The sequence below is a fragment of the Megascapheus bottae genome, chromosome 2 (genome assembly GCF_031878675.1).
Source record: "Megascapheus bottae isolate mThoBot1 chromosome 2, mThoBot2.hap1, whole genome shotgun sequence".
Classification (NCBI taxonomy): Eukaryota; Metazoa; Chordata; class Mammalia; order Rodentia; family Geomyidae; genus Megascapheus; species Megascapheus bottae.
This window is the reverse complement of record NC_143510.1, coordinates 82,718,351-82,862,529: the sequence shown is the minus strand read 5'-3', so window position 1 is coordinate 82,862,529 and position 144,179 is coordinate 82,718,351. Positions and strand designations below refer to the sequence as shown.

The window sequence follows — 144,179 nt, the reverse complement described above, 5'->3', positions numbered from 1 at the left end:
TTCAGAAAGAACAACATTGCCCCATTTTTAAGGAAATGGAAAGACTTGGAAAAAATCATATTAAGTGAAGTAAGCCAGACTCAAAGGAACATAGGCTCAATGGTTTCCCTCATTTGTCATAATCGGTAGAAACCTTGGGCTCTCCTAGCAGAGATTTACAATAGAACAAAATCTAGATACATAAGGCCATATAGTATGATGCTAAACGAAAGGACCTCCAGGATATAGAAACAAAAGCCATATAATGAGCCATAATGAGTGATTGTTATCCTTAATGTAATATGTTATCTCTCATCTCTTTTGCTGTCCCTTGGTTATCTCATATTCTTACAGTATTTCACCTTGTTATCTGATATATTGGATATATGCTTACTTGGTTATTTGAAATCAGAGAGGGAAGGGTGGAAAACAAGATGAGGGGCAGGGTAGGGTAGGGAAATGGGGACTAAGACATGAGAAAGGGTATCAATGTTTGTGAAGTAATGCACCTTCTATCTGGTGAATATAATGTAACCTTTCTATTAATTACAATGAAAATATATGGAAAAAAGGATTGGAACAGTAGTCTGTAGTCTAGCTGCAGTCTAGCTGTGGTCTAGCTGCAGAGTACAGGCTCTGTACTCTGTACTCTGTACTCTGATACATTCTTAACAGTGTATCAGCATCAAAAAAATGCTGTTCTAAATATTTGGAGAAACATGAAAATGAGAGCAGAAGAGGGAAAAGAATGTACATAAAATACCGATGGAGAATTATGTATGTAATAAAAAGGCTTTCTTGCTTTATTTAAAACAAACAGTAACAAAATCTGTCTGTTTGGTAAAGTATGATTTGTTCATAGAGCATTATTTCAGTATAAAAATTCCTGAATTCAAACGTGTTTGTGACTCAGTTACACAATGGCAGTTGATATTTATGCTGAAAATGAAAAAGCAAAACCAACAAGTTATTCTGAGCTCTAAACCATGTTTAAAACTTCTGTATTTATGCTTTTGAAATAGTTTTCTATAACTACTAACCTCTCCAACAGGATCAACTCTCTAACATTTCTGAAGAATTTCCAGACAGCTGGGTATGGATGCCTTCCAACTGTAATCCTAGCTACTCAAGAGGCTCAGATTTTCTGAGGAGCATGGTTGAAAGCTAGCCTGGGAAGGAAATCCCATCACAGTCTTTTCTTTTGGCTAGGTCTGATACTTGAATTCAGGACTTGGGGACTGTCCCTCAGCTTCTTTGGCTCAAGGCTAGCACTCTACCACTAGAATCAATACCACCTCCAGTCTTTTCTATTTATGTGGTACTGAGGAATTGGACTGAGAGCTTCATGTATGCTAGGCAAGCTCTCTAAAACTAAAGCACATTCCCAGTCCCCATCAAACCCTTATGTCCAATTAACCACCAAAAAGTCAGAAGCATGGCTCTAGTGGTAAAGCACTTGCCTTGAGCAAAAAGAAAAAAAATTCCAGGCAAAGCTCTCCTGATATCTCTCACATGTGTGTGTATCTGTGTGTCTGTGTGTCTGTGTGTAAGAGAGAAAAAGACAGACAGACAGACAGACAGACAGACAGACAGACAGAGATAGAGACAATGAGTGACTATCTGGAATGTGGTTTCTAAATAATTAAAAGTACTAAATTCGGAGCTGGGAGTTTGGCCTAGTGGTAGAGTGCTTGCCTAGCATGCACAAAGACCCAGGTTCGATTCCTTGGTACCACATACTTAGAAAAGGCCAGAAGTGGTGCTGAGGCTCAAGTGGTAGAGCTCTAGCCTTGAGAAAAATCCAAGGACAGTGCTCAGGCCCTGAGCTTAAGCCCAGGACTGGCAAAAGTAAAACAATAAATAAATAAATAAATAAAAGATTCTAAATTCATCATCCCTCAAATTAAGTTAAAGTTTAAAGGAAATATGTTATGAGTATCTAATAACAAAAAAGTTATGAATAAAGCATAGCCTGCTTTATTAATGAGTAACTTCTCTATTATAAGAATATTAGCTGGAAGAAACAAGGGCATACTAAATCCACTAGCACAACTATGTTCATTGCAGCACTATTTATCATAGCAAAGATATGGAACCAAACCAGATGTCCCTCAGTTGATGAGTGGATCAATAAGATGTGGTATTTTTACACAATGGAATCCTATACTGCTGTCAGAAAGAACAACATCGCCCCATTTGTAAGGAAATGGAAAGACTTAGAAAAAAATCATATTAAGTGAAGTAAGCCAGACTCTAAGGAACATAGGCTCAATGGTTTCCCTCATTTGTCATAATCAGTAGAAACTTTGGGCTCACCTAGAAGAGATTTACAATAGAACAAAACCTAGATACATAAGGCCATACAGTATGACGGTAAATGAAAGGACCTGTAGCATATAGGAACAAAAGCCATATAATGAATGATTGTTGTCCTTAATGTACTATGTTATCTCTCATCTCTTTTGCTGTCCCTTGGTTATTTCATATTGTTACAATATTTCACTTTGTTATCTGATATATTGGATAAATGCATATTTGGTTATTTGAAATTAGATAGGGAAGGGGGGAAAACAAGATGAGGGGTGGGGGTGGGTGGGAGGGAAATGGGGACCAAGACATGAGAAAGGCTATCAATGTATCTGAAGTAATGCACCTTCTATCTGGTGAATATAATATAACCTTTCTATTCATTACAATAAAAATATATGGAAAAAAAGGAGAAAAAAAAAGAATATTAGCTGGAAGCCAGGTACGGTGACTCATGCCTGTAATCCTAGCTACTCAGGAGGCTGAGATCTGAGGATTGAGGTTCATAGCCAGCCCAGGCCCTAAAGAACATGAGACTCTTATCTCCAATTAACCACTAGAAAAGTGGAAGTGGGGCTGTGGCTCAAGGGGTAGGGTGGTAGCCTTGAGCTGAAAAGCTCAGTGACAGCTCCCAGGCCCAGAGTTCAAGCCCCATGACGCACACCCCCCCCCAAAAAAGGAATATTAGCTGGGCATAGGTGGCTCACGCCCATAATCCTACCTACTCAGGAGGCTGAGATTTAAGGATCACAGTTCAAAGCCAGCACAGGCACAAAAATCAGTGAGACACTTATCTCCAATTAACCACCAGAAAACAGGAAGTGGCACTGTGGCTCAAGTGGTAGAGTGCTAGCCTGGAGCTGAACTGTTCAGGGGCAGTGCCTAGGCCCAGAGTTCAAGCCCCATGACCCACAAAAAAAAAAAAGAAAAAAGAATACGTTTTAACTAGTTTTATGATAAGACACACTAGGTAAATAATCAAGGATAGAAATCTACTTTTCATATTCAACTATAAAAAAAACGCTGTTTGTAGAGTTCGTCTTTGAACTAAGTAAGTTGAGTTGTGATTAACACTTTTTAGTGATCAAGATAAATAGAAAATCCAAAATAGTCTTGGTTCTCTCAGTTCTATAGAAATTCTCCAAAAAGTATAAAATAATACTGCTGCCTACTTACTTTGGTGAAAGACATAAAAATAATAGACTATATGCATGTTCATGATAAGTGAAATATGAGTGAGCTTGATTTCATCTTTGAAATTTGAGAAGGTAAGCAGAGTTAATGAAGATGATACATTTAGGATATTAACTGTTAGAACAGTCTGCAGACCATTCTCCAAAAAAGTATTTTAAAAATTGAGATTGAGTTGCATGATTATGTTTGAAGCTTCAATCCTCTGATTATAGAAACAATTAATAACATTTTCAGTAAAAGTCAACACAGAATCTGAACCTATTTAGGGAAAGGGAAGTTTGACACATACTGCAATTAAGGATAATTTTGGTGAGATGTTTAATCATTTGAAGTAATAATTTTAAAAAATATTAGTGAGTAGAAATATTTAGATTGAAATTTGCAAAGATTAATATCAAGAATTCATAATTAAATTTTGATTTTGAAAAAAATATTCTTAGATTTAAGGCGCCTCAAATATTCTTCTCTAAAAATTGTTTTTTCAGTCAATGCTTTATTCATATATATTCCCAGAGTTCAAACTGTACCCATTTTATATGAATGGCCCTACATTCTTTTTTTTTTAACCAGTCCTGGGTTTGAGCTTAGGGCCTGAGCACTGTCCTTGGACTTCTCAAGGCTAGAGCTCTACCACTTGAGCCTCAGCACTACTTCCGGCTTTTTTCTATGTACGTGGTACCAAGTCTTCATGCATGCTAGGCAATTACTCTACCACTAGGCCAAACTCCCAGCCCCCTACATTCTTAATTAATATAATTTGTATGCATGTACAAAATTATCAAAGGACTATTTCAACATCCATTAATGTTATAGCTACAAAAAAAACAAATTATTTACATGTTATGAATTCCAAATACTTCAAGACTAAAACATGGTTACAAATTCTTCTTAGGGAAAAAGAAGCAATGGCTAAGAAAAAAAATGATAAAGAATAAAATCAGGAAAGTAGATGTTATTGTCTATGAGTGTTAAACTTGGTTAATTTATTAACTCTTTTTTCTAAAGGGGAAGTGATTTTGAATAATTATTATAAAAGGTCAGATGGAAAATAAATTTCTTCTGTGTCAATAGGTTAACAAAATGTTATGCTTGCTGACTGTGTCTAAAGAGGGCAGCTCAGAGAACACTTGACCCATTAGGAGGTTTTTCTTGGAAAAGAAATGGGGAACCCACTTGCACTATTTTTATTACCTTCCAGACTTCTGCATGCTGTTGTATAATTCGTTGCTTGACTATTACTGAGCGCTCCATGTGCAACTACAGAAATATCTGAGTTCTGGTTTAAACTTTCAGGAACCTTTATGATCCTGGGTTCCATGGCAAACTGAGAGTTCCATTTGTTCCACATAAATCTTACCAGGATAGCTGGTTTCCTTATGTATGTATGCATACATGCTTCATTTCCAATATGCATCCAAAAACACATGGATAAATGATATACACAGATATGCTTCTATATATCATTTATATAAATCATTTTTACATAGAGTAGACAGAAGGATAAAGAAAGAGAGATATATAGAACAAGGTTTATTTATGCAGCTAGACTTTAAACTTCCCAACAGTGTCTGATACATTATTTAATGAATATTTTCTACAGGTAGCTTTTTTGACCAGATATTTCTAGTACTTTCAGAATGGATTTTTAAATATATTTTATTATAATTAATAGAAGGGTTACATTATATTCTCCAGATAGAAGGTGCATTACTTCATAAATATTGCTACCCTTTCTGATGTTTTTGTTTTTTGGGGTTTTTTTTTGCCAGTCCTGGGCTTGAGCTCAGGGCCTGAGCACTGTCCTTGGACTTTCTCAAGGCAAGAAGCTCTACCACTTGAGCCTCAGCACCACTTCTGGCTTTTTTTCTATGTATATGGTACTGAGGAATCGAATCCGGGTCTTCATGCATGCTAGCCAAGCACTTTAACCACTAGGCCAAACTCCCGGCCCCTTTCTGATGTTTTTGTACCCATTTCCCTTCCCTCACCCCCTCCCCTCATCTTGTTTTCCCCCTTCCTTATCCTATTTCAAATAAACATATACTAAATATATCAGATAACAAGGTAAGATGCTGTAACAATACGAGATAACCAAGGGACAACAAAAGAGATGAGAAATAACATAGTACATTAAGAACAACAATCACATTATATGGCTTTTATTTCTGTCTCCTGGAGGTCCTTTCATTTAGCCTCATCCTATATGGCCTTATGTATCTAGGTTTTGCTCTATTGTTTCTGCTAGGAGAGTCCAAGATTTATACTAATTAGGACAAATGAAGGAAACCATTGAGCCTATGTTCAGGATAGATTTTTAAAGATATCTTATCTGCACTTTGCCTCAAATTTGCTCTTTTATTCTCATTTCTCTATTTATTTTCAATGCCTCAAATTTGTTCTTTTATTCTCATTTGTCTATTTATTTTCATAATGAGGAATTAATTAGTACAGAAGTAAACATTTTAACATTCTCATTCCTAACCTTACTATTAGGAATTTCCACTTTTGAGCTCTTTTTCATTTTTTAAATCATCAGGGTGATATATGGATAGGGGTTACAGTTACATTCATTAAGTAGTGAGTATATTACTTTTGAACATTGATACCCCTTCCCATGTTTTATTCCTATTTTCCTTCCCCCACCCCCTCTCAAGTTGTAGAGTTCACTTTCAACATATTGTCTTGTTACATATACTGATACACTGGTTCACCCTTTGTCCTTTGACCCAGCTTGTACCTTTTTTCCTTTCCCTTCCCTGATTCAAATAAACAAAATATATCTACATCTATTTCTATCTCTCTCTATATATACATATATACACAATATGCCAGGTATCAAAGTGAGAGACAGCAACAATAGAGGATAAACCATAAAGGAAAGAAAAAAAACAAAATAAAAGGAGTAAAGAAATAACTTCATATAGTACCACAGGGATAAATCCCTTGTTTCCCTATCCTGCAGTTCATTTCACATAGCCTCTTCCTATATGGCCATTTGCACATAGCTTTGGAGCTACTGCACTCCTCTATTAGGAAAATCCTAGAAGCATACTAATTATTACAAATGAGGGAAAGCATGGAGCCTTTGCTCCTTTGAGTCTGGCTTACTTCACATAATATGGTTTTTTCCAAGTCTTTCCATTTCCTTACAAATGGGCTGATGTTATTTTTTCTAATAGCAGCCTAGAATCCCATTGCATGTAAGTACCACATCTTCTTGTTCCATTCATCTACTGAGAGGCATTTGGTTTGGTTCCATACCTTAGTTATGCTGCAGTGAACATCGTTGTGCTAGTAAGTTTAGTATGCCCTTGTTCCTGGATATTTGGGTAAATGCCAAGGAGTGGATTGCTGGGACATAGGGAAGCTCTATGTTTTGTCTCTTGAGGAATTGCCACACTGCTTCCCAGAGTGGAGGGCCGGGAGTTTAGTCTAGTGGTAGAGTGCTTGCCTAGCATGCATGAAGATCAGGGTTCAATTTGTCCATACCACATACATAGCAAAAAAGTCAGAAATGGTGCTGTGGCTCAAGTGGTAGAGCTCTAGCCTTGAGAAAGCCCAAGGACAGCGCTCAGGCCCCGAGTTCAAGAACCAGGACTGACAAAAAAAATTGGACTACAGAGTGATTGAATCAATTTGCATTCCCACCAACAATGGAGTAGCAATCTCTCCTGGCCACATCCTAAAGGACCAGAAACACAACAAATCAAAGAAAGGCTGGACAAATAGGACTGCATTAAACTGCAGAGCTTCTGTATGGCAAAGGACATAGCCAGCAAGATAAGCAAAGTGGGAAAAGATCTTTACTAGCCATGCAACAGACAAGGGCCTCATATCAAAAATATATCTACAGCTCAAAAAATTAAACCTCTCAAAAACAAATCCACAAAGAAACAATCATCCCATTAAAAGGTGAGCTAAAGACTTGGAGACTTCTCTGAAGAGGAAATAAGAACAGCCAGTGGACACATGAGAAACGCTCAACATCTTTGGCCATAAAAGAAATGCAAATTAGGGGCCAGGAGTTTGGCCTAGTGGTAGAGTGCTTGCCTCGCATGCACGAAGACCTGGGTTCGATTCCTCGGTACCACATACATAGTGCTGAGGCTCAAGTGGTAGAGTTCTAACCTTGAGAAAGTCCAAGGACAGTGCTCAGGCCCTGAGCTCAAGCCCATGACTGGCAAAAAAAAAAAAAAGAAATGCAAATCAGGACATCTTGGAGGGGCTGGGAGTTTGGCCTACTGGTAGAATAGACTGGCAAAAATAAAATAAAAATCTTTGAGATTCCACCTCACTCCATTTAGAATGGCCATTATCAAGAATTCCAGTAACAGCAGATGCTGGCAGGGATGCAACCAGAAGGGATGCTACTACATTGTTGGTAGGAATGTAAGCTGGATACGTTCTTTTTCATTCCAATGGACATCTTACATGTATTTATGCTGTTAAAACTATCTGTCATTAGGCACTGGTGGCTCATAGCTGTAATCCTAGCTACTCAGGAGGTGAGATTTAAGGATCACAGTTCGAAGCCAGACCAGGCAGGAAAGTCTATGGGAGTCTTATGTCCACTGCTACTTAGAAAAAGGCCAGAAGTGGTACTGTGGCTCCAGTGGTAGAGTGCTAGCCTTGAACACAAAGAGGCTGTGGGAAAACGCCCAGAACCCTAAATTCAAGCCCCAAATAACAAATGATAAATAAGTAACAGAGTTAGGACTTGAATATATTCTTTCTCCAAAAAAAAAATCATAGTCAGGGGCTGAGATGTAGCTCAGTTGCCTAGAAAGTGTGACGTCCTGGGTTCGATCCCCAGGACCAAAAAAAAAAAAAAAGAAAAGACAAAAAAATCAGTGGGCAAATAGCAAGAAACATTATGGCCTGCATAATTAACACTACACACAGGAATAATATCCAATAAAAAATTTTAAATCATACTTTCTATAAGCAAACATAGCACTGTGTGTAAAGTATACAAGCCAGCTATGAAACAAGCAAGACCCTCAAAAATAACCAGAGCAAAAAGGCTAGGAGTATGACTCAAACAGCAAAGTACCTGCCTAGAAAGCACAAAGCTTGGTTTCACCAAAAAGAAGAAAAAAGGGAGGGGGTGGGAAGGAAGGGAAGGAGAGAGAAAAAAAGATCACACACATTCACACACACACACTACAAAGCATATATTTATTTATTAGGCATATATTTATTTATTAGGTAAAATTAATTTTAATAACCCATTATTTCAAGCCAGGAACCGGTGCCTCATGCCTGTGATCATACTCAGAAGGCTAAAATCTGAACATCTCCTTTAAAGCAAGCCAGAGTAGGAAAGCCGTGAAACTCTTATGTCCATTTAACCACCAAAAAGTTAAAAATGGAGCTATAGTTCAAGTGTAAGTTCTAGCTTTGAGCAAAATAGTTCAAGAACAGTCCCAGAGTTCAAACTCTAGGATAAGAATAAAAAGTTATTTCAAAAAAATGGCCTATACACACAAGAAGAAATGCTCCACATCTCTGGCCATAAAAGAAATGCAAATCAAAACAACTTTGATGTTCCAACTCACTCCAGTTAGAATGGCCATGAGCAAGAAATCCAATAACAACAGATGCTGGCAGGGATGTGGCCAGGAGGGATCACTACTACACTGTTGGAGGGAGTGCAAACTCATTCAACCACTATGGAAAGCAGTATGGCAGTGCCTCAAAAGACTAAACATAGAGCTCCCTTGTGACCCAGAAATCCCACTCCTTGACATTTACCCAATCATCCAGAAACAAGGACATACTAAATCCACTAGCACAACTATGTTCATTGTAGCATTATTTATCATAGCAAAGATATGAAACCAACCCAGATGTCCCTCAGTAGATAAGTGGATCAACAAGATGTGGCATTTATACACAATGAAATTCTAAGCTGCCATCAGAAAGAACAACATCATCCCATTTGTAGGGAAATGGAAAGACTTGGAAAAAAATCATATTAAGTGAAGCAAGCTAGAGCCAAAGGAACATAGGCTCAATGGTTTCCCTCATTTGTAATAATTAGTACACATCTAGGACTCTCCTAGCAGAGGATTACAATAGCTGAAAACCTAGATACATGAGGTCATATAGGATGAGACTAAATGAAAAGCACTCTAGGTTATGGAAACAAGAGATTTATCATGTGTGATTGTTATTCTTAATGTACTGTGTTATTTCTCTTCTCTTTGCCCTTTTGTTAATCTCATATTGTTACTGAATCTGACTATGGTACCTGGTATATTGTATATACATTTATTTGTCTATTTGAAATAGGAAAGGGAGGGGGAAAAACTAGATGATTGGGAGGGGTGGGGGAAGGGAAATGGGGACAAAACATGAGAGGAAGTATCAATGTGTGAGAAGTAATACACCTACTACCTGACGGATGTAACTGTAACCCCTCTATACATTATCCCAACAATTAAAAAAAGTTATTTCAAAATATCCGTAAGTAAATTTTTAATTTCGAGAATAAAGAAAGAAATTGGGCATGGTGGCTTGATCTTGTAATCCTAGCTACTCAGGAGGCTGAGATCTGAGGACTGAAGTTCAAATCCAGCCTGGGCACTAAAAAGTCCGTGAGACTCATCTCTAACAAACCACCAGAAAACTGGAAGTGGTGCTATGTGGCTCAAGGGGTATGGCAGTAGCCTTGAGTTAAAGGGCTCAGGGACAGTGCCCAGGCCCAGAGTTCAGGTCCCGTGACTGACCAAAAAAAAAAAAAAGAATAAAGAAATCCATAGTTATTCAGGTGTGTTTAAGTTTTTCTACAATTTACAGTTAAAAGAATGGCAAATTAATTTATTCATACCAACTCATAATTGTTAAAAGCTTTATCTTAAGATTGGGTTCATAAACTGCTTTGTTAAATGGCAACCCCTTCTAATGAATACTTGAAGATAAGAATTTTTAAAAATCAAAGAACTTGAAAGTCAAAATGGGAGGCTAAATCAAACTCTAGCAAAAAGTAAATATTCAGAAAAGTAAAGAGCCTACTGCCCGAAGATGTTTGTAAATCCGGATAGAATTGACCAGCTATTTAGAAAGCATCACAAAGCTTGAGTAATATTAATGGAAAAAAAACGGGACTTAGGGGGTAAGTAGATGAAATTTATTAATTACAACCCTCATGAAGGAAAATTGGTGAGGGTGAGATTTCATGCTGAAAGGAAATAATTAACACACATCTACTCTTGCATAGATTTCCATCTGATCTCCCTTTAGAGAGGGTAATTCAAGAAACTTAAAGCTGTCAATTTAGTTTGAAATGTTTTTGGATGTCTGTGCATCTGCAGCTCTGATAGGACCACATATACATCCTAACCGGAGGGGAAAAAAATAACCCTCATTTAAAGAAAGAGGGAATCTCACAAATAACTTTTCAGTGAAAGCCTAAGGTATGTACAATCAAAACTGACAAAACCCCACAAATAAATATGATACCTTAAGAGAGAATATCAACACATACAGGCAGCAGAAGGAAATCAGATGTACAGTGTCAGAGAAATCTGCTTAAAACAAACAGATTTGTAATGTTTGAAGAAATAAGTTCAAGATTTCAGATATCTGATCCAGGTGCTGTGGCTCATGCCTGTAATCCTAGCTACTAAAGAGGCTGAGATCTGAGGACTGAAAGGTTCAAAGCCAACCTGGCCCTAAAGAACATGTGACTCTTATCTCCAATTAATCACTAGAAAACAGGCAGTGGGGCTGTGGTTCAGGGCTAGGGCAGTAGCTTTGAGCTGAAGAGCTCAGGGACAGTGCCTATGCCCCCCAAGCTCAAGCCCCATGACCCACCAAAAAAAAAAAAAGATTTCATATATTTAGGGCAAAATATGATCTAAATGGTATGAAAGAAGAACCAACAAAAACTTAGAAAATGAAAATAAAATGATCTAATCTTAATACCTGAATTAAAATTAGATGTCAGTGGATCAAGGCTATAATCCCAGCTACTCTAAAGGCTCAGATCCAGAGAATTGCAGCTTGAGGCCAACCCCAGCAGAGAAGTTCACAGCACCCTTTCTCAACTCATAACTGGGTTCAGTGGCACATATCATCATGCCAGGGTAGTGAGAGGTTGAGATAGAATGAATCCTGGTTCCAGGCCAACCTGGGGCAAAAAAGTCCACAAGACTCCATCTCCACTGAGAAAAGTTTGATTCTGTACAAGAATCAATTCTCCTTCACCACTGATAAAGATTTAAACACTTCCCACTCCTAATAGGAGGACATATAGAAGAGCTGTAGTTATAAGGTGCAAATCTTCACTGACTAACTAGATGTCTATAAAATGAATTACCATTCAACATCCTTCCTCATCTAATACCAAAAATAGCTATCCTCATAGAAAATCAGTCTTTGCAACAAGTGTTATGCTGTCAGGATATAACATTTGAAGGGGACATTTAAATCTTACAAAAAGAAAAAGATAAGAAGAGGAAATTTGCCTGGAGTGTGGCCTAGAGGTAGAATGCTTGCCTACCATACACAAAGAGGGGGGTTCGATTCCTCATCACTATATACACAGAAAAAGGGAAACTGGTGCTGTGGCTCAAGTGGTAGAGCACTAGCCTTAAGAAAGCCCAAGGACAGTGCTTAGTCCCTGAGTTCAAGCCCCAGTATTGGCAAAAAGAAAAGAAGAGGACATTTGGAACTGGCATTGTGGCTCAAGGTAGTAGATTGCTAGCCCTGAGTGTAAACAAATGCTCAGGGACAGTACCCAAGCCCTGAGTTCAAGCACAATGACAACAGAAAAAAAAAAAAGAAGACAAAGAAGAAAAAGAGAAAACTTATATTTGTAAAATAAAAAATTGAAGGGGAAATTTAAATCTTGCAAAAATAAAAAGAGAAAACTGTATTTCAAAGAAGATAATTGGAAAATATAAGTTGAAAATAAGGCCTTTAAGTAAACTGACTAAATATTTTTTTTGGCAAAAATTGATTTTACACCAGAATCTCACTGAGGAAAATCAAAAGCATAAAAAAGACTATAATGCCCTATTGTCATATCACTTGTCAAAAATTTTATGATCAAAAATATTTAAGTCATTCCTTCTTTCAAATCAATACATAGTTATAAGCTAGATTTTATTCTGGGAAATATAATAAACTTGTTTTGTTTTTGATGTATGATATATTTTTCTGTTGAATGTCATAGTTAAGCCTTTCCTGCTATAGATTTCCAAATTTCTGTCCCAATTGAAAATGAATTTCTCTTAAAAGCAAACATTTTCTGCTCTCCATAGAACCCTGACCCTTTCAAAGTCAAACCTGAAATCTTTATTCCTTGTTCTCAGTTAAGAATCACACACAAAATGAAAGTCTTCATTTTTTTCCCCAAAACCTCAGAAAAGAGTGCACATAAGAGAACCAGGCACAGTGTGTTCAACTTTTGAACAATGTGTTCCATTTTACAATCTTAAATTATAAGATGCCACGATTCTTGGAAAAAAAACACCGGATCTCACATCTTGAATCTACTTTCCACTGAGGTGGTCCCTATTCCATACAAAAGATGTTTGGAAAACTAAAAACACATTACGGTAGTTAACTCAATCTAAGGTACAGAAAAAGGCAAATGGTGTACACACACACACACACACACACACACACACACACACACACACTCTGTTAACACCAAAAAGTGACTAAATAAATCCAAATTAACTATTTTGATTAAAACCATAAATTCAGAGTAAGCTTGGAGAATAACCCTGTTGGACTTTGTATATACCTCTGAGAGCTTTACATCATACCATGTGTCTCTGATTCAGATATTTCCCTAAAAGATCTGTGGCTCACAAAAGGAAAGAGTCAGCATGGAAACAAAAGTAGGCTCAACTTTTCTCAAGTCCTGAGGAAAAGCAGGGCAAGTCTGTTCTTACAGCATCACTTTTCTTTGTAATCTGAAAACAACCAGACTCCATGGCTTTTGGAATAGTTCACTCCTCTCAGATTTCACCATCTAGAATGCAGTATCTTTGCCAAAACACCTTCTTCAAGATTCAATAGCAATTAAACTAAAGCACTATGGCAGAGAAGGAATTGAGACTGGCTCCAGTGTTATTGTCTAACACTCCATGACTAATACAGTACAGGTCGTGAGCAAGAGTAGAATAAAGAATCTAAAGTAATCTGGTTAACCTCGGATCCCAGTGTACTACATGAGAAGTCTGTGACTGGGGTGAGGGAAATATTAACATCATTTTTCCCACTAGACTGTAAATTGATATTTTCCTTAATTACAAATATAGGCAATGAACCACATCAATATCAGCAACATCTATGACTTTATCACCAAGACAAAGCGCAAATGTCTTCACAGCACACAAAAGTTGCTACTGATCTCTAACAATATTATCTCCATTTACCCCGTGTGATATTTAAACTCTGTCAACTTGTCTGGATATGTTTGTGAGGGTGTGTCCAGAGACAATTAATTACCTAATAGGAAACATCCATCCAGAATGTGTGCAGCATCCTTCCCAAGATGGATGGAGTGCTGGAATAAAAGTGGAAGCTGGACACTGGTGCATCACACCTATCATTCTAGCTACTCAGAAGGCTGAGATCTGAGGATAGCACTTCCAAGCCAGCCCAAGCACAAAAGACTGTGAGACACTTATGTCCAATTAACCACCAGAAAACTAGAAGTGGAGCTGTGGCACAAAGTGGTAGAAAGCTAGTGTGAAACAAAAAGATCTCAGGAAAAGCGCCCAGTCCCTGAGCTCCCAGGCCCTGAGTTCAAGCCCATTGACAGACCTAGTGAGGTGGGCTGGGAGTTTGGCCTAGTGAAACAGTGCTTGCCTAGCATGCAGGAAGACCCAGGTTCAATTCCTCAGTACCACATACATAAAAAAGCCAGAAGTGGTACTGTGGCTCAGTGGTAGAGCTCTATCCTTGAGAAAAGCCCAAGGACAATGCCCATGTGCTCATATTGAATTGGCACTTTCTCATAGGGAGGACCCAAATCTTTGTGGCCTTCTAATATTCCCTAGCTACAATTATGACTAGTAACTGAAAATGGCAAGAAAGAGGTTATTGGAAATTACTTTTTCATGGAATCTATACAGCCACAGCCTTCACATTAGTGTTGTGCTTAAGAAATAAAATTGATATTAATGAAGCTATACTTTAAATACATTATTTTTAAATAATAAGTAAAGAAGCAAATGTGTAAAGAGGCAACAATTCAATTTTTTTGCCAGTCATGGGGCTTGATCTCAGGGCCTGAGCATGATCCTTGGGCTTTTTCCTCAAGGCTAGCACTCTGCCACTTGAGCCACAGCACCTTTTCTGGCCTTTTCGATGTATATGGTACTGAGGAATTGAACCCAGGTCTTTGTGCATGTTAGGCAACCACTCTACAACTAGGCCAAACTCCTGGCCCCAACAATTCAAATTTTTGAGACTATTGAGTCAAATCACCTTCCTTTTAATTCAACAGATTTCCCTTTGTTCACTTAAAAACATTACTCTGAGTAAACTTCACCCAGTGGCCAATGAGGGCCATCATAGGAAAATACAGTCAATATCTACTGACTAACAGATGAGGATTAAAAACATCAGAGTCGAGCAAAATGTTACTTTTCACAGGTAAATTTGGTTCTATCAATATAGTCAGTTCATATGATTCAGCCCATATATATATATATATATATACACACACACATTCTCATTGAAATTTTATATGCATTCTTGCTAATATGTCAAACATATTCATTAATATTATATTTTCCAGTAATTATTAATAAATATTTCTTTATTTTTAGTTATCATTACAAGCACTGTGACCCAAGACTGGAATTGTAAAGAATGTCTCATTCAAACTCCCTTCTCTACCCATCACCCAACCTGTTATATACAGAGGCAAACACTAAGTTCTTGTATCAACACAGAAATATATGAAATTCCTTTCTACCCATTCTCAGTTGAGTTCAATACTACACAGCTTCATTCAGTGCTGCCAAAACCACTATGCCTCATGTAAATTCAAACCCCTCTTCCTTACTAGACAGTAAACAGCTGCAAGAATTTGAAGGCTCAATTTAGGATGGAATGATTCAAAGTAGGATCCACTGGCAGTGTTTATTAGACTGTTTTCCTACCTACGATAATTTGCCAGTTTTTCTTTACAATTCAATGTACATGTTCTTTTTTCCATATATTTTTATTGTAATTAATAGAAGAGTTACATTATATTCACCAGATAGAAGATGCATCACTTCACAAACATTGATACCTTTTCTCATGTCTTGGTTCCCATTTCCCTCCCCCCTACCCCGCCCCTCATCTTGTTTCCCCCTCCTTCCCTATCCTATTTCAAATAAACAAATAAACATACATACAATATATCAGATAACAAGGTAAAATACTGTAATCATATGAGATAACCAAGGGACAGCAAAAGAGATGAGAGATAACATAGTACATTAAGGATAACAATCACTCATTATATGACTTTTGTTTCTTTTTTTCATATATTTTTTATTCTAATTGATAGAAGGGTTACACTATATTTGCCAGATAGAAAGTACATTAATTCACGTACATTGATACCCTTTCTCATGTCTTGGTCCACATTTCCCTCCCTCCCACCCTCACCCCTCATCTTGTTTTCTCCCCTTCCCTATCCAATTTCAAATAACCAAATACAAATATATCCAATATATCAGATAACAAAGTAAGATACTGTAACAATATGAGATAATCAAGGGATAGCAAAAGAGATGAGAGATAACATAGTACATTAAGGACAACAATCACTGATTATATGGCTTTTGTTTCTATATCCTAGAGGTCCTTTAATTTAGCGTCATACTATATGGCCTTATGTATCTAGGTTTTGCTCTATTGCAAATCTCTGCTAGGAAAGATAGCCTCTTCAACAGAAGGTGCTGGCAGAACTGGATAAGCACCTGCAGAAAACTAAAGTTGGATCCTTCTCTGTCACCCTGCACAAGAATTAACTCCAAGTGGATCAAAGACCTCAAGGTAAAAGCTGACACACTGAAACCTTTACAAGAAGAAATAGGAGATACACTAGGCCTCCTTGGCACAGTTTGAAACTTTCTTAATAAGGACCAAGAATCACAACAAATCAGAGAAAGGCTGGATAAATGGGACTGCATTAAACTGCAGAGCTTTTGTATGGCAAAGGACATAGCTAGCAAATTAATTAGGAAGCCTACAGAATGAGAGAAGATCTTCACCAACCACACAACAGATAAAGGCCTCATATCTAAAATATATCAACAGCTCAAAAAATTGAATCACCCCAAAACTAATCTCCAAAGAAACAACCATCCCATTAAAGGATGGGCCAAAGACTTAAAGAGAGTCTGAAGAAGAAACAAAAATGGCCTATAGACACATGAAGAAATGTTCAACATCTCTGGCCATAAAAGAAATGCAAATCAAAACAACTCTAAGATTCCACCTCACTCCAGCTAGAATGGCCAGGATCAGGAAAACGAATGACAACAGATGCTGGAGAGGATGTGGCCAGGAGGGATCACTACTACACTGCTGGTGGGAGTGCAAACTTGTTCAACCACTATGGAAAGCAGTATGGCAGTTCCTCAAAAGACTAAACATAGAGCTCCCCTATGATCCAGCTATTCCACTACTAGGTATTTACCTAATTGTCCAGAAACAAGGTCAGACTAAATCCACTAGAACAGCGAAGTTCATTGCAGCACTATTTACCATAACAAAGATATGGAACCAACCCAGATGCCCCTCAGTTGATGAGTGGATCAACAAGATCTGATATTTGTACACAATGGAATTCTATGCTGTTGTCAGAAAGAATGACATCGCCTCATTTGTTAGGAAATGGAAATATTTAGAAAAAATCATATTAAGTGAAGTAAGCCAGACTCAAAGGAACATAGGCTCAATGGTTTCCCTCATTTGTCATAATCTGTACATGTTCTTTTTAACTTAGTAAACATCTCTCCTTGAGCTCTAATAAATGCTCCTGAGCATTCCTTTTCATGCTTCCATGCTTCCCTCATTTGACTATAACATTTTTAAAATATGTAATTTGTAGTAGGGCACGGTAGCTCATGCCTGTAATCCTAGCTACTGAGGAGGCTGAGATTTAAGGATCAGTGTTCAGAGTCAGCCCAGGCACTACAAAGCCCTTGAGGCTTTTCTCTCCAGTTAACCACCAGAAAACCGGAAGTGGAGCTGTGGCGCAAGGAGTAGGGCAGTAGCCTTGAGCCAAACAGCTCAGGGACAAGTCCCATAACTGACAAAAAAAAAAATGTTATTTGTTAAGACAAGTCTTATTATATTCAGGACTTTTTCCTTTTTTTTTTTTTTTCATTTCGTTTCTCACTTCACCTTGTTAGAAACCTGGCATTCTGGGTCACATTCTCTGTTTGACTTATTTATTGTACTGACATATTGGAATGGGGCCAGGCACATGAAATGTATGTCCTCAACCAATCTACAGTCAGAGTAAGAAGGTGAGACAAATTTTCATTGGCAAAGCATTGTGATAAAGGCTGCAGTAGAAAAATAAGAATATTCAAGTAGCTACAGTGATACATAAAATATAGAGATTGGTTATTCTGGGGAAAGACATATTTATTCATAGGGAAGGTGATTCCAAAGTTAGTTTTATTTTAAAGGGTCATAAGAAAACATACACACTAAAAAAATTAGTAAGAAACAATTTCCTGTTCTGAAAAGATATGTATCTATCAAAAGGGTTCCAAAATTATTCAAAAAGAAAGAATAAGGAATAAGGATTTCTACAAGAAACTAAATGAGGAGAGGGAGTACACACAAACAGAAGGAAACACAGTGATAAAATGTAGCCATTATATTCAATTTACATAATATAAATATTGGATTATGTAACTTGAGGGTAGGGGTGAGATAGAGAAAGATGGAGGAGAAAAATGAGCTGAGTGACAATGATTAAGCTGCACTGTACTCATAACCTGGTACAAGGAATTAAAACTCCTTTGTGCAACTAATGAAAAGTAAAGCAATATAATAAAAACTTAAGCTATTGGATGTATAAATTAAACAAAGAAAACACAATGGAACCAGCATTGATCTTGACTTATTCCTCCTAACGTCTCACTAAAATGGCAGGGTAGTTTATTTTAAAACTATGAACTCACAGGTATAAAATCATAAAAGAGATTCAAAAGATCAAATTTATAAACAAGAAAGCACATAGAGCTCCCTAGTAGACCACAGAAGCACAAATACTAAGGCAGAAACATAAGGGGGAGAAAATGTTTGGCAACATTCCTCCTCCAGGTGATCAATGCCACAAAAATGGAGTCTAGCTATGATAAAAAAGATAAAGCCAGGCACTGGTGGCTCAGGCCTGTAATCCTAGCTACTCAAGAGGCTGAGAACTGAGGATCAGGATTCAAAGCCAGCCCAACACAAAAGCCCTGAGATTTTTTACCTCCAATGAACCACTAGAAGATCAGAAGTGGCACTATGTCTTCAAGGGGTAGGGCGGTAGCCTTGAGCTGAAGAGATCAGGGATAACACCCAGGCCCAGATTTCAAGTCCCACAACCGACCAAAAAAAAAAAGTATTGACAGGAGGCTTAGTGGTAGCATGCTTGCCTACCATGTATGAAGGCCTGGGTTCAATTCCCCAGAACCACACACACAGAAAAAGCCAGAAGTGGTGCTGTGGCTCAAGTCGCAGAGAGCTAGCCTTGTGCAAAAAGTGTCCAAGGACAATGCCCAGGCCCTGAGTTCAATCCCCAGGACTGGCAAAAAAAAAAAAAGAAAAAAGAGAAATTATTGACATGAAAGCTATTTAGGATACTCTTAAAAACAAAAAGCTATGAATCATAGCAATAGAAAAAAATGAAAGCCTAATTCATAAAAAAATCCTAATGCATTAATCAATAAAATACTAGCAGCAATTTTCCAAAATCTTGACAAATAAATAGCCATTTTATTCAGCTACAGGACGCTTTTAGAACAATCAAACAAACTAGATTAACTAAACTAGAATAACAGTTCCAAGTCAAACTAGAATTAAAACACTAGTTATACTAAGAAAAGAGTACTGAAAGATGCAACAGAGAAGAGTCAGGTTAAATAGAAAAGGAAACCCCTGAGAATAACAGCAGCTTTCTAAAAATAAATTATAAGCACAAGAAGGGCAGAATATGTTGTATTGCAATTCATGAAATAACAATTATGAAATGACAATTTTTGCCAAAGCAGATTACTGTACCCTGCAAAGCAATCTTTCATATCTGAAGAAGAAATGAAAATCTTCCATGATCAACAAAATATGCAAAATGATAGTTAAAATGTTGTAGTTGTGTCAAAGGTGTATAAATTTAAAACTGCTTTGTATAAACATAATATTATGTGTTAATGGCAGCATCTGAAGGGCAGCGAAAGAAATTAATTCATAAATGGTGATGAGATATGTAACTGACCTGACAACAATCTAACTTTACACCATATCCAACAAAAATTTCAGGCTTATTAGAGATTTAGATAGAAAAATATCTTCAAAATACTGAAGAAATACATATACATATATGCCTAGAGATGTGATGTTAACATTTGACCCAGATATCTCTTACATTTGAAATCATATAAGAAAATTGTGACGTTGTTATAGTGGTATATTTTTATTTATGAAAGATTTTACCAAAAAAATTTTAATGAAAATATCTGGGAAAGATGTAGGTCATATAACTTCAAACTAGGAAGGCATGTCACATTAGAGTGTTAACTAGGCAAATTTCTAAACAAAAACAAAATACAGAAATTGTCATGCACTAATGCATGAGTATAGATTTGCATGATCTTTCTAAAACGCAGACTCGAATTCTTAAAATTTAATAAATGCATCACCTTGAGATATCAATCTTAACAAAAGAATAACAGCTCACTCACAATGGATGTACAGGATACCTGCTTACGAAATGCCAGACTTTCTGTATGACTTTCTCTAAGAAATCAATTCACAGCATCAATGAAAACCCTTTAAAAACGTGGAAAATAATCTTTACTAAAGCTAAGAGATATTTGATAAACTTGACCCACAAATTTTTTTCATATATTTTTATTGTAATTAATAGAAGGGTTACATTATATTCACCACATAGAAGGTGCATTACTTCACATACATTGATACCCTTTCTTATGTCATGGTCCCCATTTCCCCCCCACCGCTCATGTTGTTTTCCCCCCTTCCCTATCCAATTTCAAATAACCCATCAAGCATATATATCCAATATATCAGATAACAAGGTGAAATACTGTAAGAATATGAGATAACCAAAGGACAGCAAAAGAGATGAGAGATAACATCATACATTAACACAAACACTCACTCATTATATGGCTTTTGGTTCTATATCCTGGAAGTACTTTCATTTAGCGTCATACTATATGGCCTTATGTATCTAGATTTTGTTTTATTGTAAATCTCTGCTAGGAGAGCCCAAGGTTTCTACTGATTATGACAAATGAGGGAAACCATTGAGCCTATGTTCCTTTGAGTCTGGCTTACTTCACTTAATGTGATTTTTCTAAGTCTTTCCATTTCTTACAAATGGGGCAATGTCATTCTTTCTGACAGCTGCATAGAATTCCATTGTGTACAAATACCACATCTTGTTGATCCACTCATCAACTGAGGGACATGTGGGTTGGTTCCATACCTTGACCCACAAATTTTGAGGATGAGCTGCCTGCAGGGAAGGTTAAAGAAGATACAGGGAAATACCTCCAAAGACATTTGTGGGTGGAAATTTCAAATAAATCAGGCAGAACAAAGTTACTCAAACTTTGTGGCCTGACAGGATGGAGTGTACCACAAGCCTTCCCTGGAACAATGGAACAGAATGCCTGGGTCCTTTCGAGGCAGTGGCTGGGAGTCTCCAGATTCTCTTTGAACCCACAGAATAGGTAGGGAATGTGGAAGTGAACAAGGAAACACACATCTCAGAAAAGGAATGTATAATTAAGGAAGAGGAGGAGAAATGGATCTTAAACCCTGAGCGGCTCAGAAACTGCTGATTGCTCTGAATTAAAGAGAAAAGAAGGTTCCGACAATTTACATTCATGCATGCATAGCAAACCCTGACTACTCATAAAGAACTAGTGGTGAATGAAGAGAAGTTACTGTTTGTCTTGAAATCTGTTCTATTCCTTCCCTTGAGAGAATTTCTAGCATAGAACTGGAAGAATCTACCTTATTCACACACAAAGAAAAATAATAACAGGAAAAAAAAAAGAAAAACAGCCAAGTATCTATGCAAAGTTACTTTCAGGAAAAGAGCAAAAACATACCAATGTGGGAAAAGCAAATAATAGATGGAGCAGGCACACCAAAAAAATACTGCAACTACTCAGATAACACTTAGGACCAAATATAAGGTCATGAGTATGAGGCATCCAATGAATCAAAAAGCTGAAAGCAGAGAACTGGAGTTGATGAAACAAGAGGTGGCAAATGTTAAGATATAAATAAGAAAAAAAATCAAAGGCCACATTGGGTAATACAAAGAGCCATCACTGAAATCATTCTAAGAGATGCAAGAATGGGGTTGAAAACACTAGTCAACATGATATGAAAGATAGAACTCCCTCCCAAAAAAGACTAACACAAAACAAGTAACAGAATAAAATTTCAAACCATAATTTTAAAGAATTCAATGGTTTAAGGCTATAGCGTGAGCTGAAAATTTGTACCTAAAGCAAAGTAACAAAAAAAGACACAATTAATAAAAACCAAACTTATGGAATCAGATTAAAATATATCCTTGAGATATATTTCCATGATTTTAAGCAAATAAAAAATCGGTTGCTCATGCCAACTGATTTTTAAGCATGTCAAACCTCGTCCCTGAAGAGAAAATTAATCAGGCCAACTCTATGTGAATAAACTGAATTTTTAAATGATATTATTTTCTATAAAAGTAGGTCAAAATTTACCCCTAAAGAAAACTTCTAAAGATTATTCCACCAAAATATACACATATATATGTAATGATTTTGATAGACTACTATATTCTCTTAACCACTAAATACAAATTTAAGCAATGACAAAGTATTTTTAAAACAACCTAAATTTGTGATGAAAACATGATAACAATACTAAAAACCTGAAATAGGCAGTCCCAAAAGACAACTAGATCAATTTTACTTGCTACTAATCCAAAAAAGTTTAAGTAAATTATTAATAAACAAAGATAGCCAAATTATTAAATAGTATTTCCACCAGGGCAATTATGGTTGAATATAAGGAAGAATATTAGTATAATGATCATATCAATGCATAAATATGAAAATCCTCTGATCTTCACAGATGCTACACAATTGATTGGCAAAATACAAAATCAATCCTATATTAAAATTCTTAATTGAAAAGGAAAACATACATATATCTTCATATGAATATAACATGAACAATGATAAACTTGGTGCTTAATGGGAAAATCTTAGGAACATCCCTATTCCAATTGACACAAGCCAGATATCCAGATATCCATATCATCTTCTTCACCATCATAAGCATTGTCATCAACATCCAGTACCGCCACGCCGCCACCACCACCAGCAGCAGCACTGGCATTCTTACCATCATCCTTATCACTCTTTTCTAGCCACTTCTCTTTTGTCCAAAGAGAGAGATGTCAAGATTCTTTTTTTTCCAGTTGACAACTATCACTTTAAATGTTTCTGAAGGTACTAGCTTATGCAAAATGAAAAATACAAAAGTTTTTAAATGAGAATTATCTCTTTTTTGGAAATTATTAGATGACACAGTTGGGAAATATACAAGGTCCAACCAAAGCCGGGTATGTTAATTCATTCATGTAATCCCAGCTCTTGAAAGCTGAAGCAGGAGGATCATGAGTTCAAGGTTAGCCTGGACTACCTGGGGAGATTCTGTCTCCAATACCTAATAAACAGTAATATAAAAACAATTCCATTTCCACTGGGCAGTCTCAGCAGCTCACACCTGTAATCCTAGCTACTCAGGAGGCTAAGCTCTGAGGATCATGGTTCAAAGCCAGCCCAGGCACTAAAGTGAGACTCTTATCTTCAGTTAACCACCAGAAAACAGGAAATGGGGCTGAGGCTCAAAGGGTAGGGTGGTAGCCAAGAGCTCAGGAACAACATCCAGGCCCAGGAATAGGGCAATAGCCTTGAGCTGAAGAGCTGTTAGGATAGCACTCAGGCCCCATGAACCACCCCCCCCCAAAATCCATTTCCGGTTTTGATAAACAAGCTTGAAGGAAATCAGACTTTCCCCCAGACAGACTATAAAGGTGGATAAAATTAAGCCAACATGTATTTGAAACCATTAGAAATGATCAAAACAACCAGAACCTGAGAGAGAATTCGGAGGCAAGAAAGGAATTGAGAATAAACCTAGCATGACTCCCCACTTTTCTCCAGTGCACTACTCTGACAGGTTATTAACGCAGGACCTCCAGTAGAAAGAGTGGCTATGAGGCTGAGAAGCTAGAGCTGAAGTTTCTGTTGACGCATAAGACTGAGAAAAAAACAAAACAAAACAAAAACAAAAACAGGGAAGCTGGGAGTGGTGGCAGTAGCCTTGAGGTGAAGAGCTCAGAGACAGCACCCAGGCCAAGTTCAAGGCCCATGACCCACAGGAAAAAAAAAAAATGAGAAACAAAAACAGAGAACAAACAAGACAGCTAGGATTTGAGAAGCCAAGAGGAATTCCATTTTCAGAGGGAATGGAAATGTATTAGGTTGAACCCATCATTCAACAATACAAAGAGCTGCTAGGCCTAGGGTAATTCATAAATAACAGAGATCTTAAGAAACCAAGCATGGAGTTATAATTAAGATATTAATTCTCTGAGAAATGTCATAATGATGGACCATAGACTTCCTGAACTACACAAAAGAAATTCATTTCCTCACAATTCTGGGAGCTAACAATCCAAGACAGGGTTTGTTTCTTCTAAGAACCGTCTCATGATCAGTAGATAGCTTTCTTTTGTGTCTCTATCTATGTCATAATCTCTTGGAGTTTTTTTTAAAGCATATCAGACATAATGGATTAGCCCTCATAAAAATTAATTCCTCCTTATTTCCAAATTCAGTCATATTCTGGGTATTCCTTACCATGTGAATTTGAAAGGAGACACAGTTTAGCCTACAAAGATTGGGCAAAAAGTATAGGGCTACATTAGGCAGTTTGGATAGAGTTCAAATGTGTTCCAATAAGTTTCATGCCCTTTGTGCCACTGTTAGGAGGTGGTTAAATATTTCATTTGTTTTTTGGGTTTTGTTGTTGTTGTTATTGCTAGTCTGGGGCTTGAACTCAGGGCCTAAGCACTGTTCCTGGGCTTTCCTCAAGGCTAGTGCTCTACCACTTGAGCCACAGCACCACTTCTGGTTTTTCTATGTATGTGGTACTGAGAAATCGAACCGGGTCTTCGTGCTCAGGTCTTCGTGCATGCTAAGCCAATACTCTACAACTAGGCCAAACTCCCAGCCCCAAGGTGGTCAAATACTTAAGGGATGAGGTACTCAAATCGTCCCAGGGGTTAAGGTAGTTTTCTTGAGATCTTGTGTTTTTCTTATGAGAATGAGGTGTTATGAGTGAGCTTGGCCCCTCCCCATTCTCTCCTCCTGTAAACTCCACCCTCATACCTTCAACCCTGGTGATCAAGGTGGGAAAGCCTGCACTGGAGCCCATATCATGCTTTCAGGAACAAAAATTCTGAAATAAGTAAACCCACATGCTCCTCTCTGCCTCCCCCACTTCATTCCTTCCTTCCTTTTTGCCTTCCTTCCTTCCTTTCCTTCTATTCTTCATTCTTTCTATTCTTCAACTTGTGCCAGTCCTGGGGCTTGACAGGGCCTGGGCACTGTCCCCAAGCTTTTGTACTCAAAGTTAGTGCCCTACCACCTTGAGCCACAACTCCATTTCCAACTTTTTGGTAGTTAATTGAAGATGAGTCTCATAAACTGCCCAGCCTGGCTTTGAACTGTGATCCTCAGAGTTAAAGATTATAGTCATGAGCCAACACCTGGCTTTGAACCTCTTTTCTCTACAAGTTATTCAGCTGTGAGGCTTTATTATAGCAATAAGAAACTGACTACTTATAGCCAGTTTACAGATAACTATGAGAGAAAAGAAGTTGGAGTCCAGGATTCAACAAAGAAGATACCAGGTATGTAGTTAGGCCCCTTGGAGAATTACACTTCAAGAGATAAGCCAGGGGCCGGGAGCTTGGCCTAGTGGTTAAAGTGCTTGCCTAGCATGCACGAACACCCGGGTTCGATTCCTTGGTACCACATACGTACAAAAAAGCCGGAAGTGGTGCTGAGGCTCAAGTGGTAGAGCTCTAGCCTTGAGAAAGTCCAAGGACAGTGCTCAGACCCTGAGCTCAAGCCCAGGACTGGCAAAAAAAAAAAAAAAAGAGATAAGCCAAATTAAAGAGATCAGCATTCGCATATGCACAACTTACATTTTGAACCAGGTAAGTGCCAGACTAGATTTAGGTGAACTTCCTGTCACAGGCAACCATTTCAATATGATGTTGACTAGAAAGTGTTGAACCATCTAGGGTAAACATGGAGATTTGCAGAATGAATGGAAATATTTAAAACTTCAGCCATAATTTTTAAAATGCAAAGTGGGATTGTAAAGTGAAGAAATATTAAATGGCCATTTAAGACCTGGATAGATGAAAGCATATTATGTAATTCTAGCATTGTACAGATGTAGGGAAACAAACAGCTACGAATGCAGAGAATTTAAACTAGTTGCAAACTCAGTATATATTTGCTAGATGCAAAAATAAATGAAAGACCAGATGAATATTGGGCTTTTCTTGGCTGCCCTCTTCTAGTCTCCTAAGGCTATTGGGGCGGGGTGGGGAAGCAGGAGGAGAGGGTGAGGGTTCTGGGGCTTGAACTGAAGACCTGAACATAGAGTCTCTTAGTTTTTTTTACTCAAGGCTGGCATTCTAACACTTCAGCTACAGCTCCATTTCTGACTACTTTCTAGTTAATTAAAGATAAGAGTCTCATGAACTTTCCTGCCCAGACTGGCTTTGAACTATGATTCTCAGATCCCAAGTCGCTAGAATTACAGGTATGGTACCTAGCTGAACAGAAAACTACTTGAGAAGTCATCTCAAAGGAAATTAAATTCTACAGACAATAAGAAGGTAGAGGTAACATTTATTTTAGAAATTTATATAGAACCATGAAGGAGATTTTTGGTCCCAGCTACTCATGGGATGGTTCTGCTATTCATTTATGATTGTTTCTCCAGTTTATTTCTCCCAGACTAGTCTTTTAAAGCCCACACACTTCTATAATCCCAGCCCTTTTTTTTTAACAGATGATACTAACTCTCTTTATTTTCTGAAAAGATTGAAACCATCCAACATAAACAATCTAATCGAATCGTGTTGTCATCTGAGTCCCTAATTTATGAAGAAGATGGAGACTCTCTTGTATAGGTAAAGACGAGGTTTCATTGTGAGGATATCATTCTTGGAATCTCAGCAAGTAAATCTCTGCTCCTTCCATTCATGTGCCATACTCTTTGCTGTAGTGGAAATTAACACTGATTCTGTAGTCTCTCAGCTTTGCCCCCTCTCATCTTCTCCTCCTTCAGACCAAGAACCCTTTCTCGAGATCCTGAGGTAAAGATTACCAGATGTAGAAAATTCCAAATTCTCTGGCTCTGGCTGCTAAATTAAAAACATCAACAATCTATGTACGCTACTGTTACATTACACATTGCATAGGGAAAGGAACAAAACTTTAATTACACTCACTGTGTAAACAGGATCAAAGCTGGAACCGCATTTCAAGATTCTTGACCTTCTTCAATTCTGTTTCTAACCCTGTTTACACTGTTCTTCTTTTTAAAAAAATTAAATTATTATTAGTCATTTGTACTGGTGCCAGTGAGTGAACTCAGGTCAGGACACTCTCCCTTAGCTTTTGTGCTCAGGGCTGGTGCTCTACCACCTGAGTCATATCTCCATATCCAGATTTTTGTTGATTAGTCAGAGATAAGAGTCTCACAGCTTTTCCTGCTCAAGCTAGCTCAGAGATCCACAGATCTCAGCCTCCTGAGTAGCTAGGGGTGTAAGTGTGATCCAGCCAACACTCGGCTTCCTACACTCATTTTCTTGATCTGTACCTTTACTATCAGATCCTGAAGTGTATCCTAATTCTTTGTAAGCCATGAAGAGTATTTACAAAATAACATTTTCCCCACCTGCATATTCATTATTATCTAATAAGTGTCAGCTGATCACATTTATCAGCCAGACTGCTAAGTGAAATGGGTTTTCCTAGTCTGAGTCTGCAGGAATCCAAAGTTCTTCCCAAGATTATTGCAAATCCCCAAACTTAAGTTGTTGTGAACTGTTCTCAGTTCTAATCATGTCGATCCCAAAGTGAAACTCCACTAAGTCCCATAGAAGATCCTCCAGTCATATAAATTACAGATTTTTCAGTGAATAAATATGGAGATATCAAAACAAACTTCAGCAAACTGTTTCTCCTGAAAACTCACTTCTCCAGAGTCCTTTCTTGCCTCCCACCACTAAGTTGTCTTCAGCTAATAGCTACACTGCACAGCACCCAGCCTCACATCTTTCTATAAAAGTGCTTTTAAAGAGGTCTTTTATACATCTTACATATTTTTCTAGAAAAAAATGTTACTTCTCCTGTAATAGGACTTTTAATGGGAACTAAGTTTACAGTAGATTTAAATTGACATTAGTTTCTGAAGATAATTTAAGCAAAGCGTTCGTCTTGCTTTCATTATCTTTTGATTGAGGAAACTGAGGCTTATAATCTTAAGTGCCTTGGTTACTTTGGCTTTTGGAACAGTGTTTCTACAGACCTCATGATTCAGAATCACGTGGGTAGTTTATGGCTTTGATTTATTTTTTCATGCTGAATTTGGACCTGCATCTTTGATGTACAGACCCAAGATCTACTACAAATAATCTACTACAAATTTAGACCCACAAAATCAATGATGTAGATGTGTCACTTGGGGCCTAGGAAAAAAAAACACTAAAATATGTCAGGAGTTTAACTGAAATTCAAGCTCTAAGAATGACAACTTGGATTCAGGAAGCTGAATCTAAGTACTTTTGGACAACTCCGACACAGAACAAAGTAAATTCTGTTGTCATTTTGGTGGAAAATACACACACACACACACACACGCGTGCACGCGCGCGCGCACACACACACGCACAGAATCAAGGCCAATTGCATGACCTTGAACAAGACGTTACTTAACATCTCTGGATCTCAGATTCTTAGCAGAAAATACTACTTAACTCCAGGACTGTTTGAAGGATAAAATGAGGTCATATATGTGCAAACACTCATGAGACAAGAGGAAAATAAATACCTCTCTACCACTGCAAGGTATTATTTCAAAGACCTCTGTGGGCCTGGAAAATATCTTCTGTATGTTACCAGTATGCTAGAAAGGCAGCCTGTGGAGTTTTTCAAGAAGTCTGTAGGATCCAAGTTAGGCAGCTCGTAGCTCAGGCAAAGAAGGGAATTCTTAATTCAGAGCAGCATCTGCTTGTGATTAAGGTTTCAGAGGCATGGGCCTGAACTAAAAGCAAAGCTACAGAATCTGTCCTAACAGCAGTCCCCATTGTAAAACACATTCCATCCCTTTACAGTGAATATGAAAGGTAAACATGAAAGCATTATTTCTTCATTTCTTGAAACAAAGTGATGCTTGTTAAACATTTCCCCACAACACAAACACAAGTCCACACAAAGGCAAACAACAGGCAAGGGCTGCTGGGAGAGAAGTCCCCCTATCTTACAAGGACCATCACAACAAACTCAAAAGAAACTCACTCAGACGCTGATAATTGCAAAATATATTTGCAGAGTGGACCACCCTTAACATAGTCTTCCTTTCAAGTTCACATTGGCTCAATTTGGATCTTTGGTTGGGGGGGAAGGGAAGGGAGGGGGAAACAAAAGAAAACACAACCTCTTATCCAAAACTCATTCTTAATTCTGTGTCAGAGATCTGACTGTATTTAAAATACGTTTCTTATAATACAGAAATCATGAACAGAGACCACAAATCTGTTCCAGGCATGCAGAAAATGATCCTAGAAAATCCAGGTGAGCCAGGTGAGTGAAAAGTTCTGAGAGAGGTTAAGGATTAGAGGCAGAATAACGTTACATGGTTCTTATTGGGGTTGTTCCATGAAAATGTACATTGTATGCCTCAGAGTCCTATGGGCCCAGATGAGTGGATCCATGAAATGTAGCATGTATACACAATGGAATTTTACTCATCCATTAGGAAGAATGTCATTTGCAGGGAAAGGGATAGATCTAGAACAAATTGTGCTAAGTGAGGTAAGCCAAGCTGAGAGAGACAAATGATATATATGTTCTCCAATATGTGGAAACTAGATCCAAACTACAACTGGACATAATAACCTGTATAAGACTCTGGGCACTCACACACAGTCAGACTAAAGAAAGGAAGATACCCTTAAGGGAGGAAGACAAAGGCATAACTTCTCTGAAAATTTAAAATACTATTTATAGAAATAAATTCCAGGAAATGGAAATGTGGGATTTGTTGCTGCTGTTTTTGTTGCAGGTGGTGGTGGTGATGGGGGGGGTTGGTATTTGTTTTTGCTTTGTTTTTTTTTCTTTTAAGTGGGGAAAGGATGAGGGCAGAAAGGGAAGGAAGAAGAGTAAACAAATATAATTGTGTTATTCAGTATACAGTATGTGGAAAATGACCTGTGTCACTTGTGAGCAGTGTTGGGGGTGGGAGGGAAATGGGGACAACAAGGAAAGGAGTGGCATTGTCCAATAAAAAGAAATATGCCCATTACCTGACTTATGAAATGGTAATCCCAGCTGGACACTGGTGGCTCATGCCTGTAATCCTAATCCTAGTTATTTAGGAGGCTGAGATCTGAGGATCATGGTTGAAAGCCAGCCTGGGCAGGAAAGTCTATGAGACCCTCATCTCCAATTAACCACTGGAAAAACCAGCAGTGGTACTGTGGCTCAAAGTCGTAGGGCACTAGCCTTGAGCAGAAGAGCTCAGGGGCAGTGTCCAGGCCCTGAGTTCAAGTCCCACAACTGAAAAGAAAAGAAATGGTAACCCCTCTGTAAAATACCTTCATAATATATATATATATATTTTTTAATCAACCAACCAAAATAAAGGACGGGGTCGGGGGTTGTGGGAAATGTCCAACTTGAACTTAGAATGAAAGGTTGAGGGAGAGTCCATTTACAAATATAAAAGCCAGACTAGAAGTTTGAAATAAGCCAAATTTACTGAGCAAGCTATAAATTTGAACTGAAGGTACATGAATAAAAACCATGATGTTCTGTACCAGGAGAAAATCTTGGTTTTATGGGGAACATTCAGAAGATATCCAGAGATTCAGCAACTTGAACAGCCTTGCCTGGGTTCAGTGCATTCTTCTAGAAACACTTCAGTCAAAAGCAAGGAGTATTATACCTATGCCCAAAACAAGTGAGCACAAAGAAGTAAAGTTAGTGTAAGCTAGATAGACCTAAGGACAATCTTAAAACAATAAAAGTCTCCAGGATAGCAGAGCGTCAGACCTGTGTGCTCTACTCAAGGAGTGCAATAGATGAACCATTGGTGTTTCTATTCAGTATGGAGGGTTTTTTTTTCCTTTTCTTTGCATGAACCACATCACCCATCTAATAAAAATTTTTATTTTGTAATACCAGGGTTTGAACTTGCTAAATAAGTGCCACAACCTACTTCCTGAGGGCATTTGACAAAGTCATAAAACTATGAAATCAAATTAGGAAGTTACCTTCACTATGACTAAAAAGATCTGGGTTCTAAAGCTGGGTGCCAGCAGCTCACACTTGTAATCATAGCTATTCAAAGCCAGCCCATGAGACTATTATCTCAAATTAACCACTAGAAAACCAGAAGTGGAGCTGAGGCTCAAGGGGTAGAGCAGTATCCTTGAGCTGAAGAGCTCAGGGATAGCACCCAGGCCAAGAGTTCAAGCCACACGACTGATCAAAAAAAAAAACCCAAGTTCTAGTCCAAATTTTGTTGACTCCTATCCAAGAATGCAAAGCCAAGGTGAGATTTCATTCAAGTGGGCAGTTAGTTTTGTCTATATACTTTCTGGAATGGGTGGACAGTGAAAAGAGGTGGAGAGAGATGGAAAAATGATCTCCAAAATCCCTTCCAGCTAAAACAGCATGATTCTGGTTAGCATATAAAATAATTGAAGAAGTTTGGAAGACTATATATCAAAATATTACCAGAGGCTGCTCTGGGGAAATGAGATTTGGGTTGAGGTAGAGAGACAATTTGGAAAGAACACAATTGGAGAACACTTTTGGGAAAGAAGAAAATGCAAAGACAGAGGGATTTAAAATAAAATATTCAACCAGAAAAAAGGTCCAGTTAGATACAGAATAATAAAGAATGTGCAGAAGGCCAGATGTCAAAACATGACTGATAGTCCTATAGTCTAAGCATGGAGCAATAGGAGAGAAAGGTCTTGGGAGAGTCAACAGTAGAGTTTTATTTCTCCTCCTTCTCTTTTGCTCTTATTGGAAAAGTCCTTTGGTTATAACTGAATTTCATCTAACTCTTCTTTGTGCTCTAGGGAACAACATCCCATAGTGAGTGACAGGACAAGAGGGAAGTTTCATGGAAACTGGTCCTTTAGTTTCCTGTGAAAACGTCTTAGTTTGTGCTACTTTGTGAACAAAAGCAGAGGTTTTCTCCTGCCCAACACTAATCATGTTCATTTCCCTGAAGATTCCAGTAAGGCTTTCTATTTCATGCTGGGTTTCCCCTTTCTCAGGATCAGCTTCACGGTCTATAAAGCTGACCTGAAAACTGTATAAATTTCAAAAAGAAGGGCCAGGTGTGGCAGCACACATCTGCCATCCCATATATTCAAGAGGTTAGAAGTAAGGACTTTTAGCCTTTAGACACACAAAAGCATGAGACTTTAGCAGAAAGTGAATTATCAGAAGCATGTGAAGTGCTTCTTTGCCTAGCCAAAACCCCAGTACCTCCCCTGCAAAAAGAAGCAAAAGGATATACAATCCTCCATTTTCCAAAATTTCCCATAATTATCAGAATGACCTGGTATTTCTCATAGAAGATGTCTTCATATGGCCAATGAGCTTTGTTCCAATGAAATGACGAATAGAAGATCTTTTCATCTTTGGTAATCACAAACTTTGTGTTCTCAAAAAAAGTGCAAAAGCCAGATTAACCATTGCATTGTATCACTAGATCAGCCCAAGTCCCTTGCTGAAGAACCTGAGCAAAACTCACTGGCTTTCCAAAGAAAAAAAATAAAGAATAAACACACTGGACATTCAATAGTTACTAAATCCCCACTGAAATTTATAAGCTCAATTGTCACATGAAAGGTCTACTCCCAAATGTCTATGTTTCCCTCTCTGTAGTTTTGGTACCAAGTTCCAAGAATAGGTAGAACAAATAGGAACTGGCATCCTAGAAACTAAAAGAATATGAATACTTTGTAATCGTAGCTACTCAGGAGGCAGAGATCTGATGATCATAATTCTAAGCCAAACCACCAGCCTGGGCAGACAAATCCAAGAGATTCTTATTTCTAATTAATCAGCAAAAAGCCAGAAGTAGTAGAATGCCATTCTTGAAGCTAAGGGAGAATATGAGGACTTGAATTCAAGCCCCAATACTAACAATTTAAAAAAAAGAAAGGATTCAAACCTATAGAACAAGCAAGACTGTCTAACAATATGGAGTTTTTTACTTATAGTTTAGAAATGCAAAGAATAAAGATAAACACAAAAAATGGAATGTAAAACACACTTCTGGTTATCTAATACCTAAACACTGGTCTTTTATACTGTAGTCAAATCATTACTTTTAAGAATTACATCACAGAAATTATTTAACAACAGGAATAGGAATATGTCTACCCAGTTAACTCTTCACTCTTTTCATACATTATTTTTACTCTCCCTTGATGTCATCTTCTCATCCCATAATATGACCAGTTCTAGTATGGTCTCTCTTCCTCCACCTCACTAGTCAAAATAACATTTACTTATTAGCTGACATTGATAATCCTTGAAACTAAAATACTGTTCCGTAAATGAGATTGGAAACAGAAATTAGAGGCATTAAGGAGTCTATCACTTCTTGCTCTGAAAGGAAATACAAAGTTTCACCACAGAAGAAGAAAATTTCTGCTTCCTTTCCTCTGTACAGTTTCTCAGCTGGAAAGTGAGAATAGTGTTCCTACCTTATTCCCTATCCACCTCACTCTACACTTAACAAGATTGCGGGCGCACGTGCATGCGTGTGTGTTTGTGTGTGTGCACACGCATGCGTGTGTGTGTGGGTGTGTGTATGTATGTGAAATCAAATGCCTATATCTTGTATAAAAATAATACTAGTAACAGGGGTAAAGCGCTTGCTTAATGTGCACAAAGCCTGGGTTTGATCCTAGTACTACAAAGACAAATGATGAAGATAATAGTGGTGATGATGAAGATGATCATGATGATGAGGACGATATGACAGTTGCCTCCAGGCAATGAAAGAATTTCACACAAAGTTATTACAATGAGTATATATCAATAATTGTTCTGAGTAGACTTGTAAATTGACTCGTAAATTCTGAAGCAGGGAAGAACTCCCGGATGCTCCCTAAATAAGGAAAACTCAATAAAAAGTAAAACTTTCCATTAGGTATATTTCATTTAAAACCACACACAGCTTTAGCTCCTATCTCTTCAAACTGCAAGAAGTCTATATGTGGCCCATTGATTGCCCCTGGGTCGCACATGTGATTCAGTGGGCTCAGTGGCACATTTAGCCCCTGTGTGACTGAGCAGTCTCCTCAGCAACTCAGGCCCCCAAATTTCTCAGATACACATTTATATGGTGGATTAAGTTTAGTAACATAGATAAATACCATATACACAAATGCTTTGAGCTGATGGTGTTTCCAGTTTAGTCTAAAACTTCCTTGTCTTGGTGACCAAACAATGAGAACAAAATCAAGACAGCTTTCTGGTATTGCACACTAACACTACTGACTAAAATGAAATGTAACTTAAAAGAATGGGTCAGTTCACAAACCACAAAAATTAAGAGCTCTGACAACACAATGTGCAAGACAATAACAAGAAGCTCATAGAGCTAAACATTGTCATTATTAACTTGGTTTTTCTTTCTACAGACACTGAACCTATAGAAGCAGAAAACAGAGGGATTTATGTAACTCTGGCCTTTTTCTAGAGCCTAATAGCTTCTTCTCAGAAAATCAGACCACTTCACTATTCCCAAACAGGCCAGAAAGTTTGCAGGTTGCATGAGCCAAAGAGCTTGGTTTTGTTATAGGAGCCAAAACATGAGTCGACCCATTTGAGCTGACTAGACACATAGGCAGAAGAAAATCTGAGTTTATATATTGGATATGTTGATCCAGATAGTGTTGTGCATACGTATGGTTACAGGGGCTGACAGAAAGAAAGACAGAGTATTTTTTCTGGCTTGTGTTTCAGTTGGCTTGTTCTTTACTATTGGAGATAGAGCTGCAGTACTGAGTGACTTTACTTTGCCTACCTCATTGCTTGACAAGAAGGAATAGAAATTATGGCATTCATTATTATTTCTACAGCTGATATAACCATTTAGAGGTTCCTTACCCCCTCTCAAAGCATCCTTCTTCTAAACTCAAATACATGTCCAAGATTCTGTATGGTAAATGAATAAATGAGAGGTTATTATTTATATATATTATTCACCTGCTTATTTTTTGCTAGTTGTGGGGCCTGAACTCAGGGCCTGAGCACTGTCTTTGGACTTTTCTCAAGGCTAGAGATCTACCATTGGAGCCACAGCACCACTTCCAGCTTTTTTCTATGTATGTGGCCTTTGTGCAGGCTAGGCAGGCACTCTACCACTAGGCCAAACTCCTGGCCCAAACCTGCCTATTTTTCCCATATATTTTTATTGTAATTAATAGAAGGGTTACATTATATTCACCAGATAGAAGGTGCATTATTTCACATACATTGATACCCTTTCTCATGTCATGGTCCCCATTTCCCTCCCCCCCCCCACACCTCTCATGTTGTTTCCCCCCCTCCCTATCCAATTTCAAATAACCAAATAAGCATATATACAATATATCAGATAACAAGGTGAAATACCGTAACAATCTGAGATAACCAAGGGACAGCAAAAGAGATGAGAGATAACAGTACATTAAAGACAACAATCACTCATTATATGGCTTTTGTTTCTATATCCTGGAGGTCCTTTCATTTAGCGTCATACTATATGGCCTTATGTATCTAGGTTTTATTCTATTGTAAATCTCTGCTAGGAGAGTCCAAGGTTTCTACTGATTATGACAAATGAGGGAAACCATTGAGCCTATGTTCCTTTGAGTCTGGCTTACTTCACTTATTATGATTTTTTCTAAGTCTTTCCATTTCCTTAAAAATGAGGTGATATCATTCTGACAGCAGCATAGAATTCCATAGTGTATTAATTCCACATCTTGTTGATTCACTCATCAACTGAGGGACATCTGGGTTGGTTCCAATTCTCTGCTATGGTAAATAGTGTTGCAATGAACATTGTTGTGCTAGTGGATTTAGTATGTTCTTGTTTCTGGATGATTGGGTAAATGCCAAGTAGTGGAATTGCTGGGTCATAGGGGAGTTCTATGTTTAGTCTTTTGAGGAACTGCCCATACTGCTTTCCATAGTGGTTGAACGAGTTTGCACTCCCACCAGCAGTGTAGTAGTGATCCCTCCTGGCCACATCCCCTCCAATATCTGTTGTTATAAGATTTCTTGATCTTGGCAATTCTAACTGAAGTGAGGTGGAATCTTAGAGTTGTTTTGATTTGCATTTCTTTTATGGCCAGAGATGTGGAGCATTTCTTCATGTGTCTATAGGCCATTTTTATTTCTTCTTCAGAGAAGACTCCCATCTTTTAATGGGATAAACCTGCCTATTTTTATATTGAACTGTGCTAAGCACTGTGACTAGGGGAAATAGTACACAAAAGGCAAAGCATAACACATCAGATTTGGGGTTTTATATCATAATGTGTGTGTGTGTGTGTGTGTGTGTGTGTGTGTGTGTGTGTGTGTGTGTGTGTTTGTGTTTGTCCTGAGGCTTGAACTCAAAGCTTGGCTGCTATTTCTGAGTTTTTTTGCTCAAGACTAGCACTCTACTACTTAAGCCACAATTCTACTTCCACATTTTGGTGGTTTATTGAAGGGAAGAGTCTCACAAACTTCCATTTCCAAACTGGGTTTGAACCTTGATTCTCAGATCTCAACCTTCTGAGTGAGTAGGATTACTGTTATGAACAACTGATTCCTGCAACCAATAAAGTTTTTATTCTTATAGGATATGAAAATATGTGCTAAGATATATATATATAGAGAGAGAGAGATAAGTAGAGATGATGCAAAAATATGGATATAAAGCTAGGTGCCAATGGCTTATGTTTATAATTCCAGCAACTCAGAAGGCTGAGATCTGAGGATTGAGGTTTGAAGCCAGTCTAGGCAGTCCATGAGACCTTTATCTCTACCAAACTACCATAAAGCTGAGAGCTATGGCTCAATTGATAGAGTATCCGTCTTAAGCAAAAAAGCTAAAGGACAGTGCCAGGCCCTAAATTTAAGCCTCAGTACTGGCAAACACACACAAAAAAAATCCAGGGGATGGGAGTTTGGCCTAGTGGTAGAGTACTTTCCTAGCATGCACGATGACCCAGGTTCGATTCCTCAGTACCACATCCATAGAAAAAGCCAGAAAGTGGTTCTGTGGCTCAAGTGGTAGAGCTCTAGCCTTGAGAAAAGCCCAAGGACAGTGCCCCAGGCCCTGAGTTCAAGCCCCACAACTAGAAACAAAAAAATGTGTAACTTTTGCTTATGCATAAGGATGTTCTTTTGTATTCCATATAGAAAAATATGTTCACAGCTATCTAGACCTAAGAAAGTAATGAGCTAGTGGCCTCAAGCCTTCCCTGTGGTCCTTCTAGCTTTTCTGATCTTTCAAGATCCATTTTGCTCATAATTACCCTGATTTCCAAGGATTCTGCATGGTGCCCCTTCATTCAACCATTCACAGACAACCTAACAAATCTCCTCTCCCCTCACTCCACCTTTCTGAGTATAGAGTTCTCAGAAGGCCATTCAGAAACACCCATTTTTCTAAAGCCTTAACAAGTACTGGTAGATTACCAGCAGGCTGCCATGGTAGGCTGCCTCTAAGCACAGGTCCTGGACTGAGTTAAACAGCTGTATGGAATCCTGGCTCAAACACCTACCAGTTCTGTGATGATGAGTAGCTGGTTTAACTTCTTCCCATCCACAGAGTCTTAGCCCCATGTGCTTGGGCAAAACATCATGGTAACAGAGTGTGGAGTCACATTATAGCAGACAAGAAACAGAGAAAGGGGATTTAGGAGAAGATACAGTCCCCGAAGCCACATCCTCAGTGACTTGCTTCCTCCAAGTAGGCCAGAAGAATGCCATCATATTTAAGGGACTCATCCTTTGATTAAATCTAATAATCCCTGGAAATGCCCTCATAAACACAAACAGAAGTATGCTTTATTAACCCCTTAGTCATTAATCAAATTGAGTTGATGATCAATATTAATGATCACAGTGGCTAATATCATATTCATTTTTTGGCAGTACTGAGTTTGAACTCAGAGGCTCAAGCTTGATAAGTAGATGCTCTACCACTTGAGCACACCCCAGCCCATTTTTTCTTTTAGCTATTTTTTTGGATAAGGGCTTACAGTTTTTTCTATGGATGTCCTTACACTGCAGTTTTCCTCCTGATGTCACCTACACGTCTGGGACATAATCACATACCCATTTCCAGGCCCCAGTATCTATCACTCTTCATCTAATTTAAAATGCCTTCTCATTATTAGACTCACCACAATCTTACATGTCACTAACAAAGAAGAGACTGTTCTAAATCCTGGTTGTAAGATGTCAGATTTATAAAACACATCTCAATGAGAGTATTAAAATATGGGATGGGGAATGAACAATTAAAAATAATACCTTACAAGCAATCAATTATAAAGTTATTAGTATGTATATATCGTGTATCATATGTAAATACTCATATGTAAATATGTAAGTATTAATTTAGGCCATATAGAGTGCTTAGTACACTACCAGCTCTTAAGTGTTAGCCAGTATTATTAATAAGTTACTGCTGCCCACAATAAATTGCACTTCAACAAAGGATTTTTTTGGTGGGGGGTTTGCAAAGATTCACAAAAGTCTTTTATCATTTGCAATTGTACATAGATAACTACCAAAAAATTACTATAATGAGGAGTATTACAGTGAGTGACCACCCTTAAAGAACAACTTACTTACCTGGGGCTTAACATAGCAGAGGTCAAAGTAAATTAAATAATGGATAAATGAAGATAAAATAATGTACAATAGTAAGATGTTAGAAAACTGAATACTGTGGAAAAGATTTATTAGTCTGTACAAGTTGGCTTTGATAAACTTGGTTAAATGTTACAACAAAAATTATCAACCTTTTCATGGCAACAGAATTTTCCCAAACATGTCAGAATCTGGAAGCAATATGCCTTTCTCAAATGCTTTTCCTCCTCACCTTCAAAGGATGTTTTAAACAAAGAACACTGACATGCAGACACTGAGGTTGGAAGATAGAGGATAAGAAGCAAGGGAAGCAGAATTTATCGTGGCTTGGCTTATACTTTCCACACCTTCCTTCAAGTGACACATCTTTAAAATTATTTGTAAGATTGCTCCAACTCAAAACCTAGCAACTCAAATTTGGGATCAAAACTTTTTGTCACAGTGTAAACATTTTTCCCTATATTAAACAAAAATTTTAATGGCTTCTATAATTAGGTGAAGTTCCAGATATAGTACCAAAGTTACTAAAAAACATAGATACACAATTTTCCTGGCTTACTTTTTTTCACTCTTCAAACAGGAAAGTTTATTTCACATATGACTATTTCAGGTTTATGTCACCTGTAATTATTTATCCTCAGAGAACAGAAACAAAACAGGAAAGAACACTTTTACCACCAGAAAACTCAGTTATCTTTCAGATGAGTAAATTACAGAACAAGAATATTTGAGCAAGCACTCTGAGTGACATAAACACCCTATCTTTAGAAATCTAATTCTGTCACCTACATGTGAAATTCAACCCAGAAAAATCTAATGACACTCATCTAAGAGTTGGATATGATATACATAACAAATGTAATTCCCATACATATTCTGGGAGGCATGATTCCTTTATCAGTCCTCAGTTTAGTCTGCAGCTTGATAACTTGTTTATGCCAGCATGCCTGTCTGCCTGCTAAATACTACACTAACTCTGCTGATGACTTGACAATCAGCACCACAGCTGACAGTATGTTGTCACAGTTAAATAATTGCCATCAAAGCTTTCATCTTGGTCTTGCCAAAAATTTAGACTGTGTCTGTTTAAACTAAATCAACTCTTTTCAGGGAGCCAGCCCTTTTGTACCTCTTCATGAACAATATGCTGGGATTTAAATTGGTTAATGGAGTCAATGAAAACTTTTTATACATATTTGCCCCAAACAGGTTCATTATGTGAGCTCTAAGGCTTATGCAGAAATCAGGCACTGCACTTACCAGAAGACAGTGAAATAATCATAGTGACCCTGTATTTGAGCTCCCTTCAACTGTACTAGCTTTTCATCTAGTTATTTGGAGTGTCTGTTAACACTTCTAGGCTCTCCTGTGAAACATTTCCTTAAAGACAGAAGTTGTGTCTTATCTATCTGAGCACCTTCCTTTCCCCATCCTTTTTCCTCTCTACAATGTTTCATATACACAATTCAATTATAAAGTCTCCTCTGAGATACAGGACAAAGAGATGAGTTCCTGTAAGTTAAAAAGGTAACATACTTTCAAGATACAATGGTCAGATAGGTGGTCTAAGTATAAGATCAAAATCCCCGGTCTAAAAGAGAAGAACAGGAAAATAGTGAGTAGGGATTGGACCAAAGCAAGACCAACACCCAGTAGATTAAGCACTAATACAATCCCTCTGTATCTAGCACCCAGGGCACCCAGTAGAAGGATGTGAGCTTCTGAAGGTTTGGTAGCCCCTCGCCCGTGGTTTCATTGATTGTACATCACTTGTGCATCTCTCTAGCCAGCTTTCACACTCCCTGCAGCTTTCCTCAGCAGGACCAGCGTGTTCCAGGCTCTTTGAACTCCTTAGAGGCTCCACTGGCAGCTTCATCTTCCCATACAAAGCACCCATAATCTTACAGAGGCACCCTTCAAGGATTCTGGCCCCACAGTAACACACTTTCCCATCTCCTAGGCTTGCCTTTGAAATCTTGGTAGAGGTCTCAGGGACCCTATAGCCATTGCCGTCTATATTCCTGCAAAACTAGCATCACATGTTCAATGCCAAACTCCACCATCCATCTAAGCTATACCTGAAACATAGCTGCAGGGCCCTGTGAATGATGTGCTCAGTAACTAAATGGATCCTTAGGTTATCAAGATATGCAGGATGCCAGGGGTTCTCTTGCCAAATAAGACTCTTTAAAACAAATTTGCATTCCTCTGTCTTTCCTGGGATGGGTGGAGTAGCTGCAGATTTCTTAGTTGGCTTCTTCAGGGTTTTCCTACCAGCCAACAGCATCAAGGGCTGGCTATCAAACCTCTAACACAACCTCTGCCTGCAGAGTTCTGTCTGTTTCACAATACATAATACAATCAGTCGGTCTCCAGGAGTTTCTTTCTACCATTGCTCTACTGTAAAACATTGGTTTCTCCTTGCCACACAGTTCTTCATGTCTATTTTCTCACCTACTCTGCTCCATCTTGATTTTGACTGTAAATTAGAAAAGCAATCAGTAGAACCCATATTACTGCTCAAGTGCTTTGCTACCTTGAACTATTATTTTCTGATGATTTCTAATCCATGTTCTTCGTTATGCTTGTGCTTTAAAACAAGATGCAAAACTTTTTTCTTGGAATAAAAAATACATCTAGTAAATTTACAAAGCTTGGAGATACAGCTTACTGGGAAGACTTTTTATGCCTTCGTGGGCCTGCCTGCCTTTGCTCTTCTCTTCTTTTCTTTTGTATTCTCGACATGACATAATCAGAAATACAAAAGTTACAATCAATATCATTAACTACCTTTCATTGGCTTGGAACTCAAATTTCATGTGTATTTGTTCAAATTTCATAATAACACAATCAGGCACAAATACAATCACTTATGAAGATACTGTGTGCTTACTACGATTCAAGTAAAACTGCTAATAAGTATATTCACAGTTGAAAGAACCAGCTAGTCTGATAAGACTATAAATGCCTTAGAAGAAAACTTACCCTACTTTTTAACTGGAACCTTATCAATTATATCAATTTGATTACCGAGCAAATCAGTCTCCAGTGAAGTAATTAAATAATTAGATTCTCAGTATCTCTATGTGTTCTGAGTCCCCAAAATATTCTAAAATTCTTTGAAATCACAAACTTCACAGCTTCAGCAGGACTGATTGCCTTTCAAAGCTATTTTAAACATCTGCTGAGCCTGAGACTTGATCTCATTTTGTGGTTGATAAGTAATCAACCACAAGTGAGGTGAGGTACTATTTCATATGTTTAGGAATCAAGGGAAGTTTTCTAAATTGTTTCAAAACAGATTCTTATTTGCATTTGAGTCTAAGATGTTTTCATTATTGAGTATTGGGAACTTACATGATTTTTTAAGAAGACTTTTTCCCTATGTTGTATACCTCAGTTCAGATCAATATAGTTGCTGAACCAAATATAATGAAGCCATTCAACAAACAGTCATTAAATTGAATTTTTATCCCTGGAACAAATAAATTGTATCTAAGGAGGTTTAGGATCTAAATTATTGGGCTCTGTTTGAAGTGGAAATAAGTTTCAGAAGTCAAGTAGGTAGAGAACTACAGTTGTTCTCCTGGGATGACTTTTGAACTTAAAGCTGACCACATGGGAAATCACTATGACAGGCCTTAACTTGGGTGGATTTAATCACCTAGGAAAGAGCTCCCTGTTGTTTCCAGCAGGATGCTTATAAATTGGATACAGGCTACTCAAATACTTTCAAAAATCAGCTTTCTCTAGAGGAACTGGAATGAATGGTTCAGTGATGCCTGTATTAAGAGAAGCTGCCACAGTAAAATAGCAGCAATTGGGGCGAGGCAGGTTCCCCTTTCCATGCAGATTCCCCAGCAAGTGTTTTTTCTCGATTTTGTTAACATCAGATCCAAGTTAAGGTTTCATAATTTCCCCTATGTCACTAGCCCTGAAATGAAGTTACTACAGCCCTTAAACTGGAATGACTCCACTCGTTGCCTAGCAAACCTTTGTCCAAGAGTAAAACCAAACTGAATGTTTGAGGGTTTGGGAAGCTTGGAGTTTGCTAAACTTGAAGCTTAATGTTCATGAACCTTATTGCACTTCCTGATCTTTCCTGGGAGAGAGAGTGGAAAAACTGACTGATTTGGTGCCAGTGTCAGAAGCTGTCTTCCAAGTGCATTAAAACTGCATGGAGAGAAGGTAGGCCAAGGAAAGAACACAGCAAGACCTCAAGTCCTAAAGTATTTCTTAAAACTGACTATGAAGCTCTCTAAACCCCTATTCTCCACCACCTCACAGCATTTAGTAGCAAGATTGTTGAGCTAAAAATAAACGGAAAAAGCATAATTGTAATGAAAAAAGTGATCGATTTCAATTCAGAATTAAAATAAAACAGCCATTACCTATTGCTCCAATAATAATAATAAGGATTCAAGAATCATGCAACATCCTCAATGTCAGCTTGGAAAAGGAATTGGAGGACCAGAATTAAAATTTTGGACTTAAGTTAATTCATTGAAGTCTACTGATTCTTAAGAATAGGGTAGAATTGCCTGTGCAAAAAGCAGCGGAAACAGGAGAATGAAGACTTCCCTGCAGGCCGGGAGTTTGGCCTAGTGGTAGAGTGCTTGCCTAGCATGCACGAAGACCTGGGTTAGATTCCTTGGTACCACATACATATAAAAAAAAGCCAGAAGCGGTGTTAGTGCCCAGGCTCTAAGTCCAAGGACTCAGGACTAGCAAAAAAAAAAAAAAAAAAAAAAGGCTTCCCTACAGGGCCACACGACATGATAAAGAAATGTATACAATTAAAGGTTGCATAATTGTCAGCAAGTCCAGTCTCTTTTCCTGGCCTGGGAAGATGCTAGTTCAAAGACCAACACCATGAATGACAACCTTGGAGATCCATGCTACTCATCCATGTCAAGACAGAGTTCATAGGAAAAATGACTCACTAAAAGCAAGGACTAAAAGGGCAACTGTAACCACAGCACCACTGTCACATTCTCCACCATTGTGATGGAGAGGTTGCCCACATAGAAGTAAATCCATGTGGTGGATAAATATGAATACATGCATGTGAAATTGTTCCACATGAACGTTTGCTTAATAGAGAAACACCATGCTTAGGTAATCATGTCTCTGAGTCTAAATGATCTTAAAGGGAATTACTTAAAGAGCAAATAAGCCGGGTGTGGTGGCTCACGCCTGTAATCCTAGCTACTCAGGAGGCTGTGGCCTAAAGATCAAGGTTCAAAGCTAGCCCGGCACAAAAGGACCTGGGACTCTTATCTCCAATTAACCTCTAGAAAATGGGAAATGGGGCTTGGCTCAAGGATAAGGCAGAAGCCTTGGGCTCTAGAGACAGTGCCCAGGCCAGCGTTCAAGCCTTGTGACCCACCAAAAAGAAAAAAAGAGCAAACAGTATTCTAAGTGATATTCTTAGAAGTCTTGCTGAACATCTGAATCTTGAATATAGTGGACAGAGGCTTTTTCATACTCACCCACACACACCCTGAAAAATCTCACAATCTATTTATTGGTATATATTCTGAATTTTGTTTGCAGAAATCACCCAAATAAATAAAAATAGAACTAAAAGGAACATTACAACATTTCCCCAAAAATCTTTTTTTTTTTTTTTGTCAGTTGTGGGGCTTGAACTCTGGACCTGGGTGCTGTCCCTGAGCTCTTCAGCTCAAGGCTATGGCCATACCTCTGGGCCTGGTTTTCTAGTGGTTAATTGGAGATAAGAGTCTTACAGACTTTAGTCCCCAGACTGGCTTTGACCCTCGATCCTCAGATCTCAGTCTCCTGAGATTACAGGCATGAGCCACTGTGCCCAGCTCCCCAAAAGTCTTAACCAAGATAAAGCCGGTGCAGCACATTAAAAATCTTATTTACCACTATCATCAAAGCTTGAAGATAAAATACTGTTCTTCAGATCCTCATAAATATTATCTTGAGCCGTCATAAATATCTATAACCACTTTCTAAATGGGGACATGTTCAAGTGACACTGACTGCAGATCAGTTATCAGAGGTGGGGAGAGTTCTAAGAACAGGACAAAAGGAAAACAGCTAGACAAAACAAAGGCTTAAATCAAGGAAATCAATCGAATATGCACTGGTATGGGGGAGGGAAAGAAGTCTCAATCTGTAGCTGGAGATCAACAGGAATCAGAATAGAGCAGCTAGGGAAAAAAATAAACTGCAAGTTACAATTTTTAGATAATCCTACAACATTTCCTGTATGAATTCTGATATAATTAAACTAGTAGAAATTAATTTTAGTTCATTTTGTGTGTGTGTGTGTGTGTGTGTGTGTGTGTGTGTGTATGCCTGTAATTCAGCTTGAACTCAGGGCCTGCATGTTCTCCCTTAGCTTTATTATTATCTTTAAGTAGCTATACAAAGGAGTTGTAATTCAAACAAGTGATTTATGGATACAATGTGTCTTTGATCAATGTTGACTCAACACTCTCACCAACCCTTCCCAACCCACCCCACTCCTCACTTTACTTAATTTTGTAGAATATATATATATATATATATTTTTTTTAACTACACCCCTCCCCTTCTCTTTACTCATTGACTCCTCTCGCCTTGACCCCATTTTGCACTGTGATATTGCCTTTCTAAAAAATTACACTGTCTGTTTTCCCTTTAATCTACCATATTTCAGTAAATACATTTGTATACACTCGCATACCATACAACACTTTCACTTACATGTTTATATAAACTAATTCTAGCTTGAAAGAAAGCATGAAACCTTTGTCTCTCTGAGCCTGACTTACTTTACTCGCAGAAAATTCTCATACTTATGGAGACTGAATAACACATTGCTGAATAATCCATGGGTCACTGAAGAAGTGAGGCAAAGCCAAAAGTTTCTGGAATTCAATGTAAACAAACACACAACATACCAGAATCTTTGAAATGCAGCCTACGGCAGTACTTAGAAAAAATTTCATAGCGATGAGTGCCTACATCAACAAATTAGAGAAATCCCAAATCAATACTCTAATGATGCATCTCACACTCCTAGAAAAACAAGAACAAACCAACCCCAAAACCAGTAGACAGAAAGAAATGATAAAAATTGGACTCAAAATAAACAAATTAGCGACTTAAAGAAAACATGCAAAGACTCCAAACACAATGTTGGTTCTTTGAATAAACTAACAAAATGGAGAGACCCTTAGCAAATTTGACCAAAAGAAAAACAGAAATCACCCAAATAAATAAAATTAGAGCTAAACGGAACATCATAACAGATGCAAACAAAATTCAGAATATAAAGAATATTTTGTAAATCTTTACACCAATAAATAGAAAATCTGGCAGAAATGGTTGCATTCCAAGAAAACATCAAATATACCTAAATGACCCATGGTATAAACCAATTGAATCGCTCCATAACAAATAATGAAATTAAAATGTCACTAAAAATCCTTCCATCCATTTCCCCATCTCAAGGCTGGTGCTCAACTGTGTGAGCTACAATTTCACCTTTGAGATGAATCTCATGAACTTTACTGCCCAACTTCACTTTGAATCATTACCCGCAGATTTTAGCATCCTGAGTTAGCTAGGATCAGGGCCAGAGCTAGTCACTATTTTTCTAAACAAGGTCTAATAGATAATCAGAGAAAATGCATTATATTTGGACTGTATTTTTCTTAAATGACAAGGCTCTAAGTTTCTCCTAATATTTACACTAGTAAGCTATAGACATTGAATTAACAATTTTCCTTCATAGATAAGAATACTAAACACAATTAATCTAAATTCCAATGAAGATGTGTATACAATTCTGAGTTTGTCATTCAATTTTTTTCTGTTCCTACTCCAGCATATACCATACTATTTTAATGTTTATATCCTTGTTTTTAGAAAAAAGTTTTTCCTGTGTGGATGTAAGGCCCTGCTCTTAATTTTTTCCCCACAGAATGTATGGGCTATTTTCTCAGATGATCAAGTCAATGTGCAAACCAACATTAAAGCAGTTTATTATCAAGTATTATATATATAATGTGCTATACCTCTGTACAAGTGGCACTCCCATGTTTGCATCAGCATCACATGAAATGTATTATTAACGCTATGTGCTATGACATTATAATGGCTAGACATAGAGGAAACAAATATTTTAATTGTATTATGATCTTATGAGAATAACATATATTCAATCCATTGTTGAAAATTTATTGCATAGCTGTATAAACACACAGAGAGGAAAGAAGCCTTTTTTACATCATCATTTTGTCTTTGATTTTTTCAAAAGGTTTAATGTTTTTATCTTATTAACGTATATGATGAAATTTCTAAAATAACAATAACTACTAACAATGGCCATACAAGTCTTGTCCTCAACAATAATGGAAGTGTTTCTTGATCATTTATTACATTGGCGTTTATTCACAATAGCATGCTCTTTTACATGTTATTCCTAGCTTTAAGAATTGTTTGGAAGAGCCAGGCACCAGAGGTTCATGCCTGTAATCCTAGCTACTCAGGAGGTTGAGATTTGAGGATCCTAGCTCAAGGCCAGCCTGGGCATGAAACTCTTCTCAACAATTAACAACCAGAAAACCAAAAGTGCTGCTGTGGCTCAAGTAGTAGAGCATTAGCCTTGAGCTGAAGAGCTCAGGGACAACACTCAATCCCAGAGTTCAAGCCCCACAGCCAACCAACCAATAAGCAAAAAAATTTTTTGGAAGACTAGTATTTTATTACATAATAAAATGCTTTGGGAGCTGGGTGCAGTGGCTCACATCTGTAATCCTAGCTACGTAGGAGACTGAGATCTGAGGATCAAGGTTCAAAGCTAGCATGGACACTAAAGGACCTGAGACTCTTATGTCCAATTAACCTCTAGAAAACGGGAAGTGGGTAGGGTGGTACCCTTAAGTTGAAGAGCTCAGGAACAGTACCCAGGCCCAGAGTTCAAGCCCCATGATCCACAAAAAGATAAACAAAAGTAAAATGCTTTGGTAGCATTATTCAAGACTTGTAAGCTATTCAAGGGTTAACAATTTTATGTACAGTTACTCTTCAGTAACAAACCATACTTGTTAGTGACAAACAGTTCAAGTGACTGATAACATTCAAAACATTAGAGGCTGTTGTTCCCATGAGACCTTACAGAGAATTTATAAGAGAATTTACTTCATATAACTAAAATGACTAGAAAATTTACCCAATCAATATTTAGTAATATGTATTGAATGTATAATTGCTCATAAGTCTAAAATTGTGAGGATTAAAAGGGAGAAAATGTCCAGATAGCTTACACCTGTAATCCTAAGTACTTAGGGAGTGTAGCTATGGTAGAGCTGTAGACTTGAGCAAAAAAAAGTTCAGGGATAACTTCCAAGTCCTGATTTCAAGCCCCAGAACTGGCACAAAAAAAAAAGGGAAGGGGAGAATAGAGGGACCGCATGAAGTGGTAATATGCTCAGATGTTTAACTATGTATAGCCATTAAAAAAAGAGAGAAAGAAAACTTACTCCTGACCCCTGCCTTCCCCTAAAATATCTTCTTTAGATAGGGACTTGCAGCTATTAAACAAGCTGATATCTGAGGACCCAGATTGAAAGCCAGCTTGGGCAGGAAAGTTCACGAGACTCATATATTCAATTTACCTCCAAAAAGCCAGAGTTATGCCTCAAGAGTGCTAACCTGGGTCAGTGACGCAGAGCTCTGCGGGACCAGCTGGAAGGCATGCATGCTGAACCTCTGAGCAACTGGGAAGAGTGAGTGTTCTTGAGGCCATCTGCACCTTCTCACTGGGAAAAATGGTCAACTTCTTGAAAGGAGTGCTTACAGAATGTGATCCTGCCATGAAGCAGTTCCTCCTATACTGGGATAAGTCTAATGCCCTGGGGAAGAAGTTCATCATTCAAAAGCATGGACGACACTCATGTCTTCATGAGAACAGAGTTGGTTAATGTGCTCCAGGAGCGAGTAGGTGAATTAATGGACCAAAATGTTGACTGTGGGAAAGACTGTGGGATCATTTGATCTGATTTGATTTGATTTGAACTGATGGTGTGGTAGTTTAGAATTTAAAAACAACAACAACAAAGAATTTCTCTAACAGTAAGCTGTTCTTTTAGTAAAATAAAAATGTTTTTCTTACGTTTTAATAGTATTTAATGCATTAATAATACAACGGAATGTGCCATTAGATTTTCAATGTAACTTAGATAATTATGTTACTTGTTCCTGTTCGTAATTATGAATTTTGTACTTGAATGCTGTTGATTTTGTTTTCAATTATAAACTTCATAGATTCACCGTTTAAATAATAATGCCAGGGCAGAAAAAAAAAGTGCCAGCCTGAACAAAAAAATAAAACAAGCAAAAAGTGGAAGGCCCTGAGTTCAAGCCCTAGTATCAGCACATACCCTCCCCCCACACAAAAATCTCCTTTTCAGATTCCTGCCAGTGAGTATATCAATAGTAAAAAAAAGAAATAGTAGGTTAATGTTTTCAGATTGTTTGTGTAGATTAGAATAAAATAAAATAATTATGACATAGTCAAATATCTATTGTAAACAAGGAATTTTAGTAGATGGAAAAAGTATTATACATAGACAGGTTAAGTTAAAAATCATCATTGTAGAATTTGAACCAGAAGCAACAGTAATGAATGTATTGGTTGTATTTACTCTCTTCACTGAAAAAAATGATCACCTCAGTAGCAAGCACTTCTACTACCAAGATTATGATATTGAAATTTCAGATCACATTTCAAGATTTTTTTTTTAGTCAGTTGTGGGGCTTGAACTCTGGTTTGGGCACTGTCCCTGGGCTCTTCAGCTCAGGACTACTGCTCTACCACTTTGAGGCACAGTGCTACTTCTGTTTTCTGATGGTTAATTGAAGAGTCCTACAGACTTTCGTGCCCAGGATGGCTTTGAACCATGATCCTCAGATCTCAGCCTCCTGAGTAGCTAGGATTACAGGTGTGAGCCACTGGCACCTGGCATTTCCTGACTTAATATTTCAGGTCACAGGAAACACTTGATTACAGTTAATTTATTCAGAGGTAATTAATATTTTAGTAACAAAATTTCCCAAAAATATTTCCTCAACCTAACTAGTAGAAAGTATATCTCTTTAGCTTTCCATTTCTTCAATTTATACTCACAAACACTGACTCATCAGTAATTTCACATTAGGGTCCTTCTGAAGACTGCAGTTTTTCTAGCTTCCCATTGCTCACCAGCAAGAATAGCTGTTAGGCAGTAAGTCAGACTATGCTGCCAACTCACCTTCTTTCCTTCTTCTTTATTTCTTCTTCCTCCTCCTCCACATCTCCTTTACTTCCTTCTTTCCTTCTCTTTCTCACTATGTACAGTCCAGTCGTCTTCCTGCCAATAACATGGTATACCACCATTCCTGAATACAACACAATTTCTATACCCCTAATTTCTTTTGTAATAGAATTTCATTCAATTGGTGGTGCTAGCTAAATGTTATTTTCTGGCTCATCATCCAATTAGGAATCATCATGTGGCAGAAGCCACATGATAGAATTTTCAGTATTTTACAGGAACATACTGATTCAAGGTGTGGACCCCTTTGTCTGATTTTCACTTCTGTGTCCTTCCAGCCAGGAATTTGGGATGGCTGAGTTGCAGCAGCTGCTATGTGTCTTTGAAAAGAAAGTATAGTCAAGGAGAAAGAAGATTCAACCTAGTGTCTAGTAACAGTGTGAAACCACTAGACTATTTCTAGACTCCTCTTAGCACAGGAAAACTAAACTCCATTTATATAGTGTCTCATGAATTTCTATTACTTTGCTAATTGTTAACTGTACAATAAGTATCTTGATTACTATGACAAACAAGAAAGGAAGTGTCTAACAATGAAAAGTATAGGCATAAAATTGCAAATATCAGCAAAAAGAAAATAACTTTAGACAGAAAGTATAGTTCAGAGCTCTTTCATTTTTAAAGAAGATCGTTACAGCATGAGATACAGCGTAAGACTTGGTGATGTGAAGACGGATATGAAGATAATAAGCAATAGCAAAGCTGCAGTTTAACTTGTTAACTTACTATGAAGCCTCACTGAAAACATAAGTAGCTGTACTGGCATCACAAGTATTTTTTAGGCATATGCATAACTTCAAATTATATGACGGTAAGCGCTGTTTGAGTGATTGTGACAACATGAGTTCTGTCTCCTAGTGCAGTCACTCACATACTTCATAGCATAAGAAGGGAAGACTTCAAAACATAAGAGCCAACAACAAAAGAAAAAAACACAATTTTTAACAGCTTTCGGGATACAACATTTCTTTCCATCACTGGCATCCTTTACATCAGTTATTACTCAATGATGGCAACCATGCACTTCTGGAATAGTTGTGGCTTTTTCGGTTTTTTATTGTTGTTTTTTAGCTGTGGCTTTTAACCACACAGCACCTGACATAATCTTTGCTCTATGTCAGAAACAAGAAAAACGTGGAAAACAGCCTGAACATTACTCAATTTATTAACTGCACTGAGATTTTGATGGTGTCTGTAGATCTCAACTATATAGTACTATCCAGGTTTTGGTGCCTATAATTTGTCAGTATTTAAGAAGTGTAACTTCACATTAGTCAATACATCAGGTCACTTAAAATAGCTGCTACACTCCCTACAATATAGATATTCTAGTTATTTGTATACTTTTCCACTTACTGTCTCTTCTAGTAGAATGTATGCTCCATACAGAAAAGTCTGAGGTTGTCTTATCTGCCACTGAATTTCCATGCTGAGATCTGACACATATTATTAGACACATTGTAAACATTTGCTAAATGATAGATATGAGTTTTAATTATTTTTGCCAGTCCTGAGCCTTGAACGCAGGGCCTGAGCACTGTCCTTGGGCTTTCACAAGGCTAGAGCTCTACCACTTGAGCTACAGCACCACTTCTGGCTTTTTATAATGTATGTGGTACCAAGGAATTGAACCTGGGTTTTCGTGCATACTAGGCAAGCACTCTACCACTAGGCCAAACTCCCAGCGCAGATATGAGGTTTTTTTTTTTTAATTGTAATTAATAGAAGGGTTACAGTTATATTCACAAAATAAAAGGTACATTACTTCACACACAGATATCCCTTCTCATGTTCTTGTCCCCAATTCCCTCCCCCTATCCCCTCCCCTCATCTTGTTTTCCCCCCTTCCCTTTCCTATTTCAAATAATTGTATAACACAATGGAATTCTACATAGCCAACAGACAAGATGAAATAATGGCATTCGCAGGGAAGTGGATGAATCTAGAGCGAATCATGCTGAGTGAGACAAGTCAAGACCTGAGGAACAAAAGGCGCATGGTATCCTTAATATGTGGTTATTAAATCCAAAGAGTACAAGAGCGAGAACTCAGTAACTGCATACCCAAAGCTATGGACATGGTAATGGAAATACAAACATGACTATATACACATAAAAACCTATGACTCTATAGACATAATGTTTCATTTCATAAATTGATGTTTCTATGACATACAAACCCTTAGCCTAATTTTGATTACGTTCTAAATACTAAGTCCCAGTGATTGTAATTAGAGATTCCTCCCTTGAACAATTGTTTGTTAAACTTGTCATTTAAAATATGATGTAAACATACCATATAATGAATGATTGCTGTTCTTAAGGTACTATGTTATCTCTCATCACTATTGCTGTCCCTTGGTTATCTCATATTGTTACACTATCTCACTTAGTTACCTGATATATCGGATATATTTGTATTTGGTTATCTGACATTGGATAGGGAACGAGGGAAAACAAGATGAGGGGTGGGTGTGGGGGGAGGGAAATGGGGACCAAGACATGTGAAAGGGTATCAATGTATGGGAATTAATGCACCATCTATCTGGCAAATATCATGCAACCCTTCTATTAATTACAATAAAAAATATATGAAAAAATAAATAATTGTATAAACAATATACCAAATAACAAGGTAAGATACTGTAACAATATGAGAATAACCAAAGGACAACAAAAGAGATGAGAAATAACATAGTACATTAAGAATAACAATCACATTATATATGGTTCTTGTTTCTATATCCTGGAGTCCTTTCATTTAGTCTCATCCTATATGGCCTTATGTATCTTGGTTTTGAGCTATTGTAATCCTCTGCTAAGAGAGTCTAAGGTTTGTACTAATTATTACAAATGAGAGAAACCATTGAGCCTATTCTCCTGAGTCTGGCTTACTTCATTTAATATTTTTTCCAGGTCTTTCCATTTCCTTACAAATGGGGTGATGCCATTCTTTCTAATGGCAGCATAGAATTCCATTGTGTATAAGTACCACATCTTCTTGATCCAATCATCTACTGAGGGGCAGCTCAGTTGGTTCCATATCTTCACTATGGTAAATAGTGCTGCAATGAACATCGTTGTGCTAGTGGCTTTAATATGTCCTTGTTTCTGAACGATTGGGTAAATGCCAAGGAGTGGAATTGTGGGGTCATAGGGGAGCTCTATGTTTAGTCTTTTGATGAATCACCATACTGTTTTCCATAGTGGTTGAACAAGTGTAGTAGTGAAACCTCCTGTCTGGCTAGGAATTCTAAAGATAAAATGGTGGCCAGGTAATGCTAGCTACTCACAAGGTTGAGAGCTGAGGATCTTGGTTCAAAGCTAGCCCAGGCATGGAAGTCCATGAGACTCTGTGATACTGTGGATCAAAGTGGTAGAGTTCTAGCCTTGAGCTGTAGAGCTCAGGTATAGCATCTACACCTAGAGTTCAAGCTCCACAACCAAAAAAAGAAAACAGAAAAGACAGAGGCAGGGTGGCTTACCCCTATAATCCTAGCTATTCAGGAGGCTGAGTTCTGAGGATCAAGGTTAAAGCCAACCCAGGCACAAAAGAACCTGAGACTCTTATCTCCAATTAACCTCTAGAAAATGGGAAGTGGGGCTTGGCTCAAGGGTAGGGTGGTAGTCTTGAGCTGAAGAGCTCAGAGACAATGCCCAGGCCCAGGGGTAGGGTGGTAGCCTTGACCTGAAGAGCTCAGGGACAGCACCCAGGGCGAGTTAAGACCCCAAGACCCACAAAAAAAAAAAAAAAAGATAAAATGGCAGTAAAGAAAATAAAGAACAATGAAATGAAAATGGAATTAACAGAATGAAAAGACTGGATGCTCTCATCTGTTCCTAGTTCTATCACAAACAAGAACATGAAATAGAACAAATGAATCATACATTCATGCTACATAGTGGAAACCACTATATTTCAAGATGTTCTTAGAGTCTAGAGTTCTCAATATAATCAGTAGGAATGTCTGAAAGACAAAGCCAGCCATGAGAGTACAAACATAAGATTCCTTACATGCACAACAACGAAGGCTCAATGAAGGATTACCATAAAAAACGAACCCTAAAATTATGAATCAATGTATACTATAACAATTCTTGTTGGTGAGCCAATGTTGAAAGCTATCATCAGATTGTTATTCTGGGAGCATACTATCAGATGACTCCAATATTGTCAAGAATCAACATAAAATCCAAGAATTCCAAGAATTGTCTATAGAAGGCAACTGGAATGATATCCATGAAAATCACCTCAAATATACTTATGTGAATCTTAATGATATTTACATATTGATTATAGAGCATTAAGAAAGTTCTCAATGTTATTAAGTTAAAACTCTAAAAATAGTGGGTCTTCAATTCACTGGAACTGATGCTTCATGGTTTTTTTTTAATATTTTTTACTAATTCTTTACATGACACTTAGAGCAACAGCTCCTCTGATAATATGATTCAAGGAATCAGCAAGGCTGCCAGTACTCTTAGAGGTGAATTCAATTTCTTATTGAGTTAAGTAAAATAGGAAGTTATACACAGGGATTGGAAGTAAAATGACATGATTTCTCACATCTGCCACTCCTTCATCCTATAAGTCCACTGCAGTGGGTGCCATGAGAAGATGACCTATCCAAACCCACTCAAGAAGCAAGATGTAACTACTGCCTCCACTACACTGGGTTGGGTTCCCTAAGTATGAGGAGTCTCCAAGCATTTCCTATACCTCTGTGTGGTGTGTGGGATTGCTTCAGTCTCTCCTCTGAAGCTGGATGTGGTGGCATTTACCTATAATCTCAGCTACTCAGGAGACAGAGGCAGGAGGAACTTCAGTTTAAGAGCAGTCCAGGCAAACTTGATGAGACTCTTCCTTCAAAGTAAAATTGTAAGTCAAAGGATGGGAATGTGGCTCAAGTGAAAGAGCACTTGCTTAGAATTAGCATACTAGAGGGCCTGCATTTTAACAGCCAGTAATGTGGGGGCAGAGGGAGAAGGAATTCTCCCCTCTGTGGTCTCAAATTAAAGACAAGCTGATTCTACCTCAATAATACTTGTATATCAGCCAGAAATAAACTTTCCAGAAGCATAATCTAATTCTGCTGTTGATTTCTGAGAGGCCTGCAAGGCCTACTATCATATAGCTCAGTTACTCACCCTCTTCTAAGGGAATGCCAGGACTAATTCTCTTGCCTGCCAAATCTAGACACCCTGTGCTCATATATCCAGATGTAAGTACCTTTATTCATTTTCCTCCTCCAAATACCCATTTCTAAACAGCTGTTTCTTTTATATACCTTTGCTGTGTACTATGCTTTTTGGCTGATGAATATATTTTTATCCTTTTTCAGTTCATTACCATCACACATATTTTAAGAGCTAGGAAGACAAATGAATGCCTTTTCCATTCCACAGCATATAAAATCTGTCACTTGTCATGTAAATTCAGCAGTACCACCTGTCTTATCATACTGTATCATCCACCTATAAACAGAAATCTTCTCTTGGTGCCACAATTCTTCTGGATACAATCTAACCTTGCTGCATTCCTCAGGATAATTAGCATATTGGGTACATTCATGGTCTCTGTTAGGTCTGACTGGAAGAAATGACTTCTTCCCTTGGCTCTGTCTCCCAGAACCCTGAAAATCCCCACTCAGCACCTGTAACCTTAGCAACTGGTATGCCTGGGGGCAGTGGGAGGTCCCCACTGAGGTATTTCACCATCCTGAGATGACATCCACTTCCACTATAGGGCTATACCCCTCCCCCTACATAATCTCTCTCTTCCCGCCCTAAGCCCTGTTGCTCCCCTGACTCTATCTTGGGCGGCAGGAGTCTGCTCTTTCCTCAGGCAATAAACCCTCTTCTCCTGAACTGCATGGAGTTTCCTTTTGGCAGATCTTACAGTCTCCATTTACTTTATGTGTGTATGTGGTACTGAGGATTAAATCCAGGGCTTCTTACATAGTAGGCATGTGCCTACTGGAAATATACCATTGGACACTTCTTTTACTCAAAGTGATAACATTTATTGTTGGTTTGTTTTAAAAAAAAAACAAAAAACTAAAGGATTCTTACAATGTAGTTCTCACTCTACCTAGAAACATACAGATAAAGAAAGTGAATTCTGGAAAATAGAATTCACCCTAACAAGTAGATACATTACAAAGCTACCACAGAACACTTAGGAGTTTACAAATATATTGCTAAGGACCAGTAACAAAACTGCATAAGATTCCTTGAAATTACTCCTAAGAAAATCCTGTATCTCTCCAATAGTATCTCCCCAATCTACCTCCTGCTGATAACCCAAAGTACTTCCTTTTTGTCTTCTTAAGGCAATTTTATAAGATTTTGTGTAGAACTTATCATGAAACTGAGTGTAGGATTTTGTGATAAAGGATTTTAATCTGCTAATTCAATATAAACTTTAATGGGCATTAAAATACTAAGGGTTTTTTCATTTTGGCCATTCTTATCCTTTATAGGATTTATCTGTTTCAGGGGTCAGAAATCTATGACCTCCATGTTGTCTATATTTGTAAGTGAAGTTTTATTGAGACACTGCCATAGCTACTCATTATACATTATGTATGGCAGAGTTAAGGAGAGGCCCAGAAATCCCAAAATATTTGCATTAACAGGAAAACTATGCCAATTTCTAATCCAATTCATCTAAATTATCAATTTATTTGCAAACAATGGTGCATAATTTTAACTTCCTATCCTTTAAATTCATCCTTAAAAATTATAGTAATGTTTCCATTTTCATTCCTGATTTTATGGAAAAAGTTATCTTGACTATCATACTATAAGCTAATAAAATATTGATCTTTTTTGTTTAATATTATAGTATATGAGTCATTTCTATTTTACTAATCCCCACTTCTACATACAATAATTCCTTCCTTACTCTGAGTTTATTAGGTATTCTTATAATTTGTTGAGAAACAAGTCCATTTTTCAATGCTTTTCATTTGTAAAATACACATTTTAGAGCTGTAAATATGCCTTTTAAGCACTTTGAATCCTACCAGTTATGTCATAAAAAAATTATCTTTACTTCAAAATATTTTTTTTTCTTTTTCCTTTTTTTCTTTGCCAGTCTTGGGCTTAAGCTCAGGGCCTGAGGACTGTCCTTGGATTTTTCACAAGGCTAGAACTCTACCATTTGAGCCTCAGCACCACTTCTGGCTTTTTCTAAGTATGTGGTATCAAGAATCGAACCTGGGTCTCCGTGCATGCTAGGCAAGCACTTTACCACTAGGCCAAACTCTAGGCCCCAAAATATTTTCTAATTTGTAATAGAATTGCTTCCATAAGCCACCTATCATTCAAACCTGTGGTTCTTAATTTCTAATTAATGGTGGAAAATTAGAAAAGTAATTGCCTCAGAGCAGAATGTTGGCATGAGGAATAGCATGGAGAAGGCATTACAGAAAAACTATGAAGAGGTAAGATTCTACCTACTAGGATGACAATAGCCTATATTTTGATAGACATTAATTTTATGTAGGTGTATGTATGTCAGCAGATGTATATACATATTTATGATTCGTGCAGTTAACCTTCTGTAACTTTTACCTAAAAAGTTTAATTATTAAATTCTATTTGATATAAACACTGAAGTGTTTAATGGAAGTAGACTGATAAATGCAACAGTTTGAAATGCATTCAAAACTAAAATGACCAATGGTGGGATAGAAGGATTAGAGGAATGCACATAAAATGTTAATGGTAACGTAGGTCAAGACATACAGGTTGTTCACTGTAGAAATTTGAAAAGGACTTAAGTTTTCTTATATCTTTTTATAATTTCAGTGAATAATTTTGGCTTTCCTTTTTACAAATAAAACTAGCCATTGAAAATTCTGTTGTTACTAGGCTGAGAGTTTGGCCTAGTGCTTGCCTACCATACACGAAGACCTGGGTTCAATTCCTCAGTACCACATACATAGACAAAAGCCGGAAGTGGTACTGAGGCTCAAATGGTAGAGCTCTAGCCTTGAGAAAGTCAAAGGACAGTGCTCAGGCCCTGAGTTCAAGCCCAGGACTGGCACACACAAAAAAAATTCTGTGTTACTACAAATCAACTGTCATTTCAGTAGTGAACAACATATAGCAAAGATAATGACAAACGGAAGGAGTTCATTAAAGTGCCTTACAAATACATAGTATTAGTAGTTGTTTTTCAGAAAATGCTCATCACATTTGTGTTTCCCCTCCAGGTTTTCTGAACTACTGAGTCCCATCTGGCAACAGTTTTTCGTCTTCAAAGTTCCTTTCTACCATTTGGGGAATTTTCATTTTCAGCATCAATGAAAAAGAAATCTACTATGCTTCACTGCACATCAGAGCAACCAACTTTTTTTAAGTTATCATTTAAGAAAATTGGAAACTATCTCCATAATTAAACAGTTATGGGAAAACCTCATAATGTTCAGAGGCTATGACAGTTTAAGCAAAATAAAGGAAAACATTAACTAATTTTTCTAAACCATCAAAATGGTTTGGATTGTGTCCCACTTTTAAGTGAAGATCAGCCAAACCAATTTTGCCAGTGGAAACTTAAAACAAAATACATAATTATTAATATTTATTACATTCCCAGAACAGCAGCTGAGAAAAAAAGGCTGCCATTAACAAATACTTCTGTAGGTTAAGCAGACACTTCCATAACAGGTTTCAAACCATGGGGGGAAAACCAGGGCAGTTATCAATAAGAAAAGATAAACACACACACACACACACACACACACACACACACACACACACACACGCCTGTCATTCCAGCTCTTGAGGTGCTAAAACGGGAGAATCATGAGTACCAGTTCAGCCTGACTATTTTGTTAGGCTCTGTTGAAAAACAAAACAAAACAATAACAACAACCAAAAAAAACCCAGAAAAATAAGAAATCTCTCAAAATAAAAAGCCAGAGGATTTCAATTTTTGTCTATAAAGACACTCAAAAGACATTTGTCTACTAAATTGTACTGTGTTTACCTTTGAAAAAAATGTATTTAAGTGATATGGACAAATTATAGGATAGTGTAAATTACTAAGAACAATTTCAAAACGGAACAGACACACACGATGAATGCTTCATGAATATTGTACCAAGATAACACCAAACCTGAGTGGTTTAACAGAAAACAAAAAAATAACTAACCTTTTCCCTCCATTAATTTCATTAAACTAATATAACCTACTGTCAACATAACAAAGGAAAACTGCAGAACAATCTGATTCATGACAATAAGTATAAAATGTATTCAATCAAGTATTTCCAAATTGAATATATAATTAAAAGGTTTGCTTCATGAACACATGGTTACTTTAACATTAAAAAAATCGATTAACTCTAAAATATATGATTAAAATTCGTACAACTTCCAAAATTAATATTAATGGAGCCACATATTCTTTTCATGAGCTTTCCACCCACTAACTGCTAAATTCTGCAATAACACTAGTATTATTCTTTTGTAAACAACAAGAAAACATATATTCAAGTTTTAGATGAAGTAGGAATCACTTTTTGTATACTCATCAATATGAATATATATATATTTTTTTTAATCCACAAGAACAATCTCAAGTATTTATACAAGAAAATCCTTTCTGGAGATTATTTCAATTTAATCAGGATTTAAAGAAAACAGAACTTTCATCTTTATCATCCTTCAGTGAAGTACGTTAAGTCAATATCTTAATCAGAAGATAGAGGGAAATAATACATTGAGAGTCTGATATCCTGTGGTCTTTCTTAATAACAACCCATTTTCAAGAGACTATAATCTGTCCAACAGAAAGCCTTCTCCCAAGGATCTTAATTAGATTCTGAGAAAATTCAAAGCCAAAATAAACAACATTAAACTAAAACCAAAACAAGGTAAGTGTTAAGGCTATACAAAAGGCTAGCCTCCCCTGATGAGTCATTTCTAAAATGATGGAAATCTTAGTTTCTGAAGTGTTTTCTATTCAAGCTGGAAGATATATAAAGGTGGGGAATCAGTTAGCAAGCAGGATGACTGTGAAATTTTTCATTTCACACATCCTGTTTTATTTGATGCAAGCCTTATACTAAGAATGACAAAAATGAGTCTTTCTTCCTATGTGTTAATACTAATGTTTTCTTTATTTTCTCAAGGTATTGTACTTTCAGCCTCCAAGTCTATAGGAAACTTAGAAGATGACATGGTGTTCAATACATTTAGGATGGGAAAAGCCTTCCAGAAGGAGGATACTGCAGAGAAATCAATTGCTGCCCCTTCTCTGGGACAATACAAAAACGATGAGAACAGTTTCATGAACGATGAAGAGAACAAAAATTCAAAGGTCAGTAGCAAGGTTACTTGTCTTCTGTTATAATGGAAATGCAAATTTTTTTGTAAAATTATACATTGCCTGAAAAGTAAAATTGGTGTTTTAATTTTATCAATAGAAATATATGCAAACATAGTCACAATAAGCATAAAGACAGCTGATGAAATTTCATATGCACCTTGTAGCTCTCCTATCCTAAAGAATAGTTCTTAGCCAAAGGGGAGCTATTTATTCCTCCAATAAGCTTATATTTATTTTGGGAGTCAAAAATCGTACAGAGTATTTCAGAATTGATTGATAAGGATGCTATCTAACGGAGTTATAAATTTTTCTGTAAAATGAGCTGAAATACAAAACCAACCTTCTCTTTACAGAACATGGTCTCTAAACATAACTTCGTAAATCATGGTCTGCCGTTCAATCTAGCTATAAAACCTTACCTTGCGCTAAAAGGACCTGTAGCTTTTCCAGCTGAAAATGGAGTGCAGAATACTGAATCCACACAAGAAAAAAGAGAAATTGGAGATGAAGAAAACTCAGCTAAGTTTCCTATAGGAAGGAGAGATTTTGACAGTGAGTAACCTTTTTAAAAATTCAATTCTCACATCCTCATACCCTAAGAAAGGATGCTGAGTTTCACCGAATTTGAATCTAATCACAACAATATCAAATCACACCATAATTTAATTCCACTTGATGCTAAATGACCTGTCAAAAATGTGGCAGGAAAAAGTACCTCATAATTGTGACTTTGGTTTACTCAGAATTAGTTATAGTAGATACATAGTTTTCTTAATTCTATGTGATAATGTTAGTCCTTTAAATAATTTAAACTTTTTTTCCCATTTAGTGCTCAGATGTATGCTGGGAAGAGTCTACCGACCTTGTTGGCAAGTCTGATACCTGTTGGTCCCCACTTCTCTTCAGAAGAGAAAAATCATTTGTCAATAAGAAGAAAGCCCTTGACGATACTGTAACATGTGTGTTGCTTTAAATCGTTGTCTTGTAAGAAAGTAGTATGAACATATACCAGTATTCTAAATGATATGCTTTCTCTGTGCATTAAACTTTGTGAAAATTCTGCATAATTTTGTCTTATTAGTATTTTTTCCAACAGTGTTGTGTACATATGACATTTATAAATACTTCATACTAACACATATGACTTTGGTAAATGGTATGATAAATAAATCTATAAATTTAAAGCACCGAAAAGACAAAATCATAGCCTGAAAAACTGAGTTAACTTTGTCTGGCCAATAATCAGTTTGTTCTTGGCAGTAAACTTATTGCCTCCGTTTGGTGTTTGAGCAGGTTTGCTACTCAATTTATTTTGTGGCTTGCTTAACATCTTAGGTACTTTAATATTTTTATGTTGAGGTAGTTCATTTCCATTATCAAAGACAGTATTTTCACCATCCAAGTCCACCTGTTTCCTTTTGGAGCATTTATTTCCTTCCTGAGTACTTGATTTTCTTAATATTCGGTTATTTTTATTTCTGTCCAATTGAATATTTCCAGAATTTGTTTCCATTGTTGATCTTCCAAAAGATGAATATATGCCCTCTGTTATGCAAGATAAAAAGAAGGGAATCACATAATGCTTAATAATATTATTCACGATAATTTAAGATGAACTTTTTAAATGGCTAAAGATGTTCAAATATTTATACTTTATAATAAAATAATTCCAACTAATTAAATGAAAAGACACAGCTAGGGTATTATATCAGCATTCATTTTACCTACTACCTCCCTCTTATTCCTATCAATAAATATTTGTTTGAACATATGTATTTAATCTCCAATGAGGACAAGTATCTTGAGACGATTAGGTCTATATACATCAATAGTTCAGTTGTATAAAATAAAGAACATTCAAGAACATCAAAAGCAAGAAAACAACAACAAAAAAAACCTGGAGACAAGGGACTTGGAGCCTAGCAAGCAAGAGGTCCTAAATTTAATCTCTAAGCCTGTCAACAAACTCATTGGTAGATAAGAATTAAATTGTTATTTAATTGCTCAAATAAAGTCAATTACCAGAAAGGTTGTTTTCCTCCTGAAGAGCACACAAAGGCTTTGATGCAGAATGAGTATTATTCCATTCATCCTTGCTTATCATGTAATCATCTTTGTAAGTACAAGCAAACTGTGATCTAATTAAGGGTTGTTTCATCTGATAATAGAAAGGAGAAAACAGGCAATTTAAGCTTTATTTTTTCATCCAAATAAATGTACTCCATACAGTAATCAGCATATCATTTAAAAATCCCTTAAATTACATTATTTATGAAAACTTTGAATGTTTTATAGTTTTCAACCTCACTCAATGCTATAGCTCATCCTTTCAGCAATTTTAGCTTTAGAAATATTTTTAGAGGAGGTGAAGAAAGGGGAAAGGAAATAGAAGAGGAAGAAGAGGAGTAGGATAGAAAGGAAGGAAAACAGGGAAGGAATGGGAAGTTACTTTGTAAACATTAAAAAGGGCCATGGTGCAAGCCTGTAATTCTAGCTACTCAGGAGGATAAGCTCTGAGGATCAAGGTTCAAAGCTAGCCTGGGCAAGAACTTTTGTGAGACTCATCTCTAATCAAACAAAAAAAGCCAGGGCCTGGAGTTGGGCCCAGTGGTAGAGCACTTGCCTAGTATGCATGAACACTGGGGTTTGATTCCTTGGTATCACATATATAGGAAAAGCTGGAAGTGGTACTGTGACTCAGGTGGTAGAGTTCTAGCCTTCAGGAAAAAGCCCAAAGGCAGTGCTTAGGTCCTGAGTTGAAGCCCCAGGACTGGAAAAAATAAAAAACCCAAAAGTGAGTTGTAGCTCAAGTGGTAGAGTGCTAGCCTTGAGCACCAAAATTCAGGGCCAGGCCCTGAGTTAAAGGCTCAGGACTGCAGGTATGTATATACGTACATACATACATACATACATACATACATACATACATACATACGGAAGACAGGCATGCATGAAGGCAGGAAGAAAGGAAGGAAAGAAAGAAAGCTAGTTATTAAAAAAAGTAGTGTGGAATCTAGTAAGTTAGCCAACAGACTGGGAGAACATTCCTACTAGCAATGCACCCAACAAAGGCCTAATATGCAAAATATACAATGAGCTCAAAAGTTCAACACCCACAAAAAATAAACCAATCAATAAATGGGCAAAGAAGCTTAAAAGTGATTTGATTTCTTAAAGGAAGTAAAAATGGCAAATAGACACATGAGGAAATAGTCAACATCCCTGGTCATAAAGAAAATGTAAGCCAAAACTACTTTGAGATTCCATCTCACCCTAGTTACAATGCCAATATTGGCAATTCAAACAAATGCTGGCTTGAGATATGGGGGAAAAGGAACCCTATTGCATTGCTAGTGTAAATGTAAGCTAGAATAGCCACTCTAATGGTAGTTTAGAGGTTACTCAAAAAACTGAACATAGAACTTTGTGATGACCCAGCCATACGACTCTTGGACATATACCCAGAACATTACAAGTCTGAATACAGTAAAGACACTAATACATCCATAATCACTGCTGCACTATTCACAATAACCAAGTTAGGGAAACAGCATAGATGCCCTAAAACAGTTGAGCTGAAAATGTCGTATATGGATTGGGAGTCTGACTTAGTGGTAAAGTGCTTGCCTAGCATACATGAAGACCTGGGTTCGATTCCACATACATGGAAAAAGCTGGAAGTGGTGCTATGGCTAAAGTGGTAGAGCTCTAGCCTTGAGAAAGCCCAAGGACAGTGCTCAGGCCCTGAATTCAAGTGCCAAAGACGAGCAAAAAAAAAAAATGTGGTATATATACACACTGGATTAGAAAGAATAAGATTATGTCCTTTACAGGGAAATGGATGGACTCAGAACAAATCATGCTGAGTGAAGTAAGCCAAGCTTAGAGAGACAAATGTTTTCTCTTATAAGTAGAAGCTAGATCTAAAATATAACTGGACATGATAATTTATACCTGGCCATCAGACTAAAGGAGGATATCTTTAGGGTAGGAACACAAAGGTGTAACTTCTCTAAACATCTGAAATACTATTTATCCAAATGAATTCTAGGAAATGGAAACATGACGTTTTTGTTGATGGTGGTATTTGATTTTGCTTTTGGGGTTTATTTAAGGGGACAAGGGAACTCAGAAAAGAAGGGTGAACAAATGCAATCATGCTATTTAGTATACACTATATGGAAAATGATCTGTGAAAACTTGTGGGCAAGAATGGAAGGGAAAAAACGGGGAAATGAAAGGAAGTGGTGGTATTATCCAAAAAGGAAATGTATTCATTGCTTGACTTATGAAATGGTAACCCATGCCAGGTGCCAGGGGCTCACACCTGTAATCCTAACTACTCAGGAGGCTGAAATATGAGGATCATGGTTCAAAACCAGCCAGGGCATGAAAGTCTTTAAGACTCTTATCTCCAATTAACCACCAGACAACCAGAAGCGGTTCTGTGGCTCAAGTGGTAGAGTGCTAGCCGTGAGCTGAAGAGCTCAGGGACAGCGCCCAGGCCTAGAGTTCAAGTCCCATGATTGACCAAAAAAAAAAAAGAAAAGAAATGGCAAGCCCTCTTCATAATAAAAAAAAAAAAACGTATTTTTTAAAAGTAATGTTGGGCTGAGAATGTGGCTTAGTTGTAGAGTGCTTGCCTAGCATGTATGAAGCCCCTGGGTTCAGTTCCTTTTTACCACATACCCAGAAAAAGCCAGTACTGTCGTGGCTCAAATGGTAGAGTGCTAGCCTTAAGCAAAAGAAGCTTAAGAATAGTGCCCAGGCCTCAAGCTAAAGCCCCAGGACTGGCAAAAAAAAAAAAAGTTGGGGGGGCGGCCGAGAGTTTGGTCTAGTGGTAAGAGTGCTTGTCTAGCATGCATGAAGACCTGGGTTCGATTCCTCGATACCACATAAATAGAAAAAAGCTGGAAGTGGTGCTTTGGGTCAAGTTGTAGGGCTCTAACCTTAAGAAAGCCCAAGGACAGCACTCAGACCCTGAGCTCAAGCCCAGGACTGACAAAAAACATAATAAAAATAAAGTGATGTTGAAAATATATTCTGCAAATATAAAGCCAGTAAATAGTTTAAGAAGATTTAAGTAGCCTATACACACAATGCAAGTTTCAACCCTTAGAATTAGACTGTAACCATTCAGATATAATGAGGATAATTTTCCAAGTAATTTGAAATCACCTCAAATCCTTTTAACACTTCAAAGTATAATTATATTGCACTGAATGCTACTTTGAATATTTGTTGATTAAAAAATATGAATGTCAGGTTATATATTCAGTAATTATACATTTTTTCAGTCATTGCAAAATATATAATACACACAATAAACACAATAAAAAATACAAGTCCTCAGAAAAACATAGATCTGGGTTTTTTATTTTTTTAATGGATCATGACCTTCAATGAAGCTGATAGGATAATTTGTGAGCAGCAAAGCAGCACAAGATGACAAACAAGATGATAGAAAGGGAAGTAGCACCAGATTTTCACGGCAAACACTGTGAACAACTCAAAAAGCCACATTTTACTATTCATACACAAATAGAATACTTTTTACTCACAGATATGTAAAAGTTATATAAAAAAAGAAAATAAAAACAGGCTTTATAAACTGTCAAGGTCTTTTGTGGTCACTGTATACTTATTAGTGTAATAACTTACACAAATAGGTATTCTTATAAAATGCAATGTGTTGTATTACAAGTCTCAGGACTAGGTCAATTTCAAAATAAAACTAAGAATGTAGCTCAGACAATGAAATTATAATCAGCTCCTTCATTTTAGTCATTATGACAATATGTATCCTGCTTTGTATTTATAACTTAAAAGAGACTGTTTTTCCTTTGTTCATAAACTTTTTCTGCTCAAGATTAGTGGCTACATAGAATTAAGATTACTTCCTGTTGCAGTTTTTCCAAATCTCACTGTGTATTTGATTTGGAATCACAAATAAGCAAAGCAATTCCCTCTTGAAAGTACTTTTGAAGTATTCAACAACTAAGAATAATATCCAGATTCATACATGGCTGTTAAAATCAATTTATGTTCAAATCACATGCAAGAGATGGCTTAAAAGTTTTCCTTTGTACAGTGATTCCCCCTCCCTTTGGAAAGATTTCTATCCACAGTAAAATTGCAAAGAACTTCAAACTTGCCAAGAATTGGAAAAAGTCCTTTTGCCACAAACTGTTTTTAAATTGGAATTAGCAGTAGGTTCCCAGTTTGAGGAAAACAGTACTTCACATAGGAAGGCTTGACTCCAGTGAAATTAAGATGAATGAGTCAAAACATTGAGAAGTCACAGACACAATTAGTTTGCTCTATTGAAAAAAAGAACATTCTATGCCTGCTTTATCCTAATAAATGCATGAACAAGTTTAAAAAAGGAAAATTACTCCCAACCTATTAACCTGTCTCATTCCTACATTAGCAAATTTTGAAAACGAGCAGGGATTTGGTATCTTTAATGGCATTAGAATTTGTGCATATAAAACATCATCCATTTCTTTATCCATGAAATTCTATTTACTTTACTCAATAGTAGAAAGAAAATTCGTGAATGCAAAGCAAAGCAGTCTACCACCAGGCCATGCTCCCAGCCCCTCAACTCTTCTTTCGGTATGTTTGTCTTCCTCAACTTCCAACCTAGAATCTTGGGAGAAAATCTCTATTGCCTTTGTCAGGGGCATTCTGTTTTAGTGTTTTGTGCAAGGTGTCCTTTGACCTCCATGGCATTTCATTTTCCGAATGTGGCAAATAAATATCTTATGGTTTGAACTCTGGGAATTGCACTTGCTAAACAGGTGTTCTTACCACTGTGCCTCTCACCTTGATTTTTTGTGGATGTTTTTGAGATTGGGTCTTGCCTTCTTTCATGGATGCTCTTCATTGAGAAAGGGTTTTACTAATTTTTCCTGCCCCATCTGGTTTCGTACTTCAGCCCCAACAGTCTCACCCTCCCAAGCAGCTAGACGTATAGGTGTGAGTCACACTGGCAACTATCTTTAAAAAATAAGCCAGTCCTAGGCTGGGAGTTTGGCATAGTGTTAGAGTATTTGCCTAGCATGCGTAAAGCCCAAGGACAGTGCTCAGGCCCTGTGTACAAGTCCCACGACTGGCAAAAAAAAAAAAAAAAAAAAAAAGTAAGTTTGAGGCAAGTCCAACTCTCAGAGAGTAGATCTTTGTCTTTTAAATACCACAACATTTCAGGTGATTTTCAGTCCACTATAATGAGACTCAGTTCCTCCCAAATAGTTACAAAATTCAAGCTCTGTGTATCCTGAAATATTGAAATGGTTGCCAATCTCTCAAAAGACCCAAAAGCTTTGTTGGTTTCTCGCTCAGTTAGAATTCCTCTATGTGGGCCCATGGTCAATTCTCAGCTTATATCTGAGGGTGACGAATACTGCCTGAAGAAAATAGAAAAGGACTGTTCCTTTCAGAAGGACTTTACCTTCTCCAGATTTTTAGCTTATGTACACCTCTCTTCTCCCACAGATTTGCTGTCTTTAAATTTCTGCTTCCCCCCAATCATATCTCTTTATTATTCTGTCACCACAAAATGGTGTTTGACAATGATCTACATCCTAGTTAGAAAGAAATCTCCAAGGCTGTGAATTGATTCTATTCCTTATCTGAGAACATTTCATTTTCTACTGTAATATCTATATCTATCTATATATTATAATATAAAAATATATTGTAATACATATATTTACTGTGATATATATATAATAAAGGTTGATATGGCTAGACATCAGGGGCTTTTTGAAATGCACTGTATCAGATTACATTATTCTTTGTAACATTCTTGATGATTATTTTGGTTAATTTGTATTGTTTCACTTTTGTGTGTATATGATAGTCCTGGGGCTTGAACTCAAGGCCTGAGGAGTTGTCCCTGAGCTTTTTGCTTTAGATTAGTACTCAATCATTTGAGAAACAACTCTATTTCCAACTTTTTGGTGATTAACTGGAGCTAAGACTACCCAGGCTGGCTTCAAAACTCAATCTTCAGACACCAGCGCCCACCCAACCAGCTAGGATTACAGGAAAGAGCAATCAGTGTCACTCTAGCCCAGTATTTTTGTCAGTTGTTTTGGAGATGGAGTCTCAAGAACTTTTTTGTCCTTTTTGACTTTGGCTTTGAATCATGATTCTCTGGATCTAGTCTCCTTTGTAGCTAGAATTTTAAGTGGGAGCCAAGAGGACCCTGTAATTTGATCAGTTTTATTCCCAGAAAAGTAGGAGGGGGAGCAGGACTTGTTTGGAGCTTAAGAATGTATTCCATAGGCATTAATTAATAATGACCAATAATAAATGAAAAAAAGTCAACACTTACAAATAAATAAACTGAAAGGGCTTGGAGCACATAAAAGAAACAGGTTTTAAGTGAAAGTTGTATTAGAACAAGCAATTGCTTGATAATTCTAAGTTTTATGCAAAGATTTTAACATATATCTTATACTATGTATGTAACAAATAGTAGATACTCAATTAAAATATACTATTTCAAAAACTCAGACCAATAAATTTTTAAGTGGTTGAAGAAATACCATTGCCAACTATTTACAGGCACAAATATTTCATTCAAGAATAGGAAAACTTACTTCAGACTAAATGAGTGGTCATTAGACAGTATGTCTTAAGAGAGCTAATGGAACCTCAATCTCTTCTCTTCTGTTTCACTCCATGACCATGAGCTGAGCAGTTTCACTCTGTTGCATGCTTCCTCCATTATAACTGTCACCCAAAGACAAGCAACTGGGCCAACTCATCATGAAACTGCACTAGAGCAATCCTTACAAGTATATGTTACAGTGATTACAACGGTGGGACAAAGAGTGAACCAACTTAGCAATGATACTCATTACACACTATGTTAGAAATGAACTTTATAGCTTGGGGAAGAGGAGGAAGCCAGGAGGAAAAAAAAAAGTGGGAGAAAAATGAAGGACGGGATAATATTGTTCAAAAGTAAATATACTCATTACCTGACTTATGTAACTGTAACCCCTCTGTATATCGCCTTTATAATAAAATTTAAATTAAAAAAGCATATAACAGTCTTCATTTCAGGCATTAGAATAAATAAGAATTAGAATAAACATAAGAAGGCCATGTCCTCTTAATTTTCCCTCTCACTCATTCAACAGATATTTATTCTATTTATTCATCATTTACAATCACAAACTGCTGATTTCTTTTCTTCTTTTAGATCCAAGGGAGAAGGTAGCCAGAAACACATCAGTCAAGATTACATAAAAAGAAAGTTTTTGTATGCCAACTGTCATTACTCATTTTCCATCTCACACTCATTGTGTAAATATGTACTGTACATTTATAATCACCAAAACATTTAGATTTATATGCTTACTTCTAAAAAAAATAAAACAATGTTTATTGTTTTTTTCTGACAGTGAATTAAACTGTACCTCATTTTTTTCCTCTTGAATTGACTTATGGATGCGTTCTCTTAGGGGTTTCACAGATGAATTAACCTTCACTTGTATGGGAGATCTATGTAAAACAACAACAGCAACCCCCTTATTGTTATGATTTGAATATTTGTGTCTTTCCAACATTTATAACACTTAATCCCAAGGCAAGTATTAAGGAGTAAGACCTCTCAAGATTAAGTCTTCAGGCTGGGAATTTGGCCTGGTGGTAGAGTGCTTGCCTAGCATGCACCAAGACCAGGCTTGATTCCTCAGTACCATATACATAGAAAAAAGACAGAAGGCCGGGGGTTTGGCCTAGTGGTAGAGTGCTTGCCTAGCATGCACAAAGATCCGGGTTCAATTCCTTGGTACCACATACATAGCAAAAAGCCGGAAGTGGTGCTGAGGCTCAGGAGGCAGAGTGCTAGCCTTGAGAAAGTCCAAGGACAGTGCTCAAGCCCTGAGCCCAAGCCCAGGACTGGCAAAAAAAAAAAAAAAAAAGACTAAGTCTTCACGAATGCAATTACTGTCCTTAAAAAAGGCTTAAGGGAGCTTATTTGGCTTTATTTTTAAATTTTATTTTAATGTATAGAGGGGTTACAGATATATTCACCAGATAGAAGGTGCATTAGTTCTCACACTTTGATACTCCTTCTCATGTTTTTGTTCCCATTTTCCCACTCCCCACCCCCTCCCCTAATCTTTTTCCCCTCCTATTTCAAATAAACAAATAAATATATATATATACACACACACACCAGGTTACAAAGTCAGATAATGTAACAATATGAGATTAACCAAAGGGCAACACAAGAGAAAAAAAAAAAACAAAAACATAGTACATTAAGAACAACAGTCACTCATAATAAAGCTCCTGTTTCTTTCCGTTTCCTTGAGGTCCATTAATTTGGCCTCATCCTATATGGCCTTATGTATCCAGGGTTTGAGCTATTGTAATCTTCTGCTACGAGAGTCCTAGGTTTGTACTAATTATTACAAATGAGGGAAACCATTGAGCCTTCTGGCTTTTTCTGTGTATGTGGTACCGAGGAATTGAACCCAGGTCTTTGTGCATGCTAGGCAAGCACTTTACCATTAGGCCATGCTCTTGGCTTATTTGGCTTTTTGTCCATCCTTATTTCCTCTCATACTAAGGTAAAAAAAAGAGGCATCATCTGTACAGAATAAGCCCTCACCTATGAATAACAACGAGTCTGCTTAGTCTCAGACTTGTGAGAAAACCTTACTAATTGTTAACTCGAGCACTTTCAGAAATAATATTTATTATCTTTCGCATGTCTAATTCTTCACTTCCTAAGTGAGAATACTATCAAAAGGATTTGGTGAGAGGGCTCAGGTGAGAGAAAGCATTTACAGTATGTGACAAAAATATGTATGTGAAACAAATACATATTTTTTCAAAACAAAAGACAAGAATAAAACAACACTGAAACCCAAACAACTGCCATATTCTCACAAGAGACTATCATTTTTATATATAACATTCCTGCATGTCAAGCTCCATCTTCCCTTTAAGTAACTTTTGTAGTTCACAAGTTGCCTATCATACACATATGATGCTTTTAAAATCAATGACGAGGGAAAGGACAGAATGTAGTCATAAAATTCAATATATATCCTATAAATCTGGGAAAACTGAGAGGAAGGTTGAGTTGGGAAGAATGGGGGGATAATGAAAAGGGTGATAACTGTTAAGATGCATTATACTTACAAACTGATTTGTTAAATGGTAATCCTTTGCACAACTACTTAGAGATGATTAAAAATATAATGGCTAACAAAATCAATGAGGTCTTTGTAAAATAATTCTCTAGAGTTAACATCTATACACATATAACTTCCATATTACGCACCTAAAAAGTGTAAGAATAGAAGTTCCGCTGTGATAAATTGTGTTCTCATCATCATATAAAAGCTCTGCCTTGTTTTTAGTAGGAGCTCTGGCTGCTTCTTCATCCAAAAGAACTAACAGAATTTTCACAGTATCTCTACCACTATATGCAGTGCCGTGGTTTATGGCATACGATTTTGGCTAAAACAAAAAGCAATTTTCAGTAAATGCACTCAGCACCTCACCTAGGAAAATCGGACATATCTTTCCATTTCACGTACCTTTTTTTTTTTTTTTTTTGCCAGTCTAGGGCCTGAGCACTGTCCTTGGACTTTCTCAAGGCTAGAGCTCTACCACTTGAGCCTCAGCACCACTTCTGTTTTTTTTCTATGTATGTGGTACCAAGGAACTGAACCCGGGTCTTCGTGCATCCTAGGCAACCACTCTACTACCAGGACAAACTCCTAGCCCTCATGTGCCTCTTTTTCCCCCTTCCTCTGTTGCTGAAGTAGCAAAAAATCAGCTATGAGATGTGGCTATAAATGAATAAAAAGCAAAACTCTTCCTTTATACACTTGCTGTCATAATGACACCTAGTTAAAAGGAGTTGTTATTAAAGAAACTACAAAAAAATAGACTGATGCATATTACAAAAATCTGTTCAAGGGCTGAAGTCATGACAATTGATTTATCCTGTAATGCTATAAATCTATTAGATTTGATTATCTATGGGAGGAAAATAAGGAAGCAAATGTTTTGGAAACATACAATGAAAATATCGACAGGTATGGAAAAACTGGACTATGACAATCTGAGAATGACATAGGCAAGGAGAGATTATAGGATTCTATAAAAGAAAAATAAACTGCCCAATGGAAATGAAATCTAACAGAGCTACTGCTGTCCTACAGAGCTCAGAAACCAGTCTAAATATACTCAAAATTTTAAAAAGTAAATAGGGCTGGGAGTTTGGACTAGTGGTAGAGTGTTTGCCTAGCATGTGTGAAGCCCTGGGTTCAATTCCTTGGTACCACATACATGAAAAAGTAAGAAATGGCACTGTGGTTCTAGTTATAGAGCGCTAGCTTGAGGAAAAAGTGTCCAAGGACACTACCCAGGCCCTGAGTTCAAGCCCCAGGACTGGCAAAAAATAAAAATAAAAAAAATAAGAGGAAATATTTTACCAAATAATTGTTGAGAAGTAGCCCAAAACACTTTACTATCCACTAAGAATTCAAAAGTGTTTAGTGCTTAAAAGTGATGCTGGAGATTATATAATGATTTCCATTAACAAAAACTAACAATACAAAGATGGTCTGAGTTATCAAAGCTGAACATAATCCTATTGAGAAAATTAAATTTTCAACATCATCTTAGAACACAGGAAACATAGTCTCCTGACTTCAGAAACAACCACAAACCATTTCTATAATAATGAGAGATAATGCCTTGCATAAAAGAACAAGGAAGAACAAAAAGCCATTACCCGAGCTGGACTGATGTCAGTGGCGTTAACATCAACACCGCCTTGCTGAGAACTGATAATATTTTTAATCCTTACATCTAATTCCTGAACAACTTCCTCTACTGCTTTACAGAAAGAGTCCCCACTGTTCTGGCCTTTAATCAGCTTCATCTTTATCACCGATAGTATCTGACCCCCTGCAATGCTGAAAATAGAAAGAAGATTTACTTTACTGCAAAATGATAATACACTTATAAGCTTGAAAGCAGAATTCTCAGTGTTAATCAACACTTTTCAAAGACTAGAGCTTTGATCTTACAAATCAAACAGTATAAGATGGAAATCCTTAGAAATAAAAAGTTTGAAGTTCTTTTAAAAGTAAATCATTTCAACAAATCATTTCTTTCTTGATTTCTTGACATTTTCTGTTTCCTCAGACAGGGTCTCACTGCTGGCCCTGAATTTGCGACCTTCCTGTTTGGCTTCCCAAGGGCTACAATTACACAAGTATTCTACCAGGCCCATATTCTTTTCTTTACTTGAAACATAAAGGGGATGATTTAGTTATATATGAAATATAATAATACATCAGATTTGGTTATACACTTAAAATATATATTGTTAGCCTTTAAACAGTACTAAGATAAAAACAAAAGAAAATTCTCATTGAATACTAAGACTGTTAATACATCTTAGAATCAATAAGCTAGGGAACTTTTTCAATAAATTATCATTAACTCTAAATCAAGGACAAGAATTTCCTAATAGTTAAATAGGTTGACCTAAAGTACATGCTGTTCTGGGTTAGGGAAGACAGGAGAAAAAAAAGGTGACCAATGTGAAATATATATATATATATACATATATATATATATACATATATACATATCCTTACTAAAGTGTATTACATGAAGGGTTATTATATATGAAAAAAGGAATTAAGCAAGTGAGTACTAACACAAAGCATACCAAAGACTGGACCAACTATAACCAACATAAAAACAAAAATGTTTTTAATGAATGTCTCTTTAAATACAGTCTGAACTTAAAGACATTGGGTTATCAAGTCCTGCTGTAGATGATTGGCTTGGGATCAATGTAGAAACACACAGGAGGAAGGATCTTGGCTCATTCTAAGGAAGAAGTTAGAAGAGTTCAATAAGAGAATCAGACTCTCTTTGGAAATCAAGAGATGCCATCCCTCCAGGTTCCCTTGAGTACTGCACAGCACTCAATGAAAACAAGGTCTGACCTGACATAATTTTCAACTAGAGCCAACCATTAGTTCTTCTAATAGTTGCTAATATCTGCTTGTCAAGACATCATCTTAGAAAGATACTTGGTATGATGTACTCCTGTGATCCAAGATTCTACAGGAAAAATGAATAGGAGGACAGAATTCTAGACAGACAGTCCAGAAAAGCCAAACATTACCTCAAAAATAACAGAAACAAAGAAGGCTAAAGGTATGGCTCAGGTGTTAGGTCCTGCTTAGCAAGTACAGACTGTGCTAACTACCTGCCTCAGCCAGCCCTAACTTCAAACCCTAGTATCTTAGAAGGTAAAGAAAAAACTTAATGTAGTTGCTTGTTTTCAACTAAATATAATGACTCATTTTTCTGTATCAAACTTAAGAATCTGGTAACTATTTGCCAATTTTTTTTTTTTTTGCCAGTCCTGGGAATTGATCTCAGGACCTGAGCAATGCCCTTGGGCTTTCTCAAGGCTAGAGCTCTACAACTTGAGCCACAGCACTACTTGCGGCTTTTTCTATATAGGTGGTATCAAGGAATCGAACCCAGGTCTTCATGCAAGCTAGGCAAGCACTCAACCACTAGGCAAAAGTTAAAGCTTAAATTTTTTAAAATAAATCTTGAAAGCTTAAATGTAATTAACCATGCTGCATAAAGTACATCAAAGAGCATAAATAATACAATTCTTTAAAAATGATTAAATAGAAGCCCAGAAAAATAAGTAACAAGAAATGGACATTTGTAAGAGGTATCAAAAGGAGAAAGAAGAATGAAGTGAGAAAGAGAATACAGGCAGGAATTCCTTGCATATACAACAGAACTGAGAAATACAAGGAATGAGGTTGGTCAAAGGGGATTGAAGATGTTGAAGTGTTCACACAAATCAAGATGCATTGTACAACTGCTTTGTTAAATGACAACAGAGTCAATGTATAATCTAAAATTAAGATAAATAAGGGAAAGGATGGGTTGGGAAGTGTGGATGAGAATGTTGAAAGGGGTGACATCAATCAAAATGTACTGTATTAATAAACTGCTTTGGAGAATGGCAAATCCTTTGTACCACTACTTTAAGATAATAAAAAATTTCAAAATGAATAAGAATCAAAAATGCTTCTAACATATTTTAAATAAGAAAAACTTCATCATTAGATTACACTGAAAAATTTCAACCACATTCAACCCTCTATAAATGTGGTTCTAATCCAACATATAATGCAGGTACTTACTAAAGAACTGAAATAAATTAAACTTCTGAACAAAGGAACCAACTAATTCATAGAACATGAAGCCTCTAAAGTCATTTTTCAGATTAGAAGTCCAATACAGCATGCATTTCATGGTGGTAAAAGGTAGACATGCAGACAACCGAACCAAGACCACCTCAAGAAATGCTGGCATGGTAAAGAGCTGTTATTTTCTTTTTTCTGTTACTGTTTTCTTTCTTCCTTATCTACCTATCCCATTCTTCCTTGGACGTACAGGGTATTGTAATTCCTGTTATATGGTCAGTAGCACAAACTCAAATTCAGATATTTGAGAAAGTATGAGCAAATGTAATCGTTACATTCAATACTTTGTATTAAAAAATGATGACATTGACCAGTAAGCACTGTAATCATAACCTGACTTGTAGAACTGTAAACCCTTTGTACAACCACATGCTAATAGTAATAACAGTAGTAGGCTGGGAATGTGGATCTGTTATCCTAGCTACTCAGAAGGTTGAGATTTGAGGATCATGGTTCAAAGCCAGCCCGGGCACAGAAGTCCATGAGTCTCTTAGCTCCAATTAACCACCAAAAAATAAGAAGTGATGATGTGGCTTAAGGAGCAAAGCGTTTTCCTTGAGCTGAAGACCTCAGGGGTAGCCCCCAGACCCAGAATTCAAGTCACACAACCAGCCAAAAGTTAATAGTAGTAGTAGTAGTATAGTAGTAGTAGTAGTTGTAGCAGTAGTTAATCTCTACAGTTACTTATAGTTGTCAAAAATCTGTTTCTTCTAAATAAAGGGAAGAAATAACCTCAATCTTAATCCAGTTTAGTTTGCGTATGCCTTTAAATTTCAGCAAACATTTTAGAATAAAGCATAAAGTTGAGGAGGAAGTCTATTGAATTATGATTTATTCATCTAGATAGTTTTGTTTCTTCTTCCTACTTTTGATGTGATGATTCCTACTGTTAATGTAAGGTTTTAAACATCAATGAATAATAGACATTGGTAATTTATGAAAAGCTATTACCTTGGATTTGGTACTTCTCCAAGAATCTCATCTAATTTGTCAATGAAATTAATAAAATTGGACAATCCCTTTATATGGGTCCTTAAAGGATCTGATGGTGACGGTGCATATCCTTTCCCCCCAAGCTGTATTCTTCTAATAAACGACGTGGCCACCTATGAATAAAATGAATGTTTTAGTTATATTTAAGGTTTACCAAGCTAAAACTACAATTTAATTTATGAAACTAGGTAAGTCTATACAATTCTAAATTTTCAGGTAAAATGTGGCGAGCTCCTACCATACTTTTGATTCAAGCTGAAAACCATAAAGACAGGTTGGGAACATGGCCTAGGGGTAGAGTGCATGCCTAGCATGCACAAAGTCCTATGTTCGATTCCTTGGTACTGCATACACAGAAAAAACAGCAGTGGTGCTGTGGTTAAAGTGGTACTTTAGAGAAAGTCCAAGGACAGTGCTCAGGCTCTGAGTTCAAGACGCAGGGCTAGCAAAAAAAAAAAAAGGATATTAGTGCTATGCCAAATTCATGCCAACAAGAATAGTGATGATGCCAATTGCAGGTGGAAACAAGTCAAATTAAATATATAGATCATTGATTATCAGGAATCTACCCATAAATATTTACTTTTACTTAGCTTGATAACTATTAAAATTGTCATATAAAAGAAACTTGTTTTCAGTGTTAACTGATCTACTGTGTTAATGAATTAATCTGTTAATTCAATACTTCCAAATATATATTTTACCTTTGCCATGAAATAAAGGCTTAAATTAGATAGTTAATAAATTTCATCCAGCATTCATATGTTTCATTATTTGATCAGGTAGTTAAAAAGGCTTGTCTCTACAACAAGTAACCATACACTTGCAATGGATATACAGAAGAGAGGTTCCATCAAAGAAAATATTCTAACAGAGCATTTTCTACAATGTAATTGTAAGAAGGACAAGCCCTATGAAATGTCAATAATTTGCGAGAAGTTCCATGGGCTTAACTTCCAAAACAATAGATTAAATAACAAAGTTAACTCTTAGAAGTTATAAGTAAATTTCTTTATGGCAGGATTTGTCCAAGTTCTTGATATATAAACAGTGCTGTATGTATATCATCAGGGAACTATACTATTTCTAAATTTGCTCTTGGAATGGTTTTCTCAAGGAGTATTTAACAGAGACTTTCTATCTTTGGAACAACCTGTTCAAGAATTTATTGAAGCTGGGCATGGAGACAAATCTATATTCCCAGCACTGAATTACATAGCAAAATGTTGTTTCAATAAAAAACAAAAGTTGCTGGGAGTTTGGCCTAGTGGTAGAATGCTTGCCTAGCTTGCACTTCAGTACCACATACACAGAAAAAGCTGGAAATATGGCTGTGGCTCAAGTGGTAGAGCTCTAGCCTTGAGAAAGCCTGAGGACAGCACTCAGGCCCTGAATTCATGCCCCAGGACTGGCAAAAAAAAATTACCGGAGCTAAAATTCTGCAAAGAACAGAGTAGGAAACATTGCTTTAGAGAATTTCTTCTTTACCAAACTTAAAAGATATAGTGGGGCGGGGGGGGAACTTGCCATGGATTTTTAAATCCAGAGATAAAATAGAAATTTATCACTTCAAAGTTGTCTTATCACAGTTACAAGAACACCACATTAAGGTACACAGATCAACACATCCATACCAAAAAGATAGACATCTGATTTTTCTGAGCAGCATGTTTCAAATCAGTGAAGGCTTCCTTTCCAAGTCCTCTATCGGGAATATTGAGAATATGAGCCAGAGCCAGATCATTCTTTGAATTCACTAGCAAGTTTAAATATGAAAAGATAATTTTCCTTGCTAGTAGTTGCATCTGTAAAAAAAAAAAAAGTCATTTTCTTTAATTAATTTTTTTCTAAATCCATCACCTTTTTATAAGCATTTTTAAAAACGCAGAATAATTCATTCAGTCTTAGGCAAAAAAAAAATGCCCAATAAATTGAAAACTTAGGCTGGATAATCAAAAGGATCTTTCATAATGCAATCAATTCAGAGCCAATAAGAAACTTTGACACTATGTTGAAAATAACCTATAAAATCACTACTACACTGTTGGTGGGAATGCAAACTCATTCAACCTCTATGGAAAGCAGTATGGCAGTTCCTCAAAAGACTAAACGTAGAGCTCCCCCATAACCTAGCAATTCCACTACTTGGCATTTACCCAATCGTCCAGAAACAAGGGCATACTAAATCCACTAGCACAATGATGTTCATTGCAGCACTATTTACCATAGCAAAGATATGGAACCAACCCAGATGTCCCTCAGTTAATGAGTGGATCAACAAGATGTGGTATTTATACACAATGGAATTCTATGCTGCTGTCAGAAAGAATGACATCGCCCCATTTGTAAGGAAATGGAAAGACTTAGAAAAAAATCATATTAAGTGAAGTAAGCCAGACTTAAAGGAACATAGGCCCAATAGTCTCCCTCATTTGTCATAATCAGTAGAAACCTTGGGCTCTCCTAGCAGAGATTTACAATAGAACAAAATCTACAGACATTAGGCCAAATAGTATGACACTAAATGTAAAGACCTCCAGGACAAGGAAACAAAAGCCATATAATTAGTGACTGTTGTCCTTAATGTACTATGTTATCTTTCATCTCTTCTGCTATCCCTTGGTTATCTCATATTGTTACAATATTTCACCCTGTTATCTGATATATTTTATATGTGCTTAACTGGTTATTTGAAATTGGATAGGGAAGGGGGAAATCAAGATAAGCGGGGGAAGGGTGGGAGAGAAATGGGGACCATGTCATGAGAAAGGGTATCAATGTTTGTGACGTTATGCCCCTTCTATCTGGTGAATATAATGTAACCCCTCTATTAATCACAATAAAAAAATTATTTAAAAAATGTGTGGGAAAGGTCAGAGGAAAAATGTACTCATTCCCTGACTTATGTGACCCCTCTATCACCTTTACAATAATATAAATAAAAGAAACTGAGTAAATAAAAAATATATAAAGTGTTAGAAAACAGCTCACAGGAAATGATATAAATGATGTAGCTCAGGTTTATCTTTCTAAGTGACTTTATCTTAGTTTCTTACATACATCTGTTGTTAAATAGTAGCCAATAATAAAGCTCCCAACAGATTGAAGTACAAGTCAAGTGGTTTACTATACCCCTTGCAATGTCATATACAAGGGATAAAGTTGAAAGTTTATACTTTTGAAATTTTTGATATTATACAATAATCATATTCAGAAAATAACGCCATATACCTGATGTTGATATTAAACTGCCCTCAAGTAGAATGACTGGCCACCATTTAATATAAGATAAATGAAATCTAAGAAAGTTTAAGATATAAACTCAAAGGACAAATTAGGGCACTTAGTAATATTTATAGGTATTCAAGGTTTGGCATCTTCTAGTACCAAGGAATTAAGTAATTGTGTGAATTGGGTAAAAAAAAAAAAATTTGTGGTCATGGGGCTTGAACTCTGGGCCTGGGCGTTTTCCCTGAATTCTTCAGCTCAGGGTTCTCACCCTACCCCTGGATCTGGGCATTGTCCCTGAGCTCTACAGCTCAAGGTTACCACCCTACCCCTGAAGACACAGCCCCATTTCTCGTTTTCCAATGATTAATTAGAGATACGAGTTCTTTAGTGCTTGGGCTGACTTTAAACGCTGATCCTCAGATCTCAGCCTCCTGAGTAGCTAGGATTACAGATGTGAGCCATCGCACCCAGGGTAAAAAATTTTAAAGAGAAATCTGTAGGTATTGGAAAGCATCCAAAGACTGACACAAGATGGAGAATTTAACAGAGAAGAACTCAAAGAAGAAAAAAAAATTCAAACCTATGATTATCTGGAGCACTGAAACATTCAATAACGAGGGAGGAAGTAAGTGATTGTGAGTCCTGCAGATATTAACACTGACATCGCCCATTAACACTTAAAGGATAAAATTTAAAAGCACTAGAAAGGGGACTAGGAATGTGGCTTAGTGGTAGAATGCCTGTCTCACATGTATGAGACCCTGGTAGAGTAACTGAAATATACAGGAGAATCCCAAGAAAACATAAAATGAGGAACAGAGTAAGTTCCTTCTCATTATCTTCAGCAGACCACCAAATACACCATGAAGAAGATAGACCTACAAGTTAACAGGGCACTAAAAGGAAGCCACAAGACCAGATACTAGCAGCTGCATACCTACGGGGAGACAAAGTATGATGCTGGCAACCATTCAGGCAAATAACTTGTCTACTAGAACAAAGGCGTTCTTCGAGAAAACATGAGAGAACCCAGAGTTGCTACAAAATATTGTTCATAATATTTGATCAAAATCATTAGAGAAAAAATCCAAAACATCCTTTCTTATTTCCTTTACATTAACAGTTATTGCACACACACACACACACACACACACACACACACACACACACAGTGTAACAGTTATTGCAACATGCACACACATGCACACACACAGTACCACTGGCTACACTTATAATTCTAGCTTCTCAAGAGACTAAAACTTGAAGGATTGCAATTCCAATTTATGAACTGTACACCTAAGCCATACCACCACAATATTTCTAGTATAAAGATGATATACAGAAAGATTACAGTTATATAAGTCAGGTAATACATTTCTTTTTGAATGGTGTTCACCTCTCCCTTTTTCTCTCTCCCCTCCTGACCCCTCCTTCCCCACAAGCTGCATAGTTCATTTTCAACACAGTATCTAGTGAGTATCACTGGCTGCACTTGTTTACTCTTTATTCCACCATTTCTATGCTCCCCCTTAACCTTCCTCCAACAGATAAACTTACAGACAAGGCAAAAGGTACAGAAATTTGAAAAACAAAACAAATCAACTACATGGCCAGGAGTTTGGCCTAGTGGTAGAGTGATTGCCATGCATGCATGAAGGCCCGGTTTCAATCCCTTGGTATCACATACATAGAAAAAACCTGGAAGTAGTGCTGTGGCTCAAGTGAAAGAGTGCTAGCCTTGACAAGGACAGTGCTCAGGTCCTGAGTTCAAGCCCCAGGACTGGCAAAAAGAAAGAACAGCAACAAAGGAGAAATAACAAAGGAAAAGCAAAATTTTGTTTTCATTTCTTGGAATTCATTTCGATAAACATTTTATATGATGATATGCACACATAGCTATTGGGCCTTTGTGATCTTCTTCTAAGAATGTCTTCCTTTTGACCACAATATTGTTTGGGGGGTCAGGGTAATGTATAGAGGGGTTACAGTTACATTAATCAGGTAGTAGACGCATTACTTCTCATCTTTTTATCCCCATTTTTCTCCCCCAACCCCCCCCCCAACCAGCTTGTTTCCCTCCCTTCCCTTCCTTCAAATAAACGCATATACAACATACCAGGTAACAAAGTCAGATACAGTAACAACAAGCGATTAACCATAAGGGCAAAAAAAAAAAAAGGAGAAATAACACAGTACATTAAGAACAATAATCATAACAAGATAAACCTCTTGCTTCCATATCCTAGAGTTCATTTCATTTAGTCTCATCCTATATGATTTTATATACATAGGTTTTCAGCTATTGTAATCCTCTTCTAAGAGAGTCCTAGGTGTGTACTAATTATTATAAATGAGGGAAACCATTGAGCCTATATTCCTTTAGGTCTGGCTTACTTTGCTTAATATGATTTTTTCCAAGTTGACCACAGTATTTTTAAACTCAGTGCCTCAAGTTCACCAGCCAAGCACTGTACCAGATAAACCATAGAAGACAATCATACACTTTTCCTTTTTACCTTCTGATAATACTGTATTGTTCTATTCTCATTCTATGTAACAAGTCATATCTCCTGATATCTTAATTTCCTTAGTCCTTCCATTGTTTCATAACATCCATGAGAGTAAATATTTAGATTTGTAGCTCTACAGTATAATTGTCTAAACTAGTAATCTCTTTGACATTTGGAAGAGTAGCATTATTTGCACACACACACAAAAAAAGAATCAATGTAGAGAAAAAAGTGCTGTTTATACTATATTAGAAACATTTCTACATTTCTGACAGTGGAATATGTTTCAGTTTCTGCTGCCCCAAAATAATAAAGCCTTAGTAGTTTTTATATATTAGATCCATATTGAGCACATCAGGCCTGAGCCTTCCACACCTACAACTTGCTCATCATAGTTAACAAGTTCTACCCTTGTGATTTGCAATGTTGGGCAAACTTCATAGGGGTGTATCCTGGGGGTTTTCACAGATGCAGTGTCTTAACTCATGGCTTCCATTGGGAATCTATGTCTATCACTGTGGTCAGATAACATGGCAGTTATGGTTTCCTTGCTCTTGTATGTGTAAACAGGTTTTAAGAAGGTTCTTGCCGGGCGAGGTGGCTGTCACCTATAATTTTAGCTATTCAGGAGGCCTAGATCTGAGGATCCCGGTTCAAAGCCAGCCAAGGCACTAAAGTCCATGAGATCCATATCTCCAATTAACCACCAGAAAACGGGAAATGGTGCTGTGGCCCAAGGTGTAGAGCAATAGCCTTGAGATGAAAAGCTCAGAGACAACGCCCAGTTCCAGAGTTCAAGTCCCACAACCAACAAAAAAAAAAATCTGTTCTTAACAGTTGGCAAAGGCCAAAACTGGAAAAAAAAATTCACAAAAAAAGCTTTACTAAACAAGGATATTGTTCTCTTTGCTTAATAAATGAGTTCTATCCATAGCACAGAGCATTTGCTTTGCTTCTTCTTGAGAAATTAGATACCTTTTTTTTTTTTTTTTTTTTTTTTGGTGGGTCATGGGGCTTGAACTCAGCCTGGGCACTGTCCCTGAGCTCTTTCTTCAGCTCCAGGCTATAGCCTTACCCCTGGGCCTGGGCCGTTGTCCCTGAGCTCTTCAACTCAAGGCTACCACCAACCCTTGAGCCTCATTCCTGTTTTGTTTTTTTTTTTTCTAGAGGTTAATTGGAGAGTCTCAGGTCCTTTTGTGCCTAGGCTAGCTTTGAACCTTGATCCTCAGATCTCAGCTGAGGCTTAGAAATCAAATCTCAGGACCGACAAAAAATAAAGAGAAATTGAAAAAATATGTAATTTTCTCTCATCTATATAATATCATATTAGGACCTACATAATATGATCTAAAACAGTAAAAATTTACCGAAGAGAAAGATGTAAGAAACTTGACAATCTGGAACATTTAACTACTTTGGTACTCTGAATGAAACCCATATTTGCTCAGTTCTAGTTACTCTGGCCCAAAATAATACTCTTAATTTGTATGATGTGTATGATATGTATTTGCATTACTCATTTGCTAAAAGTTTCATTTTAACCAATTTTTTAAATTGTGAAAATTTTTAAAAGAATCAAAATATGAGTTAACTCATACGAAATGCCAAATTCAGTGCTTTGAAGATAATCATACTCTGCTTGAACTCACAGACAGCTTATCAGTACCTTTTCATTCTCCTGTTTGAGTTTCATTGGTGATATGGGTTCATAAATATTAGTTCCATCAGCTATTGTATAACTTTTCCCAGACAAGAAATCCCGTAGTTGAATCTGTAGGAAATATAAAGCATTGCTAATAAAAATTGGCTTATCTTTGTTTTCTTTTTGTAATAAGTACTAGGTTTAAAATGATCAGTCATAAAAAAGATAAGTTCATTTTTCAAGTGAAAAAAAAGTGGTCGTTTAAAGAAGTAGAAAGTAAATACTAACAAAATACAGGATATTAGTAATAGTTGCTATATAGCCCACTAACAATACCTCCTATCTATCTATCTATCTATCTATCTATCTATCTATCTATCTATCTCTGCTTCTCATGTGTGGAATATTACTTGATATTTATTGGCAGCCCCTAAACATACAGAGAATTCCTCATAGAGATGCCGGCACACTCATTTCCCATTATCACCAATCTTTCCTTTAACTTGACTGATAGATGATTATCTTTGTTGGGAATGAGATTTTCAGGTTGCCATCTTCCTCTTTCAGGACATGATATTTATTGATATATTTTGGTTAAATGAATATTTACATTATAATGAAACTGAATGGTCAATAATGTTGAAATAAGGAACTCTAATATTTACCTCTATCTTAAGAGTGTAGAAATTGTACTATACTCGTTGGTCAGTCATGGGGCTTGAACTCTGGGCCTGGGCGTTGTCCCTGAGCTCTTCAGCTCAAGGCTACTGCCCTAGCCCTTGAGCAACAGTGCCACTTCTGGTTTGCTGGTGGTTAACTGGAGATAAGAGTATCACGAACTTTAGTGCCCGGGCTGGCTTTGAACCACGATCCTTAGATCTTACCTAGTTATATACCTTTCTATAGATATAGATAGCTTGATAAACTCATTGGCCAGACTAAGTTTCTTTCCAGCTAAAATTATATTAATATTTTACATTTTATACAATACATATTATAATGTACAAATATATCTTGCTTTTCCTTCTGGGGATCTTTGTTATTGTTGTTGCTCATGGGGCTTGAACTCTGGGCCTAGGTGCTGTCCCTAAGCCCTTCAGCCCAAGACTATCACCCTACTCCTGGAGACAGCATCATTTCCACTTTGCTAGTGATTAATTGTAGATAAGCGTCTCGTGGACTTTAGTCTCACCATGATCATCAGATCTCAGCCTCCTGAGTAGCTAGGATTACAGGTGTGAGCCACTGCACTCAACTTCAGTTTTTTAAATCTAGATATAACCTCCAAGTTCTAGATCTAGCTTTGATCTAGAAGTCAAATCTTTTTTAAAAATTATATCTTTTCCTGTCTGTTTTACTGAGCATGATTTTCAAGATACAAATTTGTATCTCATACTAACTTATCTGTTGTATTAGAAAAACTTCATTTTTTCCAAGTTTTCATAAGTCATTTGTTTTTCATAAAGCTAGGACATACCCTAATGTATTTATTTCTAGATAACTACATAAGAAATTTCTCTGCTTCCTTATACTTTCACATTTCCTCATGTGAAAAATTGTTACCACTTTCATGACTGATAGTTTTATAACCTGATAATTGTTACACAGTAAAAGCTAATAGAATAGCTGATTTATATATGAGGAAATAGCTTATAAAAGTTATATTTTGTAACATTCCACATAACAAATAAATTCCTAGCACATAGGACATTAATGGATGAAATCTGAACTGTCCCAGGCACTGCCTTTGCCAGTCTCCTTCTGATCTCTTCTTGATCACAATTTTCTCTGTTGGAAACCTCCAAGGAGTTCCAGGGAGAATGGTAAGCAATACTTTCCACCCAACCTGCAGCTCATAAATTTGTTCTTTTGTTTTTAATTTGTCTCCTCAAACAGAATACCTAGTCCTGCCTACTGGTACAATCTATTACATGAAATTTTTCACTCCAGTGTGATTTCCTTAGGGATTGGCTTTTTGGTTCTACTCTGAAACAGGTTCTTACAGATGTTCCTGAGAAGAGCTAGTATACCTAACCAAAATATCCTAAGAAGAAGGATTGAGGAGGTGGTAAAGGGGATGGGGGGGAGGGTAAAAAAAACGTGGTGTTTTGTTTTTTTTTTACAAAGTCGATAGGACAAGCATTTATCAGAATAAAATCTAGCTTTCTGTTTACTAGCCAGAAAAGGTCCACGGGAGTCTCTGACATGCATGAGCCTGGCAGGCTTCCAGCTGGGGCTATGTGTTAAACTGAGAGTCCATGGCTCCAGGTTTCTTCTCGACTTCCACAGTGAGGTGATGCCGACTGGCTTCCTCAATGCTCTGCGGCAAGATGTTTACCCACTGCCTCACCCGCTCCAAGGCAGGCTTCTTTGGGCCCCGTCTCCCCCTGCGGACTGTATGATGATTCCTGGGCAATCCTGAGTTTTGAGGATCCTCTGGGAAGGACTCTCGCTTTTGCTTCTGCCGAGGCTGTTGAGCCATCCGAGCAATAGCGATGGACTCTTCCTCAGGAACCTGGGGATCCACGGTGGACGCTAACTGCCCGTGCAACCCCTCAGAGGCCTGGACAACTGGTCGGCTCTTTGTGGAGGCGGCTGTGGGGCTGATCCCTGCCACCAGTACAGGGAGGTCCTGGGAAGAACATGCGGACAGTAGGAACCCACCCCCTGGACCATCTTCCTCAAGGACAGGGGCAACTTGCGGTGATCTTGGGCTCCTGCTAAAGCTTGCTTCCTCGGGAGTCTTGTTTTATGGGCTTTCTCCAGGGAGGCCCCATTTGGAAAGAAGGGCTTTCCTGTCCAGAGTTCAACCCCTTCTAGAAGCTTCACCTCTAGCCCTACCCCCTTACCAACCGGAAAAGCTGCCCAGGGCAGTTGCAGCACGCGCTGGTGGCTGGTCCTGGAGCCGGAGCTGCTGTACCTGCAGCAACCCACGCTGAGGCACACACGAACGTGCCTTCTTTTGGTACTTGGATGTTATTGAAGGGTTTTCCTAAGTTATGTGTTTGTGATCTCCTGTGACTGCATTATTTTGTTAGGCACATGTGTTGCCAGCTGAGTTGCCATTCTCTACCTCCTAGTTATCTTTTAGATGGTTGTTTTTCATCATTGGCTCTTAATGGGCTCTGGTGACACAATGGCTTTATAAGTAATGGAAGGTAAACTGGTCTCTATGTGTATAGTGCAGGATGGGAAAAACGAATCTGCCAGTCACCTGCTCACAGGCCAACCAGGCTTGTATTCTTCCAAATCTCATCAACAGGAAGTAATGCAGCTACCTCTGGCTAGAAGGACAGGAAATCCTGACAGCTCACAAAAGGACATTTATTGACCTTGCTCAGAGGGGCTACAGATCTCTGTAGCTGAATCTTCTCAGATTCTTTTTTCTCATTTCCACTCCTCACCCTGGGTCTCTGATGCTGTATTCCAGACACAGTTCATGAGAAAGCAAGTCCTGGACCAATTTACTCCACTTAGACCACAATTAAAATTCAAAGACTTAACTGGTCCCAGATACCTGTAGTTCCTCAGGAGATAAAATTATAAACAAGGGAAAGGGACTCTGTTCAAAATATCACATTTCCACAACTTTCCTCTTAGCTTATCTCATTATTCCTGCCTTACTTAACTCATAACAAAAAATCAACAACAACAAAACTATCAGACTTGTGCAAATTTCAGGTCATATAATTCATATAATGTTAAAGACTTTCAGTACAAATTAAGGTTATATTTTGTGTATTTTGATAAATTGATCTAGGGATATATTTTCTTATCTTCTTTCTCCTCCATGTAAGTATCAGACTAAGTTTGGTGGTACAAACCTTAACTGCAAAAATTTTCTTCATGTACTACTATCTCAACAGGGATTCCTACTAAAATGGAGGAATGTTGAGGTCAACTTTCCATACAGACGACCTGAAATGTGTACCCTTACATATTCTATACTATAAGTTGATCCACTCAAATAAGAAAGCTTGTTAAAGGAATTTACCCAAGGGCCAAAAATTAGATGAAAAAATATTCCTCTAAATATCAGTATACTATCCTATTATTGGCTAATCAGAAGATTTGATTGTTCCCATAGCTCAGTGCTTATTAATTAGCCTTTATAAATTAGCCATGTAAAACATAGTCAAGTAAATGAAATAAAGCTAGGAACAACCACAAATCCATCTTCAATCATAAATCCTAAATATCTCTACTTCAGTATGGGCATATATGTATGGGTATGTATGTGTGGTTCTGAGGACAGGAGATACACATAAGTATGTGGTGCACATACATTTTGAGAAAGGTTTCCATGAGAGACCAATGCAGCAAAGACAAAAATCTCAGTATCCACTTTCCCCTTCTCCTTTATACATCTTTAGCTTTTATCCTAGTTCATTACTACACATAATAAAGCCTAAATTAACACTCTTTTCAGCTTGGCATAGCCATATGACTAAGCTTTGAGCAATGAAATGGAAGCAAAAGAGCTATAACTCCTTAGAAAGAGAATTTTGTTCTACTTCTTGCTGGAAAAGAAAAGTTTAAAACTTCATAGTCATGCTGGATCAGGAAGTGGTAGAAGCCAACAATGAAGAGCAAAATGACAGACATGACAGTTCAGTAGGCCTTTATGATAGCCATAGAACTTTCATGTCAGTGCTAGGTGTGTATCATTAGCACTGTTTATAAAAGAGTGAAATAAACTCCTATTTTCTATACATTATCTGTGTATGCATGCCACACACCTGAGACATAAATGCAGGGTCTGGGTGAGCCTTTTCATTTAAGGCTAGAGCTCTACCAGTTGAGCAACAGTTCTACTTCTGACATTTTGGTGGTTAATTAGAGGTAAGTCTCATGAACTGTTCTGCCTGGGCTGGCTTTAAACTGAAGTCCTCAGATCTTACCCTCTTGATTAGCTAAGATTGTAAGAGTGAGCCACTGGAGTCTAGCTTAGTTTCAGAGATTATGTAATTAGCTAAAAAAAGGTTTTCTTCCATTTTTAGCTGCAATTGTTTATTACATTTAACTACCAGCTTATTGGCACTCAATAAAAGTGCAGTTCAGAAATTATTTCAATACTTGAAATACTATATATGTACAAATACTTTATAAAATCTCTTGTAGACAAAACCAAACTCTTAAGGTGTACTCCACTTAATTTTTAAATTTCCATTCCATTAAAAAATGAATATGCTAGGAGGACTCAGTGGCTCACGCCTCGAATCATAGCTACTCAGGAGGCTGAGATCTGAGAATCAAGGTTCAAAGCCAGCCCAGGCACTAAAGTCCGTGAGACTCTTATCTCCAATTAACCACCAGAAAACTGCCCCCCCAAAAAAGAATATGCTTGTGCAAAAACTGAAAATTCCACTATGTCATGTTTACTGTATCATACTATTCTCAAGGAAAAAAAATGTCATGCTATCTAGGAAAATAATATTATTAATCCATAAGAAAATATCATGACAACACGTCAAATAAATAACTGTATAGCCAACAAAGAAAAAAGTTCTAGGAAAGCAACCCTTGACACAATTCAAAAAACTTTTGGCGTTTGGTAGCCGGGCACTGGTGGCTCACTTCTGTAACCTTAGCTACTCAGGAGGCTGAGATCTGAGGATCTCCGTTCAAAGCCAACCTAGGCATGAAAGCCAATGAGGCTCCAATTAACCACCAGAAAACCACAAGTGGCACTGTGGCTCAAGGAGTAGAACGCTAGCCTTGAGCTGAAGCGCTCAGGGACAGCACCCAGGCCCAGAGTTTAAGCCCCATAATCTACCCAAAAAAATGGCATTTGAGATTGATTTTTTTTTTACAATTTTTTTAAAATCTAATAAGAAACCAGTCTCACAAACAACCAAATAACTATACAAATCTACAAAGATTTACCAAATATTTCTTCTAAGTAAAAACTGGCTTTCATGAAACTAAATTTTCCATTCTTAACATGAACCCTCAAATGTTATAAAATTACTAGTCTTTTTTGCTTGTTTGTTTAACACAGTACATTACTACCCAGAATAAAGACTATATTCTAAGCCGGGCATGGTAGCTCACACCTGTAATCCTAGCTACTCAGGAGGCTAAGATATGAGGATCGAGGTTCAAAGCTAGCCCGGGCCCTAAAGAATGTCAGATTTTTATCTCCAATTAAGCACTAGAAAAAACGGATGTAGAGCTATTGCTCAAGCAGTAGGGTGGTAGTCTTGAGCTAAAGAGCTCAGGGACAGTGCCCAGGCCAAGAGTTCAAGCCTAATGATCCACAAAAAAAAAAAAAAAAGACTATATTCTCTGTTGTTTTTTCAGTGACCCACTCCTGATATGCTCTAGTAACAAATCAAATAAGTCTAGCAAAATTTTAATTTGATTAAATAGGACTGTTGTTTAAAAATACTTACGGGCAATATCATGTCATTTTCACAGTTAGCAGTCAAAACTCTACATTTTTTATAAATATCGATCAGATCTAACATATTACTATTCTTCAAGAAATCACTGTAATTCTTCTTAATGTCCTCATAATGGTCAACTACTTCCATATTGTCAATAGGTAAGTTCAGTTTCTCATGTAGAAAGTATTTCCATGTCAGTAGGACGTCACTGAGAGAAACTGTAAATTCTCCATAGTGCTGAAAGAGATAATGCAAAAAAGAAAAAGAAAAAAATAAAAGTGAGTGTCAGAATAGCTAATAGCTTATCATAAGGATAGGAAATACAAATACCATTTTTCTACAGTCAAATCTAAGTTTGATGACTTTATAAAATATGAGTAAGGCAATTGTACACATGATGAAACTGGTAAGATGAACTCCACTACATTTCTTGTATTTCTAGAGAAATATTTGCTTGTATCTTTTAATCTTTTATTTAAATCTGTCTATGCCATATGAATTCCCCCATAATGCAATGTCTCAAGTGTTAGTCTTAAATTATAGTCACAGAGATGAGGTTTTTTTAATGTTTCATTCGATTTACTATTACAAGTTATCAATGTGAAAACCTAGAGTAAGGAAATAATCATCAATCCAGGTGCTGCTGGCTCACATCTATAATACTAGCTATTAGGAGGCTGAGAAATGAAGATGCAGTTCAAAGGTACCTAAGCAGTAAAGTCCATGAAACTTTTATCTCTAATTAACCACCACAACTGCCAGAAGTAGAGCTGTAACTCTAGTGACACAGCATACACAAGCTTTGAGCAAAAGAGCTAAGGAGCAGTACCCAGGCCCTGACTTCAAGTCCTGGTACTGACAAAAAAAGTCAGCTCTATATGCATCCATTTAGAGATAATTAAGAGAATTACCCATATTATCTTTAGGATAAATACTTATTACATCATAAATGTGAAAATGAACTAACCTCCATGAAATCAGAATAATGAGAAAAAAACAGTATCTCTCAACTCTTGGATCTATTTCCCATGATTCATATCAAATATTGCTAAAGTTTTTAGTATGACATTCTTCACATTTTAAATAAATTAAGATTCTGCGTAGTATAAATGTACAATTTATTCTCACCCTGTTGACTATAACTAGTTAAAACAAAACCATGTAAGATCTTTTGATCTTATGAGAAAAGGTTTTGATTAGATTAACTGTGTTTATACTAGGACTGTAAAAACATTTTAAATCCAAATAAAAAGGCACTCCAGATATCAGTTTTCATGACCAGGTGCCCACCATGATAGCATGTACTATTATTCAAACCAGTAACAACTGATTGAGAGACTATGTGGTCAAATCAAAAAATGTTTTGGTAAGAAAACATGCCAGCTGGCTAATATATGAAGGAAGTTCAAAATGTTCAATTCCTCAATTCTCTGATGGACCTAAGAAGGATTGTATTTCACAAGAATAAAATGAGAAAAGCAAGAGCCACATTTCAGAGTGGTTATATTTTAATTATACATTATATTGGTTGTTTTATAATAATTCAAAAATTCAAATAAAATCTACATTTGTAATTATTTTTGTTAACATTACAGAAGATTAAATCCATTAATGTGCACTAAAATACTGAAAGCCTCTGAGTCAATTCCCTTGGTTATATAGAGCATTCACACATACACGTTGTTCTGGAAGTAGGGGACAATTGTCAGTCATGAGGCTTGAATTCAGGACCTAGGCATTATCTCCGAGCTCTTTTACTCAAGGCTGGCACTCTACTACTTGAGCAACAGCTTTTCTTCAGGTTTTTGGTAGTTAATTGGAGATAAAGAGCCTCATAGACTTTCCTGCCTGGACTGGCTCTGAACCATGATCCTCAGATCTAACCCTCCTGAGTAGCTAGTATTACAGGCATGAGCCACCAGTGCCCAGCCTACTCTTTTACATATCAAATACACTGACAAGTAATTGGTCATGAAAAGTGGCAATTTCTTTTATTTCCCCTTTTGAAAGTAAAGTAACTGTTGGAAGGATGATGGATAAATGAAATATAGTTTTAAAAAACTCCACTCTTTCTTGTTTACTAAGGTATTTTCAGGTCACTTTCAAATGTGACAGTCTACTGCATTTATTGTTAGTACTTTCTATGAAGCCAATACTTTTGTCCATATTGTATAAGGGAAGATTCCTAGTAAGACATAGTAAAGTGAAAAATATCCAGTATAACACCATTTCCTGACAGATTCAAAGTATAAAGCCATTTTCAAAGAAAGTAATGCAGTATTTTCTACCTAACGAAGTCATCTATAGTTTCCATACAATGAAGTCATCCTTTCTCAATGAACCTACTATTGGTTAACTTTTAAGAATATAAAGCTGCTGAGAGGTGGTGAATCAAGCTATACTCTCCTAAACAAGCATGCAAAATTGCACTCAGGAGGCTGAAATCTGAGGATCATGGTTCAAAGCCAGTGCAGGCAAGAAAGTCCATGAGACTCTTATTTCCAATTAACTACCAAAAAGAAACAAGTCAAAAGTACAGCTGGAAGTGGTGCTGTGGCTCAAGGAGTAAGGTGGAAGCCTTTAGTTGAAGAGCACAGGGACAATACCCAGGCCCAGAGTACAAGTTCAATGACTGACAAAAAAAAAAAAGTATAGCTGAAGCTCAAGTTGTAGTGGTACAACACAAGCCTTGAGCAAAGAAAGGCTCAGGGACAATGCCCAGGCCCTGAGTTTAAGCCACAGGACTAGCATTTAAAAAAAAAAAAAAGTATGTAAAAAACTAAACCTAGAGATCATTATATACCATGTCCTTTCTCCCACTTAAGTACTTAAGAAAACAAACATGTTTTCTTATGTCATTAGACAAACAACTCCACTAGGTATTTGACCATAATAAAATTCAGTTATAAGGATAATGTATTAGGTCTCTTCCTCTCTAATTTCAGAGAATTAAAAGCCTAAACAGACTTTAAAAGACTAAATACACTGGAAAATGATATCTACAACCAGCCAGGCACTGGTGGCTCATATCTGTTATCCTAACTACACAGGAAGCTGAGAACTGAGGATCTTGATTCTAAGTCAGCCTGGGCAGAAAAGTCTGTAAAACTCTTTCCCCCAATTAACTAGCAAAAAGCCAGAAGCAGAAGTATAGTTTAAGTAGTAGAGTACCACCCTTGAGTGCAAGCCCTAGTAATAGCACACATACATACACACATGTACGTCCAAATGTGTGCACACACACATATAACACAATATATATCTATATAGCCAATTCTACTCTTTTATTACTATATGCTATTTATGAATGTACTGTATGTTTTTCACAATGTTGAGTGTTTAGAAGTCAAAACATAGTTGTAATTCAGACACCTGAGCTAGTAGCTGTATATGTGGAACAGTGAAGTAAAACTGAGCTGCAACCCACCATCATACACATGTACTACACATACAAGAACTGTGAAAAATCTCAGTTGCAACTCACCTTTCCTCTTCTTTCCCACCCAGAGCCTGAACTTTCACAATGAATTAAGTGAATTAGCAAGGTGAAAATTGGCAAGCACAAAAAGACCCTGAGTGACTGCTACATAAACAAGCCTGAATAAAAACTGATTGGCTAGAATATTTCAAATGCATCAAAAATTGGATAAGGAGAACTAAAACAAAAATTTAGGATACACTTTACACAGCTTACTGATAAAATGCATTCATGTCTACAAAAGTAAAATTCATAAGCAAAATAAGATGATCTGAGTACTCTGATTCCAGAATAACAGTCTTTAATCATATACTACAATGATTCTACTGGGTTCAATTTCCAGTGAATGATCAAGGATCAACCCCTGGTAACACTATTCTATTTATACAATAATCTCAGAGTCTCTTCCAAACACTAGAGTCATTTCTCCAGATTACTGTAAGAAAATTTAAATATTCAGGGGTAAAATTAAGAATACCTAGATGTGTATTACAAGGAGAGGAAAGGAAAGAGACCCTAGGATGACTACCAATTTCAAAAACTGACACAAAAATTTGCTTATAATACAAATCACTTACACGCGGAATGAATTAGGAAGCATTTCAAGATTTGGAACTTAAAAACAAACAACCTATCTCCTTGGAACTATCCTTTTATAGATTTGATGTTTTTTCCTCAGTTTAGATGGAAATACTATCATTTTCTAGGTAATTCAGAATTTTCCCTAAATGTTCAACAATGGGTACATATAAACATTCTAAAACTTAACATTCTTACTGCTGATTGGAGAAACTGATGAGGGAGAAAACACATAAAAGATAAGGAATCATTCAGTTATTTTAAAGGATATAAACATTTCTGTCTGAATTCTATCAGTATTTCAATAAAATCTCCCCCCAGTTCCTTTTCACCACAAAGGCTACTATAAACTGAAACAATGGGCTCTCTTTGCAATTCTGTTTCAGTGACAAGTGAGACTCATTCTGGATTCCATTCCAGAAGTAAGACAAAGTTATCACTTCTAATTCTAATTTCCTTTATTTACTATGAACTTTCACATGCAGTCTTTTCCTTCCTATTTTAACTCTTCTAACAGTAGTCCAAATTATTGTAATCACACAAAGATCTGTAACAACCTCCAAATTGGCCTCAGAATCTCTAGATTCTTCAGCTTGGTTTCTATGTCTACATATTTATACGCCTAAAATGACATTCACTGCTCAGTAGCTTTCTGGTTTTTATTTTTGTTTTTCCATTGAATTAGAACCTTGCACTTACTAGGATGACACTCTAACATTTGAGGCAGGCTCAAGCCATGCTTTTTTGGAGATGGAAAGTAATTGAATTTTCTGCTTCTGATCAGTAACTTCAATATTCTCTTTTAGGCTAGGAGTATGGCCTAGTGGTAGAGTGTTTGCTTAGCATGCATGAAGCCCTGGGTTCAATTCCTGCGTACCATGTACACAGAAAAAGCCAGAAGTGGTGCTATGGCTCAAGTGGTAGAGCACTAGCCTTAAGAAAGCCCAAGGACAGTGCTCAGGCCCTGAGTTCAAGCCCCAGGATTGGCCAAAAAAAAAAAAAAAAAGACTCTTTCTTTAAAATTAATTCTTAACAAGAAAAAAAAGCAAAAAAAAATTAAATTAAATCTTCACAGTGAAGTACAAAAGTCATCCCACAGAGGGATGAGGAATGCTGATCCTTGATGAAGTCCCTTTCAAAGAGAATCTGAACTGTATGTTGTTAGAGGACCAAGGGTCCTGAGCTACACAAAGGTGTATATTTGCCTTCCTGCAACTTCATGACTTCGATTAGTATTCTCATTGAATAAAACATATTGTTAAGCTTTTATTTTTCCCCCAACTCACTTAGTAGATTGTGAATTGACTGAAATAGGACTGAATGAAAGTATGTATTAAAAGTATATTGTACCGGGTACTGGTGGCTCATGTCTGTGAGGATCATAGTTCAAAGCCAGCCAAGGCACTAATGTCTGTGAGACTCTTATCTGAAATTAACCACCAGAAAACTGGAAGTGATGCTGTGGCTCAGTGGTAGAGCAGTAGCCATGAGCTGAGGAGCTCTGGGACAAAGCCCAGGCCCCGTGTTCAAGCCCCATATCTAACAATGACAACCAGAAAAAAAATGTATTGCTTCCATAGGAGAAGGGAGTAACAACAATGAAGGCAGGAAAATGATTGACATACTATTGCCTTGAGTTGGAATTAGAGAAACAAACATGAAAATCTGAAAAATTCTTACTTCTGTCTTCGGAGAGCATTAGCATTAGATATGAAAGATAAAAAATGGGGGCCGGAGTGTGGCCTAGTGGTAGAGTGCTTGCCGAGCATGCACAAAGCCTTGGGTTTCATTCCTTGGTATCACATACACAGAAAAAGCCAGAAGTGGTGCAATGGCTCAAGTGGTAGAGTGCTAGTCTTGAAAAAAAACTGAAAGGAAGTGACTAGGCCCTGAGTTCAAGCCCCAGGACTGTCAAAAACAAAATAAAAGAAAAATACAAACTGAAGTGCTCAAAGATCAAGACTCAAGCTGCCTGCTATTTATTATCAAATGGTTCACAGAATAATATGTATGCAAGTGTATGTGTATAGTATTGTACAACATACACATGTGTGTAGATGTGTATATTCACATAAGTGCACACACACATATGCTTGTGTATATTTCGGTACATAAATCCACAATCTAAAATATGTAAACATAATACCTAAAGATTATAAATATAAAAGGAATAATGAGAAGGCAATATTAAAAATATCAGTGGTGACCACAGGTTGAGGTGAGGAATGGTTGAACAAGCCCAGTAGACATGGGGGGCAATAAAATTATTCTCAATGATACTATAACAATGGATACATATCAGTATACATTTCTTGGAACTTACAATTCAATAATACCCCAGTATTAACTAACAATTGTTGTACCACATTAATACAAGATGGTAATAATAGGTAAAAATGGCTGTGAGCAGGTTAACTATAGGAATTCTAATTTCTACCCAATTTTTCTGCAAACTTAATATGCTCTGAGTAATAAAATCTATTAATTAAAATAAATCCACACAAGCACAAACAGAAGCAACCTAATGCAAGAGTAAATGCCAAATGTGACAATAATTTTTTTTAATGAAATAAAACTAGGAATGTTGGCTCATGCTTGTAATCTCAGACAACTATTTATACCTAGGAAAGATTATCTCTTTTTTTTTATGGTAATGTATACAGGGATGACAGTTATATTCTCCAGATAGAAGGTGCATTACTTCTCACACACTGATACCTCTTCTCATGCTTTTGTTCCCATTTCCCTCCCTCCACCCTTTCTCAATCAGCTTGCTTTTCTTCCCTTACCTTTCCTATTTCAAATAAACAAAACAATATACCAGGTAACAAAGTCAGATACTGTAACAATATGAGATTAACCAAAGGGCAACAAAAGAGGAAAGAAATAATAACATAGTACATTAAGGACAATCACACATTATAAAGCTCTTGCTTCCATACCCTGGAGGTCCTTTTATTTAGCCTTATCCAATTATGGCCTTATGTATTTAGAATTTAAGCTACTGTAATCCTCTGCTAAGAGAGTCCTAGCTTTGTACTAATTATTACAAATGAGGGAAACCATTGAGCCTATGGTCCTTTGGGTCTGGCTTACTTCACTTAATATGATTTTTTCCAAGTCTTTCCCTTACAAATGGGGCGATGTTGTTCTTTCTGATGGCAGCATAGAATTTCATTGTGTATAAATACATCTTGTTGATCCAATCATCTACTGAGGGGCATATGGGTTGGTTCCATATCTGTGCTATGGTAAATAGTGCTGCAATGAACACTGTTGTGCTAGTGGCTTTAGTATATCCTTGTTTCTGGACATTTGAGTAAATGGCAAGGAGTAGAATTGCTGGGTCATAGGGGAGCTCTATGTTTAGTCTTTTGAGGAACCACCAGCAGGAAAGATTATCTCTTGACTTAAGGTTACACACGTACTAATTTTTAGGTGTAAAATTTTTTTTTTTACAGAATGTTATAATATACATTAGCTATTTTGTTGTCAAGGGTCTTATTTGTCAAAAAATTCAACAGTTAAGGACTGGGAATTTGGCCTAGTGGTAGAGTGCTTGCCTAGCATGCATCGATTCCTCTGTACCACATAGATAGAAAAAGCAGGAAATGGTATTGTGACTCAAGTTGTAGAGCTCTAGCCTTAAGGAAAACCCAAGGACAGTGATCAGGCCCTGAGTTCAAGCCCCAGGACTGGCAAAAAATAATAATAATAATAATTAATGGTCAAATCTTCCTATTAGGGCCAGGAGCGTGGCCTAGTGGTAGAGTGCTTGCCTAGCATGCATGAAGCCATAGGTTCAGTTATCCAGTACCACTGCTTAGGTCCTGAGTTCAAGCCCCAGGATTGGAAAAAAAATCTATTAGAATGTTTATTGGTCTATGAAATTGAGAAATCTGGGAATGCTAACACAAAAGATTAAAATAACTTATCTATCTTCTATACCAAACACTCATTAAAACCAATTCTACCATTAAAAATCCTCTTCTTGGAAGTGGCGCCGTGACTCAAGTGGTAGAGTACTAGTGTTGAGCAGAAGAGCTCAGGGACAGCAACCAGGCCCAGAGATCAAGCCCCAAGACCTTCAAAAACAAAAACAGTGTCTTTAGGCCGGGAGTTTGGCCTAGTGGTTAAAGTGCTTGCCTAGCATGCACGAAGACCCAAGTTCAATTCCTCATTACCATACACATAGAAAAAAAGTCAGAAGTGGTGCTGAGGCTCAAGTGGTAGAATGCTAGCCTTGAGAAAGTCCAAGGACAGTGCTCAGACCCTGAGCCCAAGCCCAGGACTGGCCAAAAAAAAAAAAAAAAAAAAAAAAGACGGTGTCTTTACTGAGTTCAAACTGTAAGGTTGAATCGACTTTCCAGTTCACTCTTCTCTTTCTTTTTCTTTACCTACAGTCTATCTAAAATCAGGAATCCCTTACCACTCTACCCTGCATTTATCCTTTTCTACTTTGGATATCTCAAGCATCTCTAGCCCCATAGCCTATTCAGCCCAAGAAACGTAATAATGGAGGTTCTTTTAAAAAGGCAGTTTCCAGCACATCATTGTATTTTAGGAGAATGCAATTTCCAACACTGAAAATTTAAAATTGTACTTTAAAAAGTCCTTCCAAATGACTTTGATATACCCTGATTTAGGAATAAATCCACACTACAGAACAAATACATACTACAGGCAATAAGCATTCATGAATATATTTTAATAAAAATATCTATCTTCTTGAGCTTCTTTTTTGGAACAAAGGAATATTTCTTAAATAGGACTAGCTTAAACCTTAATAATCATAATATTTATCTAAGAATTCTTATGAAACCTCAAATGTGTCTGACTCACATTCAGTTGTACATTTCAAGGATTTTGTTTTGAAACAAGTCACTTCAAATACAACTGTAATGCACAGAGACATTTTTTGAAAATCATATACTGTAAGAATGCAAATGTTGCAAAAAATTAACATACTTCTGCTTAACTTTAACCGAATGGGCAACAACCAAAATTTGATTAAAAAAAAAAAGTTAGACTAAATATAGTCTTACTAACCTGTTTGTTGTTCTCTGCCATGGAAAGCTGTAATGCCAAAAGCATGGAGTCTGCACCACATAAAGTAGTTCTTTCAGAGTCACAAAGAGCATGCCAATTCCTTCTAAACTCTTTAATCATATCCAAGACAGAGGTCTGATTAAGCACAGCCATTCTCTTAAAGTAGAACAGAACAGAACACAATGATAAAGTAGTTTAATTGGAAATTAACATTTGACATGTGTAAGCCAGCACAGTTAGAGAAAAATAAGTAGTGAACAAGGGGTCATTTCATATTTACCAAGATTGTTTTTAATTAAATTTAGGAAAACAGAATAATACAATTTCAGCCCAATCATATTTTCCTCTACTTGAGTTTTCTTAAGCCAAATCTTTTGAAATAACAAAAATCCAACCTTCAATTTTGAAAATTCACCCAAAACAGACATGCAAATTCTGCAAATTTATAATTATAGACACAGTCATCACTAATTAAAGCTGGATTTTAAAAGTATTTATTTGAGACACATGATAGTATCTGTAGTAGACTGGGAAAAAAAGAGCCAATTTCCTCCCATCCCTACATTCTCACAAAAGAAGTAGTGAAGTGGGGGATTGGTGGCTCACACCTATAATCCTAGCTACTCAGGAGGCTGAGATCTAAGGATCATGGTTCAAAACCAGCCCGGGCACGAAAGTCCCTGAGATTCTTGTCTCTGATTAATAACCAGAAAACTGAAGTGGCGCTATGGCTCAAGGGGTAGAGTGGAAGCCTTGAGCTGAAGAGCTCAAGGACAGCAACCAGACTCAGAGTTCAAGCCCCATGACTGACCCAAAAAAAAAAAAAAGGATTATGTTTCCTGAGTAGCTAGAATTATAGGTGTGAGCGCCTAGCAATATCCATTTGGTTTTGAGGTAGTTTGTTACATAGTCATTGATATCCAATACAACAGCTAACATGTAGAGGCTACTTGGTGCTTACTTGGTGCCCATACTTTTCTAATCTCACAAGTGTCCTACTGAAGTGGGCCTGTTCTTCTCATTTTGCACCTAAAGAAAGTAATGTCGCATGTCACTCTGCCAGTAAACGGCCAAGCAGACATAAGTTCAAGATTTCTAAGTCTTCAAGTTGTGATTCTAAGTCTCTATACTTCAGAACTTCTCCTGATTCCAGCAAAGGTCTAAAATAATCTGATGTAGTGCCCATATTTTATATATCCAAGCCTCTATAAGACAGCCAATTCCTTTCTGAGTTTACCAACATATCTGCCAAGTTTTCTTTTCTTTCAATTACCTGAGTTGCCAGCATGCCCATGTATTTCCATCCCACTTAGTGATTCCTTCTGTTAACTAGAAGAAAATCCTTTCCTCTACTTAATGCAGCATAAATGAATTCCAGTTGTTTATAAGGCACTTGAGTTTTGTATGATGAAGAAAAAGGGCATATGTCATTGACAACACAATAATTTGTATTATAGACTTAATCTGTGATTCAATGCACAGATCAAGGTAGAACACCACAAAGGAAGCAGCAAGTTCCTAATATGATCAGTTTGCCTGAAATAAAAATTTAACGACTATTATTTGTATTTAAAAGTATTGGACAGTGCTCAGGCCCTGAGCTCAAGCCTAGGACTGGCAAAAAAAAAAAAAAGGTATAATGTAGCTGGGCACCAGAGGCTCATACCTGTAATCCTATCTTAGGAAGCTGAGATCCCAGGATTGAGATTTGAAGCCAAGCTTGTCAGGAAAGTCCATGAGACTGTATTTCCAATTAACTACCAAAAAGCTGGAAGTGGAGCTGTGGCACAAGTGATAGGACACTACGTCCTTGAGCACAGAAGCTCAGGACCTCGGTTCAAGCCTCTGACTAGCACACACAACAGAAAAAAAGATGAAATGCTTCTTTTACTCTCCTTATGCTGGAAATATTATTAATCCAAAAACTTCAGACAATATAAAAATATATGAATTGTAAACTGAAAGTCTTTTCCTCTTTCTCTTTAGCTAATTGTTAATTACTGAGTGAGTTCACTTTCTGACTTTTCCATATGTATGGGATCATGAAAAAGTAATATAACACATAGCTCTGGTTTTGATCCTTAGCACTGCAAAATAATAATATGGTATTTTAATTGTAAAAAAAAGTATTAATGGGTTTATATTGCTACCAATTAAAACTCTCTTACAAGAGGATCATTCTGAATTTTTATTCTTATCATTTACTAGCTATGAGATCTTGGTCAAGTTATACCATTTCTCTCTATCCTTATAGTGAAAATGGAAATAGTTTCTATGTCATGGAATATTGTGAAGAGTACATAAATATAAGGAAAGTTTTTAGAGGCACCTAATACATTTAGAAAGTACATTAGCTATTATCATGCATTATCAGTTTGTTGATGCTGCTTTTTTGTCTTTAGTTAAAGTTGAAAGATCTTTACTGTTATAGAAAACCAAGTCTGATCTAAGAATCACCAAACCTTTTAGAAAGATTTAACAAATATTAAATATTTGAGATATATGACACAGTCAATGTAACAACTACTCAACCTAATTTGTGTGTGTATGAAAAAATGGAACAAAACATAAACAAATGATCATAGTTATGTTCAACCAAATGTTATTAATGGATATTGAAAATGGATTTTCATGTAGTTTTCATATATGTCATAATATACTGTTCCTTCATTCTATTCCCAGCTATGTAAACATGCACAGTCCATTCTCAGTGAAGGTGCTGACTGCCCACAAACAGATAATGAATGCATCTGGTTTCCAATCTGGTATCTAATCCCATTTCTGCCCAAACCTCCTTCAGTGTTTGTAGAAGCCTTGGTAATAAGCTTTTTCCTGGCTGTCCAAGTAGAAGTATCATCACAGAAAACAGTAATACTACTCATCCTTTCTACTTACCTTTCAGCCTGATGTGAGCAATAAACACTGAATATACAAACTCTGAATGGCCAGCTGTACTTTACTAAACAGGGCAGAAGGTGACAGCAGTAATACACACTCCTTTTTAAAAACTGGATTCCAAGCTGCACTAGAGAAGAAATTGTAACAGAAAATTGTCACTGGGTTGACACGGTATGATGGGTTTTAAGAACTACACTTTCCCCATCCAATACCCCTCCTCCCTTCACTTATTAGTGGTATTAAATATCTCTGATCGGCAGAGAGGTTTTTCCTAAGAAATGTTGTTCCTTAGAGAATTGTAAGAATCCTAGTGAAAGAAATCTACAACCTCCCTAGTGTCAAGCAATCAGTAAATGCACAATAAAAGGCAGACGGGGAAGCCACTATTGTCCTAAATATTCCTTGGGATGAGGATATAGCATGGGGGTGGTGGGGAGGGAAATAATGTGATGGGGGTCATGAGAACAGAATCTGAATTTCTGTCCTTCACACAGGCCTCCTGGGCCTCAAGTCATCCAGTATCTGCCGCCTATCAGCCAAGACCCTCAAGCTCCAGCACCAGACCCTACAAGGGAAGCCTGTCAAAAGTGGCCACATTGGAAGGTGGGGCTGTGGCTCAACGTGGTAGAAAGCTAGCCTAGAGCAGAAAAAGCTCAGGGACAGCGACAAGGCCCCGAGTTCAAGCCCCACGACCGACCAAAGGAAGAAAAAGTCCTCACCGAACCACCAACCCAGGCGGTCACACATCACTTCCCTGTCCTCGAACCACAAGCTGCCTCCTGAATCATCACTCAGAGTGAATCATCATCACTCAGAGTGAAGGAGGCAGGCCGGAAAGAGGCTGACGGGACTCACCTGGCTCAGAGATGCCCAGGAGAAGCCAACTACGCCGGGGGAAAAATCCAGATGCGCCGCTGGAAGGCCAACAACGCTGAGTCGCCGCCGTTTACATTTCAAATCTCGCGGGAAGCCCCGCGAACCAATCACCGCGCTCGCCCTTCGACCCGGAAACACAACCAGGACGCACGCCGCGGCTCCTCACAGCCAAGGCTGACATCCCCCTGGTGACTGACTTCCCGCCTTCTGCGGTGCGTATCGTGTCCCGGGTCCCCGGGCCTGGCAGCTTCGCTACCGGCGGCCCTGGGTCCCAGCATTCTCCCGGGGCGTCCTCCTCTTCCACCTCGGGTTCAGGCAGATGGGAGCGGGATGCGGAGGGGACGCCGTGGGCTCGGGGAGAGGCTACCAGGCAGCCCTCCGTGTCCACCTCGAATTGCTGGGGGGCGCGGGGGGGGGGGGGTGACCGCCTCACCCCCTGGTCAGTTTGACACAGTCCTTGGACTTTCTCAAGGCTAGAGCTCTACCACTTCAGCCTCAGCACCACTTCCAACTTTTTTTTTTTTCCTTCCTATATATGTGGTACCGAGGAATCGAACCCGGGTCTTCGTGCATGCCAGGCAAGCACTCTACCACTAGGCCAAACTCCCGGCCCTTGAGCCCAATTCTTGGCTCAGCTCTTGTGGCTAGTAATTTAAAATAACAATAATCAACAGCTGTTGAAGTCATAATCTTATGAGAATACTACTTTTAGCATCCTTGACAGGATAGTTGGAAATTTCCTGCCTGCCTTTATGAATAATTTTATAACACACATCTTGGTACCCCTCCCTCCAGATGCTAGGTAATATCTTTGGACCTGCTTGTTACAGTATTTTTCCGGCTGAGTCATATTATCCCTGGATTTTGGTTTGTTTGTTTGTTTGTTTGTTTTTCTCTAGCGCCTTTGCCCTACATAAAGATTTTCAGATCTTGATCCTGCTTGTAAGTTTGGCAAATTAACCTCTTAAAGTTTAAGGACTATCGGTCGTATTGCATTTATGCAAATATTCGATGTGATAATGTCAGTAAAATAGCCAGAATACTATTTACAAATAATGCGCTAAATATTGTTAAATTTTTATGAATATATTTTCTGTTAAAATAGTTACATCTTCAAGTGTTGTATATTTTAAACAATTTTACAGTGTTTGTTGCCATCTCAAATGTGGAAGAGGAAAGCTGTGGAGCAGGTGCTGAACTATTCATAATTAGATTAAAATTTTTTTTCCTGAAGCTTCTGTCATTTGATAAATGCTATAACTTTCTGTTGGACTGTATGTGGCATTGCCAATATCCAATCATATTTTAATTCATTTTTTTAAATTATTCTTCACTGACCATTTGTAATTGTATTTGTACTCTAATCCACAGTTTTGTGACATTATCCAAAAGGCATTTTATTCTTCAGCTGCTGAAGCTTTGACATACAAAATGAAGCAAGATACTGCAAGAAATGCTGCTACCTACACTGTGGATTGTGAAGATTATGTGCATGTGGTAGAATTTAATCCTTTTGAGAGTGGTGATTCGGGAAGTTTAATTGCATATGGTGGCAATAATTATGTGGCTGTTGGCACGTGTACATTTCAGGTTAGTCTACAAACTAACACCTGTAAGCAATGAAGATAATTCACTGATTAAGAAAAATCTATACAAACCAAAACCATATTGGATTAAGTTTGTGTTTAGAAAAAGAAATGAACACCCACATGGAGAGACATTCTCATTAATATATGATTGTGATTTGTGAAAACTTTTCATAAGTAGTGGAAAAGAAGAACATAAAGTTTCTCTTTTGCTTTGTGATTAGTAATGGAATATTCTGGTCATTAAAAGCAATGAGTAATTAAAACACTGGTATATAGAGAAAAAAAAACTTGAATTAAATGAAACTCAGTTACATTCTGCTTTAGCATAGAAAACAAGGTAATAGTGTGAGACTAAAAATGATTTTCAAGGAAAATTGCCGGTTTCATGATATTAATCTTGTTAATCTTCTTTCAAACTTTTTATACATCTCAGCTTACCTTAAGAGTATCCAAAAATGTGGGGTCATATTAACAAAGCACACAGTCCAGCATGTCCTTGGCCAAAATGTCTATAATAGTACTAATTGTTGCTTTGTTTTGGTTTTTGTGTTTGTTTTTTGTCTTGGGGCTTGAACTCAAGGCCTGAGCACTGCCCTTGGGCTCTCTCAAGGCTAGAGCTCTACCACTTGTGTCCCAGCACCACTTCCAGCTATTTCTATGTATGTGGTACTGAGGAATTGAACCCCAGTCTTTGTGCTTGCAAGGCAAGCACTGTACCAGTACGCCAAAACCCCCGGCCCCCTAAATGTAATTCTTAACCATATAACTTAATGTTCTTTCTATAAAACTAAAGAAAATATGCTCAATACAGTTTTGTAAGGATGTAAGTTAGTATTGGTAATGTTCCTAGAAGACATGACACATTGTAATCTATACAGATTTTTTTTTTTGTAGTTTTTGTTGATAGGGGCAATAGTGACCATCACTGCCTCATAATTAATAAGAATTTTTCCACAGGAAAGCTAGACCATGCGTGAAAGAGGGAGAACAAATTAGATTTAACTCCCTGGAGTCTCTACTTCCTCCTTTGTTTATCAGAATATTTCTATAAATACAATTTTCAAATTATAAATAGGTAATTTGACAATGGACCAATTTTCAAAGAAATACTATTCTTTTTTATTCAAAAAGCAGTTTCCTTTACAGTTATGATATCAAAATGCAGGTCCCAGTGGTTCATACTAGTAATCCTTGCTACCCAGGAGGCTGAAATCTGAGAATCATGATTCGAAGCTATCCTAAGCAAGAAAGTGTATGAGGGTCTTAATCTCTGAGCAACCACCAAAAAGCCAGTAGAATTGTGGCTTAAGTGGTAGCACACAATCCTTGAGCAAAAAGGCTAAGAGACAGTGCTCACACCCTGTGTTCAAACCCCCAAACTGTCTTCCTCTTCCTCAAAAAAAGAACTGAAAAAAAAAAATTGTAAGTTCGAATTTTTAGTCACTTGAATGTTCACCTTGAGACATAAAACTCTGAAAAGGAGATAATTCAGTACTGTTAGTAGAAATATAATCTGAACTTATAAAGATAAGTTTCAATGGTAGAGAAGCTATATAAAACAAAAATATATTGTTCAATATATTCAAAATAATTCACATGTGATCTTTTAAAATTTAATGTGTGGGCCTGGAGTTTGGCCTAGTGGTTAAAGTGCTTGCCTAGCATGCACGAAGACCCGGGTTTGATTCCTTGATACCACATATATAGAAAAAGCCGGAAGTGGTGCTGAGGCTCAAGTGGTAGAGTTCTAGCTTGAGAAAGTCCAAGGACAGAGCTCAGCCCCTGAGCTCAAGCCCAGGACTGGCAAAAAAAAAAAAAAAAAAAAATGTTGTATATGCTTTTCACAGTTTAAGTTTAAAGTCATGGTGTGGATTTTCTACATCATAGAGTGTATACGTAGTACATTAAACTAGCAACACTTCAAATATTTAAAACCCAGTGTTACTAGGAACCACCATGTAAAACAGCACAACTAGCCAGGTGTGGTGGCTTATGCCTATAATCCTAGCTACTCAATAAGCTGAGATCTGAGGATCATGGTTTAAAGCTGGCCCCAGTACAAGTCTTTGCGACTCTTAACTCCAACTAACTACCAGAAAACTGGAAGTGGTGCTATAGTTCAAGTGGGAGAGTACTAGCCTTGAACTGAAGAGCTCAGGGACAGACAGGGCCCAGGCCTAGAGTCCAAACCCCATGACAAAAAAACAACAACAACAAGAAAACATACCACTCTATCTTTCTCTATAAATTGGCAATATTTGTAGCAATAATCTACTTCCTTTACTTCTCAGTAGTGTTACACTCCAAAGGAGACAATATATTTGAAATGAATTTCAGAGTAGTATTAAAATGTTTAAAAGTATCATTGTGGGAGAGGTTGTTAGAACTCTCCATTTTGCAATTGCTGCTTATGCTTTAAGACATGTTAAATATGCTTCTTTGTGTGTGTTCGCCTAGTAGAGATCAGTTATGGACAAATAATTGCCAGCATTCATTCAAACTTACCCTGTACAGTTCCAGAGACAGAATTCCAAAGCACAGAGTACAACTTACATGGAACTAGACTTCGGGTTAATGTTTCACACTCTTAATATTATGTCCCAAATAAAGGAGTTCAGAAATGGATTTTGCAAATTGTTCTGCTCGAGTAAAATATTAGATGAAAGAATCAGACTAGACTAGATAAACCTCAGTCTTGTCTAACTGAAATTCTGTTTTGGGCTTTAAAGGGATGTGTCAAAAGACCTACCAGTTTGAAACATTTGAATAGCACTTCTACCACCCTGACTGTGCCCCAATGTCAAATTGTTGGAGCTTTGTATAATTATTCCTCTTATGACAAATTTTCCAAAGTCGCTTAATTTCCTGCCTATGCAGTACTACCTACACCCCAGATTGAACCCAAAATAGCATTCATCTCTGCCTATACCACACATGCAGTCTGCTCTTTTTGTTGGCTCAATAGCAGATAGCAGTGCCAGGAAAAAAGGCTTTACCGCTCACTAATATATAAAACTCAAACTTAAGTACCTGAGATTTTGTTATGCCTCTGACCAATAGTTCTATGTATAATTTGGGTAAAAAATAGAGAGTGTAATTGTTACCACTTAATTTGAATACCAGAGTAATTTTCATTTTTATGTTAAAACTCTTATAGAAGATTGATTCATCAAGTATAGAAAAGGTATATGTGTTACTCAGACTATTAAGTTGCTATGCCTTAACTTACTTTAAAAATCCTTTAGTGATTGCTGTCTTGGCATATCTGGGTATTTGTAGAGCTGTTAAAAACACAAATTAGGAAGTAATAAAATGTAGCAGCATTTTTTTCACCTGAAAATTAAAGTTATTCTCAAAACGTATATAAATTATATGGAAAAAGATGTGTGAGTATCTGTGAAACAACTTGCCAGGATTTCAAAGTCTGCCTTAGAAAAATCAAAGCATGAACCAGGAACAGTGGCTGTAATCCTAGCTACTCGGGAGGCTGAGATCTGTGGATGTTGGTTCAAAGCCAGTCCAGACACTAAAAAGTCCATGAGACTCCAATTAATCTCCAATTAATCACAAGAAAACCAGAAGTGGCGCTGTGGCTTAAGTGGTAGGGTGGTAGCCTTGAGCTGAAGAGCTTAGGAACAATGCCCAGGCCCAGAGAAGTCTCACAACCAACAAAAGAAAGATCGAAGCATGTACTGTATTTGGTGAGAATACACATTATGTAACATTGCATTTACATTTAGTGTGAATTCTTAGAACAGTCCTTCAGGCAAACCTATCAACATAATATATATACATATATTCTACTATATAACAAGTTTTGCCTGTTTTAAATTTTTTCTTGGAATTTTTTAAAATTATAAAGGTGATGTATAGAGGGGGTTACAGTTGCTCAGATAATAAGTACATTTCTTTTTGGACAATATCATCTCTTCTGTCGCTCTCCCAGCTTTTCCCTCCTGTTCCCACCCACAAATTGTATAGTTCATTTTCAACGTAGTGTCTGTCTAGTGACTACCATTGCTGCATCTGTTTGCCCTTTGTACTTGCCCTTTTGTCCTTGAAAATTTTGAAATACCAAACATCTTATAAAAGATAATATAGTTATTTAATAGAGAAAATTCCTTGGGCAAATTTGTTTTGAACATTTTTGCTCTAGTCTTTCGACTCAATTCAAAAATCAATTTAAATAACAGAAAAATTACACTTTAAATATTTGATATATTTAATATAATATATAACATTTAATATAAATATAAATTTTAGCTTGGCACATGTGGCTCACATCTATAATCCTAGCTGTTTAAGAAACTAAGATCTTGGGCCGGGAGTTTGGCCTAGTGGTAGAGTGCTTGCCTAGCATACATGAAGACCCGGGTTCGATTCCTCGGTACCACTTACATAGAAAAAAGCTGGAAGTGGTGCTGAGGCTCAAGTGGTAGAGCTCTAGCCTTGACAAAGTCCAAGGACAGTGCTCAAGCCCTGAGCTCAAGCCCAGGACTGGCAAAAAAAAAAGAAAGGGGCCGGGAGTTTGGCCTAGTGGTTAAAGTGTTTGCCTAGCTTGCATGAAGACCCGGGTTCGATTCCTCGGTACCACATACATAGAAAAAAGCCGGAAGTGGTGCTGAGGCTCAAGTGGTAGAGCTCTAGCCTTGAGAAAGTCCAAGGACAGTGCTCAGGCCCTGAGCTCAAGCCCATGACTGGCAAAAAAAAAAAAAAAAGAAACCAAGATCTGAGGATTGAAGTTCAAAGCCACATTGAAATTCTTGCTTGAGCTGGCTTTGAACCACAAGCCTCCTGAGTGGCTATGATTACAAGTGTGAACCACTGGTGCCTGGCTCATATCCGTATCTGGATATAGCTATGGATATTTTAGATTCTGCCAAGCACTTACGGGCTCTGTTGCGTATTACTGTTTCTTTTTTTTTTTTTTTTGCAACCATTGAAAAATGTGGAAAAGATTATTAGATCATGAACTATATAAAGCAGGCCATGGAATATACTTGGGCCTTTAACCATAGTTTGCCAACCCCTGATAGCAAAAAGGACCTAAAAAGTCATTTATTGAGACTTTATTAATGAAAAGTCTTGCTTTTGTTTTTCTGAAAATATTTTAATATGACCTCATTCTTGAAAAATCAGATTTGTTTCATCTACAATTCTAATTTGAGCATTTTAAAGACATTAGTTCCTGCTGCTTGGTGTTTCTATTGGAAACAGGAGTCAATTATTGATCTTCCTAATTATTACTATTCTTAGAAAATCTCCTTGAAAAGACTTTTTTTTCTGGCTTTCTCTGCTAAAATTGATATTTCTACCTATTTGTAAGTATGTGTTTTCTGAAGTATTGCCATTTTTGCTTCTAGCTATCGATTTGTTTTTATCTTGGCTCTCAGGGATTTATTGTCCTAAGTGCTGGTATTGGTACATTCCATATAGTATGGAAAATCCTTTGCACTGTCTCTTCATATACTGACTCTTCTATTCCTCTGTTCACTCCTTCAAATAGTAGAATTTTTCATCATCCTTTTTTTGAATTTTAATAATTTTTTTTAAAATCTCGCTGCATCTAAGAAAGAATTTTTTATTTTAAATATGATATCTTTTGAAGGGTTTGGGGAGGGTTTTTTTTTGTTGTTTTGTTTTGGTTTTGGTCATTTGTGGGCTTGAACTCTGAGCTTGGGCACTGTCCCTGAGCTCTTCAGCTCAAGGCTAGCACTCTACCACTTGAACCATAGCACCACTTCCAGTTTTCTGATGGTTAATTGAAGATAAGAATCTCAAGGATTTTTGTGCCCAAGCTGACTTTGAACCTCTATCCTCAAATCTCAGCCTCTTGAGATTTAGGTAGCTAGGATTGCAGGTGTGAGCCACCAGCACCTAGTGAGATTTTTCTTTAGTAACTATTCATTTCATTTATTAACTTGCTAGTTTTTTACTGAAATAATTGCGTATTGCAATAGGGTACAATGTAATATTTTGTTACACCACGTGGAATGAGTAGACATTGTACATTCAAAAAGAAATGCTTTTGTTTCTCTAAGATGCTTGGGACCACATCAAAAGTATGACCACTTTGAAATAAGTTCTTTGTCATTTTCTGAACTGTATAATAATGTGACTTAAATTCTCATTCCAATGAGATTTGGGCCAGCAAAGGATAGAGATTGCTCACAAGTTCTGTTTCCCTTTTTCTGGCCATCACTTATTGTAGGGATTTTGTATAGGAAAGCTTTGTGGAGTTTGTGTTGTTTGTTTTTCTACTTCCTCTTTAACAATTCTGGATCTATACAGAAGTCTCCAGTCTGGCTCCTTCCATGTGCAATCACTAAGCTTTATCTCCCATATTTTGCAAGCTGAACCTTTTAAATCATTGTAATAACTTTATGTCTTGGTATTTAATTCTCTAAATTAGATTTTTACATTTTTATAGTAGAACTTCTCAGGTTATTGTTCACATTGTCAGAGAAAGATGGCTTATTTTGAAATTAATCTTTTCCTTACATTTCCAAGTCTATAAACTTGAAAATGTTTTAATAAAATAATGTGATGATTAAGGTGACTTTTTTGAGCATTTGTACCCCCCACATTCAAATATTCAAGACTTAGTTAACTTATTATTTGAGTATTTACTTAATGGATTGTAATGCCCAGATAGATTACTCTTAACATCTGACACATTTATAATGGACGGAGTAATGGAATATAGTATGAAATAATGCATGGAAATCATGGTGGCAAAACTTTCCCAAGTACTTTCCACATAATCGAGACTTACTTAGTGTATATTTTTATGTTGTCAGTTGATAATGCATATATAATTTATGTACTTTGAATACTCACTTAAAAAGCATCTCAGTCTTAACTTTTTTACAAGATACGTTTACTGTTAGAAGTAAGATATCTTCTAGAATAAAGTATAACATGTTTACAATTCACTTTTGGTTATCTTAGAGATTTATATGGTGAGACTTAAATCAACTCCTACTCTCAAATACCCACGAAGTTGTTTTTGTTTGTCCTATATTGCAAGGGACCAAAGCAAGGCATCATAGATAAGGAGCTACATTCCAAACCCTAGAGATGAAATAGTTAAATCTCACCATCTAGTTTACCTTTAAATACTTCAGATGCATATATATGACTTCCTGATAAATTCTTCATTATAAATGAAATTGGGACTATTACATTGTTTTTATACTTAGGAGGAAGAAGCAGACATTGAAGGAATTCAGTATAAAACACTACGAACATTTCACCATGGAGTCAGAGTTGATGGTATAGCATGGAGCCCAGAGACAAGACTTGATTCATTGCCTCCAGTAATCAAGTAAGTTTAAAAGTTTCAAGTGCAGTATTTATTAGTGTCTGAAGTCTGATTGTAGTGACTTCTTTTCCTGCATTCCTTTTTTACAATCCTAGATGATTAGGGTTTTTTTTGACATTTACTATTGTTTAGTAATGTTCATCCTTGTGACTTACCTATAGCAGTGATGCCTTGACTATGTTTGCTCCAAACTACAAAGCTAAATGCCTCACGCCTGGAGGTTGAGATCTGAGGGTGGCGATTCAAAGCCAGCTAGGGCAGGAAAGACTGGGAAACTTATCTCCAATGAACTATTCAGAAAAGTGGCACAGGGGCTCAAGTGGTAGAGCAGCACTAGCCTTGATTACAGAGTGGCTCAGGGACAATGCCCAGGCCATGCAAAGCCCAAGCCCCAAGAGCAGCAAAACAGCTACAAAGCTGTTTATTAACGTTGCATCTGACTCTCAGGGTCACTGTAAATTCTTCACTTACTATACTTTAATTATTGAAAGTATAACTTAAAAATAATCAGCTTTAGTTGAGATATGCTAATAGACTAAGAGCCACATTTTCACATTTAATACTACATAAATCTCTAATTCTACTCCTTGGGCTTCATTAGCATTTGTGAAAGTATTTAAAAAGTGATTATTGCTTTTAGAGAAAAATTTTAATGATGACTACAAAAACCTTTATAAGGTCAAGAATATGTCAGATCACTTAAGGTTTGTTACAAAACCCAAATCTGACTTCATACAAATGTCAAATCTGAAAGATTTAGTAACTAGCACTTAGTAATTATGTTAGCTGTTACTGAGTGAATAATTTTTTAACTGAGACAACTTTAATACAGTAAAATGTTCACCTCTTAAGAGTTTGATAAATTTCCACAAATGTATACACTTTTAAAATGCACACCTTTATGCTTTATGTCATCACAGAAAAGATCATATCACATTGCCATTTTTTCTTTTTTTTAGTTGGTTATGGAACTTGAACTCTGGGCCTGGGTGTTGCCCTTGAACTCTTCATCTCAAGTATTGCCTTATCCCTTGAGCCACAGTGCCACTTCTGGTTTTCTTGGAGATAAGAGTCTCACAGGACACTAGTGCCTAAATTGACTTTGAACCGTGATCCTCAGATCTCAGAAATTAGTTTTCCTATTGTAGAATTTAATATGAATGGAAGCACAGAAAACATATTTTTTGATGTCTGAGTGCATAATTTCTGAGTCTTAACTGGATTCCTTTGTCTTTTACTTTTTTTTCCTTTTGGTGGGTCGTGGGACTTGAGCTCTGGGCCTGGGCACTGTCCCTGAGCTCTCCAGCACAAGGCTACCACCCTATCCCTTGAGACACAGTGCCACTTCCAGTTTTCTGGTAGTTTATTGGAACTAAGATTCTCATAGACTTTTTGTGTCCAACTGGCTTTGAATCAGGATCCTCAGATCTCAGCACCCTGAGTGGCTAGGATTGCAGGAGTGAGCCACAAGTACTATGCTTTGATTTTTTTTGTTTATTTGTTTGTTTTGTTGGTGGTGTTTTGGTTTTTTTTGTGGGGGGGTTGGTCAATTGTGGAACTTGGACTCTGGGCCTAGGTGCTGTCCCTGAGCTCTTCAGCTCAAAGTTACCTCCCTACCCCTGTGCCTGGGCTTTGTCCCTGAGCTTCTACTTCCAGTTTTCTGATGGTTAATTGGAGGTAAGAGTCTCACATTGTTTAGTGCCCAGGCTGGCTTTGAATCATGATCCTCAGATCTCAGACTCCTGAGTAGCTAGGATTATAGGTGTGAGCTACCTTGCCCAGCAGCAAATTTTTTTTTAACCCAGCTAAAACACCCTTTCCCCTCCCCAGCTCCCAAAAATTCTGATTACCAATTACCAAAAACCATTTTGATATGTGGGAGGGAAAGCTAGACTGTAAGGAAAAAAATTTGCACAAGTAAGTTTATTTATTTGTTTCCAGATTTGGTACTTCAGCTGCAGATATGAAAATTAGAATATTTACTTCAGATCTTCAAGATAAAAATGAATATAAGGTATGTTGACAAGTTTAATTTTCAGTCTTTTAAAATACAGCCTTATTTTATGCTAAGTTCATGATATTCCAACTTGAACTACTTTTATGGTCATTAAGTTAAGGTAAATAGTTTAGGATCTCATTTTTATTCCATATTGTAACTGGCTTCTCAGTAATAAGTGAAGATTTTAAGTCTAACATCACTTTTGGATAAAATATTACAGACAGCATATTAGAGAAGTAAAAGTTTACAATGAACCAGTTGCTGGTGACTCACACATTTATTCCTAGCTACTCAGAAGGCTGAGATCTGAGGATCAAAGTGAGCCCAGGCAGGAAAGCCCATGACACTCTTATTTCCACTTAACCATCAAAAAGCCAGAAGTGGAGTTGTAGCTCAAGTAATAGAGTGGTAGCCTTGAGTGGAAAATCTCAAGGACAGTACCCCAGGACATGCACATACACACCCAAGAAAGTTCACAGGTACTTACATAACAGTGAACACACATGAAATACAAGTTGAACTTAAAGGGAATAGTTAGTATAGCATAGCACAGGCAGATTACAAAGTGATAAAGTGAATATGTTGAAGTATGATATAATTATGAAACCCATTAAAAGGTACAAATAATATGCATTAATAGTTGTAGCAAATTTCAAGTAGTCCTGTTATAACAGTCCTCACCATACACACACACACACACACACACACACAAGCACAAGCACAATCACACACATACACACACATGCATATATTCACACATACTTGTAAGTAACAAAGGAAAAAGTTGAAGTGATGAATGTATTAATATGATTGATTACAGTAATTATCTTCAAATGAGTATGTATATCAAAGCATCACCATGATCTTTTCATGGCATCTATGGCTCATTTTGTACACCTAGCTACTCAGGAGGCTGAGATAAAACAAATGAAGTTTGAAGCCAGCTAGGGCACAAAAGTCTGAGGATTTCATCTACAAATATAACCAGAAAAATGCAAGGCTGGAGGGATAGCTCAATTGGTAGAATGCCTGCGATTGGCCAGTGAGCTAGAATGCTAAGGCCCAGTAGTAGGTCAAACTCCAGTTCTAGTACAAATAAAGCATCATCTTGTACTCTTTACATACATATGGTATGTTAATTGTTACACACACACACACACAAACACAAACGTGGGAAACAAAAGTCAACTTTTAAAACACAGTAAGAGTATAAACCCAGTATATCCGCCCCCCCCCCCGCCCCCTTCATTTAAAGCCCAGGTCTTCTCTTTAATGGTCTTACTGGTCAAGTAGCTGATCCCTTGTACTCTTTGTAATTCAAAAAATAGAGGTAATTGCCAGGTGCTGGTGGCTCACACCTGTAATCCTAGCAACCCAAGAAATTGAGATCCAAGGACTGCAGTACATAGCCAGCCTGGGCAAAAAAGTTAACCACAAAAAGCCAGAAATGAACTGTGGCTCAAGTGGTAGAGTGTTAACCTTAAGCAAAAAAAAGGAAAAAAAAAAAAAACAACTCAGAGATAATGAGCAAGAAAGCTGAATGAGAGATTAAGGCCCTGAGATCAAGCCCTGGTGACAGTGCACATACACACAAAAAGATGCTTAGATACCTGACAGGTTGGTTGAGGATTTAAACTACGAAGATTTTAGCAAAATGAAACCTGGCTAGTTGACACAGTTCTGCACTTTATAATTTCCCATTTGTTCTTTCTACGGCCAGAAGGTGATTGCCCTGCTGATTATGACTATGCTTTTCTAACTGTAGCCATCTCCAGTGCCGGCAGTCCCACGAACAAGTGAATAAAGACAGAAGAAAGTTAACTTTATATTATCTGTAGGCTATAGTGAGTGTGCAGAGGTGCAGGTACACAGTAAAAAGTCTAGGGTGCCTTCAGAAGGTTTGCTAACTTTATTTTTACTCAAGCTTTATGCAGTAAGTGACAAAGGGGGTGATAGGAGATGATGTGTATTTCTCTAAGAAATGCACACTAGCAAAGACTAAACTAATTGTAATGATTGGAATGATCAACTTCTTTCCAAAATAAACCTTCCAGAAAAGTGGGTGGATACCCTTGCTTTAAAATTAGAAGATTGCTTTAAAAAAAAAAAAAAAAAAAACACTTGGAGGAAAAAGGAAAAGAAAAGTATGTAGTGACAGTTTGGGAAATAAACAAATAAAAGTATTAGGTAGAAATATTGTAAGTTATTAAACTTACTGATTTTTTTTCCATCAGGTTTTGGAGGGCCATTCAGATTTCATTAATAGTCTGGTGTTTCATCCCAAAAATGGCCAAGAAATTGCAAGTGTGAGTGATGATCATACGTGCAGGTACGTTGCTTATGTTACAGCCACAATTTTGAATTTTCATGTTAACTTAATGAGAATTGTTACTTAAATTAAGAAGCATAACTTAAAATACACAAATTAGTTTGGCCTACTGGTAGAGTGCTTGCTATTTATTTATTTATTTTATTGTGGGTCATGGGGCTTGAACTCTGCCTGAGACTGGGTGCTGTCCCTGAGCTCATTATCATTAGCTCAAGGCTACCACCCTACCCTTGAGCCAAGCCCCACTTCCCATTTTCTAGAGATTAATTGGAGATAAGAGTCTCAGGTCCTTTTGTGCCCTGGCTGGCTTTGAACCTTGATCCTCAGACCTCAGCCTCCTGAGTAGCTCAGATTACAAGCGTGAGCCACCATGCCAGGCTTCATTTCATTTTTAAGTAGAGTAGAAACGTGAGCTTTAGGGCTGGGAGTTTGGCCTAGTGTAGAGTGCTCGCCTAGCATGCCCGAAGACCTGGGTTCAATTCCTTGGTACCACATACATAGAAAAAAAGCTAGAAGTGGTGCTGAGGCTCAAGTGGTAGGGCTCATGCCCCGAGTTCGAGCCCTACAACTGGCAAAAAAAAGAAAAAGAAACATGAGCTTTAACACCAGTGAACTAAATTCTGATTCCAGTTAATAGAAACTTTGCTCTCTGATTTATTATTCTCTCTTCCTCTCATTTTAGATGTGTGCATTTATAAATTTCAACATTTATTGGATCCAATTCTCCAATACTTGGCAAGATCAGTAGGTTAATTTCCATATTTTGAAGTTATTTCACAGATCCTCTATGATGTTATTGTTTAATAAAAAAAAACTGACATCAGGTAGGACGATGAAGAAAATTTAGCGTTTTGACAAATGCAAAGTTGTTTACAAAATTTACTGCATTTCAGTTTCATGCTCTTCCCCTCACCCCCAATATAGAACAGATGAAGTAGTTTTAACATTGTAATAGTGCCTAAAGCTGAGACTATCACAAGTAAACAACAACATGAAGAGCAAGAACAGGAGATAGAAATAACCTGAGGAGTCAGGAGGGAAATGAGTGAAAATGTGTTTCACATTGTAAATTAAGCTGCTAGCTATTTTTGATCTTTTCATCGCTGACCTTTTTCAAACTGTAGTTATATTGCATACCTCTTATTAAATTTTTCATGTCAGAGACATGAAAGATTTATAAACATTACAGTTCTAGCATCTTCATTAAGTTGCATTAGCAAATGCAACTTAAGACTAGAAGAATAATGGACTATTTCTTTTTTTTTTTTTTTTTTTCGGTTGTGTGACTTGAACTCTGGACCTGGGCATTGTCCCTGAGCTCTTCAGCTCAAGACTATGGACTATTTCTAAGATACTAAATACCGGCAGTTCAATTCTCTAAAACACAGACATTCTAATCACAAGCATTTAAAATAGCGAAACCTGAAAATGGAGGCCATGAATATCTTTGCAAGCTTAGGAGTAACCTGTGAATCATGCACAGTAGTCAGAGGAACTAGGAGCATGCTTTTTTTTTTTCTCATGGTAAACTGAATTGTTCTTCTTCATAGACTATTAATGTACTCCAAAAAGCTGGAGAATTGCCACATTTTATTATATCAAGCAGTAAGAACTTTTCTAAGTCACTGAGATTGAGGGATTGATATACCAATAGTTGGGAGCTAAACTGAGAAGTCATCGCCTTAGTTCACTAGTGAGTAGTAGCAACAATTCTATCTACTGGAGCCAAACCTCTTAGATAATATTAAAAAGAAAAAAAAATTCCTAGGGGATAGAGAATCATACTAGAAACACATTACAGTACCATGATCTTTATTAATTCAAAGGACATAATGAAAAGTTAGATATAAAAACTCCAGGTACATGGAAACTGCATATCATCCAGAAGAGCTATTTACATCTTGGAGATGTGCTTTGTCATTATTCTACACATTTCCTCCTGTTGGTAAATTGTCTACAAATTCATAGATAATAAAGACTGTCCTCTTAAAAATGGAGTGAGTCAAAGACAAAATCATGAGAGAAATTATAAAATATTTTGAGATGAATAAGAACAGATTATAGTATGCTCTTTAAAATGGGTAAGATTGCATATCAAAAAAAAAATTTTTTAAGTTAGATAAGTAGAAAGTATAAGGCTGAGGCAAGGTTGCCAAGCTGATAATTCCAGGAATATTGTTGGCATAGAGTACATTGTGAATAGTGCCATCTGGAGTTCTGCAGTATCATAGTCCTGAGCAAAACTACGGTGCTGGAATAAAAGCAGTGTGTATTAAGAGAACAAAACTAAATAGGATGGAGAAAATAGTAAATTGTGTTCATCAAAGTAAGAATGACATGGCAAAGCCGGGCATGTTGGCTCACGCCTCTAATCCTAGCTGCTTAGGAGGCTGAAATCTGAGGATCGAGGTTCAAAGCCAGCCTGGCACTAAAGACCTGAGACTCTTATCTCCAGTTAACCACTAGAAAACTGGAAGTGGCCCTGTGGCTCGAGAGTAGAAAGGCAGGAGCCTTGAGCTGAAGAGCTCAGGGACAGCGCCCAGGCACAGAGTCCAAGCCCCACAACAACAATAAAGAATGACGTGGCAAGACAAACAGTAAATATGTCAAGTTAAAAAAGTGTACTCACATTCAAAAGTTCTGCAGATCACTACTCTGCTGCCTCTCGTCCTCTTAAAGCCTAACATGAAGACAACCAAATTGCTCTCTAGAGTGGTCCACCCCTAGTTGAAATCATTTCCATAATATATGTTAGTATGCTGAGCAATTTCTATGAATTAATTTATCTAATCCCCAAAATCTTTATAAATATAGTTTCTTTTTTACAGAGAAGCCCAAGCAATCTTGTTTTTTAACTACTAACGTATAATATTTATGCATTAAACTATCTGCTTCATAAAGTCTTGTCAGCTTGTGTTATCTTCTGCTGGTAAAAAATGTAGTTGGAGCTGGACACCAGTGGCTCACACCTGTAATCCTAGCTACACAGGAGGCTGAGATCTGAGGATCATGGCTTAAAAAGTCGGTGAAACTCTTACCCCTACTAGGAAACCAGAAGTGGCACTGTGGCTCAAAGTAGTAGAGTATTAGCTCAGGGACAGTGCCCAGACCAGAGTTAAAGACCCACGACCTAAAAAAAAAAAATAGTTGTTTGGTTTTTGTTTGGGATTTTTGTTTGTTTTCTCAGTAGTGGGGCTTGAACTCAGGGCCTGGGTACTGTCTCTGAGCCACTTTGTGCTGGAGGCTAATGCTCTACCACTTGAGCCACAGTGCCACTCCAATTTTTCAGTGGTTCATTAGAGATGAGTCTCAAGAAGCTGGGCACTGGTGACTCAGCACCTAAGCCCAGAGTTCAAGCTCCACTGCCAACAAAAAAGAAAAGGAAAAAAGTCTGGAGAACTTTTCTGCCTGGACTCAGATCTCAGCCTCCTGAGTAGCTAGGATTACCAGTGCCTGGCTTCTTTGGGTTTTTTTATAGGTACCTTTGCCAAAAATTCCTAGGAATAATCCATGAAATAAAAATGCCTTTATTGGGCCAGGAGTTTGGCCTAGTGGTAGAATGCTTGCCTAGCATGCATGAAGACTCAGTACCACATACATAGAAAAAAGCTGGAAGTGGTGCTGAGGCTCAAGTGGTAGAGCTCTGGCCTTGAGAAAGTCCAAGAACAGTGCTCAGGCCCTGAGCTTAAGCCCAGGATTGGCAAAAAAAATTATATATATACATATATATACACATATTTCTTCATTTCTCCCTAGACCATGAAAAATAGTCAGTGTTAGCCACCATAGCGAACTCCATGGTATTGATGATTTATAAGTAACAAGGTTTGGTTCCTGCTGAGAATCAGACGTTTTTAGGGGATAGAGAAGTTACTACAGAATAGATTGATTTGGCGCTCCACTAACAAGGTATTGCAGGATTAGCCATGCTTTATTAATTTAGACCTTTGGATGTTGCCACGGTACTTAACGAGGCTCTGGTGACTCACATTGTAATCCTAGTTACCCAGGAAGTTGAGATCTGAGGATCATGGTTCAAAGCCTACCGAGGGAAGGAAAGCCTGTGAGACTTTTCCTGTGGAGGTAAGAATCTCCAATAAAGGACTCCGAACAAAAGCTGGAAGTGGTGCTGTGGCTCTTATGATAGAGTGCTAGGCCTTGAGCACAGGGAGGTTCAGGGACAGCACCCAGGGTCTGAGTTCAAGCCCCAGGCCCAGCAAAATAAAAATAAAAATAGGAAGAGATATTCTGAGTGAATGGATAAAGGGATGAATACAGTTACATATTCATCACAATAACTGACAGATGTGTTTAATCATTGAAAACCCAAATAAATAATGGAATTGGTAGTTGGGCCATGTTCAGTAGCATTTCCTTCATGGTTCCTCATCATATCCCACTATATATACATACAGGTACATATTCGCAAATATATGTGCACAATATGATATGAATACTAATGTTCTTTTCCATGTGGTAGTTGTATTTGCATATATACAAGAAAAAGCAATTATTAATGTTTTGTAGTTATGATGCAGCAGTATCGAAACAAAGTTAAAATTAATGATAATATTTGAGAGATTAAAAAAAGTATATATACAATTAAAAGGCTCATTATCTCCTACCTCCAAAAGAAGGTTTAAGTAGTATTTTAAGTATTCAATGGGTTAAGCTTATTATTTTAAAAACCCACTAATTCAGAACATCTCCTTCCTAGTCAGTGCCAAATAGCAGATGTTCTTGTATATTAGAAACAGTACCATTCTGTAAGAACAAGTCAGATCAACAACTATTTATTAAACACATTTAGTATAGCCAACATTTAGTACTTTGGGGGATACAAGAGAAATAGAAGACCCAGAACTCTCTGTAACTACAAAGGATGTCAGAACAATTCCCTTTCCTCTTCTTCAGTCCTCAGTAATAATGTAGAATATTAGATAAAAATTTATGGCAAGGGAAAACTGACTTCTAGAAACCAAGGAATTCTTAGTTTAATATTAATATATTAAAGACATTTCTTTATACACTATATTTATAGATGTCATGTTCTAGATAAGAATAGGAGAAAAGTATAGAATATATGGATATAAAGAGATTATTTTTTAGGAATGCAACCAAATCATTGGATGAGGCGATATTAAATTACCCAAGATGTTCACTAAGCCAGTAGTACACTGTTTTGAAAAGTGTCACAAGAGGAACAACAATGTTTATCAAATGTCTTCTGTTTACTACATACGCGCTAAATCCTGCTGTCATGAACATTTCAGGATCTTTAAGATCCATGATTAAGGTGCAATGTTCCTCTTCCTCCTCTTCTCTCCAATATGTTATATATTTAAGAAAAAAAAAAACAGTTCTTGTGGGAAGCAGAAAAAAAGGGGACTAAAGAGCCTTCTGAAAGTAAGCCAATGCAACATTCCTGGGGAGGTAATCCACATTTAGGAACATGAAAACCATGCCTAAATAATTCCAGGCACAAAGTAAAATCAAGATAATTTATATTATTATAGGAAATAGTATTTCCTGTTTACTTTCTAAAATTCCCTCTAATTTTTATAACATTTTGAATCATAATCAATTGTTGCAAAGTTCAGAACTTTGCTAATCAGATACAGTTAACAGTTTGAGTTGAAGTTGATAATCTCCAGTGACTTGGAACTCTCAGCTGAGCGCAGTGGCTCACGGCTGTAATCCTAGCTACCCAGGAGTCTGAGATCTGAGGATTGCAGTTCAAAGCCAGTTCAAAGTTTGTGAGACTCATCCCCAATTACCCACCAGAAAACCAGAAGTGGTGCTGTGGCTCAAGGGGTAGGGTGGTGGTGTTGAGCTAAAGAGTGCAGGGACAGCACCCAGACCCAGATTTCAAGTCCCAGAAATGACAAAAATAAAAAAATAATAATAGTAATAAAGAGAACTCTCTAAAAATTATATCTACATTTTTTAATTTAAGGTAAAAATTAGTTTGATAAAGACAGTTCCTACAATTTTACATGAGCTTGTACTGTTAACCCTTTTCTATAGAATTCAACACATTGTTCTATTCCCATAAAGCATCTTACCAAATTGCAATAATTTAAATTGTTTTTTGTGGCCTTTGCGCGGCTACATTAGTGAATTATATAAATAAGAATCATGCATAAATACCAGGATTATTTTGTAAATCCATTGACACACATATCAGGAACTACTTTCCTTCCTCAATAACTCTAATACTTAGTAGATGGAAAAAACTTAAGTTGTTCATTAAAATGTTTCATAGAGATAACGCAGTGCTAATATTTCTAATAGGTATTATTAGTGGTACTTGTATTATAGTTTATGTTAAAGGAAAAGTACTCTGAATTTTTTGAAGATGAAATCATTACATATGATCTGTTTGAAAACAACCATATGGTATTTCTTGGCAGCGCATAGCTTGATTTTGAAGTTTATTTTTAAATGTGACAAATTTTCTCATAATTTCCATCCTTCAAAAATCCAATGTTTATGCAAGTTAGATAAGATGTTCATAATTCTGCTAGTGTGGCCTCAGATAGTTTCTCACCTCTATGATGATAAACTTCTTTCTGCTCAGTTTATAATTTCAAGAAATCAAAATGAAGCAATTTGTACACTTATATGACATTTTTAATCCCTTCAAGATGTCATGAAAGTACACAACCATGACTTTTTAAAAAATATTATATAGCTGGTTTCTTAGTGTTTTGTTTGAAAAGGACACTTTCTCCCTTTCCCCTACTCCCTAAAAATACATATACCCTTGGTTGTCATCTCTTTTTTTTAACTCATCTCTGATTAATGAAAGGTAAGATAGGAAGCATATGCGATTAGTTCTTAGGTGTACTATTCTTGTTCTAAAGTTAGTAAAATAATCTTTTTCATTTATACTTCTAGTACACTGAAACTGTCTACTGCTTACTCAGTAGATTATTTTAAATAATTAGTCCATGCCAAGTGCTGGTGGCTCATGTCTATAAGCCAAGCTACTTAGGAGGCTGAGATCTGAGGATCACGGTTCAAAGCCAGCCAGAACAAATTTTAAATTATTAGCCCTTTGCCTAGTGGTAGAGTGCTTGCCTAGCATACATGAAGACCTGGGTTCGATTCCTTGGTACCACATACATAGAGAAAAGTTGGAAGTGGTGCTGTGGCTCAAGTGGTAAAGCTTTAACTTTGAGAAAAGTCCGAGGACGATGCTCAGGCCTTGAGTTCAAGCCCCACGACTGGCAAAAAAAAAACTCAGCCCTTTTAGTTGACATGATCTAAACTGGTAATGTCTTAGAAAAGCAAAAATTCAACGAATTCTGGAAACCATTTTAAAAGTATATTTTCCCATCTTTTTTTAATATATAACATTTATATGAAAAAGCAATGAGCTATCTTTTGATTTGGAATCAAAGCTTTTTTTTCCAATTATTATCCATTCACTGGCATTTGACTTCTTTATTTGCATGAGCAAAAACCATAATACAGTGTCTATAGTGAAAACTTAAAAAATCAGTCTTAATTCAGAATCCTTCAGATTTTAATAGCTCCTGTTATTTAACTCTTATAACTATTTCATCCAATTTAAGAGGATTTTTTTTCTAATTTAGTTGTCATCAACTTACTTTCATTGAAACAACTCTTTCACATTCATATTGTTTATCGGACTGTTTATATAACAACTGTATCATTAAACTAGTGAAGTAGAGTTTTATATCACAATCAGTGATTTTCTTTTCTTTTTTTCATATATTTTTATTGTAATTAATAGAAAGGTTACATTATATTTGCCAGATAGAAGGTACATTAATTCACATACATTGGTACCCTTTCTCATGTCTTGGTCCCTATTTCCCTCCCCTCTACCCAATCAGTGATTTTCTAAGCAAAGGAAATTATAATCCTTCTTGGTAAACATATAGCAAATACATGTGACCATATTAGGAAATAGTTTTCTTTTTTTCAGTTCTCCAAGAGGGAAAACAAAGAATCTTATCTCTTTTTTTTTCTATTTTTCTATTTAAAAAAAAATGGGCAAAAGTAGGCATGGTAATTACCTGTCCTACCAGGATTTGGAAGGCAGATACAGGAGGAATCATGGATTTGAAGCCAACCTGGGCTACAAAGTATAGCTGGTTTTGTTGTTCATTTGTTTGTTTGGGAGTTGGTTTTTTTGTATGTTTGTTTTTTTTGCCAGGCCTGGGGCTTGAACTCAGGCCTGGGCATTGTCCTTGAGCTTTCTCAAGGCCAGTGTGATCTACCACTTAACTGATACCACAGCATCAGTTCTGGCTTTTCCTGTGTATGTGGTACTGAGGAATTAAACCCAGGGCTCCGTGCATGCTAGGCATGTACTCTACCACTAGTCCAGACTGTCTAGCCCAGTATAGCTGTCTTTAAAGAAAAAACAAAAAAGGGCTTGGGGGGTGGGGGAAATGTGGCTAATGTGACTCAAGTGGTAGAACATTAGCCTTGAGTAGCCAAGAACAGTGCCCAGGTTATGAGTTCAAGCTCCAGGACTGGCAAAAATAAATAAGCTAGAGGCAGGCTTTGATGAAAGAGCAAGGAAACGTACATGGAAAAGCACACAAGATGACTTCTGCATCTCTGGCAATATTATAGATTTGGGTGTTTACTCTCTTTCTCTGTCTCCTCACCTGCCTTCTCTCTCCCTTTTCAATTTGCAGTGCTAAGGACTGAACCCAGAAAGAGCCTTATGGATAACAGACAAATGTTCTGCCATTGATCTATGTAACCAGCCCTTGGGTGCTCTTTGGGTCAATTCTGTGTTGACTGTACACTTAAGATTAATATGCTTTTATTACACATGATATTCTTCCAAAGTAAATCAAGAAATGTGGCTTTATCTGATGGAAGTAATAGGAACTACATGGACTACTTAGTAATAACAGAAAAGTCAGTGGAGCTCTGCACAAAATTTTGAAAAGGGCTTAATTATCAGGGTAATAGGGAAATAAGATTTAACAATTTAAATTGTACCATCTGTAACTAATTTAGGTAATATAACTTATTTTAGCTCAATTTGTCATATTTTACATAATTACTAGATGTAAGTATATAATTATAAACCAAAAAATCATTCATCCTATATCCCCTGAAACCAGATCAACCTCCTTATATTTAAGTCCATTTTGTTAAAAAAAAAAAAATAGAAAGAAAATCAGGTACTAGATGGACACCAGTGGCTCATGCCTATTATCATAGCTACTCAGGAGACTTAAGATCTGAGGATCATGGTTGGAAGCCAGCCCAGGCAGGAAAGTTCATGAGACTCTTATCTCCAATTAACCACTAGAAAAATCCCGAAGTGCTACTGTGGCTCAAGACCAGAGTGTTAGCCTTGAGCAAAAAGGAAATCAGGGATAGCGACCAGGCCCAGAGTTCAAGCCCCAGGACTAGCAAAAAAAATCAGGTTCTGTTCAAGATAAAACCGTGTTTTAAATTTGGCTCACTAGACAGAAATACACTTTTTAATTGATTTAATTTTGTTTTTTTTTTTTATATTTTCCACCTCTTTACTGTCCTTTATTGGGAAGGAAAAAATCATGAAACTATTCTGGTATGGCCAGGTACCCATGACTCATGCCTTATTGCTAGGTACGCAAAGACTGAGATCTGAGGATCCTGGTTGGAAGCTAGCCTGGGCAGGAAACTCAGTGAGATTCTTATCTCCTATTAACAAACCAAACACCAGAAGTGGAGCTATGGGTCAAGTGATGAAGCACTAGCCTTGAACAGAAAAGCTCAGAGGTAGTACCCAGGCCTTGAGTTCAAGTGCCAGGACCTACACTTTAAAAAAATAAATAAGCTGGTATACCTTTGCACAGATTATATAATAGCCAACAAAATCAAATACATATGTCAGTCCTGGGGCTTGAACTCTGGGTCTGGACGCTATCCCTGATTTCCTTTTTGCTCAAGGCTACCGCTCTACCACTGGAGCCACAGCACCACTTTCGGTTTTCTGGTGGTTAATTGGAGATAAGAGTTTCATGGACTTTAATGCCTGTGCTGGCTTTGAACCTCAGTCCTCAGATCTCAGCCTGAATAGCTAGGATTACAAGCGTGAGCCACCAGCACCCAGCTAAAAGTGGAATTTTTTTAAGAATCCTCTCGTGAGAATCATGGCTACAGCTTAAAATGACTGCAACCATGTATACATACAATATTTGATCACTGACTCTTAGAAAAGCAATGACCTGAATCTATCTCATCTCTACTTTGCATCTGCTTGTGCAATTCTTCTCCACAGTTCAATGAAGGAGAAAAGCAGGATTCTTGGCTTGGTTTACAGATGTTCATTGTTTGACAAGGTGAATGGAGCTAATCTAGAAGTCAGGAAAGGGAACAAGAAAGTGAGGAATATTACTAATAGTGTTTGATGTGATGTGATAGTATGTAAGTATCTAGTAGATATAAAATAATAAATTATATAATTAAAAAAAAGAATCATCTCATGAGATTCATTGAATTTGGCAGACAGCTTTCCACTATTTGAGTTATTTCAGTGGTGGTAAAATATGCTGTCCCACCACTTTTTATGCAAATAGAAATAGAAAGGAAAGCAACAGTGATTTGTCATGATTAAATGATCTCATTCACTGTGGGAAGTGAAACACAATTGCATAAGTTCTTTGCACATGATTTTTCTCTTTGATTAAATTACAACTGCTTTCTTGTATGGTCAGTAAGATGAAAAGTGTTAATTGACTGAAGGAAAGAGAATGCTTCTAATCAAGTAGATAATTCTGAAAAATATTTTGTGCTATTTTATCCATAACTACATTTCAAGTTTGAGACCCTGTAATTTTTATAAGGAAGAAAAATACTTGAATTAACAGGGTTCAACACAGAATAATGTTGTCTTCTTTCTTTGGAATAAATTTTTGCCTATATGTATCAGCAGATTTTTTTATAATCATTTTACAATCTTAAATACAAACTATACAATCTACAAGAAAAAGTCCAAGACAGTTAATAAATATAGTCAACTCTTATTTACAATTTTATTTTGGGGTGCTGGGGATTAAACCCAGGACCATCAAGCATGCTAAACTTCAGCTCCATTAAGCTCTACTTCCAATTCTTTAAGTTTGTTCAATTCTTAAAGACCAGAGTTGAGTGGGTGCTATCTCTTCACCAGTCTCTATCTCCTGCCATGCTGCATCACATAGCAGTGGCTGACAACAGGCATTCTAGTAGGGGATAACCATGGCACAACAGCACCATTCCTGTGCTTTCTGATTTCTAATCCACCTCTGGGGACAGGAAAATGTTTAAGATGGGCAACCATGTCAGCTAGTAACCTGGTTCTTCCTACTGTAGATTTGTGACTACCCTTATCTGGCAGCTAGCAAGCTCATCCACTTAAGGGAGAGAAAAAAAAAAAAAACAACTGAAGAAATGAACCAGATAAGAAAATTGTACAGGATGGGAAATGGCCACTGGGATGGAAACACAAAGGGAAAGGAATAGCCAGTATGGAAAATGGTTGTACCTCTCAATTCCCATCATTTCCTGTTGCCTTTATTATTATGTTTTATTTTGAAAGTGGGTGTGCTGATGTGCATGCCTGTGTTAAAGCACTCAAGTAAAAATGATGTTAACTGAAAGCACTACTCAAAAAAATAATGCAGAAACTTGAAATGACCCAGAAACTTGAAGACTTTACCCAGAGTTCATAAATAATTGAATGCAGTTACTAGTAGAGTTGGAAAATACATGCAATTCTCTTTTTCATGATTATGATAAAACTTGTATTCTGTATGCTGCTTTTACATTTTCTAACAGTTGATGTTACTTTAAGTCCAACTATCTACCCTATAATCTGTATTTAAATAGCTTTGAATCAGCTTATGAAGATTTCGTCTTCAGTAGGGATTTATCAATAATATTGAACATTATACTCCTGTTATTTTAGGATTTGGAGTTTGGACGGAAGTCAGACAGCTCATTTTGTTCTTCACTCTCCTGGAATGAGTGTATGCTGGCATCCTGAGGAAACTTTTAAGGTTGTTTTTTATACTTGAGCTTCTTTTCGTCAATTGAGAAGGCATATAAAAGAGAATTCTGCCACTCATATACGAGAAAAGTCAATGACTTTGTCTACCTCAGTCTCACCACATAAACTCATTTGAGCTAATCTAGAAGTCTGTGCTTTCTGGTCCTGACTGCTGTCCTCTTGAGGTTTTTTAATTCAAGGCTAATGCTACCACTTGATTCACAGCTCCACTTCTGCCCTTCTTTTTCTCCTCCTCCCCCTCTTCCCCCCTCCCTCTCCCCCTCCCCCCCCCTCCTCCTCCTCCTCCTCCTCCTTCTTCTTCTTCTCCTTCTTCTTGGCTAATTGCAGATAAGAGTCTCACTTTCTTGCCTAGCCTGGCTTCAAACCACAATCTCAACTTCCTGAGTAACTAGGATTGCAGGAGCAAGACTTAGGTCCCCAAGGGGAAGTCTGTTCGTTTAAAGTTTCTCTAGGCCAAGGTACTGTAGCTCACACCTATAACTACAGCTTCTTCAGAAATGGAAACAGGAGGATGGTTTAAGGCCGAACTAGAAGAAAAGTAGCAAGACATTATCTTATAGATTGGACATAATGGCATACATTTCTAGCTCCATCTACTGTAAAGGAACAGTTATGGAAATTGTAATTCAATACCAGCAAGGCACAAATGAGTCCAAGACTCATCTGAAAAATAAAAGCAAAAGGTCTAGAGGTTTGTTTCAAATGTTAGAACATTTATCTTAAGAGAAGTTTCTTTGAAATTATGTTAATTTGCGGGCTGGGAGTTTGGCCTAGTGGTAGCATGCATGCCTAGTATGCACGATGACTCGGGTTCAATTCCTTGGTGCCACATACATAGAAAAAAAGCCAGAAGTGGTTCTGTGGCTCAAGTGGTAGAGTTCTAGTCTTGAGAAAGCCCAAGGACAGTGCTCAGGCCCTGAGTTCAAGCCTTGAGACTGACCAAGAAAAAAAAAATGATAGTTTGGGCCAGAAATGTGGCCTAGAGGTAGTACTTCCCTAGCTTGCATGAAGCCCTGAGTTTGATTCTTTGGTACCACATACATAGAAAAAGCTGGAAGTGGTATTGTGACTCAAGTGGTAGAGTGTTAGCCTTGAGAAAGCTCAAGGACAGGTACTGAGTCCAATCCCCAGGACTGGCAAAAAAAAAAAAAAAATGATAGTTTGTATTTGACAACCATTTTACCCATAAATAGAATTTATTTAGTGCATCCATTTCCTTCTAAAGTTACATCCATATTTGTGGGCCACATCATATAGACAAAAAGAGTGGCATAAGTCAAATCATCTTGTCTTCAGTGGTATTCAATTTTATTCTGAGTAGAACATTCTAAAATATAAAAGATACACTACAAGTTTTTGTTGTTTGTTTTGTTTTGTTGCCGGTCCTGGGGCTTGAACTCAGGGCCTGAGCACTGTCCTTGGGCTTTCTCAAGGCTAGAGCTCCACCACTTTGACCACAGCATCATTTCCGGCCTTTTCTATGTGTGTGGTACCAAGGAATCGAACCCAGGTCTTTGTGCGTGTTGAGCAAGCATTCTACCACTAGACCAAAATCCCGGCCACACTACAAGTTCTTATCATCAATTGGCCTTCACTCTAAGTTCACTTAGGAAACAAAAGCCCCTAGGCAAATGTTCTTTCATTTTCCAGTATCTTCTCTTAGTCCCACTGTATATTTATTGTATCTGTATACCATGTAGCTATTTGTTAGAGTGTTTATCAGATCTATAGGCACTTTGCTTTCATGGCTCTGTAAAGTTGTCAGACTTTTTTTACCTAAGTTTCTGGAATTTTCCTTTTTGCCAGTTTTCTCTTAAGCTGTGTGTGTGTGTGTGTGTGTGTCTTATTCCCTTTGCATGTATAGTATATGTACATGCTTACATCTTATTGTATAATACTGCCATCTTGGCTTCTCAGATTTAATTTTTGAGATAACAACATTGCCTTTTGTTTGTCTTTTAACAGTTGATGGTTGCAGAGAAGAATGGAACAATCCGGTTTTATGATCTTTCAGCTCAACAGGCTATTTTGTCTCTTGAGTCAGAACAGGCACCATTAATGTCAGCACATTGGTGCTTAAAAAACACCTTCAAAGTTGGTGCTGTTGCAGGAAATGATTGGTTAATTTGGGACATCACTCAATCCAGGTATTTATTAGCATATTTATCTGTTGTTTACCCCTCCCAAAAGCCAGAAACTGTGCTACACAATGAATTGAACCCTCCTTGTGTAACTACAATCTCCATGTTTAGGGCAAACAAGTCTGCTGTATTAGATTGCAACTGTGGGGCTTGTTAATAACATAATCATGCTTGTGGATTTACTTTGGGAGTTCCCAGAAAGGACAAAGCAGGACAAGCTCATCTTTGATCTAAATGATGTTTGTTTATGTTAGAAAAGAAGAAAAACACTGACTCTGTTGAATTATAATACTCTGTAGTGGTTATAAGTCATGTCTTCACCATTTTTCATCTATTCTAATTTAGTGCTCGCTTGGAATTTTGTTATACGCTACATACATTGGCTCTTTAAAAAGAAAATACCTTTAAAACTGTAAGGTTTTTCCTTGAGTCTACCATAATTCAAAAAACTTAAAATCCTATTTTTTAGTTATCCTCAAGAGACAAGACCTGCTCACATGGACCGAGCCTACTTATTCAGGTAATAATGTTCCATTATTAGGAAAGTTGTCATTTGTTGTGTTGTTGTTGTTGTTTTATAACTTTGTGTTGTGCCACTGCCAAAGTACTTTTCTAGTTTTCTTCTTTGCACTTAACTCTTTTGGGTTCTGATTTTCTTATAAATAAGTGGTTATTTTGCTTTAGCTTTTATCTTTTGGTCTAGACAAGTTATGGATTTGTTTTCCAAATATTTTATTTAAAAAGTTTTATCACTTACACAAAAACTGTTGCCATCCCACCAGTCTTATCTCAACCATTGTTCTGTGCTCACTATGACAGGAAATGCATATGGACCCACGTTCACACATAAACCTTATTGTGTGAATTTTTTGTTTTGTTGCCCATACCAAGATTTAACTCTACTGCTTGCCACACCTCCAGTGCAGTATTTTTCTAGTTAGTTGGAGATAGAGTCTCACAGACTTCTCCATAGGCTGCCTTTGAACCAGATTCTCTTAAGTCTCAGCCTCCTGAATAACCAAGGTAACAGGGGTGAGCTACTGGGACTTGATACAGCATTTTTTTTTTTTTTTTTTTTTTTTTGCCAGTCCTGGGCTTGAGCTCAGAGCCTGAGCACTGTCCTTGGACTTTCTCAAGGCTAGCGCTCAAGCTTTTTTCTATGTATGTGGTACCAAGGAATCGAACCTGGGTCTTTGTGCGTGCTAGGCAAGCACTCTACCACTAGGCCAAACTCCCCGCCCACAGCATACATTTTTTAAGTCAATAAACAATGATACAAAAGAAGTACCATAATATAGAAGGGGAAGGAAGTCTCAGGATTGGTTTAGCAGGTCTTAGCAGCTCCTTGGTGAAATCAAGATCTTAGACCCTTTTGACCCTTTTCCTCTCACTGTGTAAGGTGGCTACTAGTGTTCCAGGCATCTTAGCCTTATGTCACATTGTCTCAAGTCAGAGGATAATCAAGAATGCTCCTGGTTTATTGAGAATTGCTGTGGTTGCCTGAAGCCAATTGTGTTTCATCCCCCAGGGGTATGATATGATGCTAGAATGAAGTTGTCAGTTTACATAACAAATAGCAAAATGACTGGTATGTTTTTCTCACTGCCCTTATACTGCTAGTTTCCTTACTCGAACTCCAATAGCATTGATTTAGTGAGCTGCTGTGTCTAGGATACTTGGAAGCTTAAATATTCTAGGTGTTGATACCATCTCATCACTGGTTTTTACAAATGTCAGTAACTTTGAAATAATTTGTATCTGGCTGATGCCTTGGGATAGCCAGTTAGCTATAAAAAAAGAAAAAAGTAACTGTGCTAACCTTGTTTAACTGCACCTTGATGCAGTAACATATACTAAGCACTCAAGAAACAGTCGCAGAACATGGAAATTGACTCACAGTTAAATAATGTGGAATTCCGAGTCTAAAGTTAAAGCCATATTAACAAGATTATAAAATTGCTGCTTTTGTGAATAAAGAAATGGCCTTTTCCAGAAATGTTTGTAGTTGGCTGTTGGATACTGTCATTTTGCACTTTGTTTCTAGGTGGTCTGGAATTAGTGAAGAGTTGTTTGCGACTACTGGCTATCCTGGTAAAATGACAAGTCAGATTCAGATTCATCACTTAGGACACCCTCAGGTAATATTAAAAGTGCTTTCTGGCATGTGTTTTTGTTCTGTGTTAAATTTGTGGGGTTGTTTTGCTTTTTCACTCATAGATCTCAGATTTGTGACTTGTAAGTAACTGCATTTAGATGTGTTACCTGCTTTAATTAAAAGACTTCCTTTTTATAAATCCTTAAATCAGCAGCAATAGAAATTCTTCATGCCAAAATTTATATAAGAAGCTTATTTCTTCTGTTGTTTTTACTTTTTTTCATTTAGATGTTAATTTAATTTTACCTGCTTGCTTGGTGTAGACTGTAAGTGTTTGCTTCCAGGCTGTATGAGTTCTTAGTAGATGGCTTGTAACCCTCATTCAAGCCAGCTGCAGTGAATGTTGTATATTTCATGTCTGTAGGAGCATATGTTTCTTATGTTTGTGCTTTAAACAGATAATTTATTCATTTTTCTTTATTAGCTTTGTGCTGCTTTAACTCTTCACATATTTTGCAGCCCGTCCTCACTGGTTCTGTGCCTGTTGGGTCTGGCCTTTCTTGGCATCGAGCTCTCCCACTGTGTGCAATCGGAGGAGACCACAAGCTCTTGTTTTGGGTGACTGAAGTGTAATAGGCATCTTCTTTGGACTTTGAAACTTCGTATTTTTAGTACATATTTTTGAGAATTCCTTATTTTTGTATCAAACATACAGTAAACACTAGAAATGTCTCAATAATCTCTTGTTAAATAAAATGTTGATAGTTTGGAAAACTTTCCTAGTCATTTGGTTTTCTTTCTCCTTCTATCTCAGCACACATGTGTGAGCCTATGCAAGCACGTGCACATGCGTGCATGTGTGTGTGTGTGTGTGTGTGTGTGTGTGTGTGTGTGTGTGAGATCATGAAACTGTGTAATCAGCCTAGCAGCTCAGCCGCAAAAAAAAAGAGATAACTGAGGAAAATAGCACTTGATTTTATTAAAAGTTTATTGCCACCAGGTGCCAGTGGCTTATACTTCTCATCCTATTTACTTCAGGAGGCTGAAATCTGAGGATCATGGTTCAAAGCCAACCTGGACACAAAAAGTCCTTGAGATTCATCTCTAACCACCATAAAACTGGAAGTGGTGCTGTGGCTCAAGTGGTAGAGTGCTAGCCTTAAGTGCTAGCCTTGAGCTGAAAGCTAAGGATAGCATTCTACCACTTGAGCCACAGCACCACTTCCTGCTTTTTCTGTGTAGTTTATTGGAGATAAGTCTCTAATGGATATGTGTATCTATGTGTATATTTACTCACATTTTTTTTTCACATGGTGTCTTTAAGTATTTTCTGTCTGTCTTGCAGTACTTGGGAATGAATCCTTGGCCTCAAATAGTGTATGAAACTTCATTACAACTGAACTTTCCCCCTGCTTTGACAAAGTAAAGGCTTTTACAATAAGTATCATAAAATCAACGAAATTACATTTTTTTTGTTTGTTTGTTTTTGCCAGTCCTGGGGCTTGAACTGGAGGCCTGAGCTCTGTCCTTGGGCTTTCTCAAGGCTAGTGCTCTATCAGTTGAGCCACAGTACCAACTCTGGTTTTTTTCTATGTATGTGGTACTGAGGAATCAAACCTGGGTCTTCATGAATACTAGGCAAGCACTCTACTACTAGGCCAAACTCCTGGCCTAATAAAATTATCTTTTAAGAGACAGGAAAGGCCCAAGAAAATTGTCTTTTATGAGATAGGAAAAGCCAGGCACAGTGGCTCACAACTGTAGTCCTAGCTACTCAAGAGGCTAATAAGATCTGAGGATTGTGGTTCAAAGACAACCCTGGCACTGAAGTCCATGAGACTCTTATCTCCAATTAACCACCAGAAAACTGGAAGTGGCGCTGTGACTCAAGGGGTAGGATGGTAGCCTTGAGCTGAAGAACTCAAGAACAATGCTCAGGCCCAGAGTTGAAGCCCCATATCTGACAGAGAAAGAGAGAGGGAGGAAAACGTTATAGAGTAACTCAAAGAATTTGATAAAATCTCATAAATGTTTTAGAAAACAGAAGAACGTTTGTTTCACATTCCCAAGTCAATTATTTAACACAATAAAATGTTGGTAACCAAACTAGATAAATAATTTACTCAGTAGATTTTTTTCGGTCGGGGTAGGGGGGGCGGGCATGTTGGTTGTGGGGCTTGAACTCTGGGCCTGGACACTTTCCCTAAGCTCTTCAGCTTAAGGCTATTGTCCTATCCCTTGAGCCTCATCACCAATTTCAGAAGCAGATTTTGAACTTTAAAGGGAAATAAAGGGCAAAGGATTTTGATGTCCCTCTTCACAGTGTCTGTGTTGAGACAAAGGTCTCATGAAAGCATCAGGATGGGCCAAAATGGATTCAGTATCATTAGTGATATAGAAGATTGGTCATTTCAGTAGGAATCCATAAAATTAAGATTTTTTTTGGTCCAATGTATTTAAAATTGTCTTAACAATTTAATCATACAAGGCTAGAGTGAATTGTTTCGGGAGGGGATTTGAGGGATGTATATTTTGAACATGAGTATCTAAGAATGGAGTCTCTGGAATAAGTTTACTGAATACAACTGTCATGAGGGGGAACTGTCTAAGGAAAACAAATGAGTGGTGGCTGTGTACATGGATTGTCAGAAGATTAGAAGTGTTATCCTGGGAAGAAAACGGTAGTTCCATTTGTGAGTTATATAGCGATTACACAATAAGACCCTAAGACCTCGACCTTGATTTCAGAGTGAAATGAACCATTACCCTCAGTGAGCATGGCAAGCCACCCTAATCTCTGTTCTCGCTTTGTCTTACATATAAGCTATAGGTCTATTTTCAAGCTTCCATTTTGTTAATAGAATATCATTTCAAATGGTATAATGATGCTTTCTTCCCTAAAGTAAACTTTGCTCATTTACATATGCATTTGGTTAAGAGTGTGTTTGGGGGAAATTATCAATCATTACCTCTAATTCCTAATTTCAAAAAAATAATGGGGCTAGTTGGATGGCTTCGAACTGTGATCCTCAGATCTCATCAGCTAGAATACGTAGGATTACAGGCATGAGCCACCAGCAGCCAGCTGGCACATACTTTAAAAATGATTTACGTCTTCAGATTTTACTTCACTCAGCATACTTAGTACAATAAGTAAATGTTAGAGATAGATGGATTAATACTAGTATTTGGATTCTTACTACGTGATATTTCTGCTTTTAGTGATTGTAACCATTTATATTGTAATAATTCACATGAAAACTTTAGAAAAATAATAATGGGGCTGGGAATGAGGCTTACCTGGTAGAGTGCTTGCCTAGTATGCATGAAGCCCTGGGTTCAATTCCTCAGTTCCACATAAATAAAAGGGTCATGAGTGGCTTAAGTGGTAGAGTGCCAACCTTGAGCACAAGGAAGCTCAGAAACAGTTTCCAGGCCCTGAGTTCAAGCCCCAGGACTGAAATAAAACAAAATCACATGAGATCTGAGGTAGTATGTTTCCTAGTTTTAGTTTTTTCATGTCCATAAATATGTCTTAAGAGGATTTTTTTATTCTGTTGAAATTTTTCTCATGATTGCTTCTTCAGACCATGTGGAAAGAAAGTATGCTTATGTTCTAAAACTTGTATTATTTAAAACTGTTGAAGCAAAAATCAGGCTATCACAAATCTGCAAGATGTCAGAGCTAAATCCTATCCTTTCAAAATGATGTGATCATAAGTCTCACTTGTTTTTATGATTTGGCCTGTATGTTTTGAATACTTCATTGTCTTTCCCATGCCAAAACAGAAAGTCTGACACCCATGGACTCCAATTTCTTTCTTACTTTGGTAATTTGTGACTGCATATTGACACTGACCTAAAAATGTTCATGTGGCTGTTTTGAATCTCATGTAAGTAGAGAACACATTGAAATCTGGTTGTACATTGCTGTCTGCATTTATTTTTAATTATCCTAAGTCAGACATGATCCCAGAACTACTGATTGGAGAATCACGAGACATTGTGCCCCAGACTAGTTTTAATTATTTTGGAAGAGTAAAAGTAGCGTTGAACTCTTTCTATGGTTTTCTGTGGCTCAAAATTCAACTCAGTTTGACCCAACTTTATGCCATACCAAGTGGTAGCCTTTGCTCTGTGTGAAAATAAAGTTTGCCAAGTGAAGATGATCATTGAGATGGCTGCTTCCCACAAATCCCTCACGAGAGCGTGGTTAAGTCCCCAGAAGTAGCATTCTGTTCTAATATATCTTTATCAGCTGCATACTCAGTAATAAGGACAGGAGAGAACACTCTGTTTCTGTCACACCTTGGTGATTTCAAAAACATTTTAATAAGCATTTGAAAGGAATTCTAAAAGGGCTATTTCCTTCTAATCATATATTGGAAGGATTATGCCCTTGAAAGCATAGGTAGACATTGGAATTAGCCTGATTTTAATTTAGAGCAACCATTTATTATCTGAGCAAAATAACTAGGCTATCTGCCTAGATCTCATTTCACAAAAGGAAAGAAAAATGTGCACATTTTTTGTATTTATTACTCAAATCCAACATCTGCAGTTTCCTTTGCCTGCATGGACCATAGACTTTATGGAAAAGCATTTAATCCACTTTCTAGCCTATCTAGCTGCTCTTTTTGAGTGGGAAGGAGGGGGATTGGACTCAGTGGCCTTGAGCCCACTTTCAGTTTTCTGGTGGTTAATTGGGAGTAAGAGTCTCCAGGTCTGTAGTGCCTAGGCTGGCTCATTTGAACCATGATCCTCAGATCGCAGCCTTCAGCTAGGATTGCAGGTGTGAACCACTTCACCTAGCAGATCTAGCTGTTCTTTAAAACTACCTAAACAGAAACAATTGCTCTTGGTAAGTTTAAGCAACATTTTGTCTAGGAATTTCTTAGACTCCAGCTTAACTTATGTCTATTTTTCTTCCCGATTTTGTTTTGTTTGCTTTGTTTGGGTATCAGTAGTGAGGCTTGAACTCAGTTAACTTTATGATTTTGTTACATAGTTACTTGCCTTCTCACCTAATTTTTAACAGAATACCTTGGGATTTATAACATTTATGTAAGCTCATAAAATTCACATTAACAGTGAAGGCAGAGTAAAAGAGAGGTCACCAGGTTTCTCTGCCTTTTTTTTTTAGCAATTTGAGTAACTGGATTTATATAAAATAAGTGTTTCTACCATCTGTATTTATAATGTTATATTACATATTTCTTTGTTGTAAAAAATAGTGCTGCTGGTCTCCTTGTTTCTAATAATGGTAAAGTACAAAACTTTGATCTTTCTTATAAACACAGCTGTTCCCCTATCATTGAACCAAATCCAAACGAGATTAGACTCTGGCCAAAATTGAGGTTAATCTTTGCAACCATCTCAAGTAAGAGCTTTTACTGTTTTAGGAAATTTCTACTTTTGAGACGATGTTCAAAGGAACTAAGTCCCAGACAACTAATCTCTAAAATAAGCCAGAGGCAACTAATGATAAATTATACCACTGTGATAAAGAAAATGAAAACCAACCAAATGAGTTTATTTGAATTCATTTTTATTTTGATGATTATTGTAAGAAATGACTTTCAGTTCACATTAAGCTTAAATTTAACCAATACAAGTTACTTTTTAGTTTTCCTACCAGTTTTTCTTCATTTTTGTCTTTGGTTCTTTCTTCCCTAATACTAATGAAAAGTAGGTGTTTATTAAAAATAGAATAACTCAGTTATAATCTGTCATAGTTACTGTATAATACCTGCTTTTGGTTTCCAGCCTACAGGGGGGAAATATGTCTCTTTTACTCACCAAAATTTAAACTCAGGAATTTTATATACTTTGCTAAATGTTCAGAAGGGCTGATTCTCCTGAGACTTGGACACTAATGCCTCAAGTTGTACTGTAAATTACCAGTCACGCATTTCTCTAACTTGCTGGAATATTGGATTGTTTTCTAAGACTTCCTTGGTTTGGGTTTGAGCAAGAATCGACCTGGTTATGTGGACAGCTGCTTCAGAGGTCTCACATCATCCAAAAACATTGAACTCCCAGGCCGCAGAGCAGTTGTGGAATTCTGTCAAGTGTTCTCGACCTGTTCCTTTTCTCATTATTCCTTCCACCTGCTACAACTAAGCTATGTTGGCCTGAGTGTCCTCTTCACAAAATCCCCACTCATTGCTTCCCAAACTAGTAATGGCAGATACCTGGGAGAGTTTATCACTTACAAAAATCATTTTAGAACCAACAGTGATGCCCTGAGTCCCTGGGATAACGTAGATACCTCATAATCAAGCTTGCTCACATATTCCTAACACATTGACTTAGTCTCCCCTGATAGCTACCATTTTCTACTTCAGAATAGCATCAGAAGGAGAAACAAGGCTTCCAGTAATGCCTTTACTTCTTGTTAGACTTGGTAGCATTTAGAGATCTTACTCAGAAAGCCTGAGGTGTTAACCTCCAAATATATCATGATGTCATCTTGTTGTTATTGTGTTGATGCCAGGCAAGCAAAAGCCATAAAACCACCTTGCCATTGTTACATAGGAGATGAAACTAAAGACAAGGATATATGAGGAAAACTAATGATATCTAAATAAAAATTAAAAAGGGAGATACATAATATTGTTGAATGACATTGACATGGGACTTAAATGACAAATCTATGAAAATGGGATCATTTTCATGTTTTATAATCCTGTTAACTTTCTTTTAGCAGGGTGTATGCCTTTGTTCAGTGACTATTAGATATCCAGCTACAATTACCTTGAGTGTGTGTGTGTGTGTGTGTGTGTGTGTGTGTGTGTGTATGTACATGTGTGCCTCTTAGACTGAGGATGTAGCTCGGTGATAAAATGCTTGCCTAGCATATGTAAGATTCTGAATCTGATCCCCAACAGACACATGCATGTGCGTGTGCACACGCGTGCACACACACACACACACACACACACACACACACAAGTGTTGCTTCGCATGCATGCTGGAAAAGATTGCAAGCCACTTTCCAGGACTGATGGGTTCATGACTTCTGGCCTAGTCATTTTCTGAAAAGTAATAGCAAAGACTCTGTTGTTTTGGATTCCAGAAACAAGGCTTCAAGAAGAAATGTTTATGTTGAACTTCTAGAGTACTTTTAAGTGATTTTTATGAGGTTGTGATTCAAAATAACCTAACCGCGTTAAGGAGTCCAGGTGCTGAGTCATTTACTGAACCATCCAGGGGAGGTTAATGAGAAGCAGCTGAGAGTGGCATCATTCGCTCCTTTCCTTATTTTCAAATAACTAGAGAGGGTCTTTCTTTGAACAGGACAGAATACTTTTTAAAGTATACGAAGCTGAGACTGAAGTTTACCTCATGTCTTCCCTCAGTAGGGTAGAGAAAGGGTGGGACCTCTTAGTTCAAGATAAAGAACTGTAGCTCAATAAAAATAATAATCATACTCCTTAAGAGCAGTAACTGATATTTTTCCTGCCCTGCATTTTTTTCCTCCCCAAGTTTTTAATGAGCATTTCACTTATTTATAATAAGTTTTAAATTTCAAAATAGGCTGCTATTAACTGTCTTTGTTGTAGGTGTAAGAGAATATGTTTTATTTATTTTTTATTGTAATTAGTAAAAGGGTTACATGATATTTGACAGATAGAAGGTGCATTAATTCACGTACATTGATACCCTTTCACATGTCTTGGTACCCATTACCCTCCCCCCACACCCCCCACCTGTCTTGGTTTTCCCCCCTTCCCTATCAAATTTCAAATAACCAAATACAAATAAATTCAATAGAACAGATAACAAAGTGAGATACTATAACAATATGAGATAACCAAGGGACAGCAAAGGAGATGAGAGACAACATAGTACATTAAGGACAACAATCATTCGTTATATGGCTTTTGTTTCAATATCCTGGAGGTCCTTTCAATTAGTTTCATACTATATGGCCTTATGTATCAAGATTTTGCTCTATTGCAGGTCTCTGCTAGTAGAGCCCAAGGTTTCTACTGATTATGACAAATGAGGGAAACCATTGAGCCTAAGTTCTTTGAGTCTGGCTTACTTCACTTAATATGATTTTTTCTAAGTCTTTCCATTTCCTAACAAATGGGGCGATGTCATTCTGACAGCAGCATAGAATTCCATTGTGTACAAATACCACAACTTATTGATCCACTCATCAACTGAGGGACATCTAGGTTGGTTCCATATCTTTGCTATGGTGAATAGTGTTGCAATGAACATTGTTGTGCTAGTGGATTTAGTATGTCCTTGTTTCTGGGTGGTTGGGTAAATGCCAAGTAGTGGAATTGCTGGGTCATAGGGGAGTTCTATGTTTAGCCTTTTGAGGCACTGCCACACTGCTTTCCATAGTGGTTGAACGAGTTTGCACTCCCACCAACAGTGTAGTAGTGATCCCTCCTGGCCACATCCCCTCCAGCATCTGTTATTATTCGTTTTCCTGATCCTGGCCATTCTAACTAGAGTGAGGTGGAATTTTAGAGTTGTTTTGATTTGCATTTCTTTTATGACCAGAGATGTTGAGCATTTCTTCATGTGTCTATAGGCCATTTTTGTTTCTTCTTCAGAGAAGACTCTCTTTAAGTCTTTGGCCCATTTTTTAATGGGATGGTTGTTACTTTGGAGATTAGTTTTGGAGTGATTCAATTTTTTGAGCTGTTGATATATTTTAGATATGAGGCCTTTGTCCGTTGTTTGGTTGGTGAAGATCTTCTCCCACTCTGTAGGCTTCCTAATTAATTTACTAGCTATGTCCTTTGCCATATAAAAGCTCCGCAGTTTAATGCAGTCCCACTTATCCAGCTTTTCTCTGATTTGTTGTGATTCTTGGTCCTTATTAAGAAAGTTTCTACCTGTGTCAAGGAGGCCTAGTGTATCTCCTATTCCTTCCTGTAAAGTTTTCAGTGTGTCAGCTTTTACCTCCAGGTCTTTGATCCATTTGGAGTTAATTCTAGTGCAAGGTGACAAAAAAGGATCCAATTTTAGTTTTCTGCAGGTGCTTAACCAGTTCTGCCAGCACAACTTGTTGAAGAGGCTGTCTTTCTTCTATTCTATTTTTTTGGCTCCCTTGTCAAAGATTAGGTGGCCATAGGTCTGTGGTTTAGTATCTGGGTCCTCAGTTCTATTCCATTGGTCTTCAGGCCTGAGAATATGTTTTAAATGGAGTCATGTGGAGTGGGCTTACATCTGTGATTCCAGCTATTTGGGAGGAAGAGTTCAGGAGACTACAGTTCAAGGTCAACGTGGGGAGTTAGCAAGAAGATACGAGTTAGGATGTGTCCCATCTCAACAACCAAGCTTGGTGTGGTAATAACCTGCCTGTAATCCAAGTACATGGGAGGCATAGGGCCTGCCCCAAATGAAGGTATGAAACCCTATCTGGAAAATAACTAAAGCCTTAAAAAAAAAAGGCTGGTGGAATGGTTTGAGTGGTAGAATACCTGCCTAGAAAGTATAAGGCCTTCAGTTCAAATGCCAGTACTGCCAAAAATAAAAACTGACTTTTGACCTAAAAGGTCACAATACTCTATGCCCACAAAAAGAAAATGGTAGCACGGTTTGAGTACTGTGAGTGATGCAGGCAAGAAAGGATATAAATGTTACAAAGCAAAGTAGCTTCCTGTTGCTCATCCGAAGAAATGTAAATTTCTAGAGGAAAGCCTTGCTAAGAAGCTTGAGGCACCAGCTCCTCTGAAAGGCAGGGCAATGTTGCCATTGTGCACCTTAATATCCCAGCTATGTTGGGGGGCACCAAGCCCCACCCCAGAAATAGAATCACCAGCACTCAGTGAACCCAGCTAGGAGTCAATTGAAAAGCACAGGTGACTCCTCTCCACCTTCAGGCAGATAGAGAGCAGACCCAACCTCCAGTGGGGTAGAGCTTTTCAAGGTAAAACACCACACACAGGTGGTTAGTCACCATAAGATGTCACCTTATGATGGCAGGTGGTAGTCTGTGATGTCACCTGACGATGCCCAAAGCCACATGGATGCAACCACATGCTGGTGGTTGTAACCACTCGCAGGTGGTGCAGCAGGTTAGGCATTTTTACAAAAAGAAAATCTGAATTTGGCAGCTAAGCCTGCCAGGTTACTGCATGACAAGTATTGGAGGTTTACATGAAAGGCTGGGTGGGGTGTGTTACACACTCTCCCACAAGTCCCCTACCATGGGCCATCGTAGCCAGGCAGCTATTCCTTCCCCGCTGGCCACATCTTCAGAAGTCAGACCCACAGGACTCTAGGCTTACTCAGGTACCTTGCTGAAACCAATGAGATGACCTCAAAGTTCCCACACTGGGAGGTTAGGAGTCTGTGTTTACTTGGATTCTGTATTTTTCTATTCTTCAGTGAGCCAATCACATTAGATTTGCAGAATGTTAAATGCCCCATCATTGTGGCCAGGGGAGAGTACCTATTCCTGAAGCTGGCTGAATTCTTAAAGATTACTCATCTACTAACTTGAGCTTTGTTGAATTTTGTTTTTTGGCAGTCCTGCAGCTTGAACTGTAGGCCTGGATGCTACCCCTGAGCTGCTTTTGCTCAAGGCTAGCACTCTACCACTTGAGCCATATCTCCTTCCAGCTTTTCCCGATGGTTAATTGGAGATAAGCATCACACTGGCTACATCCCATACTAGAGTGTAGCCCACTGGTTTGGAGCTCCAAGAAAAAAAAAAAAGTCTACTAGACTTCCCTGCCCAAGATGGCTTCAAACCTCAATCCCCCAGAACTCAGCTTCCTGAGTAGGTAGGATTACAGAGGTGAGCCACCAGCGCCCAGAGTGGTAGCATGTTTTTAGCATGCAAAACAACCAGTCTTAATCCCATATCCCCCTGCCATCTTATACCTTATGCATCATACATCAAGCTAGGATTTCTCTACACTAAATCAGAAACTAGACAACTAGGGATAGTTCCTGTATTCCAAAGCCCAGCACAATGATCCAAACTAGTCTTAAAGTATTTAATCTTGCCCTGTCTTACCTTGCTTTTCTGGTCAAAACTCTGATAAAAACTCTGGCCTTATCTTCCTTCATCCCTGTTCTATCTGCTGGCCATAAATCTTAATACT

At 37.3% G+C, this 144,179-nt stretch overlaps 3 protein-coding genes across 5 annotated transcripts; 2 read left to right on the top strand and 1 right to left on the bottom strand.

The window, feature by feature from the left end:
- The first annotated feature begins 60,332 nt into the window (after nt 1-60,332).
- On the top strand, nt 60,333-61,701 carry Pmch (pro-melanin concentrating hormone). The gene is made up of 3 exons (XM_090328509.1): nt 60,333-60,631; nt 60,994-61,192; nt 61,470-61,701. The coding sequence occupies exons 1-3, from the start codon at nt 60,383-60,385 to the stop codon at nt 61,517-61,519; spliced, it is 498 nt and encodes a 165-aa protein (XP_090184635.1). The 5' UTR covers nt 60,333-60,382; the 3' UTR covers nt 61,520-61,701.
- Nucleotides 61,164-103,650, bottom strand: Parpbp (PARP1 binding protein). The gene is made up of 13 exons (XM_090328511.1): nt 103,567-103,650; nt 102,709-102,838; nt 100,775-100,842; nt 99,814-99,969; nt 90,714-90,944; nt 84,343-84,447; nt 78,570-78,740; nt 76,894-77,048; nt 73,419-73,602; nt 71,955-72,133; nt 70,075-70,159; nt 62,663-62,798; nt 61,164-62,185 (listed from the first exon to the last, which is right to left on the bottom strand). The coding sequence occupies exons 4-13, from the start codon at nt 99,964-99,966 to the stop codon at nt 61,842-61,844; spliced, it is 1,743 nt and encodes a 580-aa protein (XP_090184637.1). The 5' UTR covers nt 99,967-99,969; nt 100,775-100,842; nt 102,709-102,838; nt 103,567-103,650; the 3' UTR covers nt 61,164-61,841.
- An 80-nt stretch (nt 103,651-103,730) lies between these two features.
- On the top strand, nt 103,731-133,858 carry Nup37 (nucleoporin 37). Of its 3 annotated transcripts, none has more exons than XM_090357758.1 (10): nt 103,731-103,799; nt 104,959-105,177; nt 112,379-112,503; nt 114,442-114,514; nt 116,734-116,828; nt 128,761-128,851; nt 130,828-131,009; nt 131,473-131,523; nt 133,048-133,141; nt 133,618-133,858. In XM_090357758.1, the coding sequence occupies exons 2-10, from the start codon at nt 105,019-105,021 to the stop codon at nt 133,729-133,731; spliced, it is 984 nt and encodes a 327-aa protein (XP_090213884.1). In that variant the 5' UTR covers nt 103,731-103,799; nt 104,959-105,018; the 3' UTR covers nt 133,732-133,858. The 3 variants fall into 3 exon arrangements, with proteins under 3 accessions (XP_090213884.1, XP_090213897.1, XP_090213892.1); XM_090357771.1 differs by having other exon boundaries at nt 103,736-103,799; nt 104,996-105,177; XM_090357766.1 differs by having other exon boundaries at nt 103,768-103,799; nt 104,980-105,177.
- The last annotated feature ends 10,321 nt before the right edge of the window (nt 133,859-144,179 follow it).

Bases quoted from the DNA above. Each gene is read 5' to 3' on its own strand.
- Pmch (XM_090328509.1), top strand. From the start codon at position 60,383: ATGACAAAAATGAGTCTTTCTTCCTATGTGTTAATACTAATGTTTTCT. The intron at 60,632-60,993 runs GTCAGTAGCAAG...TTCTCTTTACAG, and splicing joins AAGAGAACAAAAATTCAAAG to AACATGGTCTCTAAACATAA. The intron at 61,193-61,469 runs GTGAGTAACCTT...TTTCCCATTTAG, and splicing joins AGGAAGGAGAGATTTTGACA to TGCTCAGATGTATGCTGGGA.
- Parpbp (XM_090328511.1), bottom strand. From the start codon at position 99,966: ATGGCTGTGCTTAATCAGACCTCTGTCTTGGATATGATTAAAGAGTTT. The intron at 90,945-99,813 runs GTTAGTAAGACT...TATCTCTTTCAG, and splicing joins TGGCAGAGAACAACAAACAG to CACTATGGAGAATTTACAGT. The intron at 78,741-84,342 runs GTACTGATAAGC...TTTTTTTTACAG, and splicing joins TCAAACAGGAGAATGAAAAG to ATGCAACTACTAGCAAGGAA.
- Nup37 (XM_090357758.1), top strand. From the start codon at position 105,019: ATGAAGCAAGATACTGCAAGAAATGCTGCTACCTACACTGTGGATTGT. The intron at 114,515-116,733 runs GTATGTTGACAA...TTTTTCCATCAG, and splicing joins AAGATAAAAATGAATATAAG to GTTTTGGAGGGCCATTCAGA. The intron at 133,142-133,617 runs GTAATATTAAAA...CATATTTTGCAG, and splicing joins ATCACTTAGGACACCCTCAG to CCCGTCCTCACTGGTTCTGT.